Source organism: Vombatus ursinus, unplaced genomic scaffold (genome assembly GCF_900497805.2).
Source record: "Vombatus ursinus unplaced genomic scaffold, bare-nosed wombat genome assembly UNPS02014872.1, whole genome shotgun sequence".
Lineage (NCBI taxonomy): Eukaryota > Metazoa > Chordata > Mammalia > Diprotodontia > Vombatidae > Vombatus > Vombatus ursinus.
This window is the reverse complement of record NW_020954650.1, coordinates 7379453-7523631: the sequence shown is the minus strand read 5'-3', so window position 1 is coordinate 7523631 and position 144179 is coordinate 7379453. Positions and strand designations below refer to the sequence as shown.

The window sequence follows — 144179 nt, the reverse complement described above, 5'->3', positions numbered from 1 at the left end:
CTCAGCCTTAGTTTCTTCATCTGTAAAGTGAGGATGATAATATTTGCTCCACATTGTTGTAGAAAAGCACTTTGAAAACCTTAAGGCACTATATAAGTGCCCACCATGGTTATCATCATCATCATCATCATCATCACCACCACCACATAGATTTCCTAGTGGAAAGGGACAAACCCAAAGAAAAATTCCTGCTTAGGAACAACTCTCCTGACCTTAACACTTACTGTATCTTTGCTTCTCAAACATAGGTTGATGATGAGAGTTGAGATGTGGGATAAGAAGAATATATGTACACATCTGTATACATGCATACATATATACATATGTGTGTACATCTACATGCATGCACAAATATATTATATATAATATATAATTTTATATACATAATTCTGTGTCCTAAACCTATCACCTATTTGTCAGGAAGTGTATAGTGTGTTTCTTCAATTCTTCTTTGAAATCATAGGTAGTCACTGTATTGATCATAGTTCTTACAACTATTAAAGCAATTTGTCTTTATAGTGTTGCTATTATATAAGTTGTTCTCCTGGTTCTATTCATTTAATTTTTCATGCTTATAAAAGTTTTCAAAATTGTTCATTTTTATGATACTAATTGTAAATTATTCTTCTGGTTTTGCTTACTTCACTCTGCTTTAGTTTATAGAAGTCTTTCCATGTCTTTTCAAAATCACCAATTTCCTCATTTCCTATAGTACAATAGTATTTAATTGCATTGACATAGAACAAAAGGACAATGTGAAAATGCAGAGAATCCATCTATCACCTCTTGAAAGAAACCCTCAAATGAAAATTCCCAAGAATGTCATTGCCAAAATTCAGATAAAATGAAAAAGAATTCAATTACCCAGAAAGGAAAAAACTCAAACATCAAGGTACCGACATCAGGATGGCATAAGTTTTTAGCAACTATCACTATGAAGGAGCAAAGAACATGTAATGAGATTTTTAAAAAGACAAAAGATAAAGGTCTACCACCAAGAATATCTTGCTCAGAAAAATGGAGTATAATCTAGAAGGCAAAAAAAAAAGATATTCAATGAAATGAAGGACTTTCAAGTATTCCTGATTGGGGAAAAACAGGCAAATAGACAAACCAGGAGCTGAAAAGGAAATTTGAAATTCAAATACTGGAGTCAAGAGAAAAATAAACAGGTAAACAAATGAACAATCAGAAGGACTTGATAAGTATGAACTGTTTGCATTCTTTGTTAAAAGAGTTCCCTTAGAATAGTGATCTCATAATAGGTCATAGATGTAGGCAATTGAGACAGAAGACCAATGAACAGTTTTGCTATGCTTTGAAGATCCTCCCAGAAAAATTAAAAAAAAAAAGAAAAGGGAGAAGAGAAAAGGATACATTAGGGGAAAATGAAAGGAAAGATGAGGGAATCTGTTTATAAACAAAGTTTGCAAGTAGTACTATATATTCTACTGTTCTCATTGGATTGCTATGAAGAAATAGCTTTGTGTGATTAGCACTATGCCTTGCATATAATAGGCACTTATGCTTGTTGAATTGAATTGAAATTAAAACATTATATAAACATATTATTATTATTATTATTATTATTATTGTTGTTGAAAAATAATTATCATCTTGTTTCCTGGAAAAAGTCACTGTTCTGCTATTCCTATTTTATGCTTAATATTAAGTGACTCTTGCACAGGTAGATAAAACAGCTTTTTTTTTTGAAATTGAATATAAATACTAGGATGCTCACTAAAAAACATCATCAAAACAACTCTATTGGCAGATAGGCTGATGGGTATTATATGTACCTCATCTTGTTTCACATGATTTTGATATCTTCTAGATCTCCATGTCCTGAAAGCTTTTTGTTCTATACAACTCGAAGATCCATAATAAAAAGTTATTTTTATTTTTATGGATCAGTAGCATTTCTGGGTGATTGTGGGCAAAAGCTCAGTCTGTGATAATTGTCTAATTCTGGTATGGTTTATTGGTTGAGATTTCAAGGCTATTTTGAGGTCTGTGTAGCATAGGGATTTGTCATATGTCAGTCCTTGAAACAGTGAGCCTCTGATGTATAATTCCTCTTCCTTGTTTTTGGTGAGGAAGCATTAATCTTTCCAAGGCTATTTTAGTGCAATGGACCCTGTGTTTTGTCAATATTACATGGGTTTTTACTAGGGAAGATACAAATATATTATGGTCCATTTGTCAGTTCTAAAAGTGTACATTGACTGGTAATTTGAATTGTTAATTGCTCTAAACTTGTTCTTCCCATTAGATATTTAGTTGTAGCTGTCTCCTTAATACCTTTATATTTGAAGCACCTTGCTTAGAAAAGATAAAGCCTTTTTATAAATATTGCCTTTGTGCATTGATTCGATATGATCTTGAGAGTCAAGCTTAGAAGTGATTCATTCACCTGATACCTTTAAGAGTAACTGTATTTCTGCTTCTTAAACATAGGATTATAACAAGAGTTTAGTTGGGGTGATAAGAGAAGTATATAAAACAAAGCATTTCTCTCATGTTCAGACCTAGCATCAGGCTTGCATCTGAAATGTGGGATCAGGCTTGCTTATGAAAGGAAGTTAATAAAATGTATTCTAGTAATATTTGGGCCACTGTGAAGTGTTTGAGCCAATAATTATGGATATTTTCTGACCTATTGCCTATCTACTTTTTTAGAGAAGTTGAAATTTCAGTTACCTTTCTAGATGTAACTGTTGTTTCATTCTTTGTGTTAATGGTGCATGAGTTTTTTATTTTTTCTTTGATCTCATGTTCTCTGTTTTATTGTCTGTCTTGGGTACAAACACATGGAAAACAAGAAATGTTCCACGTTCATCATCTCCATCTCCCCTTTTTGGTGTTGTCGTTGTTGCTTCTCAAGCTTCTGTGGTAAGATTTTTGACTTATGGTAAATTACTTTGTCCTTTGAACTGTTTAGCTCCTATCACTTAAAACTTTTGATTTTCAGTTGGCTTATTCCCTTTGCCCTCCCCCTTTGAAGTAGGGCTAGCCCACAATCCTTTGCTGCTCTATTTATTTGACTCTTAGGAACAGTTATACCACACTAAACAGTGTATTAACCTTATTAATCAATCAATACACTGGACAGCACTTCAGGGCTCCTTCGAGGCTTTAGGCCTTCAAAGCTATCACAACAGTGTACACAAGTATTCATATTCATAAGTTTCAATGTACATAAGTATCCCCATTGTGTATTACTCTATCTAAACTTTCCCTGTTTTGTCCTTGCCATCCTCATTCACCCCATCCCCCATATCATTTCACCTTATAAAAAATGAGCTGGACTATGAAGAGGTTATTATTATTATTAAGCTTTTTTCATTATTCCTAAAAAGAAGGCAATTCTTATCAACCCTAAAATCTTTCCTATCAAAGGCCTTGGCTTTCATGTGATACTGACCCTAAAGTCAACATTTGGTAATCTTTTTCATTTTTTTAAACTTTTACTGATTAGTGTCATTATTTTTCTAAAGGTCATACAATTAATTATATTTTTGTTTCTACTAAGACTGAGTCTCCTCTTCATGTGTCCTTGGAGATAAAAGGAAGAGCTGTCTCTCATATCAGGCCTGTCCAAGTTTACTCTTAATTGGATGGGAAAACCAACCTGACAACTGCATTTTTCTGGGAGCTGTATTTTAGGGCTGGCCACATTTTTGGCATACCAAGAAAGGCCTGTACAATATTCAGAAAATCAGGGAACCTGTCCCAAATCCTAGGTAAAGATTCTCTCTAGTTCTACTCCTTTCTGTTTATGACCATTCCCTTCCTAGGATTTCACGGTCTACAAGTCACATAGAAATACTGTATTCCTGCCCCAAACAGAAGCATAGTCACTCTTTGGCCATATAAACAACTAATGTACGTTTTTGATAACCTATTTATCTTTGATACTCCCCCTCAACATCTAAACATTCACAAATTGCTTTAAATTTCCATTTCATTCTTCTTCCTTTGTAATGTCCTTATGCCTCACTGTAAATAGCATCCTTTTTATTACACAGACTTGTTTGTTTGCATGTGGGTAGGAGTTAGTTTCTTGAGTAGGAGTCAGATTTAGGATGCAAATGGGAGATCAAAGACATTTTCTCCCAACTCGTTAAAATTCACATTCTTTTACATCCTATTTTCCAAATTAATTTATATAATGCCTATTATCATTGTAGCTGAACCTTTTTGGACACTCTGTCCATATCTATTATTGTCCCACAGTTTTGATGACAGTTGCACATGCTAGACTAATGGCCAGCCAAAGAAGTTACCTACATGTTCCCTGGAACAAATTGCCAGAGATCTTTTTGTTTCCAGCTCTGAGTCAGGTTTTCTGATGCTTACAAACAAGCTACCATTCTTTTTCTGTCTGGCCATTGGTAGGACGAATTGTGCAGAAAGCTGAGCTGGCAGCCCCTGTTAGCGTTGTACACATAAAGAGGATTTACAGAATGTATTGTACTGGAGTGGTGCTGGTCTGGCTTTATTCAATCCACGTTTTTCACCCATTGATTATTCTTTCAAACCTGCCTCTGCCCCTAGTCTTTCCTCCCTGTTGTCTGTTGTGTGAAATCCAGGGTTCTATGGTAGGCTGCATCTCTCTGTGTCAGTCTGAAGTAAAGGGTGTAATGACAGCTTCAGAAGGAGTGGCAGTACTGAGATTTTTCTGGCAAAGGATTCCGTCTTGCCTGGATTGCAGAGTAGAAGCTGGACTGGTGAGAGCTGCCAAATAGATGGATGGATAGTTAAGAATTTTCCCCTAAGCATATAGAAGAAATGAGCTCAATCTCCTCATATATTTTGCCTCATCTACTTGCTTGATTTGCATTTCTGTTCTGATGGGTGCATGGTTATGGTAATTAAATTGTTTGACTATGTGGGCCTTCCTTTAGCAAAGTTGCAAAATCTAGGCCTCTGACTCTCACTATATATTATTCAAAAAGTTGTGATTATTATCATTAGCATACAATAATGCTAATTATTGGGCCAAGAGAGGGCTGTCTTGGCCCTAAACTCAGGTGTCCACTTGTGAATACAAACTATTAGTTCTGTTCCATGACTGGAAATGGGGCTTTTTCTTTCTCTTCCCTAAAATATACAAAAACATAAAGGTGTGTTTGGTTTAAAAGACTATAAAAGTAAAATTGGAAAAAAAAACTAGTGGAAAGAATACTACATATGAATACTGAGGTCCTGAATTCCAAACCTCAACTCTTATTACCTACTTAACCTTTGGCTTCAATTTCCTGGATCTTTCACAGGACTGCATCTGGAAAGACCTTTCAAGCCATCTAATCCAACTATCTCAATTTACACACATAAGGAAACTAAATCCTAAAGAGTTTTTAAGTGACTTAGTCAAGGTCAATCAACATCACAGGGAGAAGAAAATCCAATTCCTCCTATTCCAGATCCAATGTTTATTCCGTAAGGCCAAGCTGCCAACTTAGCTATAAATTGGGGGAACTAAACTCAATGACCTCTAATATCCTCTACAACTCTAAACCTATTAATTTAATGATCCTGTGAAAGTCCCAACTAGAAAAAATAGATTAAGTGGTAATTATTTAACTCCATAAAATAATTCTTGGCTTAACCAAAAGATTATTTTAGTAGCAATACCCCATCCCTCGCCTTTCAGTGCTTTTTTTTTTTAATACATCATTTACCACCTGCCTTTTGTGCTTCTAGTTACTATTTAGGAAACTTTGTTTTGCTAGGAGTTTACACTTTTGTTAGAGAGACAAGATTTAAATATGAGACAAAGAACAATGTAATGTAGGCCAAAATGCTGAACTTTAGGATACAGACTGGAGGCTGGTTTCAGATTCCGAAGTCCTAAAATGCCAACCTTAGTCCCAGATCCTTGGCCTTGCTTTACTATAGACCCTAGATTTGGAAGACTGAGAAACCCTAGAGAAGAAGGAGCATACATTTCCTAAATCCATAGATTCCATTCTCAAGATAAAAGGATTCCTTGCTTTAAGGTGTTTTCTTTACAAGGGGTCTTGTAAACTTGTAAGAAAGGAGAGAATAATACAGAGAGCTTGGGGTGATATAGGTGTGTGACTGTCTTCTGGAGTAGCTTATTTATCTGAAAAGTAACTGAAACTAGGTAATACTAGATCACATATAGCTTTATAATGGGCTATAAGGTTTACAAAGCATTTTCATTACAACAACTCTGTGAGAAAGGTAGTGCAAATATTTCTATTCCCAGATTACAAAAGAGGATTATAGAATTTAGAGTTAGTAGGGGCTTTAGAAATCATTTAGCCCAGAGGTTACCAATCTTATTTGGCCTACTGCCCCCTTTTAAAAAAAATTACTCAGCATCCCCTGGAAATCTATTTTCTATGTTTTTTTTAAATTAGTATCATTTCAAAAATATATGAAATATATTTTTAAATGACACATCTTAAATTTAATAATTTATTATAAATTTATGGTTTTTTCCTGCATTGAAATTTTGATGATGCAATATTGCATCAAGTAACCACATAGTAACGAGTCCTTACATGCACATATTCCTGCCTATGCATGTTGGACTTCCAGACAACATGCGATACACTCACCTGTCAACACTTGCTTGTTAAGACCTGTTGGTGGACTTGACCACTGATGGGTTATAATTTGCATTTTGTGTGTTTATTTGGAAAATGATGTAATCACTATAGCTTTAACTGTGTTACACAACAGATGAAACACATAAGAATGGTTTTTCAAAATTTTCTTATCTTCTTTCTTTATGCTTCCACTGCCCCCTTATTTTTAGTTTTATTCAATGTCCCCCAATTGTACCCGAGGCTACTATCACTCCCTGGATCATTCCAGTACCTCCCCAGGGGGCAGTTTGGCCCTCTTTGGGAGCCTATGATAGCTCAACCTCCTTATTTTATAGATGAAGAAAAATTGAGATTCAAAAGGGGAAGTGACTCCATCACTTACACTTCCATAGTTCAAAGATCAGAGATTTCCTGAAAACAAAGTAGACTCTACATTTTTATGATTTAGCAGCCCTCTGTGGTTTGAGGGATGGTCATCTAGAGTTACCCTGGCTGAAAATTCCATCTCTGTGCAGCCATAATGATGATGAGGCTCTCCTCATCTAGTTAGACTGGTCCTTTGACCTTAGCCCGATACTTGAAAACCTTTTATGGTCTAGTAGAACCTGCTGGAGCTTGTTTGACAATTGTACCAACTAGAGTTGAGACCCAAGGTCACAGCTAGTAAACTGTAGGGACAGGATTCAAACCCAGGTCTTCTGATTCCAAATTCAATACTCTTCATTAGCACACAAGCCCAGAGAGTTTAAGGGACTTACCTAGTCACACAGTCAGGTGAGCCAAGGAGCAAATTTAGGTCTTCTGACTCTGTCTGAACTTTCCCAATTAAGCCTCCATATATAATATAAAACTAAAAATTCTGTGTATAGGAATGTCCCCCAAAGTCGAAATATAGGGGGTAGGCTTATTTCCTTCGTGATAGGTTTCTGGTACCTAAACTAAAATTTTGCCTCCTTGGATTTTTCTGGTCCTTTTATTCTTGACTAGGATATGATCAACTCCTAAAAGTTAACTTTTAGGGGCTGCCTGGGATGGGGAGAAGAGCCTTTCTCCTCTACTGGAAGTATGAGGGGAGTCCCACATACTCCGTGGACCAAAAGAGAAGGAAGTGGTTAATCCTTATGACACAGCTCCCAATATGAGAGGTGTTTTGTTTTTGTTTTGGGGATAGGGTGGGGTCTTTCACATGGAGAGGAATAAGAACATTCTGGTTGAATATTTCCTTCAGCAAATGTCCGTCTTCCACTGAGCCAAAATCTGGTGCTGCAATGGAATATTTCCTGTTACACTGAAGTAGGGGGTCTTTAAACATCGCACTAATTCAATTTAAGAAAGATCTGGTAAGTTCATACTGTCTGCAAAGCACCTTGGTAGGTCCTGGGAATGCAAAAACAATTTAGTCCCTGACCTCAAGCAGTTTAGGTAGGGCATGCTGGGGACAAAAATTAAAAAAGACATTCATATAAAACACTGTAAGAAAAGTTGAAGAGAGAAGGAAGAAGGGCCAACTTCAAGTAGGAAGTGACTCCTGAGTCAAACCTTGACGGCACATAAGGATTGTGAAAGGCAATGTTGAGGCTGGTGTGAACCTCAGGCATGGGCAGGTCTGAAGAAAGGAAAACATGTTAGAAAGAAGACAACAGGTTGAGTTTGGGGAACAACCAGAGCCTGACTGTCAGAACCTCAAAAGTAATGTTTCCCTTTCTCTACCGCCTTTTTGGGAGAAGGGCAAGATCGTAAGGAGACACAGCTCTTTCCTAAGCATGTGACTAAGTCTTCTGCAAACTCCCTTTCTCACTACTTCCCTGTTGTTTTGACTTGAACAAAGTCCTGTCTCCCTAGGCAGAATGGTCAGGTCTTGTTTCAGCACCAAAAGCTTTGAGATAATATTCTCATATGCCAATCTCTGCTCTGAAGCTCTGATGAAGGGTCACAGAGTGAGCAGGTCCTACGGAGTGTTATACATAGCACAGTAGTAGGTGTTTCAGAGGAGGGCAGGTTTACAAAAGAAAAGAAATGCAATTCCACACAATTTCAACCTAGCAACAAACCTTTAGTAAGTGCCTAATTCATGGGTGTAGGAGTGTTTAGGGAGTACTAGCACCTCTGATGGGAGGGCTGCTGAGCCCTTTTCAGGGCTGCTCATCTACCTTTGGTGTCCATCTGATTCACCCAACTCTCTCTCACCTGTAGCTCCATGAAGCTATGGCATGCACAGCAAACACATTCCAGTAAACTTTCTTAGTAGATGGGCTAAACCAGGCCGATGGTAACCAACGGGCCTCAAACCTGTGGATGAGTTAGGGAGGTGTCTACCCCAAGTATATGAAAACTTTTTTGATGGAATAGTTAGATGAAAAGAATTTGTTCCAATGGCCATGAAAGGAGCTGAAGCAGGTGTTGTGGAGTGATTGATTAGAGCTTGTTTAGATATAAGAATGCCAAGGTCATCCACTGCATCCCGGGCCATACCCAATAACCTTGACTTTTATCTCGACAATGGACTCCAATGGCTATGGAAGAGAGTGAAGCCAACAATTTTGTGCAACTATACCTCACTTAAATCCAACTTATATGCAAATCAAAAGACATCACCTATAGTATTATACCATTTTAACCTACCTCAAAGTCTTGTGATGACAGACAAGTGATGAAACAGTAGGTCTGGATACACACATACGCACATAGGTAGCTCAGGATATAGGGTTGTTTTCTCACTGGACTGAAGCACAATGGGATTTGGCACTAGGTGTCTGAGCAACCTTTTTAAAGGACTGTACCCCTCACTTCTTGGCATGAGAAAGGAGCTAGAAAAAAATGCCTTAAAAATTATCTGCTTCAACCCTGACCTGCTTACCACAGCAGGTGAGAATCTCAATCTACAGTTGAAACAAAAAAAATGTACAAAAACTTTTGAAAAGATGATTCTATTCACCATTGGTATGTGGAATTTACACACTTATGGGCAACATGAAATCCAGCAGACCTGAAAGATGAACAGCTCTTGTTGCAAAAGAACTCAGCAGGTATTATATCCAAATAGCAACTTCATTTATCCCCATCCTTGTTGATAGTTAACAAGACCTGTTGGTGAAACAAGGTTGGCAAATGAAGGTCGGTTTACTGAAGTTGGAGCTGGATACACGTTTTTCTGGAGTGGCCACAATGAAGGGGAGCGCCATGAAATTGGTGTAAATTTTGCAATCAAAACTAATCTAGTCAACAACCTTGTATGCCTACCAAAAGGAGTGAATGACAGGGTCATGACAATGTGATTGCCGCTTGCAGGAAAATGTCATGCCACCATCATCATTGCCTATCCTCCCTCCATGATGAACTCTGATGAAGTCAAAGAAAAATTTATGAAGACCTGGAGACCCTCATCATCAATGTGCCAAAAGAAAACAAGTTTGTAATTCTAAGTGACTTTAATGCCAGAGTAGGCACAGACTGTCAAAGGTGGCAAGGAATCTTTGGGAAGAATGGAGTCAGAAAGAGCAACAGCAACAATCACTACTGAAGACTTGTGTATCTCATGACCTTCTAATCACCAACACTGTCTTCTGTTTACCTATATGCCATAAAACTTCATGGATTCACCCTTGCAGCAAACGTTGGCATTTAGTAGACAATGTCATTCTAAGAAGAAGAGATAGACAGGATGTGAGATTGATGAAGGTGATATATGGTACAGAGTGCTGGACTGATCTGTCCTCTCTAAGCTGAACATCAACATTCAACAAAAGTGGGGGCCCCAAGGAGAGACGATTACCAGAAGATGTAATGTCAACAGATTAGTGCGCTTCTCTGTATGTGAGCAGTTTGTTGCTAACTTGGAGGGAAAGTTGATCCTACACACAATTGGCAACAGTGAAACAGAAAAGGAGTGCGCAGCTTTCAGAGTTTTAGTGTACGGCACCACATTTACTCTTCTGGGCCAGAACACTTGCATACATCAAGATTGGTTTGATGAAAATGATAGGGAAAATCAGAAGCAGCTAAACAAAAAAATGAAATTTCCACAGCATTTACCATCAGGATAGTTTGTCCATCTCTAAGAAGGTAGCATTTAACTCCATCAAAAGTAAAGTGCAGAGAAGCTTAGAGACATGCAAAATTCTTAACTCAGGATAAAAGGCAGATGAAATTTAGTTTTATGCTGATATTAACAACCCAAAGCACTTTTATGATGCCCTGAAGGTTATTTATGGGCCAAAGACCCAAGGGCACATCTCAACTACTCAGCATGATGGGGCCAGATGGATTAGTAATAAGGACATGATCCTGGAGAGATGGGCCAAACACTTCCATAGCATTCTCAACAGATCACTATCAATCAATGCTGAAGTCATTGACTGTTAACTCAAGTTGAAGTCAATCCCTCTCTAGACAAATTTCCAACTGAAGAAGCCGTTTTGAATGCCATCGTGTTCCTCTCCTGTGGCAAAGCACCTGGTGCTGATTCTACTCCAGCTGAGATTTACAAGGTGGGTGTGTGTGTGTGTGTGTGTGTGTGTGTGTGTGTGTGTGTCCATTGCTCATACAAAAGCTGACTGAAATTTTTCAGGTTACATGGCAAATTTCCCCCAGGAGTTCAAGGATACCTTCATTGTCCATCTCTATAAAGGTAAACAAAGTAGATTGTCCTGTGACAACCACAGGTGGGTCTCTCTCTTAGTCAATGCTGGCAAGATTCTTGCCAGCGTCCTCCTTAATAGGCTGATCTTTCTCTTGGAAGATGGTCATCTACCTGAGAGACAGTGTGGCTTCAGAAAGGGATGAGGAAGGGTTATACTGTATTTGCAGCCGAACAATTCCAGAAAAATTCCAGGAGCAGAACAGAGGTCTGGACACAACATTTGTTGATCTAACAAATGCCTTTGATACTCTCAGTCATGACTGCTTGTGGAAGATCATGGCAAAATGTGGTTACCCAGAGAAGTTCATCAGTACTGTATTCCAGTTTCATGATGTTCTTGCATGAGTTCTGGATAATGAATAATACTCTTGTGGCTTCTCAGTCACCAATGGAGTGAAACAGGGCTGTGTGCTTGCCCCCATGCTTTTTAGCAGGATGTTTTCAGCAATGTTGTCAAATGCCTTCAATGAGGACAAAGTCAGTTATGGGATTATTTAACTTCAAAAGGCTACAAGCCAAGACTAAATTGGAGGGAGAATCAGTGTGCAACTTTTTGTTCGAAGATGATTGTGTACTCAATGCAGCCTCTGAAATTGAGATGCAACTGAGTATGGATTGATTCTCTACTGCTTGTGCTAGTTTTGGCCTGACAATTAACACCAAGAAAAGAGAGGTTCTCCACCAGCCAACACTGCATCATCCATACATAGAACCATTGGTTACAGCAAATGGAGAAATTTTGAATGCACCCCCATGATACATATAAAATAACTTTACTTACCTTGGCAGTATATTTTCCAGGAATATACACATAGATGCTGAGTTTGATGTGCATTCCCAGAGCTACCTCAGTGTTTGGGAGGTTCCAAAGGAAAGTGTGGGAAAGATGAGGCCCTAAACTGCCTACCAAACTGAAAGTCTACAGAGCCATTGTGCTGACCTCATTGCTGTTTGCCCGTGAAACCTCGACAATGTACCAGCATCATGCCAGGAAATAAAATCACTTCCATTTGAATTGTTTTAGAAAGATTCTGAAGTTTACCTGGCAAGATAAGGTACTGTATATTGAGGTCCTTTCTCAAGCTGAACTGCCAAGTGTTTAAACTTTACTGTGGAAAGTGCAACTCCAATGGACTGGCCATGTTATTCGCATGTCAAACTTATGTTTGCCTAAAAGACTACTTTATGGAAAACTCACAAAAGGCAAGTGCTTACATGGAGGTCAGAAGAAGTGATACAAGGACACACTCAAGGTCTCTCTGAAGAACTTTGGAATCAATTTTGAGATATGAGAGACACTGGCACAGGACCATCCAGCCTGGCATGCAAAGAAGGCACTGTGTTCTATAAGCAGAACAGAATTGCAGCACCTCAAAAGTAATGTGAGATGCACAAATCTAGAGACATCTCCAGTCTTGTATTGGTCTGATCAGCCACAATTGGAAACTCTGTACCTTGACCCAACATAGTGATGTCATTTTGGTTCTCTTTGAGCATGAAGGACAACAACCAATGATGCAGAGAACTGGGAACTGGCCTTTTGTGAGATCCAAAATCTAGCTAAGACATAGTCTCTGCCCTTAAGGAGTTAGCCCTTGAGTTGGGGGATATGACACAAACAGAGGATCAAAATAATGAAGTGCACTTGTGAGGTACAAACCAAACTGCTATGTGACACAGTCATTGTCCTCCAAGTAACTTGCTGATTTCATTAAAGGGAATAATAGCCACCCCCATGATACACATATAATAACTTCAGAATACTTAAAGTTAACTATCAACAAGTGTCAATTAATATGATGTCTGTTGAGCACATAAATGATGGAGGGAAAGCAGAGGCATTTTGAAGTAGTGACTTAACTATCCAAGGTTGACTCCTCAGGATTCCACATCAATTTCAAATCACAGGTAAAGGCACATTTCTGCAATTTGAATTTCATTAGGTGTCTGTTTATTGTGAAGGCAAATTTATTACCTGATATTTATTGGACATTAAATGACATTATACTTGACTTTAATAGCATAAGTCTCTCAAAACTCCAGAAGAGATCTTAGGCTCTAATCTTCCAGTTGGAAGCAATTGGGCATTTCCTCAGTCAAGCTGCCTCAAGTTGAGACTTGAGACAAGTTGAAAGGGTTCTTTGTCTTGAGGGTGAGTGACTTTAGATAAAAGCAACCCAAGAGATACATATAGTTTCTCTACCCCCTTGCTCCATTGGAACTCTGCCTGATTCACAGCTGTCATGCAATGGGTTAGCCTTTGACTGGAACTTACCTGAAGTCAGTGTTAGCCTTCCTGAGTAGAAAGCAGTCGATGAGATATAATTTAAGAGACACTGAAGGCCAAAAAAATCATCATATTATAGGGGAAAGAGCCAGAAGACCTTGATTTGGATCTTAGCTCTGCTTAGTTATTGAACTTTGGTAAATCACTTCAACTCTTTGACCCACAGTTTCCACATTTGTAAAATGAGGGGGATGGATTAGAAGATTTCTAAGGTATCTTCTAGCTTTAAATCCATGATTCTATCATTCTTTAATCTTCCCCACTGAATCTCATTGTAATGCCTACATTTCTCAATCCTCCAAGTAAAACTTTTGTACCAAAGAATACTGTAAAATGCTCATGTTTTGGTCTAGGTAAGATTGTTTTATTAACACTTAAACTGAATTAGATCAAAAGCCTGAATGTTTATCTAGCAGAAACTTCAAGGAATGGGATACTTGACTGGTAAAATTTGATTCGAGAAAAAAGTATGGGTCTGGAGCATGCCCAATGAGAAAATCCTATGACAATGGTTCTCAAATACTTTCTATTCATTGTACAGTATTCTTTGCCTTGAGGAATCCAGATACACACTTAAGGTGGAAACACTATGGGAAAATTGTGAGACTTGAACATGCAAAGCTTCCCTCTAAAGCTTTTTGTTCTCTTTGCAAATTCATTATCTGACACTGAATTGTTTTAAGGTCATAAATGTAATGGACAAGTTCTATTTGTTTTATGAATACTATACTTGGCCAACTATATACAGCAGTTAAAGCTTGAAACTGGACTAAGACTTTTAGGACACCTCATATTATAATCATCTATACATTTTATTGTATCTGTAATGATATAATATCCCAAACTTTGCTACTCACCTGTCACCCTGGGCCTTTGAGAAGAACCACTCCATTAGGACAATGCAGTGGGAAGTCCTAGGCAGGCAGCTGACAGCTGAGACTTTGCCCACTTGACAGTTTTACTGAAGGCTAACTCTGAAAATGAAGGAGGTGGGAGAAATTGACCCACACATTTCCACTAAGCCAGATTCCACAGAGAGTAAAAGGCTCAAAAGAAGAATTTTTCATCTGATCCTGCCAGTGTGGGCTCTTTTCAAGCACATGTTTTACAGATTCAAAGAATGAACAGATTTATTGACAGGTCAGAAAACACCAAAGAACACATGAAAGCTCCTAGGAAATAACAATATCTACCATTAAGGGATTCCACCAAAAAGACCTTTTTATCTTCCTCATAATTTTCCCTTGGGTAAGGCTCCAGGAGGGGTTCTCCAGTGTTGCTCTTCCAAGTTGGTACTTTGATCCTCCAACTCCACTCAACTCCACAAAATCATTGCCTATCATCCATGTCATCCTGCTCCATTACTATTCCTGCAGCTCACTGCTTCTAACATTCTCCTCAACAATCAAGAAGTTTCCCAAGGAACGTCAGAAGCTACCTAGGCCAACTTACAGCTGAACAAGGATCCTTTCTACAACACACCTACCTAAAAAGTGACTATCTAGCCTTTGAACACCTCCACTGAGGAGGAATCCATTACTTCTTTGGGCAGTCCATTTTGCTTTTACATCGCTCTAATTGTTTCCTCACATTAAGCCAAAACCTGCCTTTATGCAACTTAATTCCTTATTGATGATTCTTATCATAGTACTCCCTTCCATTCCAAGTAGCATTTCATTTTTACTGAAGTCCTCCTCAGCTCCCAGATGGCATTAGTCATTCCTTTTCCCAAGTATACCAGACCAGCTTATGTTATTGTCCTTAAATGTCTTTTATGTTGTTCTTCATCCTTATTCTAAGGCTTGATTAGGAAAAATTTGAAAGTACCATTGAAATGACTTGTTCCTGAGTTGAATTTTTTTTTAGGCACTTTGTAGCATTAAACTTTATTTTGGTCTCCATACACCAAGTTAAGGAACATTAAAAAACTGTTACAACTATATTTAATAACTTACTAAAAGCAGAGGCTTATAGTTGGGTCATTGAGAACTTTTAAGTGAGTTCACTTTCCCAGTAATAGCCAACACACCAATAAAACTGAGACCTAGGAAAAAGTTTAATTTAGAAAGTCCAAGGTCACCCACTGAATCCTGGGCCTTTGCCAATCATCTTGACCTTTGTCTTGCCACTGGACTTTAATGATTCTGGAGGAGAGATTGAGGCTGGCTACTTTGAAATGCTCTGCCCCACCCATTTCCAACTCATGTACAAGTCAAGACTTGACTCTTGTGATGTCATTGGTGTTCTTGTTTTTGTTTTTTGTTTTTTGTTTTGGCTAGGTAATGGGGTTAAGTGACTTGCCCAGGGTCACACAACTTGTAAGTGTTATGTGTCTGAGGCCAAATTTGAACTCAGGTGCTCCCGACTCCAGGGCCGGTGCTCTATCCACTGTGTCATCTAGCTGCCCCATGTCACTGGTCTTCTTCAAGAACAAAGGACCACTACCACCACCACCACCACCAACAATCCCTTTTAAAATTATTATAATAAATGATGAGTAGGATAATTTCAGAAAAACCTGAGATCTGTATCAATTAATCCAGAGTGAAGAGAGCAGAACCAGGAGATCACTTATTACATACAGTAACAATAATATTGCAATAATGATCAACCGTGGAAGACTTAGCTACTCTGATCAATATAGTGCTACAAGACAATTCCAAAGGATTCATGATGAAAAATGTTATCATGTTATCCACCTCTTGAGAAAAAAGTGATGAACTCTAAGTGCAAATTGAAATATATATATATATCTTTATTTTTCTTGCTTTTTTGAAACATGACCAATATAGAAATACATTTTACAACATTTCACATGTATAATTGATGTATTTCTTGTGTTCTCAATGAGTGGGTTAGGGGAAAGAGGAATAGAGTTGGGAACTTAATTTTTTTTAAAAAAAGAATGTTAAAGATAATAATTTTTAAAAAGTATATATCTATAATGAAAACCTAGCATTATATAAAACAAGGCATCTCTAGAAGTTTTCACAACAAATACATAATTAAAACAAGTAATATATATGTATATATATCTATATATAATAGGTTTATTGGTTACACAGATTCACTCAACGTTCTTTGAGAGCAGTTTCTCTACTTTGTTGTAATTTCACCTCACAACCTACCTCAGGCCCAAGAAACTTTTATTTTTCCATCAAGGACAGTCTCCTAGTTGTCTCTTCCAGTCCCCTGATCTGATTCCTGGCTCCAAGTCTGATGGATGGAGATGTTGAATCATTTTCTTGGTGCAAAGCAGCCCTAAAATTTTCAGGACTGAATGTCACTTGCTTCAGAACCACAGAAACTTTCACCTTGACAGTCAATGGTTGTTTCTTGGTCTACCATGGAGCATCAAGCAAACCAGCATCTAGGAAGCCTGTTACTGGTGGCAGGATAAGGAAAAGAAGTTTAAATTGAGTCTGTAGGGAAGGAACAGTTCTTCCTCCCATGCCCCTGCCCAACCCTAGGAGCTCTTGTGGAGGATACTGGAATTTCAACCAAACAAGGACAATGGTGACTATTCTATGAAGAACCTTTAAAAAAAGGGTATAAACATTATATACATTATATAAAAGTAAAGTTTTGATCATACTTCACTCATTCTTATAAGCTAGAATTTACCTAGAATCTCACTGGGAAACATCAACATTTTGCTCTTTGAGGTGATCTCTAAGGTATAAATTTAATTTCACTTCCTAAAAACAACCCAAAGCTCTGAGGCTTCTAGGGTCTCGCAGAATATTTGTTTAATTATTTGCTCTATGAATGGAGCAAAATTTATTTCAAAGCATGTATGAAACAAAGAAGTGCTCATAATCCTAGAGCTCTCTAGCCAAGGTAATAGTGAATAGTCATCATCCTATATTCTGGTGAGTGCTATTCTCTTCCTTCTTTCATTGATGCCTTCCTCCATTCTTCCTTTCCTCTCTTAGAGAATTACCCTATTCCCTACCAAAAAAAAAAAAGAAAGAAAACAAACTCACAATGACCATAGATTAAACCCAGTGCCACATGCACTATAGCCATGTTTCCCATGGTAAAATCTACATACCACATCTCTTCTTTCTTCCTCCTGGGATCATGTGACTCCTGTGAATTCTGGGGCCTTCTGCCATGGCACTGTAACTACACTACTTTCATTCAGCCAGTCTTTTAGCTAAAAGGTCTCTAAACTAACACTCTATCTCCTATGGCTTGTGGTCTTTTGGCCTGGATGACTCTTAAACAAGTGAGTCCAAAGCCAGTTCCATGAAGCAGAATATCTTATCTCTGAAGGGAGGTGCTATTTTCTACTTTCTTCCTCTACCAGCTCTGTCTTGTTGCTCTAGCAACTTCTGGTTGGTGCTTTTCCTGCAATGCTCCTTTAGTACCTAGAATTCTGGGAAACAGAATGTCTCTTTAACCTTCTTCACGATGCATTCTTGGCATATGCTATCATGCACCTCCATCCATCCCCTATTTCTACTCCTTCGCAAAAGGAGATGACTCAGGGAGAGTCAAGGCTACAATCATGTATTGTTGTGCTAAAATTCCTAGGACTTCTCTCAAACATTCTTGCTACACCTATGTCACAGGTTTTTCCTAAGTCTAGATCTGTCTACAAATGAATGTAAACACACAGAACCATTCAGGAAAGAATGCAAATGCTATGGTTAGAAAAAATAACTCCAGAAGATCTTGTGGAGTTTCTCTGGGGACAAAAAATGAGAACAGGGGCATCTAGGTGGAGTAGTGGATAGACTACCAGCCCTAGATTCAGGAGGACCTGAGCTCAAATCCGACCTCAGAAACATAACATTTACTAGCTGTGTGACCCTGGGCAAGTCACTCAGCTCCATTGTTTAGCCAAAAAAAAAATGAGAATAAATGGTCAGTCTTTCTTTTATTTAGTTAGAAGTTATACAGTTTTTAGAATAGCAGTTTGGTTTAATATTCAATCATCTGAAGAGTCTATCCATATAGATATAACACTGTATTCAGTGAGAGAGCCCATAAATAAAACTCTTCAAGTACAAAGTAATTGGGCACAATGCTGATCACTATAGATTGATTCCACCATATACCTGACTACCATTTTTTTCTTTGTAAATTTTATTATTTATTTTAAACTTAAAAACAAAATGAGAAAAGGAGGAAAAAACATTGTGATGTACACAGCAAAACATAAGAGAAGATTCAATATAAAACAATACATTTCCATTTCAAGAAAACTTATATAATAAATACTGCACATTGTCTTCAAAGCTGCCCAACTTTTCTTTGTCTCTTTGTAGGGTTTCTTTTGTTCTCTGCTGTACACTTTTCACTTCATTTTTCTCCTCCCCCACCCCTCCCCATCTCTGCCCTAAAGAAAGCTTAGGGGGCAGCTAGGTAGTGCAATGGATACAGCATCGGCCCTGAAGTCAGGAGGACCTGAGTTCAAATCCAGCCTCAGATCAAACACTTGACACCTACTGGCTGTGTGACCCTGGGCAAGTCACTTAACCCCAATTGCCTAAAAAAATAAAAAAAAGAAAGCTTACAGTTAAGCATGGATACACACACACACACAGATATCTATAAATATATACATATGTACACATATACACTCATGCACATATATGTAAGACTGCACTATGCTTATTTCCACTTGTCATCTGTTTCTCTGAAAGTAGATACCATCTTCCTTCATAAGTCTAAGCCTTCTCACGTTTTTTCTTAATCAACCATATCATCATTTCTTACACCACTGCAATATTCAAACCCAATAACATCCTGAGAGATTGTCCATGAAAATTTTCCCCCAATTTTCTGTGTTCTTTCTATTCTTGGCTGCATAGGTTTCATTAATACAAGAAAATTTTAATTTAAAATAAACAAAATTATCTATTCTATACTTGAACAATGCTCTCACCTTATAATATAGTTTAAAGTCCGATACTACTGAATCTGCTTCATTTACATCTTTTTCCCCTTGGTTTCTTTGAAGTTCCTGACTTTTTGTTCTTCCATACTAACTTTATTATTATTATTTCTAACTCAGTAAGATAATCTTTAGTAATTTAATTGGAATGACATTGAATAAATAGATTAGCTAGGTAAAATTGTCTTTTTTATGATATTGGCTTTACCTGCCCTTGAACAATAAATATTACTTCAATTATTTAGATCTGACTTTATTTGTATAAAAAGTATTTTATGTTTATTTTCATATAGATCTTGTGTCTGTTTTGGCAGGTATACTCTCGAGTATTTTATACTGTCTGGCTATTTCAAAACAATATTAAATAATATTACTGACAGTGTAGTTTCCCTATTTTTCTCTTTTGATTAAATCTATTTTAGCTTTAACTTTGCCTGAGATCATTACTACCCTTGAATTTTTTTACATAATAAATTCTACTCCTGACCTTTATTTTATCTTTGTGTATCTCATTTTTATAGTGTTTCCTGAAAGCAACATACTGTTTAATTCAATTTTTTAATCTGCTATCAATTTCCATTTTGTGAGTAAATTCATCCCATTTTAATTTTTTCCTCCTTCCTTTGCTTCTTCTAATTTTTCCTTGATCTCTCTTACTTCATTTTTAAAGTCCTTTTTAAGTCCCTTGAAGAACCTTTTCATGCTTAGGACCCTTTGATGTTTCTCATTGAAAAAAGAGTGACTTTTTTTTTGCTCCATTATCTTCCTTTGAATATGAACCCAGATCTCCTCTATCCCCACAGTTTGTCCTTTATTTATTCTACTTCTCCCTTTCCATTTCTCCTAGTACATTCCCCTCTCTCTCACTTCTTAATTTTATTTTATTTTTTAGATATTATCCTTTCACATTCAACTAACATCTGTGCCTTCTGTCTCTATCTGCTCCATCTAATTGCCCTAATAATGAGAAACTTCTTAGGACTTACAAGTATCATTTTCCCATGAAAGAATATAAACAGTTTAATCTTATTAAGTCCCTTATGATTTCCCTATCCTGTTTTCCTTTTTATGCTTCTCTTGAGTCTTATATTTAAAAGTCAAATTTTCTATTCAGCTCTGGTCTTTTCATCAAGAATGCTTGAAAGTCCTCTATTTCATTGAATATACATCCCCCCCCCCTTCAAGGATTATACACAGTTTTACTTGGTAGGTGATTCTTGGTTATAATCCTAACTCTTTTGCCCTCCAGAATATCACATTCCAAGCCCTCCCATCTTTTAATATAGAAGCTGCTAAATCTTGTGTTATCTTGACTGTGGCTTCATGATACTTGAATTGTTTCTTTCTGGCCGCTTGCAACATTTTCGCCTTGACCTGGGAGCTCTGGGACTTGGCTATTATATTCCTGGGAGTTTTCATTTTGGGATCTCTGTCAGGAGGTGAGTGGTGGATTTTTTCAGTTTCTATTTTACCCTCTGGTTCTAGAATATCAGGGCAGTTTTCCTTGATAATTTTTGAAAGATGATGTCTAGGTTCCTTTTTTTGATCATGGCTTTCAGGTAGTCCATAATTTTTAAATTCTCTCTCCTGGATCTATTTTCCAGGTCAGTTGTTTCTCCAGCGAGATAGTTTACATTGTCTTTTATTTTTTCATTCTATTGGTTTTATTTTGTTGTTTCGCAATTTCTCATAAAGTCATTGGCTTCCATTTGCTCCATTTTTATTTTTAAGGAACTATTTTCTTCAGTAAACTTCTGGACCTCCTTTTCCATTTGGCCAATTTTGCTTTTTAAGGCATTCTTCTCCTCATTGGCTTTTTGGACCTCTTTTACCATTTGGCCTAGTCTATTTTTTAAGGTGTATTTTCTTCAGTATTTTTTTGTGTCTCCTTTACCCAAGCTGTTGACTAATTTTTCATGATTTTCTTGCATCACTCTCATTTGTCTTCCTGATTTTTCCTCTACCTCTATTACTTGATTTTCAAAATTTTTTGAGCTCTTCCATGGCCTGAGACAAATTCATATTTTTCTTGAAAGTTTTGTATGTTGGAGCTTTGACTTTGTTATCTTCCTCTGAGTGTGTGTATAGATCTTCCTTGTCACCATGGTAACTTTCTTTGGTCAGATTTTTTTTCTGTTGTTTGCTCATTTCCCCAGTCTATTACCTGATTTTTAAGTCTTTGTTAAAGCAGGGCTCATTCCAGGGTGGAGGGCTCAATGTCCCAAGCTTCAGGGGTTTTGTGCAGTTGTTTTCAGAGATACTTCTAGGGACCTGTACGTTTTCAGTTCTTCCAAGGTGGGATGACCTGAGGAGAGGTATTTACTCCTCTCCTGGCCTGTGCTCTGGTCTGTGAGTGACCACAAGCACTCTTTTCTGCCTTGAAACTGTTAGGAGGGTCCCCACTCCACTATGTCCACAAACTCTGGTGTGCTAGTGTTCCTTTTCACCCTGAGACTGCCGCCCAGGACTGTAACTGGATCTGATTATGGGCAAAACATCAGAGTCCTGCCTCAGTGCTAGCAATGAGACTCCTATAATCTTCTTCTGACCAGTTGTTTGACCCCCTTACCATCTGTGGACTGAGACTCCAGAAGCAGTTGCTGCCACTGCTGATTGAGTAACTCCCAAGGCTTGCTTCTGGTTTGCTGGGGCCAAGGCTATGCTGGTGCAGCCTGCACTGGACTGTGTTCCACTCTTACCCATGTGTGACAGACTTTTCCTGCTGACCTTCTAATTTGTCTTTGGCATGTGTGGGCTGAGTGGTCTGGAAACCACCACTCCTGCCACTGATTCAGTTGTCCCAAGGCCTGCTGCAGGTTTGTTGGGGCCCAGCTGGTAAGGGCTTTTTCATCCTTGTACAACAGACCTTTCCCGCCAATCTTCTAAGTCATTGGGGCAAGAAAATTGTTTCACTCCATCTTTTTATGGGTTCTGCCACTCTAGAACTTGTGTAGAGTCATTATTTAAAGGTATTTGAAGAGGTTTGAGGGAGAGCTCAGGCAAGTCCCTGCTTTATTCCACCATCTTGGCTCTGCCTCTGACAGGGATTATTTTTGTTTTTAATTTGTATTCTCAGCACTTAACAGAGTGCCTGGCACATACTAAGTGCTTAAGAAACACTTGTCGATTGATTGTCTGAATTCCACTGCCTGGTCGTCTCTTGCTTCTTTCTCTGGCTCATTGATTGCTTGATTTTATTTCTAGCATGGCATGTATCTTGGTGCAGACTTAGTTACCCAGGACTGACTCTTGGCCTGACAATGACCTCTTTGCTTCTCTGACCTTGACGTTGCTTCCTTCTGTGAAGTCAGAGTAGATAGGACTGCATTTTCTTGCTTCTAAATACTCCAGTTGCATGTTGTTATTTTATGACATCCGCCTTCAAGATTTCCTTTGATGATCCTTCTAACTTCATTCACTACTATAATAATATAGAAGCACATACTCATGCTTTGTACTGGGTCCCACATAAGCTTAGATATGGCCCTGATGAATTTCCACAACTCTCCTACTTTATGCTGTCCCCCTTTTTGGAACATCCTCCTTGTTTCCCTATGATTCAAATGTTATGCTTCCTTCAACATCTGGTTCAGTTCCTCTATTTCTGTGAAGCCTTTCCTGAGCACCCTGTCTCTCAATACAGAAAACGTTGCCTGTAGCATTCATTTACCACTTATTATTTACTGCCCACTACTGTAAATTATCTTACATGCTTGCCTTACTTTTGCAGGTACTTTGTAAGGTAACTGACAACTGTGAGATTAGAAGGACCACAAAATTTGACTTTGCCTAATTTGCAGTTTTATCTTGGAGTCACATTGAATCCTACTATTTTCATATTCTGATGTGTGTTTCCTCAATTTTGTTGTTGAAGGCATCTCAGGTGCTTTTAACCTTGTACCCCATATGTAGTTTCTTATTCATTAAGCAGTCTATTCATGTTCAATAAGCTTTGCAAATTATGGGGTAGGCTTGACTCTTAAAGACTCACTCTAGACTCCAAGCTGATGAAACCACATAAGAATAAACATTAATCATGATTTCCTCTCCAGATTTTATTTATGAAGGGTCATCTGTTGGGCAGGTTACTGGATCTCCCCCAGACTCATTACCCAAGCTTTCTGGCAAGAGACTTGGAATTCAACTAGCATTTATTAAACAACCATTTAACATGATGCTTCAGGAACCGAGGTAAACACTGCAGGTGCAACAGCAAAAACATGAAGTCCCTGCCATTAAGGAGGTTACATTCTGTTGGCCTCTTACCGTAAAAAAAAAAATGGAGCTTAAATATATTTTTACCCAGCACAGCAGAATAAATACATCATTCTAATTATATATTACATATGAATACATTCCATATTATATCAATATATTATATCAATCTATGATATTTAATACATCCTAACATTTTATATAGTATAATATATCTTAACATGTTAAATGTTATCAAGTATATTTAACTTTATTACATATAATATTATATAGTAAATATATTATGATATGCAACATATATAATAACATCAAATATTATTGTATGTAATATTCACCTTTAGTATATATTACATAATATGTTATATAGTTATATAAATACATTAAGATGTATTAAAGATTATAAGTTGGTATATATCAATATAACATAAAATGCATTCATAGATGATATGTTAATTAGATATGTATATTTACAATAATCTATTGTATAATTGCCATACAATAATAAATATATTAAAATATTACATCGTAATTTCCTAAGATGTCTTCTCTTAGGGTATGGTCATTTTTTTGAAATTTTGATATCTTCTCTAATGAAGCTGAAAACACAAATAATATCCTGCCAGCCAATCTACTTTCCAATCAATTTATTTTAAATTTTACTTTTTGACATATATACAGTACTGCTATGAAAAGAAAGAAATTGAACGGAGGTGAAAGAGTCTACCAGTTCTAAAGATTACATGAATTATCCCAACACAGGCTTGGACAAAGAATATCACGTAAAAAGACTATACTTAACTGTGAGAGACTGTCAAGTATTAGGCTAGCTTTTCTGATACATGTTCAGAATGAACTCTGAAGGAGGCGGAAAATAATAGAAGCACTCATTAGTAATTTAGAGCAGATAGTCATCTTGTTTCTATCAAAACGGTATGGCTAGTTGTTCCATGTCTGCCAGACATTTTAAGCTGGAGTTGAATTTAATTAAATAAAATGTTCCTAAATGAGGGAATATAATAGGTTGTATGCATAAATAGGCAATTAAACCAAAAGGAAATACAGTTTAGAATGCATTATGTGAATCTTCAGAAAGTTTTATTAACATTAATTAATTAATTAACATTATTATTTATTATTTGCTTCTTTGTTTTTCTTTTTTAAGGGATATTCAGTACTTAGAATGAGTCTTCAGCAAGGACTGCACAAATATTCTTTTTTTTTTGTAAATAGTACTTTATTTTTTCTCAGCTAAATGTCAAGAAAATTTTTAGCATGCATTTTTACAAGATTTTGAGTTCCAAATTTTTCTCCATCCCTCCCTTCCCTCTCCTCTTCTGAAAATGGTAAGCATTTTGATATAGTTTTTACATGTGCTATCATGTAAAACATATTTCCACATTAGTCACAGTTGTGAGAGAAGAAACAAATCAAAAGAAAAAAAACCACAAGAAAGAACACAGTAAATTGAAAAAAACTATGCTTTGATTTGCATTCAGAGAGCATCAGTTCTTTATCTGGATATGAATAGCATTTTCCTTTATGAGTCCTTTGAATTTGTCTTGGATCATTGTGTTGCTGAGAAGACCTGAGTCATTCATAGTTGATCATCACACAATGTTGCTGATACTGTGTACAATGTTTTCTTGGTTATACTCAATTCACTTTGTATTATTTTGTATGAGTCTTTCCAGGTTTTTCTGAAATATGTTCATCATTTCTTATTACAAAATAGTATTTCATTATATTCCTATACTGTGGCTTGTTCAGCCGTTCTCCAATTGATGTGCATCCCCTCAATTTTCAATATTTTACCACCATGAAAAGGGCTGCTATAAATATTTTTGTACATGTAAGTCCTTTCCCCTTTTTATTATCTCTTTGGGATATAGACCTAGTAGTCGTATTGTTGGATCAAGGGTATGCACAATTTGGTTGCCCTTTGGGCACAGTTCCAAACTGCTCTCCAGAATGGTTGGATCAGTCCACAACTCCACCAATAGTACATCAGTGTCCCAATTTTCCCACATCCTCACCAACATTTGTCATTTTCCTTTGTCATATTAACCAATCTGATAGTTGTGAGATGGTACCTCAGAGTTGTTTTAATTTGCATTTCTTTGATCAAAAGTGATTCAGAGCACTTTTTCATATGCCTATAGATAGCTTTGATTTCTTCATCTGAAAACTGCTTGTCCATATCCTTTGACCATTTATCAATTGGGGAATGGCTTGTATTCTTTTAAATTTGATTCAGTTCTTGATATATTTGAGAAATGAGGCCTTTATCAGAGTCACTTGCTATAAAGATTGTTTCCCAGCTTTCTCCTTACCTTCTAATCTTGGTTGCATTGGTTTTGTTTGTGCAAAAACTTTTTAATATAATCAAAATTATCTATTTTACATTTGGTAATGCTTTCTATCTCTTGTTTGGTGATGAATTCTTCCCCTCCTCATAGATCTGATAGGTAAAGTATTCCCTTCTCTTTTCATTTGCATATGGTCTCACCTTTTATGTCTAAATCATGCACTGATTTTGACTTTATCTTGGTGTATGATGTGAGATGTTGGCCTATAACTAGTTTGTGTCCTATTGTTTTCCAGTTTTCCCAACAATTTTTGTTTAATAGTAAGTTCTTATCTCAAAGAGTTGGGGCCTTTAGGTTTATCAAACACTAGGTTATCTACTCTGCTATCTGCTTCCATTTTATGGGAGAGTTCATTCCATTCATGTTCACAGTTATGATTACTAGCTGTGTATTTTCCTCCATCCTATTCTTCCTCCTCTTTGTTCTCTCTCTCCTTTCACCCTTTCCCTCCTCACCAGTGTTTTGCTTCTGTTTACCACTCCCCTGATCTGCCCTCTCTTTTGTTAGCCTCTCCTCCTTTACTTGAATTTCTCCCTTCCTACTTCCCTGTTGGGTAAGATTGATTTCCATATTCAATTAATTGTGTACTTTATTCCCTCTTTGATCTAATACTGATGAGAGTAAGGTTCAAGCTATGCTCATCGCCCACCCTCCATTTTCTTCTCCAATGCAATTGGTCTTTCACAGTTCTTCATGTGAAATAATTTACTCCATTCTATTCTCCTTTCCTTCTGCACCCATTGTACTCCTCTTTCTCATTCATTAATTTTTTTATGTCATTCCCTCAAATTCATCTTATACCTGTACTCTCTGTCTATGTGTATTCCTTCTAGCTGTACTATTAGTGGTACAATTTTTAAAAATTACAAGTATCCAGTGGGGGGCATGGAGCCAAGATGGCAGAGTAAAAGCAGTGACTTGCTTGAACTTTCCCCCAAACTCCTCCAAATACTGGTAAAAAAATGGCTCTAAACAAATTCTAGAGCAGCAGAACCCACAAAAGGACAGAATGAAACAAATTTCCAGCCCAAGACAACCTGCATGGTTGATTAGAAAGGTTTATCGCACTGGGCTGAGGGTTCAGCGTGGGCCCCACAGACAAAGACCAGGCCCCAGCAAACCTGGAGCAGGCCTCAGTGGACTGAATCATGGGCAGCTGTGGCAGTTTCCAGACTTCTCAACCCACAAACGCCAAAGACCACTTAGAAGGGCAGTAGGAAAGGTCTGTTGGAAGACGATGAGAGAGGAGCTCAGTCTGGCCCCAGTCCTGGTGCAGCCCTGGAGTGGCAGCTGTTTCCAGAGCTCTCAGCCCACAGATGGAGGGGAGATCAAGTGGCTGATCAGAGGGAGATTGCAGGGATGTCTTTGCTGGCACTGAGGCAGGATTCTCTTGCTTTGCCTGTGCTTGGATCTGGGTTGCAGTTCTGGGTGGTGGTCCTAGGGCAAGGAGGAGTGTTGGCATGGTAGAGCTTGTGGTGGTGGTGGAGAGGGAATCCTCCTTACAGTTCCGAGGCAGAAAAGAGTGCTTGGGATCACTCATAGAACAGAGAACAGGCCAAGAAAGGAGTAAACATCTCACCCTTGATCATACCACCGTGGAAGAACTGAAAATTTACAGGTCCCTAGAAGTATCTCTTATAACAGCTGCACAAAACACCTGAAGCTTGGGACAGTACATTCTCCACACTGGAAACAGATCCCTATATTAACAAAGAGTTTTTATTCAAGTAATTGCCTGGGATCTTGAGCAAGCAGTGCAAAAAGAGTCAGACTATATTATCTTTCTTTGGTTAAAAAAAAGAAGATCAAAACATACAGCCAGAATAAGACAACAAAGTCAAAGCTCCTACATCCAAAGCCTCCAAGAAAAGTATAGATTGGTCCCAGGCCATGGAAGAGCTCAAAAAGGATGTTGAGAAACAAGTAAGAGAAGTAGAGGAAAAACTCAGAGTGATGCAAGAAAATCATGAAAAACAAGTCAACAGCTTGCTAAAGGAGACCCAAAAAGATACTGAAGAAAATAACACCTTAAAAAATAGCCTAATCCAAATGGCAAAAGAGGTCCAAAAAGCCAATGAGGAGAAGAATTGGCCAAATGAAAAGGAAGTCCAAAACCTCACTGAAGAAAATAATTCCTTAAAAATTAGAATGGAGCAAATGGAAGCTAATGACTTTATGAGAAACCAAGAAATTGTAAAACAAAACCAGAAGAATGAAAACAATAGAAGACATTATGAAATATCTCATTGGAAAAAACAACTGACCTGGAAAATGGATCTAGGAGAGATAATTTTAAAATTATTGGACTATCTGAAAGCCATGATTAAAAAAAGAGCCTATACATCATCTTTCAAGAAATTATCAAGGAAAACTGCCCTGATATTCTAGAACCAGAGGGTAAAATGGAAATTCAAAGAATCTACTAATCACCTCCCAAAAGAGATCCCAAAAGGAAAACCCTTAGGAATATTATAGCCAAATTCCAGAGTTCATAGGTCAAGGAGAAAATATTGCAAGCAACCAGAAAGAAACAATTCAAATATTGTGGAAACACAATCAGGATAACATGAGATCTGACAGCTTCTACATTAAGCTACTGCAGGGTTTGGAATATGATATTCTGGAGGGCAAAGGAGATAGGATTACAAGCAAGAATCACCTACCCAGTAAAACCGAGTATAATCCTTCAAGGGAAAAAATGAATGTTCAGTGAAATAGAGGACTTTCAAGCATTCTTGATGAAAAGACCAGAACTGAATAGAAAATTTGACTTTCAAATACAAGACTCAAGAGAAGCATGAAGAGGTAAATAGGAAAGAGAAATCATAAGGGACTTATTAAAGTTGAACTGTTTGCATTCCTACATGGAAAGATGATATTTGTAACTCATGAGACCTTTGTCAGTATTAGGGTAGTTGGAGGGAAAAAATATGGATAGATAGATAGATAGATAGATAGAGGGTGCAGGGTGAGTTGAAGATGAAGGGGTGATATCTGGAGAATAAAATTAACAAGTGAGAGAGGATTATACTGGGAGAAGGAGAAAGGGAGAGGTACAATGGGGTAAATTATCTCACATAAAACAGACAAGAGAAAGTCTTTACAGTGGAGGGTAAGTAGAGGAAGGTCAGAGAGAATGAGTGAATCTTATTCTCATTGAATTTGGCTTAAGGAGGGAATAACTTACACACTCAATTGGGTATGGAAATCTATCTTACCCTACAGGAAAATAGTGGGGAAGGGATAAGAGAGGTGGCAGGGATGACAGAAGGGAGGGCAGATTGGGTGAGGGGGTAATCAGAAGCAAACACTTCTGAGGAGGTACAAGGTCAAAAGAGAGAATAGAATGAAAGGGGGTGGGATAGGATGAAGGGAAATACAGTTAGCTTTTCACAACATGACTACTGTTGTACGGATGTGTTTTGCATGACTATGCATGTATAACCTGTATCGAGTTCCTTGCCATCTCAATGAGAGTGGGTGGGGAGGGAGGAAGGGAGAGAATTTGGAACCCAAAGCTTTAAAAACAAAGGTTAAAATTGTTTTTATATGCAACTGAGAAATAAGATATACAGGCAATGAGGTATGGAAATCTATCCTGCCCTACAGGAAAATAAAAGAGGAAGAGGATAAGAGAAGTGGGGGGGAGGATGATAGAAGGGAGGGCAGATTAGGGGAAAGGGTATTCAGAATGCATGCCATCTGGGGGTGGGGGAGGGACAAGATGGGGAGACAACTTAGAACTCAAAATCTTGTAGAAGTGAATGTTGAAAACTAGAAATAAATAAGTATATTAATTTTTAAAAAAAGCATTACAAGTATCGTCTTCCCATAAACAATTTAGCTCTATTGAATCCCTTATATATTCTTTTCCCTTTTTACCTATTTATACTTCTCCTGGATCTCCATATTGGAGGTCAACTCTTTGGTTCAGTTTTGGTCTTCTCCTTATGAAAGCTTGAAATTCTTCTATTTCATTGAATGACTAGTTTCTCCCTTGACGTATTATACTTAATTTTGCTGGGTAAGTGATTCTTGGTTGTAGTCCTAGCTCCTTTGCCTTCTGGAATATCATGTTCCATGACCTCTGATCCTTTGCTGCAGCTGTCAAGTCCCGCATAATCCTAATTATGGCTCCCTGATATTTGAATTGTTTTTTTCAGGTCACTTGTAGTATATTTTCCTTGACCTGATAGTTCTGAAATTTGGTTATAATATTCCTTGGAATTTTTATTTTGAGATCTCTTTCCTGAGGTAATCAGTGTATTCTTTCAATGCCTATTATGCCCTCTGGTTCGAGGACACCAGGGCAGTTTTTCTTGACAATTTCTTGAAATTATCTGTCCAGGTCCTCCTTTTGATCATGGTTTTCAGGTAGTCCAATGATTCTGATATTGTATTTCCTGAATCTATTTTCTAGGCCAGTTGTTTTTCCCATTGAATATTTTACATTTTCTTCCATTTTTTCACTCTTTTGAATTGGTTTAATTGATTCTTGATATCTCTTAGAGTCATTAATTTCCACTTGCCCAATTCTAACTTTTAAGGTGTTGTTTTTCTCAATTAGCTTTTGTGCTTTATTTTTCATTTGGCCAATTGTACCCTTTAAGGAGTTGTTTTCCTCCGTGGATTTCTGTATCTCCTTTTCTATTTGGCCAATTCTACTTTTTAAGTAGTTTTCCAAGCTGTTGACTCTTTTTTTCATAATTCTCTTGCATCCCTTGTATTTCTTTCCCCCATTTTTCTTCTACCTCTCTTATATGATTTTAATCTTCTTTTCGAACTCTTCTATGGGTCTTCCACCTCTTCCTGTTTTTCTTTGGGGTTTTGCCCATAGATGTTTTGACATTGTTGTTTTCTTCTGAGTTTGTGTCTTAGTCTTCCCTGTCATTATAATAACTTTCTATGGTCAGTTTTTTTTTGTTATTTTTTGCTCTTCTTTTTCTTCTTCTCTTTTTCCTTTCTTTTAAATTTGAGCTCTGCAGCCTGGATGGAAGGGACATAGTCTCTGATTTCTTGTGCCAGTGACTGCAGGCCCTGGCTTTTTAGCTGGTGCTGTACTAATGCTGCCCTGAGACCCATGGGAGACTCTCATGTCTGGTGCTGCACTGAGGAGGTTGAGAGGAGGTGTTGCTGAAGACTATAGGGGTCTGGCAGCTTACCTGATGATGAGCTACGGTGGTCTGTTTGCCTTGGTTGTGCTGAAGCATGTGGAGGTCTGGCCACTGGAGGATTCTGTTTATCCAGGGCTATACTGAAGCATGTGGTGGTTCTTACAGCTGGAGTCTGCCACCTCCCCTGGTTATGTTAGGGCTATGTTAACGCGCATGAGGGGTCCTGCTGTTGGTGCTTATCTGCTACATCACGCTGGGTCCAGGATCTCCCATTGGTCTGCTGAGGTGGGGTTGGCTGATGGCCTGTTGGGACACTTCCTTTGCTGAGCTGTGCTCCCCTTTTACCCAAGTAATCTTCCAAGTTCCTTGGACTAAAAGATTGTTTTACCCTGTCTTTTTGCTGGTTTTGCTGTTCCAGGATTTGTTTGGGGGACTATTTCATGGTTGCTTGGAGGTGAATATCGGAGAGTCATAGTGATTCACTGCTTACTCTGCCATCTTGGCTGCTATAAGTTCCCTGCACAAATAAACTTTTTAATTCTTTCATCTCCTTGAGATAGGTATAATATGTTGACCAGGTGGAAGAGTATGATAATAAGTCCAGGGGCAACACTAGACAAAATTATTATAGATTGTATTTGATTTTGTTTGCCTTCATACCTGGCCTTTCTCAGAGCAGTCATATTGTTTCTATTTACTGCAATAGTCTTGGGGCCAATGGGGAATAACTGGGTTTAACTCTAGCCTCTGACATTTGTTGACCACAGGCAAGTTATTTATTTTGAATCTTTGTTTGTAAAATGGGAACAATAATACCTGTAATACTTATCTCACAATCTCAAATAATATATGTATAGAGTACTTTGCAAATTTAAATCACTATGTAAATGTCAGTTATTATTACCCCTCTTTATGTAGCCTCCTTTCTCCATTGGTCCCCAGTATCTTTATACTTCTCACTGATATTTCAAGTTCTTCTCTGAAACTCAGAATGTTGATCTCCTCTCCACTGATAGAGACATTTGTTCTGGGTTTATCTCTTTTTCTCCACAATCGGTTTACATATGTCAGTATCCCATATATTTAGGTCTTTTGAAATTATTGAATCTAATCTGAAGAAAAAATTCTATTCCCATGCCCCAAGAAGTCAAACACAGAGAGAAAAGTTCTGTATTGTAGGAACACTTTTTGGTAATAACAACCTAGAAAAAAGATGGATGCCTATTGATTAGAGAATGGCTGAGCAAAATGTAGTATACAGATATAATGAAATATCAGGTGCCATATGAAAATAGGGACGTAAAAATTTCAGAAAAATAAGGGAAAACTTGTTTTAGTCAATGTAGATCAAAGAAAGCAGAATTAGGAGAACAAAAGGAGTTTAAAACAAAAACATAAATAAAAATAGCATTAAAAGATGAAAGGACTATTAAATGCAATGGCAAAATTTGGCTCTAGATAAGGAAACTCACTTTCCTTTCCCCAAAGGAGAGGTGAATATGTTGTGGATATGGTCTGTGTCATACACCTTTAGGCATGGTCACAGCTCATCTAATTTTGCTTAAATGGTCTTTCTTCCTTATAAGGGAAGTGCTAGGGGTGGAAATATATCTAGAAATTATGGTGGTATTTTTTAAGTACATCAAGGAAGGAGGGGAGAAGAAGAAGAAAGAAAGGAAGGAAAGAAAGGGGGGGGGGAGAGAGAGAGAGAGAGAGAGAGATCACTTCTGTCCAATAATCCAGGAGACAAAATTGGAGGTATGGCTGGGGGTAATTAACATTCCTTGAGAGAAGAGTGTGGGTGAAGAAACAAAAGGTTTGATTGAGTTCTTATCTGAAAGAGTAACAAAGAGTAAACAGAACTCCCTGCAACAGATCAACCCCCCCAAAAGAGCTGACAGAGGTAACCAGGTGATAGGGCTAGTCTGAGGTCTCTGAAATGAATTCCAGGACAACTGATCCAGACCCTGAAGGTAACAGAGTAGGAGAGATAGAGGGGGAGCAGGGTTGGTGTGGGCAGCCAGTTAGGTCAGGAAAATGCTACAGAAGGAGAAACACAAGTCATAGAAGAATGGTAGATTTTCTTATGCAAAATTTCCACCTGAGCCATGCTGTTTTATGCCTGGGGTATATAGACACATCCTTTTTTCCTGTTGTTTCATCAACTGTGTGCTGATAAAATCCATGCTAAAGTGTTAATTGTTATCATTGACTTTATGTATTAACCCCAATGTAGGCATATTTGCAAGAGAAGTAATTCCAGTCTTGACCTGAAAGAATGAATTTCTAGTGGTAGGATTTCAAGCAGCTGAATGTGTTAATTGTTGAAATAAAGACTATAAACTGGCTCTCCATCTCAAATACAGACCATCCAGACCTCTAAGTGTTATTGTAACCTCCGCAATCAGATAAATAAAGAAAACCCAGAGAAGGTCACAAACCCCTGACAGGGAAGGGAGTCACCTCTATGAGTAAGAAAAGCAACAAGGATCCAGAACACTTTTTCCTATCAGCCCAGAGTTTGAATATCAATTAGCTTCCAATTCCTGAAGACTCTTCCCTCTCCTCCCCATCCCCACCACTAGCAGGAATCAGCACTAACCCCCAGATCTAAGCTCCTTGCTCCCTCCCAATGATGATTAGTCCTGCTAGACCTAGATAAGAACCCTTTAAACACTCACCAGACTTAACTGGTTGGAGGAGAGGGTTCCCCATCCCTTCCAGGATTGCCCTATTCCATCAGGCAGCCCGGAACACCTGACCGGTTTCCATAAACTTCTCTGAATTTCCTTCATTTTATGAATATTACCCCTTAATAAAGCTGGCTTATTTTACTGTCTTGGAGCTCCATTTTCATTGTACTGGACTACTGATATTTTGAATCTCCCTGAGCCCGTGTTAAGACAACCAGAAGCATGAACACAAAGCACCACCACTGCTGTCAAGCTTGCAGGATTATGAGTTGGCTGTTTATTACTCAAACCCAAGATGATTGTTTATGCTGACAGATTGTCTGTGACAGATTTAACATATCACTGGAGTGGAAGATAGAAAGAAATCAGGAATTATTAGGTCTAAGAATCTGGGGTATGTGGGGGAGCTACCAACTAGTCCTCTGTATATTTCCCCAACTCTGAATCCATTGGAACCTTTAATTTAGAGGACTTGTAGACTGGGGCTAGAGAACCATTCAAGACTTATTCAAATGAGGATCTCTTTGCCAGGCACATGAAAACTATTGACACTAATTAAAAATATAGGCATATTCTGTTCTAATAAGAAAATCCTATAGACATAAACTCATTTATTAATTTTAAATAACTCAATCCACAGTCAGGAAGTCAAGATATATTTTAAATTAGATAAACAAATGCTACCAAGCTAATTAATGAATTAGAATGTTCATTTCATGGTCTCTTATACAATGCAAAGAGTTCTGGTCTTTGAGTCAGGGGTCCTAGTTTCGAATTCTGGCTCTGCTACTTTCTACTAGTGTGACTTTGGATGTCATTAAGCCTCTTTTGGTTTTGGTTTCCTTATGTGTAATAATGAAGAGGCTAGATCAGGGGTGTGGAATCTGTGGCCTGGAGGCCACATGTGGCCCTTTGGGTCCTCAAGTGTGGTCCTTTGACTGAATCCAAACTTCATAGAACAAATCCTTTTGGGGATTTGTTTGAGGATATGTGGCCTCGAGGCTGCAGGTTCCCCACCTCTAGGTTTAGATCAATGACCAATTCAGGTTGACTTTATTCTTTTTTTAAATTAATTTATTTATTTTTAGTTTTCAACATTCACTTCCATAAGCTTTTGAGTTTTAACTTTTCTCCCCTTCTTTCCCTGCCTCCCTCCCCAAGATGGCGTGAAATCTGATATAGGCTCTACATATACATTCCTATTAAACATATTTTCACATTAGTCATCTTGTAAAGAAGATTTAGAACCAATAGGAGGAACCATAAGAAAGAAGAAGCAAAACAAAACAGAAGGAAAAAAAAGAGCAAATAGTATGTTTTGATCTGCAATCAAACTCCACAGTTATTTCTCTGGCTGTGGAGAGCATTTTCTATCATGAGACTTTTAGAGATGTCTTAGATCCTTGCATTGCTGAGAAGAGCTAAGTCTATCAAAGTTACTCATTGAATAACATGACTATTACTGTGTACAACATTCTCTTGCTTTTGCTCACTTCATTCAGCATCAGTCCATAAAAGTCTTCCCAGGTTTTTTGAAGTTAACCTGTTCATCATTTCTTATAGTACAATAGTATTCCATTACATTCATATAGCACAACTTGTTCAGCCATTCCCCAATTGATGGGCATTCCCTCAATTTCCAATTCTTGGCCACCACAAAAAGTGCTGCTTATAAATATTTTTGTACATGTGGGTCTTTTCCCCATTTTTATGATCTCTTTGGAATACAGCCCTAGAAGTGGTATTATTGAGTCAAAGGGTATGCACAGTTTTGTGGTCCTTTGGGCATAGTTCCAAATTGCTCTGCAAAATGGTTAGGTCAATTCACAACTCCACAGGGTTGACTTTATTTATTCATTTTAGGATTTAAATGTTATTTTTTTTTGTTACTTTGAACTTGACATTTAGAACTTCTTCTAGCTCTAAATGAATGATTCTAGATTGCCCCAAATTGGGTTATATGATTTTTGGCATGAATTACAAGTTCTGACTCTCAATGCTATCTACATTAATTGAGCAAATACCAAATGTCCATTCCATTTTATGCTGTGAAAACAGTCTACAAGAAAAAAAAAAGAATGACATCATTGTTGAATTTACCAACAAATAAATAGCAGGCATGCTTTTGAGTAACAGAGCCAGATGGAGGAGAGGAGAAGAGAGGAGAGGACAGGAGAGGACAGGAAAGGACAGGAGAGGAGAGGACGAGCTGAGTTGCCCAACTGGAACTGGCCAGCTGGGTCCTCATTCAGGCCACTGGTACTACTAATAGTTTCCTCTCCTCTCGTCTTTTCTTACATGAGGGTGTTCTGCCCAAAGGAAGGTAAATTTTGATGACTGAAAGCTACCAAGTTAACTTGGGGTTTGCTTGTTAGATTTCGTTCTCAAAGACCAAGCCTTAAACCCAATTCTGGATCTCATGAATTGGACCACAATAGATCCCTGCCCAAGCACTACTTAATGGTTATTTTTCAGGCCCTCTTGGCTCAGAAGGAATGTAAATAATAACTATTTCTCTTTTGGCCAGCAACTCTGAGGGTCTTCCCCTTCCAGTTTGATTTTTTTTTTTAATTAAAGGGGCTTGACTCACTTTTCAAAGAGGCCTATTCACTGAATGGGCATTGCCTCACTCAAAATGAGAACCTGAAAAGACCTTCACTTAAAAGGGCCAGAGTCTCTCACAGCATCCTGGGCCATCTCAGTCATCCTGATCAATATCTGGCCACTGGACCCAGATGGCTGTGGAGGAGAAAGTGAGGCTGGTGACTTTGCACAGCCCTCCCTCACTCAAATCAAAGTCAATTAAAGTCATGTCATCATCTCCCTGATGTCATGGTCCTCTTTGACAACAAAGGACAAAACTATAAGCCAGATGGATCAAAACACAGATTAAAAACTGTTCAAAGAAAGACTCCAAAAATTTCAGCTTTCTTTCACAGAGCAATTTAAAAGATAAATATTTCAGGAAGGGGAGGACGGCTCTTTTATTTAATGCTATACATCTGTTAAGTTAAAGAATAAGCAAGGAAGAAATTGAGTCAGATAAAGTCAATACCTGGGATGGAATTTTACAATTGTTCTAATTTTAATTGAGGAACAACAGTGAATATAGAGCAGAGCTTGGAGTCAGGAAAAGTTGAGTTCAAGTCGCATATCCCACATGTACTGCTTAAGTGACTTTCAACAAGTCACTTAACTTCGCAGTGTTCTAGGTAACTCTCTAAGAACACAAGTTACAGAGAGCATTCAACCTGCAATGATAGGAAAAGTTTCTCATATAGGAGTTCTCTATGCCAATGAAATCATAGGTCCAGTTCCAATCTCCGGGCCTAGTTTTAATTAATTCACTCTTATGTATCGGATCAAGTAACATATCTAAAAAGATAAAGAAGAGAGTGTGTGTCCCTTTAAGAATGGGAGTCAGCCCAGGACACTCCTGCCTCTTCTGTATAAGGGGAGGGGGAGATGGGAGAAGTTGCTGAGGAAGAGCAATTTAAAAAGGGATATGAAGGGGAAAAAAAAAACCTTACTGGGTTTGTAGCTCAGGATTGGATTTTTAAATTTTTTTTGGATTAAATGTTAATTTTTGACTACTCTGAACTTGACAAGCATCAACACGGACAATTCTATATAGAAAAGAACATTATATATAAAACTGCTAATCTCTATTCCATAAAGTTCATTTTTTTTAAAAGTAGAGAAAAAATCCAACAATTTAGTTCCAAAGTTGCCCTGCTTTTCTCTAACTCCCTCTGAGTTTCCTTTCATTCTCTTCTGTCCATTATAAAAGCATTTCATTGATGCATTTTTCTTTGGTCTGTTTTCTTTTTTCCTTTGGCACCACTGTCACTAACCTTCCTCTTTCCCTCAATACTGCCCCCATCCCCAACCAACTTCCCTGGGTAGGTCGTTTTGTTTTTAAGGTTGGTTGAGTCTGTTTCAGCATTTGGTTTGTTTCAACTTCTTATCTGGACTTGTGATGCAGGGTAAGGCAACACCTCTGTGCTAATGTTGGGTTCAAACCAACAAAAGAGACCCATCAGGTTTTGTTGTTGGCAGACATGCATAATCTAGGAAGGAACGTAGACCAAGGGGGTGTAGGAGATGGCCTTTCCTTTTTTGCCTAAATTTTGTCCTTGCTCTCAATTCATTTTCACATCAAAGAAGATGGTGGGAGTAGAGTTTGCCCTGGCTCTCCTGACTTTACACTGGTCTCAATGTTCCAATAGTGTGTGTGTGTGTGTGTGTGTGTGTGTGTGTGTGTGTGTGCAGAGTCACTGAAATAGATTTTGGGTACACAGACTAAGAGCAATTGGGGGTTTAGTTGGAATTAGAAGGAATTTTTTTTTTTTTTTTGGTAAGGCATTTGGGGTTAAGTGACTTGCCCAGAGTCACAAACTTAGTGAGTATCATGTGTCTGAGGTCGGATTTGAACTCAGGTTCTCTTGACTCCAGGGGCAGTGCTCTATTCACTGCACCACCTAGCTGCCCCAGAGGGAATTTTCTAATAATAAATCAGATAGTTGTTGGATATTAAGGATCTTCATCAGCCCTGGACAAAATAAAAAATCAGAATAATAGACTTAATCTGAACTTAGCACTAGGACATTTTGGTCCCTTTGGTTTGCTGTTTGGTTGCCTATTGAGGTCAGTAGTAATCAATCAATCAGTCAATACACATTTATTAACTGCCTACTATGTACCAGGCACCATGCTGATCGCTGGGGATATGAAAAGAGGCATAAGGGGCAGCTAGGTGGTGCAGTGGATAGAGTACAGGCTCTGGAGCCAGGAGGACCTGGGTTCAAATCCAGTCTCAGACCACACACTTGACACTTACTAGCTGAGTGACCCTGGGCAAGTCAATTAACCCCAACTGCCTTGCCAAGAAAAAAAAAGAGGCAAAAGACAGTTCCTGTCCTCAAAGAACTTACAATCTAATGGGGGAGACAACATGCAAGGAAATATATATATATATATATGTTTAATACACACTAGATACTAGCTAAATAGGAGATAATTAAAAGAGGGAAAGCACTGGAATTAAGAGGTTGTAGGGTAAGATTTCCTATAGAAGGTCAGATTTTAATTGGGACTTAAAGGAAGCCAGCGAGGTGAGTAGTCAGAGAAGAGGGTGGAGAGCATTCCAGGCATGGGGGGCAGGCAGAGAGAATGCCCAGAGCTGAGCCACACATTTAAAAAGCTGTAGGGCAACTAGGTGGCAAAGTGGATGGAGCATTAGGCTTAGAGTCAAGAAGACTCATCTTCCTGAGTTCAAATCTGGCCTCATACACTTACTAGCTATGTCACCCTGGGAAAGTCACTTAACCTTGTTTACATCAGCTCCTCATCTGTAAAATGAGCTGGAGAAAGAAATGGCAAACCACTTCAGTATCTTTACCAAGAAAACCCCAAATGGAGTCACAAAGAGTTGGACACAACTGAAAACACGTGAACAACAAAAGTTCTCTATCAGGTAGAAAATTTCTAGCCACTGCAGCAACTGAAGAAGCCAAATGTAGCTTCCCCAAGTCATCTGATGGATTACAAAAGCTAGCAAAACTTTCCCTGATGGGGAGAGATGCAATTCTTTTAATTCTGCTTGCTTTTAGTCATAGGACAGCACCATCTTACAATGGCCTAGTACATACTTTAAATGACTAATAGGGTATGCTATCTGACTCTATCCATCACAGCTATTTCAGGACACCACCCCTTTTCAGGCCTCACTTTTCTCCCTCCCCAATCTTGATCCTATAGTTAGCCAGAAGCTTGTCCTAACTCTCAGATCTCTTGTTTCCTTATCCTATCACTGCTCACAACTTGCCAAGCTCCAACCCTGTGTTTCTTTCTGTCTTATCTGTCTTCTCTGTTCCTGCTCACTTATTGTTAGAAGAAGCTACAGAACTAGGACTGGGATCACACCCCATTACAAATCTGATCTTGAACCCTCACTAAAGCAATCCTTTTGTTCTTCCTTGATTATCAAATACCCCACAATAATTCTCTCCTCAAGATACACTCCATTTCTCCTCTGCCTCGATAAAGGACTTTGCCTCATACTTTGTTGAAAAAATAAAGACCATCAATTATGAGCCTTTTCTACTTCCTTAACCTATGCTTCAAAGATCATGAAGACCATTCCTTAATCTCTCATTTGGCCCATTCTCTCTAGAAAAAGAATTGGTTGCTCTTCATTCCAAGTTCATCCCTTCTACTTGTGCTCTTCCTCCTACTCCTTTCCATTACTTCTAGCAACTTACACCATCAATCAGACCCTGTCTTTCTCCATCTAATATTTAATTTTTCTTTTTTTTTCTTTCTTTCTTTTTTTTTTTTGGTAAGACAGTTGGGGTTAAATGACTTGCCCAAGGTCACACAGCTAGTACGTGTCAAGTGTTTGGTCTGAGGCCGGATTTGAACTCAGGTCCTCCTGACTTCAGGGCTGGTGCTCTATCCACTGCGCCACCTAGCTGCCCCTAATATCCAATTTTTCAACAATCTCCTGGCTCCTTCCCTGCTGCTTATCAACATGCTCAAGTCTTCCTCATACTTAACAAAAAAAAATAACTTTTATTTGACTCTGACATCCCCTCGAGCTATCATCACGTTTTGCCTCCCTTTCACAGCAAATCTCTCAGAAAAAGTCATCTACATTCATTGCCTCTACTTTGTTTTCTTCCTCTCATTTTTCAGTGTGTTTGAATCAGGTTTCCAACCTTCCAAGTCAAGTGAAATGTCTTTATAAGGTTATTGATGCTCTCTCTGTTTCTTTCTTCCTTTCTGTCTGTCTTAAAAATTATTTTTATTGATACCTTTAACAATCTTTGTGATAAATAAATATAATTTAGCACACACATTAAAGTTAGTGACTGTGATAAAAGTAATAATCCTAACTCTCTGCCTTATGAGGCCCAGGTTAGTTTTTCCTTGAAATATATTGAAATAGTCTTTGGACCTTAATTGACCAAGGGAGAAAAAAAGCTCCAAGCATTGACTTAAGTATAAAACCAGTACAAAATGAGTCATGAGCTCTTCCTTCAAGTTTCTGACTGGAAGACTAATATGGCTAATAAAGAGACCAAGAATAACTAAGTGTTCTTTCTGGATATATTTTCCATGTTATTGCTAAGTAAACTTATTTCCCCCTCTCCCTTTGTGAACTGTCAAATGTTCTGTTTTTCATTTATTCCCCGTGATGAACCTGAACCATCAGTATGCCCTGAGCTAGGTCTGACCTGGTTCAGATCGGATTGCAATGATTTTGTTTAAGTAGAGAAAGAGTGAAGCAGAGGAAGGTAAACCCAGAAAGATCTACTGTACTTCTTTGATTCAAGCAGTGGTGTTTCTGGCTATGGCAGCATAATTTGAGAAGGCCCCTAAAGAGATTAGAAAGTAAACTATTAAAAAAAAAAGTAAACTATTTATAGGCATGCAGCTACTAATACAGGTGTGAATATGCTCTATATCTTAAAAAAAATTCCCTAAAGACGCTAAATGTAAGCAATTTGTTAAATGCTGTAAATTGTTCTTTGCTGAATTTCTATAACTTTTGTATTTAAGGGTGATATTGGCCTGGACCCTCCCTAGAGACTATAATTTAGGGATTGTTTAAGAACTCTGGTGAATGAACTAGTGGTATTTGGGAGAACATTGATAATTGTACCACATGGCCTTTGTTAGGAATTTTTCTCAAATGGTACTAAGGGAAGCACTTGAAAGGACAATATTTTCTCCTTCCTGGGACTATAGATACATTTTTGAATTGGAGACAATGGACAAATGAACCAAATATCCCCAATTCTCTGTAGTCTGGCTTCTGACCTCATCATTCAACTGAAATTGCTGTATTTGGAGTTACCAATAATCTCTTAATTGCCAAATTTAGGGGCCTTTTCTCAGTCCTCCTTTTGGACCTCTCTGAAGCCTTTGATCCTGGTGATCATCCCCTTCTCCTGGGCACTCTCTTCTATCCAGGTTTTTGTGACACCTCTCTCTCCTGGTTCTCCTCCTATCTGTCTTGTCAGTACTTCTCAGTTTCCTTTTCTGAATAATCATCCAGGTCACACCTACTAACCATGGTATTTCCCAAAACTCTGTCCTAGGCCCTCTTCCCTTCTCATCTTTACTATTTTGCTTGGTAATCTTGTCAGCTTTCACACATTCAGTTCTTATCTCCATGACTCCTAAATCTACTTATCCAGCCCTAACCTCTATCCTGATCTAGAGTTTCATTATCTCCAACTGCCTATTAGACATCCCTAACTAAATTTGGGCTTGCCTCTTTTGTTCATTTGCAAATAGTAATCATTCATTAAACAAACACCAATATAATAGTAGTTTGGGCATGTGTAGAGTACCTGGGGACACCTTTGGAGAGACTGTACCAGACCCCTATTTCAGAAGCATTTATTGAGTTTTTATTATGTATAAGTCACTGTGCTGGGCACTGGGGAATATGGATGGTTTCCTTCTACTTTGTCTGGAGCAATTTAGCAATTTGCATATAGGCTTGCTTCTTCTTCAATTAATTTTGATTTTTATTCCAAACTTGAACAGCAAATAGAATGAACATTTGCATAGAATGAGCACATATATAGTAGAATAGAAAAATAACATTGCCTATGAAACTGTAAGTCTCCACAAACTACAGCAAGCATTTATTAAGCATCTTCTGTGTGCCAGGCATTGTGCTAAATGCTGGGAATACAAAAAAAGGCAAAAACCAACTAAATAAACACAGGCCCTGCTCTCAAGGACCTCACAGTCAAATAAAAGAAATAACATGGACACACCTATTACGTATGGCTTGTATTTCTTTTTAAATAAATATAAGATCAACATAATTTTCAAGGCTGTCCTGTTTGTCCAGTCCTTCCCTCTGTCTGGTCTTCCTTCTCTTCTTTTCTTTCCACTTTTAAAGAAAAGATTCCTCAAAGACCCTTTTTTCCTTTCTTTTTCTTTTGCTTTCTTATTCCTACTCTTTTCCTTACACCTCCATCAAAAACAAAAGAAAGAAAGAAAGAAAGAAAAAGACAAAGAAAGAAGGAAAGTAGGAAAGGAAGGGAAAAAGAGAAAGAAAAGAAGGAAAGAAGAAAAAAGGAAGGAATTAAGAAAGGAAGAAAAGAAGGAAAAAAGGAAGAAAGAAAATGTAGTCCTGGTAACAAACATCATGATCAAGCCAAAAAAATTCCCATATTGGTTGTTCCCAAAAAATGTATGTTTTATTCTGTACTATGAGTTTATCACCTCTATATCAAGAAGTAGATAGCACGATCATCATCTGACCTCTGGAATCCTGACTGGTTATTGCAATGATTAGCATTCTTAAGTATTTTGAAGCTGTTTTTCTTTATAATGTTGTTGTTATAGTAAATTTTTCACTTTTCTAGAAGCAACTGGATTATAACATGCAGACTGTTAATGTTCTCCTATGATTTAATCTTTTTCATTTTGGATTTGGAATCAGACAAACTGAATTTGAATCCTTGTTATTCTACTCCCTTACCTTTGTGAACTTGGCAAAGAACTTCATCTCTTTGGGCCCCAATTTCTTCATTGATAAAATAAGGGGATTAAACTAATTATCTCTAAGGTTCCATTTAGTTCTCAAGTCCTAAGAATCCAATGTTTGTGTCTCCTCTCTGGTAACTCTTCTTTTACTTCTTTCCTTTTCCAAATCATTTGAGGCCTCCGTAAATATGAATGAATGGATGGATTCTGGCTAAATAACTAGGAGTGTCTAAAGTCAGCTTCTGTTTGTATAACACACCCTTTGATTGTATGGCATACTTTTATACAGTTTTGAAATCTATGAAGGCCTATCTATAATCTTGGGCATATGTGGGTTTCCCAACACTAATCTGCTTAGCTGTCCAGTTGTTTTTTTTTTTTTGCCTTTATTCCACCAAACAGACAAAATGAAGTCTGTTGCTTCATCATCTAGCTAGTATTTAGGTGAAAATGTACTTTAAGTTTTAGTGAGTTGCTCTCACATCAGATCCCATTATTTTTAAGAGATTATATAGGACTGTTTTGAATTCTAAAACTGTACACAATTGAGGGCAATTAAAAAAACATTTGGAAAGAAATTTTCAGTTGAGTTGATGAAAGTAAATTAGAGAGCTGAATTAACATAAAAGTCACTGCAGAAAAGGTTGACTATAAGATATGCAGTAGAAAGAGTAAACACAATGAAAGGTGATGCTGCAGCTGTGAGTCCTACAGATTTCAGGAAAAGGGAATATATTGTAGCTGCATCCTTGGGCTAAATTGTCATCTCCAATCTCATTTTGTATGTATATTCCTTGTAGTCAATACGATTCTCCCCCTAGAAATAGAGAAATACATGTTTTAACTAATAGAAAAGCCCAGGCACTAATTTTGTTTCATGCTTACTTCTTTTTTTGTCAAACACCAAAAATGATTTCCCCGAGTGGTACAGAGACTTTCTTTGTTTTTGCACAGCTATATTTGTAGGGGCACTAGCTGTAGGTAAGAATTACCACCTCTCTAAAATTGTCAAATATGTCCCAGTTTGGTTGAGAAATAAAGCACAGTGAATGTTGACTTTCTCCATACAATTATATTGTGTAGTAATGGTAACTGGCAGCAGAGGTGATTGTTCAAACATTTCCCGGCATTCCTTTCCCTTGCCCCTAAGCAGTTAGTAAAGGTTAGATATTTTTTTAAAGGAGGTTTGTTTATTAAAGTGATAAGAGAGGAGGCCCCATGTGTAGAGAGGAGTTGTCATGTGGATCCAAAGGAGGCAAAATAGACTATTTGTATATATGTGTCAGGCTAAACCCTAAATCCATCATCTCTGTCAGGAGGAGGCTAATATGTTTGATTCCTGTCCCTCTGGAATAATGGATGGTCATTGCATTACTGATAGGTTTGTCTTTACAGTTTTATTGCATACTTGTTATACAGAATTATAAGGAAAATCTTGCTTTTCCCTTCTTCCCCCCTCCTTCCCAACAAGGTAAAGGTTGGGAAGGAGGGAAAATAGATTTCTATTAGTTAAATTCTTTTTTTAAATAGAGAGGTTGGGGGTGGTGCTACAAATGTGGAATTTTGCTTCGGGTGGAGAACCTGTCTTGTCACGTTTGATTTTTTTCCTTTGTTGCAAGAGAATTTTCATGCAATGGGGTTAATCTGGAAATATTTGGTATGTAAAACAAATACATCAATAAAACTTTAAAATAAAATGAGACATAAAATAAATAGGTCAGGCATGGTCTAGCTGGAACATCCTACTTTGCCACATAACAGCAGGTGAAGGCCCCAGTGGCATCATGGGAAGAGTACAAAACTAGGGGTCAGAGGACATACATTCTAGGCTTAGTTCTGCCATTTGCTAGCTGTCATCATGGACAAATCACTTAACTTTTCCTCATTTGTAAAATTGGGGGAGGGGATAGACTTAATAATGTTTAAGATCCCTTCCAGTTCTAGATACTGAAAAGCTTTGAAAATTACAAAGAGTGTCACAAATTAAAGATTTTATTTCATACATTATAATATAGTTTGGTAAAAATTTTTAAAGAGGGTTGATAATCTTAATATTAATACTTGTAGATACTGTATGTCTACAGAATGAGAACCATTCAATTCAATTAAGCATTTATTAAGCACCTACTATGCTCAAAGCATTATTATAGGTAATAGGGATATAAAGGCAAACACAAAACTGTCTCTGTTTTTGAGGAGTTTAATATTCCACTGGTGGTAGTTGGAAGAGCACTGAGATATAAACTAAGTAATAGAAAATAATTTTCAGGTTGAGAGAACACTAAAAACTGGGGGATAGAGTGGGATGGGAGATCAAGAAAGGTATTGTATGGGAGGCAGCCCAAAAGCTACACTTAGAAAGAAGTTGGAGATTCTATGAGTCAAAAGTGAGGTGGGAGTATCCTCCCATTCAGACTGGGGGAACCATCTGCACAAAGCCATGGAAATGGGAGATGGATTATCATGTATAGGAGTTAGCTAGTAGACTAGGATGACTTCAATGGAAAATACCTGAAAGTTAGTAAGTAATATTGACTGAAAAAGGGATCATGGAGGGCTTTAAATGTCAACCTGACAATTGTGTTTTTTATCCTAGGAGGAATGCCAGAGCCATTGAAGATTCTGAGTAGGGCAATGACAAGGTCAGATTTTTGTTTAGGGATATTGATTTGTACTGTGGAGAGTAAATTGGAAAGGAAACAAGCTAGATACATTTCAGGGAAGGAATAAACTGCTGCAGTTATGTGAATGATAATTTTTAGATCCTCTAGAGCTATTTTGCACACCCCCAAAATGACATCCTTACATTTATTTTAAATTACCATATTTTGCCAAATGAGGGGAGGTCTTAAATAAAGCTATCAAAAATGTATGCTTCCATTTTAAGGAAATAGGACATAAACTCTGCTTCCCTCAAAGAATAATTTGACGCTGTCACAATCGTGCACCTGATTTAAATGTTAGCTGAACAAAGAACTGGATGAAATTGAACATCCACCATATCCTACCCAATTCTGCATGTCACATTTTAAAGAAGGCATTGACAATTCAATTCAGTTCAACAGCCATTTATTAATCATCTATTATATACCTGACACTGTCCTAGTACTGGTTGATACATCTCTCTGTCCCTTCCTCATCTTCCTGCCTTCTGAGTTCATCCTCCCTTTAAACCCTTACAGTATTACATATATAAGCAGGAATATCTGCAGTATCACTAAGAGATAGTTGCCCAATCTGTGCTAAAATACTTCTAGTGATTGGGAGCTTATTCCCACAAGGCAACTTAATTTATTTTTGGATAACTGCAGTTCTTACGTAGGGAGGCAATGAGGGTTTGCATTGGTCAGAATCTTATTGACTGTAAGGGCAAGAATGTAGGCTAAGGAGATAGACACTAAAAATCTTACCTTATTCAGTTAACTTTTTCCTTCTATACTTTATTTCCATGTCAATCAAAGAGATTGTAGGAATAAGATCAACTTCATTTTTCCTATCAAGTTGAGAACTTGGGAACATAGGATTCCATTAAGTGATAGAAGTTAAAGGAAATACTGTAACCCTAAGGCAGATTAGACAGTCTTAACTTACAAATAGATTGATGGCAATTTGTTAGGGGGCATATCTCCTAGGCTAGGAGTGGTGGCTTTTGTAGTCACAACTATGAAAGAGCTTCACCCTACTTTTGTCAGAGAAAGACTTTCTAGCCATCACTCCTTAATAGACAGAAGCAGGGAGCCCAGCAGATAGTTCTGAAGCCCCAATGTATGGAAATACAGAGCAGCTCAGCAACCATAAAACCAACTGGGACACTCAACAGAGACAACACAGTTCCCAGATGAGAGTGGTGGTGTGATGCCCGGTGGAGATAACATAATGCCCAGAGAAGAACAGAAACATTCAACTCAGCATGTGCAATGACATCAAGAGAAAACTTTGGCAGCTATTCAGTATCAGAGGAATGATTTGCATCAGCTACATATGTCTTCTGAATGTATTACCATCAAATCAGCACATTAACCACACGAGTTCCTGTCTAATTCCCTGGCTATCTGTGTTCCCTCCATGTGTTCCCTGGTTACAAGTCAATCAATCAATAATCATTTATTGCCAGGTGTCAAAACCTATGCTAAGTGCCCAGTATACAAAGCAAGGCAAACGCAGTTTTTGCTCCAAGGAGCTCACATTTTATTGTAAGAGACAACATGCCATATACATATATATGTATACACACTTATACATATAAAATACCTAAGTAATTGGAAGGTAATCTCAGAGGGAAAATATTGGCCATGTTCACTCTGTGTGACTTTCCCTAAGGTGGTACTACAACTGATATGAGAATACACACCATTTGTTCATGGGAAATTTTTTTCTTGTCACTTAAATTGATATTCTGTCTGGCTGAATGTCTAATGTGATTTTTTTGGAGGTACTGATGAAGTGCCCCATGTGCTATATCTAGAATGTTCTTCATTATGATGAGTCTAAATCAGCCTCCCCATAACTTGTATCCATTAGTTTCATTTCTGCCTTCTGGAGCTACATATAAAACAAGTCAATTCCTCTTTCACATGACAACCTTTTAAATAGTCAAAGGCATATATCATGATCTCCCTTAGGTCCTCTTTCCTAGGCTATATTTCACTAGTTCTTTCAATACTTCCTCTTTGGCAGTTTTTAGACTTTTAATGATCTTAACCACTGTCTTCCAGAAGGTAATATCCCTCTCAAAACGTAGCATTAAGAACTGGACCTTTAGATTTGTCAATGAAGAGCAGAGTGGGACTCTGACTGATCTTGATCCAGATACTTTCCTTCTAATGATTCCTGAGCAAGATGGTATTAGCCTTTGGGGCACCTATGTCACAATACTGGGTGATGCTTATGTAAAGTACTTGGCAACCCTTAAAGTGCTATATAAATGCCAGCTGTCATTGTAGCAACAATCCATTCTCCATCTTGGACATGGTAGGGAGTGAAGATGATGATGATGATGATGATGATGATGATGATGATAAGTGGGATGATATTAGTATTTTCAATTACGAGGAAAATATTGGTCCCCTTAAAAACACAGATCACTTTGCCAATTTGCAGGCATAATATGAAAGAGTAATAAAATAACAGAGACTGAAAGAACATCAGAGATTGTCTAACACAAATCTTTTATTTTGATAGATGAGGACACTAAGGTCGAACAAGATAAAATAACTTGACTAAGTCATATGACTATTTAACAACAGAGTTGGAATTGGAACATAGTTCTTCTTGACTTTTCTTCAGGACTTGATACTGTTGACCCCACCTCTCCCTTGGATAGGCTCTGATTCCCAGGTTTTACTAATATAAAGGATGTTTTGAAAAGTTCCTCAATTGGCTTGATGGAATTACAGGCCAGTTTGTTTTTGCCTGATGGAAGAACCATTTATCCTCCCGGTGGCCTAAAGGACAGAAGCAAATTCACTAGGGGATTCATCCCTGTCAGTGAAGAGAATCAGTCTTGGAAGTCATGAAGGGATCTGCAAAAAATGAGCAAGCCCAGTGATACTTCCTGAGTGACCTATCCAGCCTCTACACTTGGTAGGGGGAGGACCATGAGGATTTATCAGAAGAGAAAGACTATCAGTATGCATTCCATATGTGTGTATGTGTTCATCTTTTCTAATATAAGCTATATGTATGTCCAGAATGCATACTGATACATTACTAAAACCTAGAATATATATTTTATATATACTATATATTGCATATATGCACACACATATAATTTTACAGCACAGTAATATTCCATTACATTCATGCACCACAATTTGTTTAGCCATTGATGGGTATCTACTTTGTTTCTGGGGTGTAGGGTGTTTTCAGGTAAGACTAGTACCTCTGATGTGATGGCTGCTGAGCCCTTTTCAGTGCTGCTTTCCACTTTTGGTGTCTACCTGTTACACCTAACTCTCACCTACGGCTCCAAGAAGATGTAGCATGTGCAATGGCCACATCCTGGTTAGCCACTTTGGCAGATGAGCTAAACCAGGTTGAGGATAACTGAGGGGGCTCAAACCTAATGGTGAGTTAGAAGGGTGTCTACTCCAAGAATGTGAAAATTTCTCCCAGTGGAATGAACAGATGAAAAAAAATTTGTTCCAAAGGCCACGAAGGCAGCTGAAGCAGGCATTATGGAGCCCTTAGAGCTTGGTTAGACATCGAAGATGCCAAGGTCATCCACTGCATCTTGAGCCATCACAGGTCATCTTGACTCCATCCTGCCACTGGACTGTGATAACTGGAGGAGAGAGTGAGGCCAATGACTTCATGCAACTCTGGCTCACTTAAATCCAATTTACACACAAATCAAAAGATATCACCTGTACCATTTTACCATTTTACCTATCTCAAAGTACTGTGGTGACAGGCAAGTGACCAAGCAGCGGGTGTGGATACACTGGGAGCTATAGTCACAATCCTGCACATAGGCAGCCCAGACCATAGGGTCCTATTCTCACTTGAAACAGTAGTGGGATTCGGCAGCCCCCTGGATGTCTGAGCAGCCTTTTAAGGATTGTACTGCTCACCTCCCAGTGTGAGGGAGGGGCTAGAAAAGGTGCCCTAAAAATTGTCTCTTTAGGCAACAGTGGCCTGATTACTGTGGCAGGTGGGGAATCACACTCTGTGGTTGAAACACAAAAAAAATGTACAAAAACATCTGCAAAGATGATTCCACTCACCATTGGCACATGGAATGTGTGTGCACTTATAGTCAATACAAAATCCTGTAGACTTGAGAGATGGACAGCTCTTGTAAGAGAACTCAGCAGGTATAGCATCCAAATAGCAGCCTTGAGTGTAACAAGGTTGGCAAATGAAGGCCAGCTTACTGAAGTTAGAGCGGGACACACACTGCTTCTGGAATGGCCGTAGTGAAGGGGAGGTCCTTGAAGCTGTCATAGGTTTTGTAATCAAAACTATCCTAGTCAACAAGCTTGTATGCCTAACAAAATGAGTGAAGCACAGGCTCATGACAATGTAATCACCACTTTCAGGAAACTCCATGCCACCATCATCAGTGCCTACGCTCCCACCATGACAAACTCTGATGAGGTCAAAGAAAAATTTTGTGAAGCCCTGGAGGCCCTTATCATCAATGTGCTAAAAGAGGACAAGCTTATAATTCTGGATGACTTTAATGCTAGAGTAGGATCAGACTACCACACTTGGCAGGGAATTCTAGGGAGGAATGGAGTTGGAAACAGCAACAGCAATAGTCACTTACTACTGAAGACTTGTGCATCTCATGACCTTCCCATTACTAACACTATCTTCTGTCTACCTAAACACAATAAAACTTAATAGATGCACCCTCACAGCAAACATTGGCATTTAATAGACTAAGTGATAGTACGGAGATGAGACAGACAGGATGTGAGAATGACAAAGGCAATATGTGGTGCAGAGTGCTAGACTGATAATATACTTATCCTCTCCAAGCTAAATATTTACATTCAACAAAAGTGGTGTACCCAAGGCAAAATGACTACCAGAAGAATTAATGTCAACAGATTAGACCACTTCTCTGTATGTGAACAGTTTGTTGTTAACTTGGAGGGAAAATTGAACCAACACACAGTTGGCAACAGTGGAGCAGAAAAGGAGCGGGCAGTTTTCAGAGATTTGGTGTATAGCACTGCATTTGCTCCTCTGGGTCAGAACACTCACAAGCACCAAGACTGGTTTGATGAAAACAATGGGGATATTCAGAAGCTGCTAAATGAGAAATGAGAACTCTGCAGGGTTTACCAACAGTATAGTTCATCCATTTCTAAGAAGGCAGCATTTAATTCCATCAAATTTAAAGTACAAATAAAGCTTAGAGAAATGCAAGATTCTTGGCTCAGTAAGAAGGCAGATGAAATTAAGTTTTATGCTGATAGGAACAATCTAAAGCACTTTTATGATTCCCTGAAGGCTATGGTCCAAAGTCCTATGCTGCATCTCAACTACTCAGTGTTGATGGTGCCACATTGATTAGTGATGAGGAAATGATTCTGGAGAGATGGGCTGAACACTTCCAAAGTGTTCTCAACAGACCATCATCAATCAATGTTGAAGCCATTGGGTTGAATTCAATCCTCCCTAGCTGAAGTTCCAATGGAAGAAGAGGTTTTTAATGCCATTAGGCTCATTTCATGTGGCAAAACACCTGGTGCTGATTCTATTCCAGCTGAGGCTTACAAAGTGGGGGGTCCACTGCTCATACAAAAGCTGACTGAATTTTCCAGGTTATATGCCAAGAGGAGGTTATCCCTCAGGAGTTCAAGGATGCCTTCGTTGTCCATCTCTATAAAGGTAAAGGAGATATATTGTCCTGTGACAATCACAGGGGATTCTCTGTCTCTTAGTCATTGCTGGCAAGATTCTTGCCAAAGTCCTCCCTAATAGACTGATCTTTCACCTGAAAGATGGTCATGTACCTGAGATCCAGTGTGGCTTCAGAAAGGGCCAAGGAATGGTTGATATATGTTTGCAGCCTGACAACTCCAGGAAAAATGCCAGGAGCAGAACAGAGGTCTGTACACAATGTTTGCAGATCTGGCCAATGCCTTTGATACTGTCAGTTATGAGGGAAAATTATGTTAAAATTTGGTTGCATGGAGAAGTTCATCAGCATTTGTACGTCAATTTGATGACAACATGCTTGCCCGGGTTCTGGATAATGGGCAATGCTCTTATGCTTTCCCAGTCACCAATGGAGTGAAGCAAGGCTGTGTGCTCACTCCCATGCTTTTTAGCACAATGTTTTCAGCCATGCTTTCGAGGAGGAAAAACATGGCATCAAGGTCAGCTATTGCTGACTACTGTGAATTCTTCAACTTGAAAAGTTCACTTACTGTTGTTCTCTTGGGGTAGGGGACACTTTATAATTTCAGAGCATAAAGCACTTTCAGCACTGAGCCAGCACATGTGATTCTCCAGAAAGGGCCAAAACAAATAGAGATGGTAGCCCAGAGGAGGTACAATGATCACATAGCTCTCTCTTGGTTCTCCTCCTGTCAGGCCACTCCTCAATTCCCTTTGCTTGATCGTTATTCATGTTCTGCCCCCATGGAACTGTGGTTGGACTCCAAAGCTCTATCTTGGATCTTCATCTCTTCTCCCTTTACATTTTCTCGCAGTGATTTCATCAATTCCTTGAAGTTCAATTACCTTCCAGATCTCAATATCTAGTACTAGATCATTACCTGAGCTCTGTCTCCACACCATCAATTGCTAATTGGTTCTTTCCAACTAGACATCCCCTAAGTATATCAAAACAAATATGGTCAAAAGTCAGAATTCATTATTGTTGCCTCAAATCCATGTTTCTCCTGACTTTCTTATTTCTTGCTGTGCAGTAATAGTTATATTCACTTTGTGAACCTCAAAGTGCTATAGAAATGTCAGCTATGGTTATCCTGAACTCTTCACTCACCCCACATACCCAATCAGTGCTTGGTCTTATTGATTACATCTCCATAACATTTCTTCATCACCTCTCACTTGGATTATTACAATGAGCATCCTAATTACAATGAGGCCTTCCTGCCTCAAGTCTCTCCCCTTTCCCAGTTATCCTCCAGATAACTGCCAATGTGATATTTCAAAGGGACAGATCTAAACATATTCCCCTTGCTCAGTAAACTTCAGTGACTCTCTCCAGGGGCAGATTGGTGGCACAGTGGATAGAGCACTGGCCCTGGAGTCAGGAGGACCTGAGTTCAAATCCAGCCTCACACACTTGACACTTACTAGCTGTGTGACCCTGGGCAAGTCATTTAACCCTATTGCCTAGCAAAAAACAAAAACAAAGAAAAACAAAACTTCAGTGACTCTCTATTTCCTCTAGGATCAAATACACGTTTCTCTGACATTTAAAGATCATCACAAGCTGACTCCAACCTACTTTTCCAGATATTATACATCACTCTTCTTTATTCTATACTCCCACAAAATTGGTCTTGCTGTTCCTTTTGAGTGATACTCACACATCTCTGTGCCTTTATTCAGGTCACCCAACCCCTGTGCCTAGAATTCTGTCCCTTCTTACCTCTTAAAATCTCTAGCTTCCTTTAAAGCCCAGCTCAGAAGCTACCATCTGCATGAAACTTTGCCTGATCGCTCCCTGTACTAATGTGTCCCCTGAAATTACATTGTATTTGATTTGGATAATTTTACATACATTTTTCCGTGTAGATAGTTTCCCTCAATGGAATTTTGTTGGAAGGGACTTTTTCATCTTTTGTCTTAGCATCCCTAGAACTTAGCATCACTTAGGCATCTACACTGCCTAGAATATAGTAGGTCCTATCCATGCTTGTAGATTGATTCTCCTCCTCCCATGTATAGATCAAAACTAAAAGACTGTGATTAGTTACACAAGAAAAGTTATCAGTAATGTCTTTGTGATATAACATCTTTTACATTAATATCTCTTAGGGCGGAAATCTTTTAGCCATAAAATGTGTTCCTCATTTTTCATTAAGAAAGACTTATTTATCAGTCTTATGATATATATTGAAGGGACATATTTTGTGACATAGGGTGTCAGGGAGAAAAAATGATAAAAAGATTGGAATTGCATAAGACATGTTCTTGAAATAAGAAATTCTATTTTGCTTACTTCCTATTCTTTTTACCTCATAGTAAGAAAGTTTCAGAAGGTATGAGAATGTTTATATGCTGCCCTGTATGGCACCTTGTCATTTCATAAAATGGCTCTGGCTGGAGGGGAGGGAAGAAAGGAGGTGATGCCAGATACCAATAGAGAGACCACCCTGTGCTGAACTCTGATTTCATTGATTTCACATCAGACAATAACAATCCTCAGAAGAGAAATGCTGACCTGGAACTCATTGCAGTAAATCAGAGCAATTTTTGCTCATTCTTGTGGTCTGATACAATTCCCTCCTTAAAGTCATGGCAAAAAGTTGTAGGTTCCCTGCAGCTGCATTCAGATAATCAAAGTGAAGCCAAAATGATATTTTTGTTATTCTTTGTTTCACAGTAACAGCATCAAACAATTTGTACTGGAAAAAAATTTCCTTTATTTCATAATAGTTTCTTAGTCATCTTTTCCATTCAATGACTATATAACAGGAAATATGGTTTTTTTCTCAGTCGTATAGCTAGTCTTCTAGTTAAGCAGCTCACTAAAGCAATTTTTCTTCCTAGGGTTTTGTGATTTGATTTTGAGAATATTTTTAAACATATCAAATTGGATCACTGCTTTGTCAGAAAAAAATTTATTTTTTTTAACAATTCCTGTATTTCAGAATATGCCCCTCCCTATCTGTTATCTATTAAATGATATAAAATATAGAGGGGAAAAGTATTTCATCAAAAAAACAGCCACCACATCAACTGAGTCTGTAAAATATGCAATAGGGCACACCCATAGTCCCTGACCTTTGGGGAAAAAAAGGAAAGATGCCATTTAATTGTTTTTTAATTATTCAGAAAGCAATGGCACTAAATCCTTATATTTTAAAAGAGGAAATAAGTTTGTTGCACCCTCTTTTATCCATGATCAAGATTTTATTGTATTAATTTGGATTCACTTGACTTCTAGTGTTATTTTCATTTATGCTAGTCATAGTTATTATGGATATGATAACAGCTAACATTCGTACATCACTATGTGCCGGTCACTTTGCTAAATAGTTTAAAAATATTGTCTCATTTGATTTCACAAAAGCTTTGACAAGTACGTGCTATTATTATCCCCATTTTACAGATGAATAAAATGAGGCAAGCAGAGGTTAAGTGATGTGCCCAGTCATGTAGATAGTAAGTGTCTGAGGCTGGATTTGAACTCAGGTCTTTCTGACTCCAGGCCCAGAGCTTTAATCCACTGAATCACCTAACTGACTTTGTTTTCTTTCCTTTGTATCACTTCTTACAAGTCTTTCTTTGTTTTAAATTCTTCATATTCACCATTCTTGTGGCCCCAAAACATTCCATTACATTAATAAACCACAGTTTTTTCAACTCTTCCCCATGGATAGGCATGTCATTTTGTTTCCAGTTTTGTTTTTGTTTTCGTTTTCGTTTTTGCTACCACAAAGAGTGGTATTACGAATATTTTGATATATATATTTGTGGTGGCTAGGATTACTCACAACCCTCAACTCACAGGATAGGACTCTCAGAGAAGACTACCCCACGTTCAAGGTACTCTGTGAGTCTGTGCCACTAAACACCACAGATGGGGCCAGGGCACACATTTGGAAAAGCAACTCCTGCTTCCAAAGGTTTAGGATCATAGATGTCTTCTAATGAAGGCATTGAATTTTTTCCACTGGATTTTTACTTCATAGTTCTCTACATACACTTAGACAACAGCCCTAGTAGATACTGTTTCATTGGACATTATTTCACTGGACATGTAGTTTCCATTGGAGATGACTTCATGGGATGCTGCTCAGAGATGTACCACTCTTCTGGATGCTGCCCCACTGGACACAAACAGAGTCTTCTCTGAATGAGGCTTGACTGAATACTGCTTAGTTGGCCTTTTATTGACTAGATGATGTTTAGTGGGCCCCTTATTGGCTGGATGCTGCTTAGTTGGCTTTTTATTGGCTGGATGTTGCTTAACTGGATCCTTCTCTAATGCACCAGAAGTCTCCTCCAAACACTGTCAGGCAAAACCCTGCCTTATCACAGTATTAGGAAGCATCTTTCTGCTTTGAGATTCTGGCATCAGTTGAAATCCTTGATTAAAATGCTATTTCTTCCTTATGAGAAAAGTAGGTTCTGCTTTGCTCTTTTGGTTAAAAAGAGACTTTTTTTCAGTTCTATTAGAGAAGAAGTCATCTTCGCTTCAATTTATAGGATAATAAAAGCCCTGGGAGGAAAATATATATGTATGTATACATGTATATATACATATATGCCTATGCATACAGTGGTGTGCTGGTAAATTCTTAACAACTGGCTCTGAAAAACTGTGCCCATGACACATTTTTAAGCTACATTATTAATCTGCAATATTCACATTTTCTCCATCACTTTCTTAAGTCTTAACAATCAACAAAACAATTAATTAAGCTTTGCTATGCAGTACTTACCAATTTCTCAGGTGTAAATATTCACATTGAAGATTTAACAACTGGCTCTCTCAAGACACTATATATATACATATAAAAATACATATATGTTAGCTCTAGCAAACCCCAGGTACTAATTGTGTATATATTTTTACTACTATTTATCTCTGATTCGTCAGAATTTCTTTACAGTGTCTGAAGTATAAAGTCCAAACTCCTTGGCCAATGTGAAGGCCTCTACCATCTAGCTTCACCTGCAGTCTGACATTATCTCACATTACTTCCCAAATATACCCTTTTTTTTCAGTCAGATACATTTCTTCATGTGTCATGAACATAATAATTTCTACTTTCATTTAATCAACTCACTCCAGTTCAATTCAGGTAACATTTATTATGTCCCTATTATACAGGGCATTGGCCTTGATATGATACATATTCCACCATACAAGGGGCTTACTATTTGTAGGATGAAAAGACATGCATGTAACAAGCTATGATATAAGGGAGAGTATGGTCAATGTAAATGATAGATTCAGGCAAAGTGATATAAGAAGTTTGAGGAGGGACAGATCACATTCTCCTGGGGTTGGGGATGGTTTTCAAGGACAACTTAATGGAGTGGGTACCATATGATTTAAAGCTTGAGGGAAAGGAGAGATACTGATAGAAACTGCTGGAGCTATGAATTGGTTTGGTCATTCTAAAAAGCAATTGAAATTATGCCTCCAGTTACCAAACTATATATATAAACCCCTTGACAAACATAATTATAAGCAGTTTTTTTTTGGTAGTAACAAAGAATTAGAAACTAAGGAGGTCTTCATTGATTGGGAACTGACTGAACAATATATGGTTAGTAATGGAATATTATTGTGTTGTAAGAAGTGAAGAGAAATGGTTTCAGAGAAATCAGGGAGGACTTGTGTTAATTGATGCAGAGTAAAGAAGGAGAACCAGAAGAACAATTTGTATATCAAGATTGTAAAAGTGAAAGATCAGAGCTCTGATGATTGATCAGTATAATGATCAATCATGATTCTAGAGGGCCAATAATGAAGAATGCTGTTCACCTCACAATAGAGAGTTAGATGGTAGACTAAGGGAAGGAAAAGGGATTAATAATTTAAGTATCTACTATGTGCTAAGCACTTTACAAATATTATCACGTTCAATCCTTACAACAACCCTATGAGGTAGGTGCTATTATCATCCCTGTTTTACAGTTGAGAAAACTGAGGCACACAGAGGTTAAATGACTTGTTCAGGGACACACAGCTCAGTAAATATTTGAGTCCAGGTTTAACATCCTGACTATAAGCTCAACACCCTATCCCTTGGGTCATGTAACTACCTCTGACTAATATGCAGAATGAGAAACACTTTTTGCCATGACCAATGGAAAAATTTGTTTTTATCAACTCTGCTCATATTAACCAAGGATTTTGTATTTCTTTGATTTTTTCTCCAGTTGGTAGAGGCGGGTGGTAGTGGTAAGGAGAAGAAAAATGCTTGATAAATATTACAATAGTCTAGACAAGAAGAGACAAAGACCTGAACTAGGGTGGCTTTTGCAGAGGTAGAAAGGAGGGAATGATGTCCAAAGGAATTACAGAAGTGATGATGAAGTGAGATGAAATGGCTTACATAAGAAACTTAAAAGGTTTGGAATGCTTCCTTTTAGGTATAGGAAGGGAGTTGCTCCTCAGTAGCCATGTGGTGACTGCATAGCTAGTCCCTGGCTTGAACTTTACAAATTCTGGGGCAAACTATAGGCCCTACTTATATCAAATGTTCATGGCCACAGACCCAACTCCACCCTAAAGTTAAACTTATTCAAAGAAAGGAGGTTTTTGTACCCCCAACTAAGGGATGAGTGGAAGAACACTAACAGTGCCCTCATGATATATCTGGGGATGGTCTTGCAGAAGTCACCTCAAAGGGTGTCAAGAAGCCTCTGGCATGAGGGCACTTGTTTTATTTTAGATGCAGTTAGGTGGCACAGTGAATAGGGTCCTGGGCCTGAAGGCACAAAGACCTGAGTTTAAATCTTCACCTCAAATATTAGCTGTGTAATCCTGGGCAAGTCACTTCATCAATGTTTGCCTCAGTTTATTCAACTATCAAATAAGGGTAATACCATCACCTACAATACTTACTAAACATTGTTGTGAGGATCACAAATGTTTATTCCTTGGCCCCCCTCCTTTTTGGGGAGGAGACATGATGAGCTAATGATAAACAATACCAGCTTGCCACATTAGGGAGTTAGTACAGTTAGGACTTAGTCCTTCTGAGTCAGTGCTTGGGCTATTATTTGTCAATAGTGATCTTCAAACATTTTTGATCTTGCACCTTTAAGCATGTAACATTTTAGAGCATACCTCCCTCCATGTCCATGTTTATTTATAGGTGAATAATATAAAAATACCAGGGGATCAGAACTGGACTTGTGATTTTACTGGTTTAGGTTAACACTGAGATTAGGAAACTCCTCTCCAATGCAGGCCAGCACTTTCTCCAAAACTTAGTCAGACAATTGTCCAGAGCACCAAGAGGGAATCATGTAGTATCATGTAACAAGTAGACCAGAGGCAAGATTTGAACTCATGTCTCTCTGGTTCCAAGGGCAACCTTCTCTCCATTAAATCACACACTCTATTTAGATATAAACCACTGTACTAATAACTACATACATTATAAAACGCACAAAAATAAATATTTTTTTAAGAATGCAATAATAACATTTGATTCCACAGTAGTAAGGAGCCACTGTAATTTAAATGAATAGTATGTCCAGACCTGTGCTTTGGGAAAATCCCTTTAGTGTCTGTGGGGAGGATGGATTGGAGTGAGAAGAGATTTGAGGTAGGAGATAGGGAAATTGTGAGAACTGACCTATTGCTAGGCCATAGCTGCAGAAGTGATTCCATTTTTGACCATTAAATGATCTTCTTATATTCTGGGAAATCCCTATGTACCCAACAACTGGCTTGTTCAACTACATTTAGGGTTAGGAATAAAAGATTAGCAAACTATCACTTTAGCAAACTCCATCTAATCCAGGTGTGTAAAATTAGCAAACTTTACTAATCCTATTGTCCTTGTGGTTGGTAATTGTGAAAGGGGTTTCAGTGCAGATCCTCCCTCCCCCCTTGACTAACCCTAAGGTCCACTTCTCACTCAGTTCCTGTGAATCTGCTCAACAATGACAATCAGACACAAGAGCAGAGACCAAGGCTAGGCTCTGGATTGGGGTACACTGCTTACTGTCTGTCTGAACTTCTGTCATTATTGTGTATCTTTGAGACTATGGGGCAAGGGTAGCAACGTGTTTACATGTCAGGGAGTAACAAACTGTGTAACTCATAATCATTCCTTTTCAACACCTTTCCACCCATAATCTCTTCACAGAGATCAATTAGGAGGATATTGTAATGAGCCAGGTGAAAGGTAGTGAGGGCCTGAGCTAGGGGGTGGTAGTGTAGAGAAGGGGATAGATTTGAGGCATGTTATGGACATAGGATAAGATTTGGAAACTGACTGGATATGTGCGTTGAAGGAGAATAAGGAATACATGACACTGAAGTTGTGAACCTGAGTAAGTATAAGGACAGTGGTATTCTCAACCAGATAAAGGGAAGTAAAGGAGAGAGATGGGTTTGATGGGGGAAATAATACAATAAAAGAAAGGTAAAACACATTAATACAATGTAATTTGAGGGAGGAGAGAGTACTTATACTTGGAAAAAAGGGAAATCTTCACAGAAGCCTGAATTTAGTAATTCCAGAGAGAAAATGGGACTGGAGACATAAATATTTCAAATCATCTGCATAAAGATGATTATTAAACCTGCAGAAAAGGATATGATTACTAAGAAAGTAGAATGAGACACAGATAGGAGGAAAACCCAGAAAGGAAAGAGGAGAAAACATCTGGGTAATGGGAGGGGTGGATAGTGTCAAAAGAGAATGAGAGGTCAAACAGGGTGAAGACTGGGAAAAGGCCACATGATTCATCAGTTGACAGACTTTCAGAAAGCTGTCCCAGTGGAGTGATGTGATTGAGAGCCAGGTTGAAAGGGTTTGATGCAATGAGAGGTGAAGAAAAGGAGACCTTTAATACAGATGAATCTTTCTAGGAGTTTGAATGTAAAAGAGAGAACCACAGGACTAGAACTGGAGGGCATAGCAGGGTCAAGTGAAGTTGTTTTTAAGATGAGGAAGAGCTGAGAACATTTATAACAGGAAAGGACAGAATAGGTAGAAAATATTGAAGATGAAAGAGAGAAGGAATGATTCATTGGATAAGCTCCTGGTAGAGACAGGAAGGGATAGGATGAAAAGTACAAGTCCCTTACACCTGCAGATCTGTGTTCCTATGATACTTTGATGTGGAGAAAGAATTGACAAAACTTATACAGATTTTTAAAAGAAGAAAAATACAAAAAAAAATCACAGTTTTTGTTTTAATGATAAATTCTCATATTTCAAATAGGTTGGATATTGATGAGTATAATTAGTGAAGTTCTTAAGAATGCATCCAGAGCTTAATAGATACTTTGAAATGTAACTAGTTTAGCAAATGTAAATGCAGTGACTTAGAGGGGCAAAGGGATTAGAGCACCGGCCCTGTACTCAAGAGGATCTGAGTCCTCAGACACATAACACTCACTAGCTGTGTGAGTCTGGGCAAGTCACTTAACCCCAATTACCTCACCAAAAAAAAAAAGTAACTTAGAAAGGTAAACACATTTGAGATAGTGGAGAGTATGAAAGATGGTATATGTTATGATAGGAGGAAAAGAGACAAATGTTCCTTAAGAATCCCACAGAATTCAAGAATCACCAGGGGAGTTAAGTTACATACAGATTGTCTAGGTATGGCTTTATTCCATTTTCTTGGTTTTAAGAGAGGAAGGAAAAGGAGTGGACATAGGAATATACAAAGCAAGAAAGGAGGAAGAAATGGAATAAATTACTCTTTTATATCTTTGGGATATATGAAGAATATCCAAACACGGAAGAAGAGATTGGAATAAAGGGCATTTCATGAACCTCGTTCATATCTGAACTGAACAAAGGAAGGACAAACACACACCACACACATACAGAATTTCATGTTGAAATTCATAAACTCAAGGAGGAAATGGGTGGAGAAAGAGAGGAGGAAAAGAAATGTTTAAGAGGAAGGGTAAACTTAGGAAAGGAATAGTCACAGGTAAAAAAAAAAAGCTCAACTTTGGAAAGTAGGTTTTAAAAGTGAGACTAAAAAACTAAAAAAAAAAAAAAATCTGAGAACCAGAATCAGGGTTTGGTGAAGGGTAGAAGGGCAGAGGAGGAGGAATAGACCACTTCCATTCTATATTAATAGTGCAGTTCTGATTCCTTCTCCTTAATTACTTCTTCTTTTTTTTTTTTTTTTGTAGAAGGAGGGGTGGAGGGACAAAGTAGAAGAGGATATGATTGTGGTTAAAACATAGGTAATAAATAAAACAATGAACATGAATGAGAGCTCACCTATAAAATAGGAAAGTATCAGAGAATAGACCCAATATCAGAATCCAGAAATATATTATTTAAATGAAACACACCTGAAACCCCCACTCAAAAAAAAAGAGATTCACACAGTTAAAATTAGGGGCTAGAAAATGTATTATGCTTTAGATGAATTCAAAAAAGCAGAGGTAATCGTAATCTAAGGCAAGGCAACAGTAAAAAGAGATAAGGTTAAAAGGGATAAGGGAATTATGTTATGCTTAAAAGCACCACAGAAAATAAAATGAAACATTACATTCACTCACATACACATGCATACAATGGCAAGACATTTAAAAACTTCAAGGAAAAGCTGATCAAATTACAGCAAGAAATGGACAACAAAACTATAATATTTGAAGACTGTAACGTATCTCTTTAATAAGTTGAAAAATCTAATTATAAACAAGAAGGAAGTAAAAAACTTGAATAGAGTTTTATGTATATGTATCTATATACATATACATACACACATATAGTTATTTGTTTCCATTCAGTAATTACCAGATTTTCTTTATGTATTTTTGTGACAATCTGCCTGTTACTTAACTCCGTCAGTGACCCTCGAATTCTGTGGGATTCTTAAGGAACACATACATCCCTTTTCCTCCTATCAGAATGTAATCATTTCATCATCTTTCAGACTCTTCAATAGCTCAAATGTATTTACCTTTCTAAGTTACATATATATTTATGCAAACACACACATATATACACACATATATATGTGTGTATAATCTCATCTATACATGGCACCTTTACAAAAATTAACAATGAAATAACGCAAAAAACTAAATAAACAAATGTAGAAAGTCTGAAATATTAAATACATCCTTTATTGACCAGAGCATTATAAAATTATAATAAAGGGCATTTAAGAAAGGGATTCAAATAGAGATTAAATAATTTAATCCCAAGAAAATTGGTAGCTCAAAGAATAAGTCATAGAAACAATAAATAAAATTATTAAAGAAAATTAGCTTTCAGATAACGTACTAAAACTTTTGGGATTTAGTGAAATTAGTTCACAGAGGAAAATGTATATCTCCAACCACTTTCATTAACAAAAAAAGAAAAAAAAATTGATCAATGAATTGGGCATGCAACTAAGAAAACAAATAAACCTAGAAAATCAGCATATGAAACTATTTCTAAATACAAAAATTAAAACTCTGAAAATCAAAGAAAAGATAAACAAAATTGAAAAAAATTTAAACTGAACTGATAAAACCATGAGCCACTTTTTTGGAAAACAAAAAAAAACCCAACAACTAATAAAGTAGATCATTAGCTAATCTGATAAAAAGAAGAAAAAGCAATTGCCAATATTAAAAAATCACAGCAAATGAAGAGGAAGGGGACTATTATAAACTATTTAAACTAATTATTTATAAATAAAACTGTACACTTAAAGGAAATGTATAAATATTTTCAAAATATAAAATATCAAAATTAATAGACCATAAAATAGATAATGCAAATATCTCCATTTCAGAAAAAAAACAAAATACTATAAATGAACTCCCAAAGGAAAAAATTTCCAATACCAGGTAGACTTACAAGTGAATTCTATCAAACATTCAAAAATTAATTTCAATATTACATAACTTTACTGCCAATATCAGAAATGATTCTACTAAAATCCTAGCATAATGCAAATATGATCTTGATATCTAACCCATGGAGAGGCGAAATAGAGCAAGAAAACAATAGCCAAATGTCTCTTAAGAACATCTATACAAAATATCAAATAAAATATTACCAAAGAGGCTATAGCAACATATTTCACATATTACACACAACATTGGAATTATATCATGAAAGAGGGTTGGTTTAATAATAGGAAAATTATAAATGTAACAGGTAATATCTTATACTTTTTTGATATTAATAGCAAAAACAAAATCATGAAAAAATACATGCACCCATTTAAATGAAAATGTTTAAACAGAAGAATAAATGGACCTTTCTTTAACATGGTAAAGAGTATCTTTCTAAAACCAAGAGCTAGCATTGTCTGCAATGCAGTGCGACAGGTGAAAGATGAAATGACTGAGAAAACAATTACCACAGTAGAAACACTAGAAGCCTTTCCAGGAAGATCAGGGGTAAAAGTAAGATATCTATTATCAGTATTATTATATTATATAGTTATAGAAATGCTAACTATATTGGTAAGATAAGAAAGTGGCAGGGAGAATAAACATAAATAAAAAGGAAACAAAATTATCATCTTTTGCAAGAAAAAGCAATAGTGTGATGGTCTACTGAGAGAACCCCAGAGAGTCAATTAAACATAGTAATTGAAACAATACCTTTCACAAAGCAAAAAATATAAAATAACCCTACATAAATCACTAACCTTTCTGTACTTTACCAACAAAACCCATGAGAAAGAAATAGAAAGAGAAATTTAATCCAAAACAATTATAAAATCTATGAAATACTTTTATATCTATTTACCACAACACATAGGAATTATATTAATACAATTACAAAACACTCTGCATAATAATAGAATTAAATTATTAGAATTATTATTTACTGATGGTTAGTCCATGCCAATGTAATAAAAATTACAGTCCTACCTAATTTACTTATTTAGTGCCAAAGAATTAGAATTATTTGACTGCTTTATAAAATTAGGAAAAATAATAAACTTTATTTGGGAGAAGAAAAAGTCCAGACTCTCTGGAAAATAATGATAAAAACAGTAAGGAAGAAGGCCTACTGGTACCAGATCTGGAAATATACTATGAGCAGTAATTATAAAAATTATTTGTAATGGATAAAATATAGAAAAGTTGATCAACAAAACAGATTAGGTACACAAGACCCTTGAGCAAATGGACATAATAGCATGGTTTTCAATCAACATAAAGATTACAATAGGTAGAATAAGAACTGAAGTTCACTAAAATCTTCTGGGAAAACTGGAAAGGTATCTGGCCCAAATTAGATTTAGACTAAAATCTCACACAGGACACCATAAGCTCTAGTAGATAAAGGAGCTACATATAAAAGGTTAAATAAGCAAATTAAAGGAATGGGGAGGAAGATGATTTTTATAACTATGGATAAGAAAAAAGCTTTTGATCAGACAAGTGAAGGAGATCACAGAAAATAAAAAGAAAATTTGGGTTCCATAAAAACTCAGCACTTTTTGTTTTGGCAAAGGAATAGGAAACTCGGGAGAAGTCTATCATTTGTGGAATGGCTGAGTAAACTATAGTATATGAATGTTATAAACTATTATTTTGTCCTAAGAAATGATGAAAATGGATTCTGAAAAATCTGATAAAACTCAAAAGAACTGATGCACAATGAAGTGAGCAGAAGCAGGAGAAAAACATAGAATAATGACAATAACATAATAAAGGAATACAACTTTGAAAGACTTAAGAACTCTTCTCAATTTAATGAACTATTAAGATTCTGGAAAAGCAATTATGATTAATGCTCCATCCCTCCTGGCAAAGAGGTAATGGACTGAAGGTGTAGAATGAGACATGTTTTTCGATATAACCAAAGTGTGTGTAATGAAAGCCTGGCCAAGAGCCCAGCCATTATGAGTAAATATCAGTATACTTGACAAATACAGTTCCCCATATAGAAAAAGTTGGAAAGTCTATTTCTGAGAGAGTTATGAAAATATGTAGTGGAAGTGCCTTAGAAAGATTTGGAGCAGGAATAGACATTCTGTAACTGGTTCGGGTCTGCCAACCACATAGTAAAGAGCAATCACTTTGATCGACTGTGGAGCCAGAACTAGGGGTTCATTCAAAAGAAATTAGGAGGTATGTAGCATATTTCATCATTAGTTATCTAGAAACTTGATTAATCATTATGAGAATCAGAATTCCTAAGTCTTTCAAAGTTATTTTTCTTTACATTATTTTGTCCTTGTATCACTTGGTTTCTTAGTTCTGTTTATTTCATTCTGCATCAGTTCAAACATATCTTCTCAGGTTTCTCTGAAAACATCTTCATCATTTCTTACAGCACAATAGTATGCTATCACATTCATAACTTGTTCAGTTATTCCCTAATTGATGGACACCCCCTTAGATTCCAATTCTTCAGCACCTCAAGAAGAGCTATTAATATTTTTGCACATCCTTAGTTATATTTGGTTTTGTTAGGACTAATCCCTCTCAATACACTACTTCTAATCGTCCTTTCTCCCTTCTCTTTGCTTCTTATTTCCTTATGTGAAATGTATTTCTGAACCCAACTCTGCGTTTGTCTATGTGTAATCTATCCTCCTTTGATCAGTTTAGATGAGAGTGAGGGTTGAGTCAATTGTTCCCTCACTCCTCTTTCTTTTTTTATAGACATTTTTGCCACCCTATTATGTCAGATAACTTTTCTTAACCTTTTTCGTTTCCCACCCCTCTAGTGTATTCATCTGCCATCTCCCTGTATTCTTCTTTTAAGACTGTTAAACCATAACAGAACCATTTCCAGGACATCTCTCTAATTAGACTCCCTTTGTGATCTTTGATGATGGTAAGGGTCATAGAGGACGCATGTACCATTTTCCCACATTTGGATTTAAACAATTTTCCTTTTTATCATTGTTCATAGATATTTATGATAGTATACTCACTGTTGCTGGATGAGTTGTTCAGGGTTATAAACCTATATCCTTTGCCTTCTCGAATGTTATATTCCAAGTTCTCCACTCTTGTAGCGGTGGCTGCCAAAACATGTGATTCTGACTGAGGGCCCTACGTACTTGAATTCTTTCTTTTTGGCTGCTTGTAATATTTTTTTTTCTTTGATGTAGAATGTCTGGATTTTTGTTATAACATTCCTGAGAATTTTCATTTTAAGGTTTCTTTCAGAAGTGATAAATGAATTCTTTCTATTCCTAATTTATCCTCTGGTTCTAGGAGATCTGTTCATTTTCTTTTATGATTTCTTGAAATATGATGTCTAGGTTCTTTTTGTCTTTCAGGAATTCTAATAATTCTTAATTTTTTGCTCTTTCATTTGTTTTCCAGGCCAGTTGCTTTTGCTATATGATACCTTACATTATTTTTCAATTTTTCAGTTTTTTTTAAACTTTGCCTTTAATATTAGGAAACCTATAAATCAAATAGAGCACATTAATAACCACAAGTTATTGTTTTATGGAATTATTAGTTTCTATTTGGTCCCTTCCAATATTCAAGTATGTTGTTTTTGTATTTCTTGTGTCAAGCTGACATTACCTTTCCAATTCCTTCTTCCATGCTTCTCATTTCTTATCCATTTTTTTCCTCCAGCTCTCTCATTTCATTTACATATATATTATATATATATACATATATATATATATGTATATATATATATATGAACTTTGAAAAAACCTCTTAGGTGAATTTGTGCCAAAGTTATGTTTTTCTTTAAGGTTTTGCTTGAAGATGATTTGGAGTCACACTTTTCTTCTGGATTTTGGTCACAAGTGTCCCTATCACCACAATAGCTTTTTATGGTGGAATTTTGGGGCATTTTGCTCTTTCTTCCAGACTACTTTCTGACATGGACTTCATGGTAGAACCAAGAAGGCTCAGTTACACTTTTGGAGAGAAGGTCTGGGCTGGTCCTGCTTGGGATATTAAATTGAGGTATTATTGGGATAGGGAAGCTAGGTGGCACAGTGGATAGAATGTCGAGCCTGGAGTTCAGTGAGACTTATTTTCCTAAGCTCAAATCTAGCCTCAAGACACTTACTAGCTGTGTGACCCTGGGAAAGTCACTTCACCTTGTTTGCCTCAGTTCTTCAACTGTAAAATAAACTGGAAAAGGAAATGGCAAACCACTCCAGTATCTTTTCCAAGAAAACCCCAAATGGGTTCACAAAGAGTTGGACACAACTGAAACACTGAACAACAAAATTTATTTGGGAATTGAGTATTGTTTTATTCCAGCATCTCAGGGATAGGTCAGGCTAGAGACCTTCAAGCTTTCAGTGCTCCCAAAGTGTTCTAATCCAGGACAAAGGCTGATTGCTGCCTTCCTGGTCTAAGCTCAGCAAATCCCTATCTTGGGTTTGGGTCAGAGAAACAGCAGACTGCTGTTGGATTCAACTACTATCGATCACCTGGAAAGCTCAAATGATTCCAAGAAACAGAATTGTAAGTTTTCCTTTGGTTTGGGATTGCTGCCCTGGTTATTCCTCTACATACCTCATTTAGTCTGGGCTAGAAGCTAGAACTGAGGTTGCTCAGCAAATTGGATTGGCATATGGCTATTCTTTGCTTTTGAACTTTCTTCTCTGAGTCGAGGGCCTGCAGTCACGCTCAATCCTACCCCAAATCTCTGCCATGTCTGGGCACAGTGTTATTCTGCAAGCTACTCTACGCCTCTCATCTGGACCTGGATTTTGGGCAACAAAGCTATTTTTGGCACCCATTTCCAAATGGAGTCCTGTTGTGGGTCTGGAAGTACCCCACTATGGGTTTTGCCTTGTGTATAGCCTCTCCCTAAGGTGCTGAAGTAGTCTATGCATGGTGTGCTTTGGGCCAGACCTGTTTCTCAGTGTCTGACTACTTCCTTGACTATCTTTCTATGCAGATTAGGGCTGGAATAATGACTCACTGTGACTTTTTCTGGGACTTTTCCCATCAGGTTCTGGTCTGGTGTTTTCTAGATCTCTTTGGAGGAGGCTTTTTTTTTTTTTTTTAGGTGGGAGGGAGGGGAGCTCAGCTGTGCTGCTTCCTTCTACTCCATCTGGGCTTTACCTGTGCTTTTAGTTTTAAGTGGATAGTATTTACCATATTAAGGAAAGATCAGTTTTTCTTTTCACCTTTTAATACTTTTTTTATCTGAAATAGGTGTTATATGTCAGAAGCATTTTCTGTGTATATTGATGTAACCATGTGTTTTTGATTGTTGTGGTTATTAATGTGCTCTATTTGATTTATAGGTTTCCTAATATTGAACCCAACCTTTCATTCCTTATATCGGTCTTATCTGATATTGATATTATCTGATATTGTATAATCTTTTTGATGTGTTTCTATAACCTTTCCCATGATATTTTATTCAAATAGTTTGCGTTGATATTTATTAGGGATACTAAAGTTTTCTTTCTCTCTTTTATCTTTCCCTAGTTTAGTTGTTAATATTTATATCATAGAAGAAATTTGATGCAATTATTTCTTTTTCTATTTTTTTGCAAATAGTTTATGTAATATTGGATTGTTTTTTTTTTAAAGTTTTTAATGTTTAAAAGAATACACTTATAAATCTATGGTATTTTTCCCTCTTTGGGATTTATATCTTGCTCAACTTCCTCCCTGATATCAGGAGATTTAAATTCTCTGTATTTTATTCTGTCAATCTGGATATTTTATATTTTTGTAGATATTCATCCATTTCATTTAAATTATAAAATTTGTTGGCATATAATGAGTCAAAGTTATTTCTTGAAATTTTCATGGTTATTGCTGTTAATCATGTATTTCCGTCAATCACATCCTTTTTTATACTTTATCTTCATTCACTCTCTTTACAAAGAAGTAGATGGCAAAAAAGAAGAAATATGAACAATCAATCAACAACCTACTTACGTGCCAGGCTCTATGTTAGGTATTAGGAATACAAGTCCAAAGATTGAAACAATCCCTACTCACAAGAAAACTACATTTAATGAAGATGTCAAGTCCATATAACACATAAATATAAATTAAACACAAACACAATTATGCAAAATAATTAAATACAAAGTAATTTGAGAAGGAGGGCAATAGCAGACGGGGAGGATCACTAAAAGCTTCAGGCAGACAAAGCCTGAGCTGGAAGGAAAAGGGGGATTCTATGAGGTAAAGAGGTAGTACATTCCAGACTTGGGAGGTATCTCATAAAAAGTTATGTAGAAAGGACATATAATGTCCTGTGTAAGGAGCATAGAGAGGCTAATTTGGGTGATCTGGAGAGGATTAGAGGGGGAATGAATTTTCAGTGAAGCTGGAAAGATTAGTCAGGACCGACACTAGTTACCTATCATTGAAACTAACTGGTCTCTGCTAACTCTCCTCTTCACTTCCCTTAATCAGCAAATTATTTCTTAACTCCTCCCTCTTAACAATATACTCTTTGAAGTTGAAGCTTGTTTTCCTTGTGAGCATTTCTTCCCTAACCCTACCTTGCCTCATAAGCTCATCTCTTTCCTCTCTCTGTTCCCAGCTATCATCTCCCAGTTGATTTTAATAAACTTCTACTGTGTGAGTGCATGTATATGTGTAGGCACAATCCGCTTTTTTCTGGATCAGATATAAGTAAGGTTTAGGGGATATGTGCTTTCCCCCCCTTTTCTCTTATATTTGTATACCCTTTTTACATTCTGCAGTTTTGAAAAGTAGTGAATTTACCTCTTTCTTCCTCACTTCTTCCCTAGTCTATTCCTTCCTCCCACTATTTTCTTTCCTCTTTTGAAACCATCAGACCAGGACAAACCCACCCCTAGTTCCCTGGTTCATCTCATTTAACTCTCTCTGTTAACTTAGAAGTCTTTAGGACACATATCTCTTTATCAGACTGTAAAAAGAATGTCATTAGCATTTAGCCTCCTATAATTGCTCAAATGCTTTTACTTTTCTAGCTCTTTGTTGATTCCTGTGTTTATCTTTCAGTTTTCTCCCAGCTCTTTTTTTTTTTTTAATTAGTAATACTTGAAAGTCCTTTACTCCATTAAAGATCCATCTCCCCTCTTCAGGTTTACACTTGATTTTGCAGAATTAATTATTCTTGGTTGTAAGCATATATCTTTTTATATATTATTGCCTATTATTTTCTCTGCTTTATAGTTGCTGCTAGTTCTTTGGTGATCCAGAATATGTAACCTTGGTACTTGATCTCTTTCTTTGTGACTATTTGCAGTATTTTTTCTTTGAACTTAAAGTGATAGATTTTGACTGTGACATTCCTGGGATTTTATAGTTTCTTTCAAGACGTGGCCAGGAGATTCTTTATGTTTTCATGTTGCCCTTTGATTCTAATAAATCTGGACAGTTTTTATTAAGATTTCTTAAAATATGACATTCAGCTGTGCATACTTCTCACAAAGTCTTTTTTTCTTTCCCAAATGAGGGTAGATAGGCAGAAGAAAAAATAAATGCTTGTTAATTTTTTTTTAAATCAATTAAAAGAAAAGATATATAGTGTTTAGATTTTTTAAATTGGTCCTGAATCTCAAGGAGTCTGATGACTCTTAAATGATCATTGCTTGACCTGATTTCCAGGTCAATGTTTTGGTAGTAGGCAGCTTACATTTTTGTCTAACTTTTCAATCTTTTGATTTTGTTCTAATATTTCTTTTTCTTAAAGAATCATTGCATTTTGTTTTCATTTCCTTATTTGTATGTATGTAGGTCTTAAATATGTTTTGGTAGTGCAATCTTGATACTGCATGATTTTATGGTTATCTTCTTTTAATTTTTTTATTTTTCTAAGTTTGACAAATGACAACAAACATGTACACTTCCATATACAAAGAACATAAAAAGAGTGGTATGTATGAAACCAGAAACTCCATCATAAACAGCTTTTTCTTTTAAAGTACATACTCAATTCATCATGTTAGTTCCAAGGTTATCTCATTTGTGCTGCTTCCTGCCCTCTGAACCTTCTTTCTCTGATCTCCTTGTATTTTCTTCAAATATGTCATTGATGTTCTTCTCTTCCTATCTGTTTTCCCCATCACAATTACCAATCTCTCTTTATCTCCCCTTAAATGCTTCACTTCTAACAAGTGAATAAAGAAGGAGCTGTCTTCCCATCTCCCCTCTCCTGCTCCAACCTCACCTACTGCCCATGGTAGATGCTTAGAATTGGCCTTCCTGGTTCAGGTGAACCATGCAGAACCTTTTAGTGTTTGCTTCATGCCATGTGTGACTCATCTGTGAGGGGCTAGTCCTGTCAGATGACAAAGTACTCCCAAGACAAAAGAACTGATGACTCAATGGATGAGCCAAAGAGAGTAGCCATTACCTCTTTTTTGGCTGTGATTAATCCATGTGGCCAATAGTGCTTTGTGACTCTGGATTCCGATGAAATCTTGGGGGAATGGGTGGCACTTTGTTACTACTCCACTGTTGCCTCATATGGAGGGTAGACAAGGTGAGCTTATGCCCCTGCCATCTTTCTCTGCTTTATTTTTTCTTTCTTGAGTATGTGAGAGATACTTAAAACATCACTAATGTGAAAATATGTTTAATAGGAATGTATATGTATAGCCTATAACAAACTGCATGCCGGTTTTTGGAAGTGATTGAGTATGAGAGCAAGCACAACTCTCAAGGTGATTATGTCCAAAGTTAGAGCCAACCTTGAGAGTTTAAAAAGTCCTAGTTTTCATTTTTTAGTTTTTTATTTATTTTTTTGGCTGGGCAATGGGGTTAATTGACTTGCCCAGGTCACACAGCTAGTAAGTGTTATGTGTCTGAGGCCGGATTTGAACTCAGGTCCTCCTGACTCCAGGGCCAGTGTGCTATTCACTGTGCCACTAAAAAGTCCTAGTTTTAATGAGAGAGACATTTGATTATAATAGATTCCAGATCAGTTAACTATAGAAATAACCAAGTGGAAAGTTCAGAGGTCAGAGTTTAGAGCAGAGTGATAATGCAGAACTCCAAGGCAAAATGTAAACTATCTGATCAGAAATAACACAAACTACTTTATGTTCTGATGAAGTTTAAATATCATCCTCCTAATAGATTGTAACAGAAATTATAAATCGTTCATAAATTCTGTTCTACTTATATGTGCTTACAGTGCCCTTACAGTGTTTAGAACTCCTTTTATGTGTAGGAATAAATTACCTGTCCCATATTATACACTGAGTACTTTTAACATTCCCCCTCACATTTTGGAGAGGGCCTTGGTTAACTCATCCATAAATAAAACTGTCCATAAGAGTGTTGTGGGGAAAGAAAGGACTTAAATGAGTCAAACAGTGAAACAAGGGACCCTGACCTCATTCATCGGAGGTAGGATCCCTGGGACTGAACCGGGTCCATTCACATGCCTGGGTATAGGCATGAAGAACAGAACAGAGAGTGAAAGCAGAACTCATTATTCCATTTCTCTGACACTCCTCCCCTGCCATTTATTCTGTCTATTAAGGGTAAATTAGACAATAGACAAAACAAACACACAATGGCCACGTCCAAACAATTTATTTACTGCAGATTCTTTTAATTAATTTTATTGTGCATTCTGAAATCAGGCCTCTTGAAGTCAGTTTGAACTGTGTGCAAAGTGTTATGCAAATTAATTTTCTGAGCCAAAAATCCTACTAAGATCCAACAGTTTTGATACAGAGGTCTTCAGAATGTTTTCTCTAAGAAGAAAGATTCAATACATGTCAAATCCATTTAAAGGAATAGATAATAAACATCATTGGTTAAATATCTCTGCTTCTGAAAAGCACAAGTCCAAATATGGAATTTATAATTTTAGCAAAAGGGGAAAGGAATAGGAAGTTTCTGGCACTTAAATCATTTCAATTTTCAGAGTTCTAAGAGAAATATTTAAATGTAATGGAGTTCTTTGAAAGAATTAAACTGAAGTTTTAGTCAGTTAGGGATAGGGATTAAATTCCTGATCTCATTGACTGAGGAAATTCCCGAAGGAGACAAATACTTCTCCCAATGCTAGTTGGCATCTTCTCTGCAGTTTGTAATCTTAGAAAGTTGCCAGAGGCATCGAGAGTTTACGTGACCTGCCCAGGCACACACTGTGTCATACACGGTGTGTATGTATCAAAGACAGTGCCTGAAACCAGGTCTTTCTAACTCCCAAGGTCAGCTCCTTTCTCCCCTGTCATATTTCCTCTTTCTCACATAAGGATATTTTTCATATTTAAAACCACAACTCATCTCAATGTTATTAAATATTTGTTGAACACCATGTACTTAGTGCTGAAAAAAAGTTATTTTTCAGAATACTATTTTTTTAAAAAGTTACTTTTTGGTAGTTAATGTTTAATCTAGGATTAGGACATAAGGAGGTGTATTATACCTTGCAATTCTGTTTCTAAAGATACTCTTTCTAAAGAAAATGCAATGAGTGTGTGTGTGTGTGTGTTTTAATAAAAGAAACTTTAGTTTACCTTTGGCCTTGAGGCCACATGTAGCCTTCTAAGTCCTTGGGTTCAGCCTTTGACTGAGTCCAAGTTTTACAGAACTAATCCTTTTTAAGGGGATTTGTTCTGTGAAGTTTGGATTAGGTCAAAGGGCCACACTTGAGGACCTAGAGGGCCAAATGTGGCCTTGAGGCTGAAAGTTCCCCACTCCTGGTCTAGGAGTTGGGGGAGGTGATAGGATTTGTATTCATTCTGTTATCAATGATTTCAACAAATTATGAATTTTTCTAGTTTAAGAGCTGGACATACCAAAAGAAATTGTGTAATCCTAGTTTGCCAATTACCCCAACCCCAGCTTTGGGGGCAAGTCACTCAATTTCTCTAGAAATTCAGTTTCCTCATTTGTAAAATGAGGGAGTTGGACTAGATTGGCACTAGAGTCCCTTCGAACTCTCTCAATCTATTATTCTATGCTTGTTTAATGGAACTGAGTTAGAAAAATAAACTCACTTTACCTGTAGGTGATACAAGTATCTTATCTGGAAAAACTACTAGGCCTTAATAAGAGAACTGTAAGAAGAAAAGGGACAACAACAATTCTGACTTGGATGACGATGAAACAATTTAGCACTGGAGGACAAAAGAGTAAAAATTCTGCTTCTATAGGAAAGGAAGAGGCTAGCTAGTCAATCAGCTTGGTAAGGAACATCAGTCTCGGCTTTTTCTAGAGAATGGGAGGGGGAAGTGGGTAAAGACCAAAATAAACAAAATCTCATTCACATTTCACAGCCAGTGCCATTCCGGAGAGGAGGCCAGTGACTCAGGGCTCTGTTAGGAACACCATGTTTCTTGTTTTAGTGAGAGAAAGTTAGGCTCCGGGCCATTTCCAGAGTCCATCCGAGCTCATCCTTCCAAGCAGGAGTTTTATGTGTATCTGGGCATACAATAGAGTTTCTAATGAATTAAATATCTGTCCAAACCAACCAAGCTCCGAACAGTCATTTACATTTTTGAGACACCCCCTCTTTGCCGGCTTGCCTTCCCCTCTTCCCCAGTCTCTTTAAAGATACTTCAGGCCGTAATCCTCAAAGCAGCAGCTGGTCGGATTCTTCTGGACTTGCGTCTCTCCCAGGACTGAGGCTCGGAGGGAAGGAAGCGGAGAGAAAGAAGGCTGCGGCTCTTTTACTGTGATTCGGGTTTACCCGCTGCTGCTGCTGCAGAGGCGGCCCCTTCTAGGGCGCGGCTCGGGGCTCGGGGCCAGATGCTTATCCTGGCCACTCCTCTTCTGCGCCCCTCACAGGGCCCCGATTGGCTGGTGGAGCGGACTGGGTCCTCTCCCCTCCAGGGCGGGATCCTCACAAATACCAGGCGGAGTGCCGCACCCATTGGCTGGCAGTCTGGAAACTTAACTAACCTATTGCTGTCATCTTTTGCACCCGGTGCCCCTCCCTATTCCACTCTTGTCCCCTTGCTCTCTCGAGAAGAAAGAACACCCCTCTCTCCCCCTCCTCTCGGGCAGATCCCCTGATCCCAGGGCAGACTAAAGGAACCTGTGAACCCACAGACAGCTCTGCCAAACTTCTGAGGACTTGAGTCAACTTTCAGGGGCAGGATGATCGTGGGGCGCTGGCCAGGGATATCCCTTCTACTCGTTCTTCTCGTCTGCTCTCTGGCTCCAGCTCGAGGTGAGAGGCCATGCTCGCCCCAGCTTTTGCCGGAGTTGGGGTGTGTGGGAGTCATAGAGTGGCCCTTTCGGATGGGGGAGGGAAGGATTCAAAGACGGGGAGGGTGGGCAGTCCTCAAATCAGCCCTCCTGGGAGGGGGTTCTTGGGCAGACCCGGGAAGGCCTGTCCAGGCATTCGGGGATCCCTCTAGCGGGCCCCTGGGGGCCCGAAGAAGTGGGAGCAGAGCCTCTGCTCCCATTTGGGAGAGGGTGGTCTTGGTATCAGTGAAGTTCTACTTTAAGTTTTGGGAGCAGTCTTCAGAAAGAGGAGACCAGAAACTGGGCTTGTTTTTCTTCCGTTATTAAACAGAGTAGGAAACGTCAGCATTGGGGGAGGGAGGAGGAATTTTTGGAAAACTTGTTTGCCTTGCGTGGTTCTTATGCCTCTTGCAAGTATTCTGTACGCACTGCAGTTAGTTTTGCCATTTCCCAGAGAGTAAGTTGCAACTTACTTCCAAGTGAAAATACCTGGGCAGCAAGTTTAACGGGAGAATAATTAGCAAAGAACTGGTTAGGTTTTTATTGATTGCCTATGAAGTTATTAAAAGAACTAGCAGACCACTGGATTGAAGCCTGGTCATTGGTCAGAGCTGGTTACTTTTTTTTCACCATCAAAAAAGTTTGATACTCTAAAAAGGAGAATGGGCATCTTTAGTAAAGAAGATCAATAATATTTTCAATAGGAGAACTATATTTTTCTCTCAGGATGCAGTAGAGAAAGATTAAACAGATGTTTGCATCAAGAGGATTCATTACGGAATAGCTTCATAGTGATATTAATGATTCAACTTTTGCTTACCGCAGATGTCCTTTAATTATGTGGATGAGGCAGGTAGAATTGGTGGCTATTTTTTGAGAAGTAGAAATAACAAAAGTATATTAATAAAAAAAGGGAAGGTAGCATATGTATTTATGCAATATATGTGAATATATGGACATATTTAGTGTACATTCACATATCCATTTATATGTGTATGTGCATGTATATATACATACATACCTATATATATATACATATTATATATACATATAAAGAGATATATGTGTAGTAAGTAATGGTTTCACAACTCTTCCTTTGTCTCTCTGGAAGTAGTACTATACTTCCAAGTAGTGTTTTTAAAATCCAGATAGCTTATAAGCTTAATTTAAGTATGTGCCTGCCTGCTGCATAAAGGTAAAGATTGGAGAAGACCCAGAGAAGTTTTCAGTTTCTTGTTGGAATGCCAGCAATGTGGCATTTAAGCATTGGGGGGGGGGGGTCCCTGCTTGGAACCATGTTCTTAGTAAGTATTTTAAAAACAATTCACAGAATATGAGGTACTCATTTTTTTGTGCTTTTTATTTCTAGTAGAAATTTTAAGTTGAAGGTTGGGTGTTTATAAAATTTATGGAGATTGGGGGAAAAAGGAAAGAAGACCACACTAGATGCACAAGAGTTTTAGAATGTTTTTCATATCTTCCTGCCCCACCTTTTGTTTGAGTGTCCTTCCTAGTCAGGTTTGGGTCCTAAAATGAAGTTGATTATTGCAGCAAAGGAAAATCAGTGTGGTAGCCACCATTCTCTCTTTTTATGTTTCATATATCTGGCGGTATATGTTACTGTTGAATTGCTGAATGTTTTCCTTAGGCCCAAGAAAAAAAAATCACATCAGGACATAGATATTTAAGGAAGTAATATTTCTGCACTTTCACTTGTCTTCAGTAATGGTTGGACATTTTAGATGGAAACATTTATGTAAAGAAAGAAGTGAGGTGTAAAACATTTGATCTCTTGGAGCCTTATCCCTCCTAAAATATAGGGATGGACTGAGGTTCAGGGAACTCCAAAATTACAATGAGTATTGTGCCCCAAAATATTTTCTAAATTTTTTTAAAATAAGAAATATCACTTCCCATAACACTTGTAATGGTGAATACGGTCTCACAGTATCTTATACAAGTCTATGTAGCTACTAGTTCAATTAGATTTTGGTATCAATAGTGAGTTCTGGATTCTGGAAATGTGGAAGTGAATGGTCCAGAATAAAAATAAGGAGTAGAGTATCACAGATTTTCGTGGATTCTGTTTTTTAAAAAAAAAAAAAGATTTCCAAGTTTTGCTACAATAGATCTCATGACTACAACAGTGAAAGGTTTTTATTCTTGTTTTGCTTTTTGTAGGGGATAGTGGGGGGCAGTAGACTTTGTAAGTATAGGTCTTTTTAAGTGTGGGTTGAGTGGTGGTTGCTGCTAGACAGTGGTGTGCTGGAGTCTGCTCAAACTAGTATTCAGAAATCAGCAAATCTACAAATTGGTACTTGATTTATTGCTATCTTTATTTATTATTGTTAGTTTTATTTATTGTTGTCTAGACCTAAGATTGTAAAAATAATAATGCAGATTAAACTCAAAAGCATGTGGTGTCCTCTGTACAGAGAGCCAGTTAAACATTTACCAGCACACTACTGGTTGCAAAATCAGAAAAACTTCTGCAAATTGGAATTCTAAGTGGTCAATCCAGGGTCTATCATTGATTCACTGGTAAAGATGTGACCCAATTTCTATGCTGTGTCATTTGGACTAGATCGGACTGCCTACACAATTTAAGAACATCTGTTAACTAAGTAAAAACTAATTAAATAATGTGAGGCCCCTCTTGTGAGCTTTCCTTGCTTTAATCAAGTCTGGTCATGTTTTTAATATCTTCTTCCAACAGTGTCTGTCTTGTGTCAGGCAAAGCTGGAGAAATACTAAGAAGTAATCACCATGTCATTTTTGAAAAGGAAGAAGATATTTTTAAATATTATGCTCACCAGAAAATTTGCTCTAAACTATTAACATACTTGAATGGCTGTGGTAAAAATTCATGTTTTAACTGACTTGATGCATTTCCTTCTGATGCATCTCCCTTCTGAGTTTAATTTTTTTTAATAAGTTCCCCTTTATCATGGAAATGTATTTTAGTATTTGTTTTCTCCTTGGGAAGAGTGCTTTTTCTTTCATGTAAAGATCAAAATTTGTAGCTGAGGGCTGTCTTTTAGATGAATTAAATATGAATTAAATTAAATGTGACCAATGAGTGTTTTCTGCAGTGCAGATTTTATATAAACTCTGACAGGATTTTATCAGTGATACAGAATGAATACACCTTAAAAATAAATTCTTTCTTATAAAATTATTTTTCCACATTATACATTTTTCAAAATGATATCCCACGAACTTTTGGAAAAGTGATCCTTTTTGTTACAGAAATTTTCCATTATTAACAACTTTAAATTTCCTTATAAGTTGTAGACAGAGTAAGAACTAACAAAGTAGTGTGGTAGAAAGGGTACCCAGCCTTTTTTATGAGACCTGAGTTCAAATCCCTGTTCCGACATTTATTCCTACTCTCTAGGCCTCAGTTTCTTCATTTATGAAATGAGGAGATTGGGCAGGATGGTCTCCCTCCAAGTTCCCTTCCAGCCCTTTGTCTATGATCCTAATAATTTTGTAGACTCTGACTAAATCCTTTTAGGATAGGAAATCTTATGCTTTTGGTCCCACTTCTCAGTGAGTGAGTGCGGGAAGTTACTGGAGACCAGCTGCCAGATTATTTTATTAGACATTATTCATATACAAGATAAATGTTCTCCAATTTTCTTGATTAAATATAGGGATTATTATATACTTAAGGGGATTGCAGAAGTTTTTTTGGATAAAACATTAAAGCTTGAGGGAGCCTTTAAAGGGAATAAGGATGATTCAAATGTGTATGTGTGTGTGTATCACCTATTAGAAGGGAATGTTTTAAGATTCCAATACCTTCAGATAAAACACTGCAATATTATTTGTAGAAAACAATTTCACAGGGGCAGCTAGGTGGCACAGTAGATAGAGCACTAGGCTTGGAGTCAGGAGGACTTGAGATCAAAACCAGCCTCAGAACATATAGGCAGACATTTACTACCTGTGTGACCCTAAACAAGTCACTTAACCCCAATTGCCTCACCAAAAAAAAAAAAAAAGAAAACAATTTTACTAACTTTGTAATAGTAAAGTAGTATCCAGGTTTAAGTTGGAGATGACTTGTCAGTCTTTGGGTATGCTTTAGAAATACTCAGTGTCACTCATGTAGCAATCCTTGTGGTTGCACAAATCATATAAGAATATAGATGTTCAGGAAATACAACTTCCTTTTTCCTCTCTCAGTTAGATGAAGATTTCTGCTACCTCAGCTCCTATCAATCACAGAATCTCAAAAGAAATGGCCTTTCAACATAGCTTTTAATAGAACTATGTCTCATCTCTTTGAAGTGCAAAGCACATACAATTTTAGGGATGCTTACTAAAAACAGGTAATAGACTCTTTAGATTGGAGAATAAGTCACTAAAGTTGAGATGGAACCTTGTCATGGATGGGAAAAATTCTCCTTAACCAATATAACCCAAACGATTCTTGTATCATAGTAATGTCAATTTTTATTACTGCAGTTTGAGCAGTCATTTATCTAATTATGGTGTTGTTAGCCAAAATATGTAAACAAAGAGTGTATCAATTGCAATAGATTATATTATAATAAAATTATCAAAATGTGTATTGTAATGAATAGAATGCTGGACTGGGAATTAGGAAGACCCGTATTCTAATCCTGTTTCTGACACTGTGAGCAAGTATCTTAACCTTTGAGTTTGTTTCCTCATTTTTAAAACGGAAATAATGATGTTTACAGTATTTATCTCCAAGGTTATTGTGAAGTCCAAATAAGATAAGGAATGCAAAGCATTTTGCAAATTTTAAAGTGATATATAAATGAATTTAAAATGACAATGATATTATTATTACTTGTAAAGAGCAAATTTATCAACACTATCTTTTAAGGTAAAGGATATTAAGTAGTATAGTCTTTTGATTATGTCAATAACTAAATATTTACCAGTCAAAATATTTTTGTTCAATCAACGACAAAACATTTATTAAGCACCTGCTGTGGCATTTTGCTAGAGAATGGAGATACAAAGATAAACAGGGAACAGTCCTTTCCCTCAGGAAACTTAAATTCTAAGGAGAATTTGTATTTGTATGCATATATAACTTGTGTGTATATATATATATATATATAATACACATACACATATACAAACATAGAAAACATACATGTGTATATGTATATAGAAAATAAATACAAAATAATAGGGAAACTAGCTGCTAGGATGATAAAGGAAGGACTTGTGTAGTAAATGTGGCTTAAACAGAGTTTTGGAGAAAGCTAGAGATTTTGAGAGGGTGTGTATGTCAGACGTGGCAGACAGCCTATATAAAAGAAACAGAGACGTGAGTGTCAAATGTAAAGAACGGCAAAAAGTCAAAGTTGACTGAATAATTAAGATGTGAAAAGGAGTAACATGTAGGCAGGAGCCGGATTGTGAAGAATTTTAAATGTCACAAAGTAGTTCCATTTTGTCCTAGAGGTAATAGAGAGCCACTAGAATTTCTTGAATAGGAGAGACACATGCTTAAACCTGTGCTTTAGGACTATCACTGGCAATTACGTGGAAGCCATGTTGGAGAGGGAGGGAGACTTAAGCTTGGGAGACCAGTTAGGAAGCTATTGCAATGTTTCAGGCAAAAAATAAAGAAGGGTTGCCTTAGGGTGATGGCCCAGTGATTAGAGAAAAATGACATCTGAACTAGGATGGTGGTTGTGTGTAGAGAAGGGGACTGATGCTAGAGATACTGTGTCTGTAAGAAGAGATTCCTTCTTTTGAGAGTCAGCTACATAATGGAAAAAGTGTTAGACACGAAAACAGGAAATCTAGGTTTGAGTCCTTATTCTGACAGTTACAATCTATGTGGTTCACTTAACCTTTCAGCCTCAGTTTTTTCTCTGTAAAATGGGAATAATATGGCATCATTATCAGATAAGTACATGTGAAGGACAGTATAAATATCTCCTTTGTTTCTTGATTAAGATGAAGAATACAGAGAAACATGAGAAGACATATTAATTAATGCAAAGTGAGAGAAGAAATATAAAAAAACTAACATACACAGTGACTACAACACTGGAAATAAATGCAAAGAACAGGAACAAAATAATCAAATGTGAAGGATTATATAGTTCTAATGATTGAAATTTGACCCCAAAGAAGAGAAGAAAAGACACAAATTCTTGTAACAAAGATGCATAGTCAAGCAAAACAAATTCTCGCAGTTTTCATGTAAAAAAATGTATATCTGGTTCTACATTTGAATCCATCGTCTCTCTTACAAGAGTTGCATAGGCTAGATCTTCATCAGTCCTCTGAAACTGTGATTGGTCATTGAATTGATCAGAGATCTTACGTTTTTTAAAGTTGTTGTCTTTATAGTGCTAATATAAAATTGTTCTGGTTCTGCTCACTTCACTGTATCGCTTCATATATATCTTTCTAGGTTTCTATGAACCCATTCTTTTCTCATGGCACAATAGTATTCCATTACAGACATTTAGTTTATTCAGCCTTTCGGTTGAAATAAAAATGTATTGTTTGTGTGGGGTCTTCAAGTGTGTGTTGAATGCCTACTTGAAATAGGCACTCAGGAAACAACTACAAAACGGTTAAGTGCTAAATTCTGTGGTACTGACCATAATTACAAGGGGCAAATCAGCGCAGTTCTGCATAACTGGGAAAAGCTTCTTGGAATCAATAAGACTTGGGCTGCATCTTGAAGGACAGGAAGTTTTAAGATTACACAGAGGAAGGATGGCAAGCATTCTATAGCCTAAGTAAACACTGTGGAGTATATTGGTTAATCATGACAAATAAAAGGAAACATTTCTATTGAGGTTAGTTAGAGAACTTAATATAAGTAAAAGTCACATAGGAACAAATAGAATATATGTTTTTCTGAAAATGTACAAATCTAGGTTTGATGTAATATAGCTAACCATACTTGGTGCAGGAGACAGTGTATCAAAGCTTGTTGAGGATCAGAATTCCAAAGGAATGTCTGTTGTTCATCATTTAAGGATTGATCTTAAGTCAGGGTGAGACAGCTGAATCATCTGTCCCCGTGATGTTGGATTTCATTTCTTACTTACTAACATTTCTCTCTGGGCTCTCTTTCAGGAGTGTATTATTGTGATTACTGCTGTTAAAAAGATAGTGGTACTCAGAATATGCCATATATAGCTTTATGAAGTTCAGGGGCCTTGAGTTTAATTATTACAGAACAATTTTTGGAATTATGTTTTCTCTGTATTTCTTGAAAAAGCAATGTACCAAAATACTCCTTTCTCAAATTGAGTGATTATGGGCCACACTTGAACCAGGGCTTTGCTTCAGGCTGGAAAATTTAAAGGGTCACTTCTGACACATCCCCTGGTTTGTGGCATCATGCCCAGCTATGGGGATAAGGGAGCAATAAAATAATAAGAGTTAGTTACCTTTTGTGAGGAAAACCCTGGCTGTCTGGACATCATATTTATCCCCTATCAGATGGAGAGGAAGGCTGGACCTTCCTCTTTTTCCCCTCTGTGAACCTCTCAGGACTGCTGTTTTGTGGAGAAGATATGGGTAGCTGCTAGGCTGCCCAGAAACTGGCCATTGTTCATGGGAGGGCAGTGCTTCCTTCAAGTGCAGCAAGACTAAGAGCCTGAGTAAGGGAACCAGGGCCATAGCCCCTGCTGTGGATTCCCAGGTGGCTAGCTGCTTTTGTATTCTCATATCCTAGGGATCTTTGATTTCCTTGAAATTTTGCTTTCCCTAGGAATCTCCAACTGTCCTTCAGCTATATGGTGGCCCAAGGTAGGAGAGAACCTTTGAGAAGCAGGGGTGGACTGTCCTGTGTATAAGGAAATGTGACCTCAGGGTCTGGGAATTCTCAGCAGGGGAATTCTCAGTCCAGGTGATAAGAGCAGGGACTTCACTTGGATAAGGTGAGGCTAGGAGCTGGAGGGCCATGCTGTCTCAAGAATGTCTCTCTCTCCCTTGTCATTGACACCTTTTATTTTCTGCCCCTTTAAGCTTTACACTCCTGGCTTCAAAACCTTTCCTACCAGTGGTGGGAGTAAGATTGGGAATGGATGAATGACTGTGTGGTCAAGAGATAGCTGACATTTCTGTTCTGATAACTAATTCAGGGCTTCTGTCCCCTCTCCCCCTATATAATATTATGGGTTTGGGAAAGATGGTCTATGAGTTCCCTTAAAGCTCAAGCAATTCAAGTTTGAGATTTGGACTCTATTTGATAAGGAGCATCCCTCTGTGACCTTGGGCAAGTCAGCTCCCATCTTTGCAGCATCAATTTCCTCCTCTGTAAAAATTAGTAGGCTCAATTAAACAAACCCTAAAGTCTTCTCCAGCTAGAATATGATACTCCCCCTCTTTAACATTCATTTTAGAAATTTGAGTTCAAAATTCTCTCCCTCCCTACAGCCCCTCCCCCACCCACTAAGAAGGCAAATAATATGATATCCATTATACATATGAAGTAATGAAAAAAAAATTCCTTATTAGATGTGTTGCAAAAAAAGAGGCAAGAATAAAGAAAGTGAAAAAAATCTGCTTCAGTTTTCACTGAGTTCATTGGATCACTCTCTGGAGGTAGATAGCGTTTTCCATACTAAGTCTTTTAGAATTGTCTTGGATCATTGCATTGATCAGAATAATTAAGTCTTTCACAGTTGATCGTCATTACAATATTGCTGTTACTGTGTATAATGTTCTTCTGGTTCTGCTCACTTCGCTTTGCATCAGGTCATATGCAAGTTATTCTGAAACTATCCCTTTCACCATATCTTTTTTAACATTCTTTCTTTCTTTTTTTTTTTTGGTAGGCATTTGGGGTTAAGTGACTTGTCCAGGGTTACACAGCTAGTAAGCGTCAAGTGTCCGAGGCAAGATTTGAACTCAGGTCCTCCTGACTCCAGGGCTGGTGCTTTATTCACTGTACCACCTAGCTGTCCCCTTTTCACCATATCTTATAGCACAATAGTATTTCATTACAATCACATACCACAGCTTGTTCAGTCATTCCCTACTTGATGGACATCCCTTTAATTTCCAATTTTTTTGCCACCACAGAAAAATAGCTTCTATAAATATTTTTTGTATAAATGGGTCAGTTTCTTTTTCCTTTGATCTCTTTGGGATACACACCTAGTAGCTGGGTCAAAAGGCAAAACTGTACGTTTTATAGCCTTTAGGGCATAGTTCCAAACAATTCTCCAGAATGGGTGGACGAGTTCACAGCTGTACCAATAGTACATTAGTATACCTATGTTCCCACATTCTTTCCAGTATTTGTCATTTTCCTTTTCTGTCATGTTAGCTAATCTGATAGGTGTGAGGTGGTACCTCAGAGTTGTTTTAATTTGCATTTCTCTAATTATTAGAGATTTTTAGTAATTCTGAACATTTTTAATATGGTGTGATAGCTCTGATTTCTTCTTCTGAAACTACCTTTCACCATTATCAACTAGAGAATAACTCTTATTTTTATAAAATTTGCTCAGTTCCCTATATATTTGAGAAATGAGACCTTTATCAGAGAAATTTCCTATAAAATTTCCCTGTTTCCCTGCTTTCCTTCTAATTTTGTCTGCATTAGTTTTATTTGTGCAACAATCTTCTAATTTCATGTAGTCAGAATTATCCATTTTACCTCTTGTTATCCTCTCTTGTTTTGTCATAAATTCCTCCCTTATCCATAAATCTGACAGATAGTTTCTTCCCTGCTCCCCTAATTGAAAATGATACTTTGAAAGTTTGGGGTGGGTGTTGCCTCCAACTCTTTTTTCAGTCCATATCCCTCCAACTCTCCCCCCCCAAACAGAAAGGATTTCAGCTTTTTGTATGTATTATCACCACTCTTCCCCTCCTTCCAGGGACCTGGATCCTTAGATGTCAAGTGTGAAGGAATAACTGGTCTTAGCACCTAATTATTTAGAATAATTTTTTTAATAGGAAGATACCTACTAGTTTTTCTTCTGGTGTGTGAGTGGCCAGGAAGTAAGGGAACCTTCCCAGCAGTAGGCCCTATTTTCTGCTCATTAGATCTGGTAGTTGGTGTCCCATATCTGACTCTTTTTCTGTTCCTCATGGGGCAGTTTCTGTTATTCCCTCTTCTTATCTAAGGATGCCTTTTTGTTCCACTTGTCCAAAAGGTCATTTGTAGTACTTCCTCCAGATTAAAAAAAAATTATTTGTGGCTCTGGTTTTGTGACTACCCTAGAAAGAAGTACTTGAGATTTCTATGTTAAATTGCAAACACAGAAATTTTGTATTTGAGAGATTATTTTGGAAATTAGTGGGGATTCCTCAGGGTTATGTCACCCTTAATGATTAATTAAATTTTATAATATAATTGTTATGGAATTAGAGCTGGAAAGGATCTTTGGGGTCATCTAGCAAAACCCATTCATTTTGCAGATGAGCAAACTGTTACCCAATGAGGTTGCATGATTTGCCCAGGGTCAAGAAGGTAGAAGTGGCCAGAATTTGAATGAACCTAGGGCTTCAGACCCCAAATTCTTTTTGATACCATTAATAACCCTCAAATACCTATCACTTTCTGTCACTCAGTTTATTTATCAATAAAATGAGAGAATTAGCCATTGTTACCAAGATTCCCTTCCAAGTCTAAATCTGTTGAACCATGACATCACCAGGCCAGGGTACTTTAATGTTCCTGGTCCGACTTTGTCAGGACCACAGGCAGTATTCAGATCATGTGTCTTTAAGCCAGCTAGGATCTTGTTGGCTTCAGTTATAGTTCCAGGTTCAATTAATCCCTTATATCCTGACACTGAAGCTTGACTTTGATGTGACATATAATAATAGTAATAACAATAGCGACGACAACAAATAACTATGAGGCACCATCATCTGGTAGATGAGAAGTTGGCCTCATATTCAGAAAGACCTGGGTTCAAGTCACACCTCTGATATATCAGGGCTACAGTAAACTGTCTAAGACCCTTGATAACTTGCAGAACAGATCTGAATGGGTAGAGGAATTTTCCTTACTGGGATTTCACTATAGCAATAAAATCTAAAGTCTGGTCTTTGAAAAAGAAAAAAAAGCAAAGCCAACCCCTGACTGTTTAGATGATGCTCTGAGATGTTCAAAGCACTTTATGTATGTTGGAAAGATCACTGAATTTTGATTCGAATGAAGCATCTCAACTGTCTGGGTATTAGAATTCTCTTCTGATGAGCCATTGGATTTTTATTGCTCTAGTGAAATCCTGGTGAGGAAATCTCTCTGCCAATGCAGACTGACATCTGTTCTGCTAGTTATTGAGAGTTGCCTGAAGACTGGAGATGTCAAAAGACTGAACCCAGGTTTACCTGAATTGGAGGCCAGCTCTCCATCCACTAAGTCATAATGCTTCTTGGTAATAATAGTAATTAATAACAATAGTTGTTTTGTTGTTACTATTACTGGGTAATAATGATAATAGCTAGCATTTATATAACACTTTAAGGTTTGTGATGTACTTTACAAATATCATTTTATTCTTACAACCATGGAGGGAGATAAGTGCTATTGTTATTCCCATTTTACAGATGAGGAAATTGAGGCAGACAAGGTCATACAATGTCTGAGGCTGGGTTTTAATTCTGGTTTTCCTAACTCCAGGCCCAGCCCTCCAACCACTGTGGCATCTCACTGCCTCTGGCTAGGTTAGAAATCTCTTAAGAATTAATCTGACATTGTTTTTAAATTAATTTTTAATAATAAATTTAATGAATGCCAAAAATAAACCATTCTTATGTATAAAGTAGAAGAGAAAAAGAGGACTATATGAAACTATAATCTTTCATCGATAGTTTGCTTTTAAAATGTGTACATATGTGTATATATAATTTATACACACATGCACGTGCATATACATACATATACAGTATGTATAATTCCTATATCATATACAATTTAAAATGTGTATTATATATATTATATTAAACATGTTATTTTTAAAGCTATTCTGCTTGCCTGTCTTCCTTCTTTTTTTTTCCTACGCATTTGCCATTACTTTAACAAAAAAAGGATAAATGAAAAATTGTAGGGTAGGTAAAGGACTTAAACAACAACAACAAAAAAAAAAACAACAACAACCCAATGATCCACAGGGGGAACATTCAGCTTGATTTGGTTAGTTTCTTTTTTAAGTGAAAAAAAATATACTGCTCTAAAACATTTCATTTGTTTACTTTTTAAATCCAAAACTTAGAGAATATCAGAGTAGAGACTGAAGTCATTAGAAATCATCTAATATAACCTTTTGTGTGTCATGGACCATTTGATTAAACCTATGGACCTCTCTCAGAATAATGTTCTTAAATATTTGAGGAAATGCTAAATTTCAATTAGAGGGTGATAAGGGCAATATCTTAACCCATCCCCTCAAATAAGTTAGGGTAATGTTTTTTAAAGGTAATGGAAATATTTCTTACGACTTAGTCTTGACTCAAGGGATGAAAGATTCAGACTGTTGATGTCACTTCCTCTTCACTTGAACAGAGAGCAGCCATGAGGAGCTCAGATTCTTGGCTAGTAGATCCTGCTGAGAACCTCGCTCAGCTGAATCAAGTCTAAGGACTTTCAATACCTATTCTTGTTGAATATTCCTTCTCCTGATGTGGCTAAGCAAATGTCCGTTAGTTAATTGTCGAAAGACCTATGAGTATCTCGTTTTGTTCCAATACCAAATCTGTACTACCAGAAGAACAGCCTGAGGCAAGCCCAGCCCTGGACATAGAAATTAGTGAAAATAAAAATGACTTTTTTTTCTCCCATTAAAGTTCACTGACCCACTGAAATCAGGGTTCTTATAGACAGATCTAGATTGAAAGCTGTAGGTTATTCTTCTATTTCCTAACTCACCTGATAGGGAGCATAAACCCTATTAAAAGAGATACTTAGAAGTATATTTTGATTTTGTGATATAATTATGATATTGAGATGCAGCATCACATAGTAAATTGAATAATGGACTGCTCGAAAGATCTGAATTTAACTCCTGATTCTTCTCTTACAAGCAGGTGGTTTTAGCAAGTTACTTATATCTTCCTGTCTTTGTTTATTCATGTTTAAAATGGGGATAATAATATTTGCATTACTGGCCTCATAGCCTTGTTGCTTCGCAGGCTTTGTAAGCTTCAGCAAATTTCTTAAAGTTAAATTGTTGTTTGCTGTTACTATTATCTGTAAAATGGGGATCGTGATATCAGTATCACCTACCTTACAGGCCCTCTGGGAGAGAGAAGTCTGGTAACTACAAAACATTGTACACACGCATCTTTGTGTGTATACACACAAAGACACAAAAGGCAACACAATGTCATGGAATAACATCCACACATTGTGGCTTTTTTGGATGTGACTGTAGACTTAGTGCTATGTTGTGTTTTTTGTAACTGTTGGTATACGTGGAAACATTTCTTCCTAATATTTTTCCCCTGGGCTGCTAAAAATTAATTGAGATCTGGAGCTCCAGGACCAGAGTTTTTCTGTTCTCATTTCCAGGAATGTCACTATACCTCCTTTTGCCTTTCTTTTCAAATCATAATCTTGCTTTCAGAATACAAGCATCACCCAGTACCAGCTTCTTTTCTCCCAGGTTCAATACACAATTTCTCCTTTTCAACAGAGAGCCCCCTTTTAACCATTCAGTAATTTTCACCCATTTAATTATAATAAACTGATGAGTAAATGAGGTTTTATTAAATGTATAATCAGGTTGTTTAAAACATTTTTAAAAAGTAAGAAAATATAGTTCTTAGAAATTTCAGGGCAATTTTAATCTGTTGGGGCACATAAGGATGGTTCAGTTAACAGAGAGTATTAGCAAAACTATACAATATAAAGTATGTATAAATATAAATGGCACATTTAAATTATATGAGTTTGGAGTAGCACTCTAGGAAGCTTTTCTTCATGTTGAAGAAATTCCACAATGGAATCTTCAGAACCCTTCCACCACCACCACCACCACCACTATCGCTACTACATCCCTCCCACAAAAGAAAAAAAAATCTTTCTAGTTTTGATTTTTAACATGGCTGTAGGATTTTAATATATGCAATTACTGAGTGTTGGCTTTCTTTTCTGGGTAGTGAACATCCTATTTAAATTTGTAGTAATTGGGGTGGGAGAAGGAAGAAAAGAGTATTTTAAAATCTATACTGGCAAGAAGTCTTTTTTAATTTATCTTCATATATGAGAAGTTAAATATAAATGTTTCAAATCCACATTATGTTTCACACCGTATTGCTCGCTGAACTTCTTAAAATGGCTGAGTGGTAGTTATCGGATCCTCTGAAACTGCTGCAGAGAATGTTTTGTCAGGGATGAGTCATAGTAGGTAGTTCAAGGCTGCTCCACCCTTTGTGAGTCATTGTCATTGTCTTACAATACACACACGTGTGCGCACGCACACACCCTTGAAGTTTGGGCAGAAAGCCTCAGAAGCCCCATGCACTTGATGTATTGCATTTCAATGTTTTAACACTTTATAGGCTCTCAGAATACCAGAACTCACTGCAACAATTACAAAATAGATACTTAAGCTCTTCTTTGAGGAAATGTGCAGTAGAAAGAATTTTGGTTGTAAGAGTTGGAGGACCTGTGTTCTAATTCAACTCTGCTATTGGCTGGCTTTCTGACCTTGGGCAAGACATTTAACCTCTCTGATTCTCAGTTTCCTCATCTGTAAAACGAAAGGAGTTGGACTACATGACCTTTAAGACACGTTCTGACTCTAATCTTCATATATATTTCAAGAAATATACCTCTTTTAGCTCCCTGCCCTCCCCCCATTATTTTTTAATGACTCTTTTTGTCTATTTCCCCAGTCAAACTGAGGTGTCCTAAGAGCAGCAGGATGGATAGAATGATGGCTCCGGTTCAATATTTAGGTGACTCTGGGGAAGGTGTAGCATAAGCAGGGAGGTATGGGAAAGGTGGCTGAGAGACTAGAAGGATGATGTATTTGGCTGTGACTTAGCCTCCTACTGCTGGCAATTGCTGTTGAATTATAATTATTATATTTGGTTATTTATGAGGTGTTAGAGAAGAAGCATGGCACAGTGGAGAGAGAACTGGTATTGAGACAGGAAATGGTGCCTTGTTTGAGGAACTGCAAGCAGAGCAGAATGTAGGCTTCATGGAGGGATGTGAAACGTACAAAACTGGAAATGTAGAAAGGGGCCAGGTAATATAGCACTCTCATATTCAATAGATATCTATTAGACCTCATTGATCAGGGTTGGGTGACCTAGTCAGATAATGCGCTTTAGAAAAAATCATGTTGGCAACTGAATGGAGAACGGATTTGAGTGGGGAGAGATGAGGCAGGGAGACTGATTAGAAGGCTGTTGCAATCATCCAGGTGAAAGGTAATGAAAGCCTGAACCAGGAGTTTGGCTGTATGAGTGGAAAGAAGAGGAGATATGTGTGTATACACACACACACACACACACACACACATACACACACACATACATATATATGTATATATATAGAGAGAGACACATACACACACATATAATATATGCATATATGTGCATATGTGTGTATGTATATGTGTGTGTATATATATATATACATATGAGATATTTTGATGGTAGATATGACAACATTTGGCAATTTATTGGATATGTGGAGTGAATGAGAGTGAGGAATCAAGGATAACATCAAAGCTGCAAGCCTGGGTGATTTGAAGGATGTTGTTCCCCCAATCAGTAATAGGGAAGTTCAGAAGTAGGGGGAGGGTAGAGAAAGTTAATGAGTTCCGTTTTAGACATGCTGAGTCTGAGATGCCTACCAATGCCAAGGAACTCAGAGGTCCAGCTCCTACTTCTATCTTATGAAGGATTAGAATACTTTAGAGGAAATATTTCTTTGTTTTTTAAATCTGTTATAATGCATGTTTCACTATAATATTTTAGTTTTGAGATTGATTTTCTAATAGCTGGAACTATTTAGTTTACTGAGGGAAGATTGATCAATCATTTGAGTGCCTACAACATACAAATGTGGAGGATATATTAAAAAAGACATAATTCATGTGATCAACGAAATTATAACCAAAAGGAGAGAAAAAGGAGTAAACCAGCAAAAATATGTAGATAAAATTATTATGAAAATACTTTGAAGGGAAAGGGCAGGTAAGGAATTAACACTTCCCAACTCTGGGAGAAAGGCAGAAGTAAGGTGATGAATCTCAAAGACATATGACTCTCTCTTTTCTAGTCAGTTCAGGATTAGCTACACTAGAAGTTTAAGAAATAACATAGGATTGATTGGTATTTGGCTTTAGGATTTGATTTTTTTTTACCTCTAGAATATTTATTTCACTAATCATTTTAGATTAATTCTGAAATAGTTTTGCACTCTTAACACATGAACTGACAGCAGCCCGAAATGGTCCAGCAATACATTAGCTAGTAAGAGGAAGATAGGCTAAGACTGGGGTGAGAACCTTCGACCTTGAGACCACACGTAGCCCTGTAGGTCCTCAAATGCTGCCATAATAAGTCAAAGGCTCTACTTGAGGACCGAGAGCTCCCCAACCCTGAATTAAGATGCTTCTTCTTCTTCTTCAAAAAAAAAAAGCAATTGTGGACCAAAGGGTACCCAAAGGGACCAAAGATATATGTAGTAAATGTAAATATGATTATTAATTATTTTGAATTATAAATTACTTATGATTATTATTCTAAAAATTCTAAGGGAGTCTCTATTTTGAATGAACTCTATATATAGTCTTTCCCCCAGTTTGCAGTAATGGGTTGAACACTGGAATTGGAATCAGATTACCTGGTTTTGAGTGCCATCTCTAGCATTTACTAGCCAATAAAGGCTTTAGACAGATCATTTAGTTTCTCTGAGCCTTAGTTTTTTCCCATCTAAAAAATGAGGAAATTATTATAACACTTGCATTATTCACATTGTTACTTTGGGGGGGGATGGGAAAGCTTTGAAAATTGTAAAGGTCTTTATAAATGAGATACTCCATTTTCAAAAGATTCTTGGTCAAGATAAGCACAGCAAGATCACAGTCTCTTTAAACCTTAGTGGATGGTGCTTCATAAGTTGCTGTGGCCAACCTTTCTATGATCTTATCCAAATTTGGAAAGACCTACATTCCTATATGATAGACAAATAGTCCCTGTACTTGAAGACTTTTCCACTTGGTAGACTGCTGTGCTGGAACAACCTTTTGGAGTCCCACTGTCTTACCTACACTATAATAAAGCATTGGAGTAGGATTGTAGGGTAGCTAAGTGGTACAGTGGATAGAGTGCATGGCCTGGAGCTGGGAAAGCCTGAATTTAAACCTGGCCTCAGACACTTACTAACTGTGTAACCCTGAGTGAATCACTTAACCCTGTTTGCTTCAGTTTCCTCATCCTTCTTCTAGAAGGAAATGGGAAATCACTCCAGCATATTTGGTAAGAAAACCCCAAATGGGGTCATAAAGAGTTGGGCAGGACTGAACAAAAATAAAAATTATGGTCTCAAGCCTTCCTAGTCTTATCCCAAATACAATCTTAAAACAGGCAGTTGTCTTGCAAATCAGCTGATGGATCACAATGCCCTGAATTATTATTACCTCAATCCCTGCCCTCAAACAGGTCCCTTCAGTACGTTTATTTGAGGGATAATTCTCTCAAGTTCTCAATACAGTGTCTTTGCTCAGCCTTTTACATGAGATACTGTTTCTTCATAAGTTATCTGTTTTCCACATACAGATTTATTCTGCCCTTTTCAGCAAACAAACACTTCACCTAAGAAAGGGACTATATTTTAAATACACAATAATTCAACCTCATAAATAGAAAGAATGACTATGGGGGGGCGGGGAAGAACTGTAGACTATAATGACAACCACAACTGGCCCAGGAGAAGATTTCAGGAAATGTACTTCTCTCCCTTCTTTATAGAGGTGGGACCTACAGGTGTGGAATGCATATGCTGCAAACATGGTTGCTATATTACTTGGTTTTAATGAACTGCTTTTTACCTCGTTTTTATTCTTTGTTATTTAGGGTGGCTTGCTTGGTAGGGGAGGGGACGACATATCTTTGTAAATAAAGGTCTTGCAAAAACAAAAGATTTCAAATATAAAATGTAAATATCTAAGGTAAAACAGAAAGGAACATTTTTCTAACACATCTATCACACTGATTCTTAAAGTGGAAAATTGACTATATCTGGATTATGTTGGGGCAAGCAAAATTAAGAGATAAATAGATAGATAAAACAGATAAGTAAATAAGTACATGCATAAACACATACACTTAACATTTGAAAGCTCTTCAGATCTCAGTTCAAATCTTGGCTCTGCAAACCACCCATTTACCTTTTCTGGGTTACTGTACCCTCATCTATAAAGTAAGGAAGTTAAACCACATGAACTCTGAGGTGCCTGCCAGTTCTAGCCCTAACTCTGTGATCTCATTTGAGTCCCTTTTTCAGTCCCTCTCTCACACTGCAAATCCCTGAGTGCAGAGATTGTTGTTTTTCATCATTGTATCTCCCAGAGTTATCAATGTACCTTATAAAGAGCTACTGCTGTTCAATCTTTTCAGACTCTGTGACCCTATTTGGGGTTTTCTTGGCAAAGATACTGGAGTGATTTGCCATTTCCTTCTCCAGCTCATTTTACAGATGAGGAAACTGAAGCAAACAGGGTCAAGTGACTTGTCCAGGGTCACATAGCTAATACGTCTGAGGCCAGAGTTGAACTCATGAAGATGAGCTTTCCTGATTCTTAGCCCAGTGCTCTATCCATTGTGCCACCTAGTTGCCCTTTTTAAATAGCTGGTGCTTAATAAACATAGTGACTTTCCCCTCCTTGGACCTCATGCAACACTGATTCATGTCTTTCTAATACCCTTCTGTATATCCTTTGTGTATCAAGGTTATGTGTGTATATATCTTATTCAAACAAGATTGTAGGTCCATGAGGTCAGATATTATATTATGTTTTTCTTTTTTAAACCTTTTACCTTGCCCATTGTTAGTATACCATTCAATGTAGAGTAGGCACTAAATAAATATTTGTTGAGTTGAACCATTATACTAATGTTGGTTTATTAATAACAACACTGCTTACTCCCAATTAATTTGTTTACAATCATCTCTGTGACAGAGATAGCTTGGTAAAGTGGGTAAATGGAGTCTGGAGAGATTTAGATTCAAATCATAGGTGGAGCAAATGGCAAGTCATTTAAATACACTGAGCCTCAGTTTCCTCATCTGTAAAATGGTGATTGTCATGGAAGTAGTACCCTTATCCACAAAATCACACTCACTGGTGCACTAAACTAATTGTTTTTAGTTATATCTTGTGCCAAATAGTGGGCAGCTTAAGTAGTGGAAAGAATGATAACCTGGGTATCAGTGAGGTTACAGTCTTAGATCTGCTATGTTACTTTGTGTCCTTAGGCAAATAACTTAACTTCTCTGATCCTTCATTTCTTCACTTATAAAAATGAGGATTGATTGTAGCTCTAGTTGATTTATATTAGCTATGTCTTTCTTTGGAAAAAAATGATGGTTTTTACTGTTATATTACATTTATTTAAAAAATGTATCTCCTTCTCTCTGTCCAGTGAACCATTCATATAATAAAAAAAAAATTTCAAAAAAGAAAAGAGGGGGAAAAAAGTATTTAAGTAAAAACAACCAACAAATCAATTGTGTCTGACACTATATGCAATGTTCTACACCCATTATACAAACTACAAAGAAAAGAGGGTTATGTAGTTTCTCAATCCTTTCTCAGAGACAAACGCATATTGGTCACTAATTTGTAATTAGAGTAGCTTGCTCTTTAAATTTGTCATTAGAGCTGCTTGGGACCTTGAAGAGCATGTTCACTCATCTTCAAAGTCACGAATGAATATAGTAAATGATAGTCATTTTGCATTTCTAATAGGGCCTTCTTGTGTTCAGAACACGTGTCCAAAGAACACCTCTGGAATGTTGTTTTCCTTTATGGATGCATCCTCAAATTGCCTTGACTCTGCTGATAGCTACTTTTGAAATTCTGCCTTGTAGATAGTTTTTCATCCATAGGATTTCTTGGATTGGGATTTGGAAGCTGTGATATAACTGCAGGAGAGTTGAGAGGGTTGTATGGAGGCTGGAGCTTCAAACTTGAAAACAGATGTCAGTTTAATGGTAGTTTATGTCAAGCTATAGACTGTATGAATAGGATGAACTGGCTTTTCCCTGCCACCATCATTTCACTTCTTCCAAGATCTTGAGATCCATCCACTGTACTGAGAATGAGAATGAGGAGAGCTGCATAAATGGGAACACCCATCTGCATATACAGTTATCCCTTCTACATCATGACTTTCCCCATCGTGGTTTCAATATATCTCGGGTTGGCATAAGAAACTAAACGGGAATTTTTGGGAGTTTTGTGGAAGCTACAAATGACATGCAAAGGCCAGCAGATGACACAGAGCCTATGACCAAATACTTAACCCAAATTTTACAATAAGGGACTCTAAACACCCCATAAAGAAAAAGAAAAAATTCAGAGTTCTCAGGTATGAAGAGAGGGCCAAAAACTTTTATGCAGATTTTCCAGATCATGGGGGGCAGGGCACATGTGCCTCCTAACCCCTGCAATGTGGAAGGGATAACTGTAGTAGGTTTTTTATTGTTCTTTGTTGAGGTCAGGAAAGTGTCTTGAGTAACGGTCAAACAAATTTAATTTTTGTGACTTGTTTGTGGGGAACTTATTATGCAAATACACCAAGGGTATTGTTGTAAATGCTAAATAATTTTTAATTCTCATCACCATTGGTCTTATTAAGCAATTTTAAATCACTTCAGAAATTTAAAAAAATCCATTTTTAATTGCTAACTGACCGCCATGCTTAGAATACACTCTTCTCCTTTGGTCTTGGAATCCTTGTTGTTGTTCAGTTATTTTAGTTGTGTCTGACTCTTTGTGGAGTTTTCTTGGCAAAGATACTGGAGTGGTTTGCCATTTCCTTCTCCAGCTCATTTTGCAAATGAGGAAACTGAGGCAAATAGGGTTAACTGACTTGCTCAGGGTCACACAGCTAGTAAGTATCTGAGATTGGATTTGAACTCAGGTATTTCTGACTCCAGGCCTGGAGCTCTATCCACTGTGCCACCTAGTTACCCCCTTAGAATTCTTGGTTTCCTCTTAAACTTTTCTCTAGTACTACTTAGAGCTTTACCTTCACCCCATAACCTTCACCTTCTTCTATCTTATCTATCTGTATATTACAGGTCATGTAGTCCACTCAAGGAGAGGCAGTGTTTCATTCATTATATCTATATCATCAGCACCTAGCACGGTGCCTGGTACATGCTTGGTGAATGTTTGTAAACTGATTTACAATTCTCATCCTAATTCATACGTCTAACATGAATACGTTTTTTCCCCCGTAGGAGATTTTGACTTGTCTGATGCCCTTCCTGATGGTGAGTAACAGATATCCTCAGCATTCGTAGATGTTTACCCTGTCAAATACAAGCCAAGTTTCTTTTTTATTGAAAAATAAACCTGATTTCATGAAATATGTCATGCTCCTTTATAGTTCTGAATGACATTAAAATAAATTGCTGGGCACTTAATAATCTGCCATAGTGTTACTTCACCAGTGTATATACACAGGATCCATGTGGAGTTATTAGCCTCAAGTACTATTTAAGGTACAGGGAAATAATAGGAAGCGATGTTCCAAGTTCTGTATTTGATAGCTCTTTTTTCCTTACTGTACTTATAGTTATAAAAAATGATTTTAATGTCTCATTTCCTCTACATCTCTCAACCTTTCTTTTGCCTCTTTTCTCTTTACCCAAAGTCTGAGATGACTGTGGTGTTGTATCTATGTGGTGACGGTGCAGGTTTAGGATTGGGAGAGGAAGATAAAAAATGATGTACTTAGGGTGGATGAGGTAGAATACTCTAGTTCTTTTAGATCTTAAAGCTCAGACCTTGGTTTCAGACCACTTTGATTTTATTTCTTTGTCCACGTGAGCTAGAAAAAATGGGCTTAAGCAAAAGACCTTTTGCTTAGGCTTAGTAGGTATCACATCATACAGGAGTGAAGTGTGTTTCCAAATGCCCAGGAAAGCTCAGCTTATCCTTATTTTCTATTCTAAAAGAGCAGATAGGCCAGTGCACAATCTCCTCTAATTTGTTACCAAAAACCCTGTCTTGATTTTCGTGTCCTATTGGAAGGTGTTTTAAAGAGTAACGGGAAGCTGGGAGTTGGTATAACCTCAAGTACCACTCCCCATCCATGTACCTTCTTCTCCTGACCTTTCTCTTAGGGGTTGGCAGTGATTAAAGAGTGATCCAGTAACCAATCTCTGGGAATAATTTTAGAGCTTTAAGGACATAGTTTCTAAGGTCAATGGGTAGAAGTTGCAAAGAAGGAAATTTAGGCTCAACTAAAAAAAAAAATTCCTTAAGAATTATGAAAAAAGCAAAAACCTTCCGTACAATGAGCCAGAAAAGAAAGAGGGGAAAAAAGGACAATCTGGTCAAGTTGGTAATGTTTTCTCAGAACACTCCCCCTCTTTCCCTATTCTCTCTGCCTGCTTTGCTCTTATTTTCTTCAAGCTCACCCTTAATGTATAACTTTCTATCCCCTTGCTCAATCTCATTTCTTTTGTCTTAAACTCCTATGGGTCATTGAAATTAATGGGGCATGCTCAGAACCCAGTCAAATTGTGATTATATTAAAATTTCAATCTGCAAACAACAGATTTGACAGTGTATTCAGGAGCAACTGAACAGACTTGCTTCAATAGCACATTTTGCCAAAATCGATGTTTCCTGGTAATAGTGTTTCACACCTGATTTTTGATTGGTGTTCATTTATTTTTATAATATTTTTATTGATTTCTATTTATTTGTCCTAAAGAGAAACCTACAAAGAAACCAATTCCAGCTACCAAAAAGCCACAACCTGGTAAGTAATAATGTTAACTTTATTAATTATACAGCAGAATGTCATTAAAGCATACAGTGGATTGTACCTATTTTCTTGAGACCAAGTGCATTGACAAAGTTGGGATAAAATTTGTCAACAATAGAGTGCTCATTCTGCACATTAGTGATTCATATTTGAAATGTCATAGGAAATTGACACTCTTAGTTAATGAGTTTTAAGAGAGTTGTAGAGAATTTTTCTATTAGATATTATTTGACCTTTATTGAGCCTACTAGAAGAAAGATACTTTTGGAGAGGCATTTTCAACTGTTATTGAGGATGCTCTACCCTCAATCTGTTGGGGAATAGGCTTCTGGGGATCTTTTAGGAACTTGTCATCAGAGAACCTAGAACAGGGGTGGGGAAAAATTTGGATTCAGTCAAAAGGCCACAATTAAGGATCTAGAAGGCCACATGTGGCCTCAAAGTCACAGATTCCCCACGCCTGACCTAGAAGATGATATTCAAAAAATAAAGTCATAATTTTGCTGGAGACAGAGAGTGGTATTAATTAAGAATGATAAGGCCCACAGACTGTAGGGGAAGTGCTTTCCTCAATAATGAGTTATAAACCCAGTATAAATGGAAACCTATCAATCACAGTGACTGTAAGGGGAAATTCCTCAGTCACTACAAACACACAAGTCTATAAGAACATTAGTACTATCTAATTAAAATAGAATAATTAACAACAATTCTTAAAATATAAGGCACATAATCATTTTTTTCACATTGGAAATTTGTACAAAAGTTTTTAATAAATTACACATGCACTAAATGAAACTCAAATTTCCATTTCAACTCAATTCAACAAATATTTGTTGATTATATAATATGTAAGCAAATTCTTCTTGTAAATAAATGCTTGAGTTATATATATATAATGTATATGTATGTATGTATGTATATGTATGTGTATATATATGGTACTGTGCTGAAGCCTGAGTAGAGTAAGAAGATAAGGAATGCTCTCTGCCCGCAAGAAGTTTTCAGTCTTCTAGAGGTGATCACAAGCATATAAATGACTATAATACTAGGTAGAACATGTTAAATGCTATAAGATGAGGTCAGAGGATGAGGTTTATTGAAGAACTCAGAAAATGAGATTCATTCTGAGGAGAAATTGTCAGGAAAAGCAAAGTTTGGGGGGGGGAGTGGTTAAGGCATTCCAGGTGGGAGGAGAAGTAAAGCAAAGGCCTATAAGAAAAAAGGAAAAAGGTATGTTCTAAGATCAACAAGTAGAATATTTTGCTTGGAATGTAGGGTGTATATATTCTCTCATCTTTGGGACTCCATACTTGAGCTGGGGCTGAGTTATCCTGATTAGTGTGTACATGAATGAAAACTGACGCAGCACACTATATTTAGCCAGCTCCAGACCACATTTCACATGTAACCCAGTCCACCAGGAGACCAGGATCTACCCAGCATTGACATCTTGCAATATGTCCTAGTGCCATACACATCCTTTCCCCACTTCTCTTTTTCCACCTCTGATTCTTAACACACAAATCATTTCTGAAAGGAGCATGGCTGTGGTTTTCCTTTCAAGGACTCCCAAGTGGGCTTCCTAATTCCTAGCAGAGAGAGATGAAAAGAGAGAAGGAAAAAGGATTTAAAAAAAAGACCTCCAATCACTCCTGCCCACCAGAATAGTAGCTTTATATCCACCTCTTCCTCCAAAAGAGAAAATGAGACAATCCACTAAAATCCTTACTGTTCCTACTGGGAGGGGGGCTGGGGGAGAGAGAGAGAGAGAGAGAGAGAGAGAGAGATTAGTTATCTTCTCCTCTCTTGGTAGATTCAGGCCTGTAAACTATGCCAACTATAAAGTTTGATGGAGTTGGTTCTACTTTTTAAAGAAAGGAGTCAGTTTTGAATTAGCTGGAATGGAATAAAGGGAGAGAAATCCTCATTAACAAATGAATAGAAAGCTGCTTTCTTAATTAATTCCGCATGACTACTTGGGAACCACTATTTTGTGTCAAGGGAGTCTTACACTTTCTATAATAATGCTATGTTTTCAATCTGTGACCCATCATATGTTACTCTTTCCTGAAACCCATTCTCTTAGTTAAAGGGTGAGAAATCTAAAAGAAATTTAGTGTCAGTTATCAGTTATACTGTTGGCAAGAGTGATTGAACAGGAAGCCTCATAATGATCCTACCATTAGTGGATTCCCTTCATCATGACTAAGTAGAGACATTCCTAACATATAGACTAGTAGTAAAGTTGTTGTCCAAATTTTGCTTCTGAAAAATACACTTCTGTGTATGTATATCTTCTGGTTGTGACTACTCAGTATTTTGAGACTGAATCTGAGTAAGTGTGTCTGACTTAGAAAATTAATTCCATAAATTAATAAAATGTGTGATGGTCAGAGTATAGTTACCATGTTAGATTCTAAAGTTCACCTCAGTTTGGGATCATATATTTCCTTGATAATGTTATTTATATAACTACTTATACAAGTCATTAAACAGAATATTCTCTCCTTTGGCTTTTTGGTCACTTGCCATTTTGATTCCCAATCACAGTTTTCTATGATTTGTAGTCACACAGTATAATCAAGAGAATAATAGTGTTTTAAAAACATGAGCTTTTGTGTCATGGGGCAGCTTGGGATCACTGAAATAATTTACCTAGATGTAATCAAGCCCTCTTTCCTTCTCTTACTCAGTTTCGAACCTAGCTCAAAGTTGATGAAAAATTTTTGACCAAGATATACTTACTGATGGACTCCTATTGTCTTTCTTGCTGATTGATCGTTAGTGGACTGTTAAGCAGAGTTATCTTTGGGGTGTATCAATAAGAAATCTTCTGAGATTTTAAAACATTCATGAGTGATATGTTGCTTGAAGTTGATACATTAACCATATTCTTTGAATATCCTTGGAGTTGTTTAAAAAGCTATTAATCCACCTAACTGTAGTATCACTAACTCACTCATTCATTCATTCAATAAGCAATTATTAAGCATTTATTACTCATAAAAATTTCTTCAAGGCTTATTTGAAATTTCCGTAGTCTAACAAAACCACAATTAAATAAGTATCTGTTAAACTCTTACATCAAATACAAACTGAAAACCCAATAGGCATATTTTATATAATTTTAAAACAAGATTTTAAAGTTGAAATATCAAATCCACACAGTGTTGACTACCCTGACTGTGACCCTCCAGCCCACATTTTTTTCATCTTTTTGACTAATACAGAACTATGTTTAACATGATTGCACACGTATAACCTATATCAGATTGCCATCTTGGAGTGGGGTGGGGTAGAGAGGAAGGGAGGAAAAAAAAATTGGAGCTCAAAATCTTATAAAAATTGAAAGCTGAAAACTATCTTTACATGGAATTAGAAAAAATAAAATTCTATTGATAGATAGATAGATACATAATGAAATAATTTGTCTTGTACTACTCTTGACTGGGCCTGACTCAGGCCTTCATAGTTTGTGTTAATACTGGAATGAAATGAAACATTCTTGGGTCATAGACAAATTAGCATAGAGAGATTGACAGTCACAGGAGAAAGATAGCAACATGGATTTCCCTGGTTTCTTAATTGTCGATCATGGTTCATCTTCCCGGCAACATATGGAGCGCCTCATGGCTATTTTGTGCTCATGTGATGAGCAATTGATTTCAGCAGCCTGAGTCACTAGTTCCCTAATGATTTTAAACCTTCTAAGAAACAACTCACCTAATTTGCATAGGGAGAACATTTAGGATATTGTTCTCACTGTAGATGACTTGCCAAAATCCAGACATACTTTGTCTGTGGCCTTCCCTTGAATTCTTGTAACGCCAAAATAAATCATCAAAAATATTTGGCGGGAACAACCCTTGTTTGGATATTAACATATTCTAGTGTGTTCTAATAACATAATTGGCTAATTAATTTTTATCTCTTTCTAGTGTCTCTTTAAAAAAATCTTCATGTTTCTATCTTACTTTACAGCCTAATTTGGATAGTGCAGTAATGGTGTGCTATTTGAATGATATTAGTAAACTGGTACCTTATTCTTGGTCTCAGCCAATCTGTCCTGCTTTACTCAGCAGTTTGTCCTAGTTAGTGATTATCACACATTTTATCCGTAACACCAGTTATCACCAGGGAACATGATGATGATGATAAAAGTAGTAATAATGATAATAATAATGATAATGAGATATAATGCTTTAAGGTTTGAAAATAACTTTACATACATGGTTTTATTTGATCCTCATAACAAATTTGTTAGGGAGGACCTACAAATATTATCCCTCTTTTACAAATGAAGAGCCTGAGACTTAGAGAGGTTAAATCACTTGCTCTAGTTAAAGCTAGAAAATGTGCAGTGGAACCTATATTTACTGATGTCAAACTCTTTCCATGATGTCATATTGCCTCTAAAGCACCTTCCTCTTGTATGAAACCTGTTCATCATAATGCTAGGAGTTAAAATATATAAATAAGTTATAGTGTATTTATTGGAAATTTGAAGGGACACAGACTGAGAAGGCTAATTCTGAAAAGGCTAATGCCAAAAAATTGTAAATGTCGGAATTTGAATAAAGACATAATATGTGAAATGTGAAATGTGAAATGTGAATCACATTTTAGGACAAACAATGCAAACTGTTTAATCATGTCATCAGATCATATATCCACAGCTTTGCCTCAGTATTTAGCAAATGAATTGCAAACTATTCCTTCATTTTCTTCTAATGCATATAGTGTTACTAGAAGCAAGGTCAGCAATTCTATTTCAAATTTCCAAGACAGATGTTGTTTAATAGAAATTTTCAACAAAATATTATAAAATGAGTGATTTTCATGTCCACTTACCATGTAGATTTTGTCATTTATTTCTTTATATTGATAGTATTCTCTATATTAACTATTCTTTAATTTCTTTGCAGACAGTGGCTTGTCTTTAGAAGATGCTCTTTTAAATGGAGGAGATGGTAAGAAGCATTTCTGTTAGCAGATAAGATGAGATAATGTTTCTATAGGTGGGGAGGTTGTCTCTGTGGTAATTAATGATACTATTTAGAAAGAAATCTTTCTTTTCTTTTTTTTCTTTTAAATCTTTTTCTCACTTAATAGTATTTTATTTTTATAATTATATGTGAAGATAGTTTTCAACATTCACTTTTATAAGGTTTTGAGTTCCAATTTTTTTCTCCCTCCCTCCCCTCACCCTTCCCCAAGACCGCAAGCAGTCTGATATAGGCTATACGTGTACAATCATATTAGACATATTTCCACATCAGTCACGTTGTGAAAGAAGAATCAGAACAAAAGAGAAAAACCACTAGAAAGAAAAAAAGAGAAAATAGTCTGCTTTGATCTGCATTCAGATTCTCTGGATGTGGATAGCATTTTTCATCATGAGTCTTTTGGAATTGTCTAAAATTGTATTGCTGAGAAGAGCTAAGTTTATCAAAGTTGGTCATCTCACAATGTTGATATTACTGTGTACAGTCTCCTGGTTCTTCTCACTTCACTCAGTATCAGTTCATGTAGGTTTTTCTGAAATCTACCTGCTCATCATTTCTTACAGCACGATAGCATTCCATTTCATTCATATACCACAACTTGTTCAGTCATTCTTCAATTGATGCGCATAGAAATCTACTATTTTAAGTTGATGCACATAAAAAGAACTTCAAAAAGTATAAAATTATCAAAATTTTAGATATTTGATTACTTTTTCTTCATACCACACAAGCCCAACTCACATGCCTTCTCATTTAGGTTTAGGTCCATACTTACATAGAGGCAAAAAAAAATGTTTACACACTTATGCACAAACAATACATTATCTGGACATGGTACCCTTTAAAGGGGTTGTTAATATGATTTTGATAGAAGAGAGTGATTTGCAGCTTTGCTGTTTTGTATGATGAACTATGGTTTTTCTCAGCTTTTTTGAAATGGCTTTTGCAAACCTCACGTTCCATAATATAAGATCATGGCAGAATTTATATTCCTAGGATGAAATTCTTATAGTTAGTGATATATCACTGATAGTTTATTTTTATTCAGAACATTTGAGCCAGTAAATTTGTAGTAAGAGTGCTGACTATTGATAGATTGATACTAGTATGATCATTCTTGTTTCTGATTCCAGTATGTGGCTTGGGATAAAACACTATCTCATTTCCACCAGGTGGCATCAATTGACAAAAACATTGTTTTTTTTTCCCTTTTATTGTTTTATTACATTAATTTATATTTATGTAATAACACAAGAATTTCCATAATATAGTATAATAAAAAAAGATGATTGCACATGAAACTGCAAATCTACTATGAACAACTTAGTATTCCTTTCAAATATACAAAAAAATTATTCTGTAAATTTCTTTTTTTCTCATTTTTTCCTACCCTTCCCCTAGCCTGCCCTAGAGATGACTAACATTAGACACAAATATGTATATATATGTATATAATATGTAAAATTATTCTATGCATACTACTATTTAACATTGATTTTTTTAAAAAATTCCTTTTTTGTACTGTGAACTTAACAATCAACAGACCTTGACATATTGAACACAGAATATGAGATAACCTCTGTTAGGTACAGTTTAATAATTATATATATATACACACACATATATTTATATACTCATGCATACAATATAGACGCACACATATACATCCATATATACATACATACACACATATATACATATATATGTTGTTGTTACAATTGTATCCAACTCTTTATCACTCAATCTGGGATTTTCTTGGCAAAGATACTAGAGTGGTTTGCAGTTTTCTTCTCCAGCTCATTTACAGATGAGAAAACAGGCAAACAGGATTAAATGATTTGCTCAGGGTCACACAGCTAGAGAGTTTCTGAGTCCATATTTGAATTCAGAAGGATGAGTCTTCCTAACTTCAGGACCCTATTCCCTGTGTCACCTAGCTCCCTTTTCTCATATGCATGTTGTTTTTCTAAACAACCTTCTGCATTAACTACAGAGGTAAAAAAAGGAACACGTGCTTGCTGAACATGATTCCTGCTAAAAAATACTGAGTTTGGGGAATTCAAACATAGGTGGGAAAATAGAAACATTTAGTGGATACCTAGTAACAATAGAAACTTTTAACAATTAAAGCAAAGGTCATGAATGTGTTAATTGTTCATTTTTAATTTTGCTTTGGCTGGAATTTGGTGTGGGGCTATAAGATAATTTTCAAATATTATTTTTTAAAAAATTATACAAAGCAACTACCTTAATCATTTTAGGTCTTTTATCAAGTTTAAATGTGTTGTGTTACTGTTTTAATATTTTTCTACAATGTCACATCCATCCAAGCATCATTATAATGTATGTCCTACTTACCATTGAAATATGTTTTTTCTCTTTAAGAAAAAATTAAAATTTTTAAAAGAAAATGCATATTCATGACATATAAGTAAGAGTTTTATATAATATTGCAAAGGATTATAGAAGGGACCTCAGAGGTCATCTAATTTGATACTCTGACTTTATTGATGAGGAAGCAAAAGTCCAGTATTTTTCCTCCCTGGCTGTAATTAACTCTTGTTAATTACAATTTTTTTCATATTGAAGTGAGAAAGAGGATCCTTTTAGACTGTACTTACAATCAATTCATCGCCATGAAAATTTTATTGTCCCAAAGTCTGGGGAATAGGCAGCCTACAAGCATTTAAAATGTATAACTTATTAAGTTCTTGGTAAATTGAGGTAAGGTCAATTATAGAGAATATTTTGAAGTGCTATAACTGGCACTTTTTTTTTTGAGTGAGATGGCAGGGGATGTAGATAAAGGGAGGTACGTGGTCTATTTAGTAAGTGAATAAAGTTATGCCCTCACATCGATTCAAACAATCTGTTAGCATTTATGTCAATTAAAGAATAAACAGTTAATTAGCATGAATTATTCCCTCTCTGCCACTACAGTTTGAAAAGTTAGATCCTCACCTTTTTTTTCTACAGATGACTCTGTGAAGCCTAATCCACCAAAACCCAAACCAGGCCAACATGGTGATACAGGTAAGATAATTTATTCCTCTTTCATATCCTTGGTACTTTTTTTTTTTAAAGGCAATTGGGGTTAAGTGACTTGCCCAAGGTCACACAGCTAGTAAGTGTAGTGTTGTCTGAGGCCAGATTTGAACTCAGGTCCTCTTGACTTCAGGGTCGGTGCTCTATCCACTGTGCCACCTAACTGTCCCCTAAGTACTTTTCAATGTTTGGTCTTTATATCTGGAGTTAAAACCGACTAACTTCTGATTAGTATTGGAAATATCGCTCTCTAATATCTTGCCATGAAATGCAGGTGTCCCTGAACTCCCTGAAGCTCTTACAGGTTTTACTAAGAAAAGTTTTGAGTACAGTTCCCATAACAGACCATTTGCTATGTGAGGACGAGTTTGGTTAAGTACTGAGAAGCTCATCACCACTTGATTGGCCATTAGGTGATATTCTTTGGCCATAAAATCCACAATGACCTTTAGGATTATGTGACCTCCTGCTTCTACTATCCCATAATCACAGAAGGTCTCAGAGGGTATGAGAATTAGAGTTTTGACATAGTCTGTAATCATAATTGTTGATATTCTAAGTCTTGGTCCAATGACTGCTAAGTTGATTTGTTCCTGCAGGAGCTGGACCACATCCATGTTGATTTCCTTACAGTCAGAGCAGTAGAGGTGAAGAAGTGGTAGCTAGATAGAAGAATGACTTATAGGCTATCCTTTGAGATTCAAGTAAAAATATTGTCAGAGTTGGTTTCATTATGCCTCCAAAGTAAAATAGAAACAACATTTCAGAGGACATTTGATCATTTTGCCTGGTGTGCTGGCAAGGGATTTATGGTCTAGGTAGTTACAAAAATGGTTAGTGGCACAATAGGATGATAAATTGATTTGGCCTTTTCAGGGGCAACTGTAGTATTGGTTTGATTATCATTTCAGAGTAAGAAATAGAGAGGAGAAGGGGGAACAAAGATAATGTAGAGGAATGTCAGCTATGAAGATATACAGCAGGGATGTTGTGGGTCCTGATACTCTCATAGTAGCTATGAAGGACTTTCAGAAACTCTGAAACATAAGCAAATTGGGCTTTTATGGTACCATTTACTGTTAGCATCCTGGTCAGTGTGATGTAAGTGTCTAAGAGTCAAAAAAAAAGATAGGGTAGATGTGACCAAACATTTTATTTTCACTGATCTTTACAACCTCTCAGAACTCTCCAAAATAGGAATTATTTGCAAAAAGAAAAGTTATTGCAGCTGTCTCCATAGGCTGAAACACCAAGTCCCTTAAATTGTCAGCATCCTGATGAATTAACAGCAAAGAAAGTGAATCTCTTATTCCTAAAATGGTCACTCAGCACCCCCTAAACTCTGGTGTGACTGTATAATGAGACTCATGGGCTTATGCTCTGGAAACCATCCAACAACTCCCCTTTTGCTGCTACAGTCTGTCAACATATCCTCAATAACTCTGCCCTCATTCCACCATTCTATGGTAATAAGTAACAGAATTCAACTCTGCCACCCCCTGCCACAGCCCCATCTCTCCCCCCACAGAGCAGGTGGTGGTATGGAAAAGAGGAAGCTTGCTCTGTCTATCCTGTAGCAATGCTTAGCCAGAAAACTAAAGGATAAAAACAATTGAGTTAGGCTACCAGCATGTGTCTGGGACTCCATTGGACCTGAATGAAAGGAGACTGTCATCCAACAAAGGGCAGTTCTGTCCCTCCAGAAGTTACTCAGAACAAGGACTGAAGCTGGTGAAAAGTGAATCCCCCAATGTGGGAGGAGTCTGAATCAACTTAGTGCAGCCTTCAGGTATCTGCCATAAAATACAAAGGAGTCAGAAACTTAATAGGAGGAGAACATAAGGGGGAGAAATATTGAAATGACCAAAGGTCACAGGAGGAAGAAAACTCAATTGAAAACTTGGATCATAAACAGATAAATCAACAGAAGGAAAGATGTCCTTCAGCACATATAAATGAGTCCAAATATCTGAATAAATATTGCAAGGCAAAGGGAAATAAATCACTATTTGATGATCCAGAAGACTCTATTGGTTCTCAAGAAAGTAATGGTTCAAGAGACACTTAGAATTCTGAAAGCAGAATGTATGACCCAAACCACAGAAATAATTGGTAAAATAGAAAAAGTTGAACCCATGGAGGTGATTCTCTCCAAAGGAACAAGAGAGAAAAAATGATTGGGAATGCCAACATACAGAAGAGAAGGACAATCTGGAAGAAGAAAAACAAAGAGCAATAACATTATAACAAACACACACATAGTAAAACAGTAATCTTAGAGACAGGATGTGTAGATACAACTTAAGGCTCATAGTTCTAGAAGGACATGACAACATAATGCAAGAAAAGTGCTCAGAACACAAAAAAACAAAATACCAACCAAGTGAATGCACAGATCACCTCAGGGTGGTGGTGGGAGACAGAAGGAGAAGAAGAACACTATGCTGATTACTTCAAGATGCATAGTGGTTAAATTTAACATTTCCAATGTCAAAAAAAAATTCTACAAACAAAAAGAAGGAATTAATATAAAGAAAAGAACATTTGAATAACTCAAGATTATTCTTAAACCCACCAGACCATAGAAGAGAATGAAATATTTTCCAAAGAACAAATGCACCAAGGATACAATTCTAAGTCTAATCACCAATGAAAAATGAAAAAGGCATTTGTAGCATTCCTACAAAATATACACATGAGCAGATTATTTTCCTTGCAAATACCCCAACAACAGAAATACAGGAAAGTTAAGAAAGGCACTCATTAAAATAAACAAACAAAAACGAATTACCCCAGAAAAAAAGAAAAACTAGAAAGAGAATGACTTTTATGGGGTTTAAATAACAGCAGAGGAATAATTAAGAGATTTCTTTCTAAAAGTACACATAGAGACAAGAGTAGAAAGTAAAATTTAAATAGATGTGTTCATGGAGGAACAATTGCCAAAACATTATGAACTAAACCTCAGAACACCATGCCTACCAATTAATCAGTGTTAGTGGCTGTTTATTTTTTTAATTTTTTAGTGTGGAACTAAATTGCAAGATGCAAGGGTATATAAAAGAGAGAGGAGAGGAAAATGATAAAGGGAAATATGCATACTCTAAGCAATTCAATGGTATATAATGAAAACAAAATAAATCTCATGGTCTCTCAGGAAGAAGAGGGGATATGAGCGAATGGCAAAGGTGACAAAAGGAAGGACTGAAATCTTAATCATTGAAACAGAATATGTAGCAGCCAATGCTGTGGTGAGAACCATTGGAGGAAAGTTCGTGTTATCAGGGAATGCCCCAACAGAAGCATTAAACATCATGATGACAGAATTGTCATAATTGTAAGAGCTGTCAGATAAGTAAAGAAAGGCATTGAAAGATTATATCAACGTCTAGCTAAATAAGCACAGTAGAAAATCTGAACACATTGCTCAATTAAAGGAAATCAAAAATAAACAGGAGGAAAGAAATCCAGAAAAAGACATAAATCCTAGATTCCTTTAATCATGAATCAAAGTAAAACGTCAAAGGGTCAAGATGACACAAGGAGTCAAAATAATATGAAGAACAAAATAAACAATTCGACATCAATCAAAACCTTTATTTGGAGGGTCTTGTAAAGTGAAGTCAAGAGGCAAGAACTCCAGAAGGAAGACCATGTGGAATAATCTTTGGTTATCTCTATGGTACTGTAACTCTGAGGTAGGGTGACTGACTCCATCCCTCTAGCTTAGGTTTATGGGGTTTCTTGAGTGTCTCTTAATATGGACCCTAATAATAAATCACAGTATCACCCCTCACCCAAGATAAGTGGAGATCTCTTTACAATCTGGACTGGCTTGCTTACTCCAGGCTACTCTAACACTGGCACATCTATGTTACCAAAGAAAGTTATAGCAGTTAGTGGTAAGATGATAGCAAACCTATGATTTAGAACTGGAAGTCTCCTAGCCTAAACCTCATTTTTCATATGAGAGAACTGAGACCAAGAAGGGTTACATTATGCCAATCAACCTTCTGTGTCCCTGATTGTGACATGAGGTTTCTGTTTCCCGTTTTAGGAGGGAAGGGAGAGATAGCTAAATGCAAGGGCTGTGCCCAATCTCACCCTAGACGTTTTATGCTTGCTGCCTTCTTTATTCTTAATCCTATGTCTGTCTTCTAAGTTCTTTTTTTTGTGCTTGATTCCTTCATACTCTGTTTTCTTGACTTCACTTACTCATCTAGGCTCTAACTCGTGACCTATCCTGACTTTGCTACTAAAATGTCATTATTTTGAAATTGATTCCACTAGTACTAACTTTGATTCTTCCCCCCCCCCACCCCAGACCTAACTATAGCTTGCTTGGGCCTAGCTACCTGTCTATCATTCACAGTGGGCTGCTAGTCTATCCCTTGGCATGACACTCCGCCTTTATTAGGTGAGCTTCTTTTAAGTTGATCTTGACTTTTGTACTGATATATCTCTCTGAGGGTCATGAAGAATTAAAATGTGGGTTACTGCAGACTTACTTTTCTTTTATGGCCATATGAATTATAGGACATAGAATAATGCACAGATGCACAAAATATCTAATTTTGCAATTCTAATTTTCTCCCCTGTATAGGTGGCATTACAGATGATGATCTCAAAGGGCATACTCACTCAGGAGGTATCATGAATATTATTTATTCCAATGTTTCCTTGCTACTTTTAAAATTTTTATCAGTAAACATTTATTAAGCACTTTTTTTGCAAAGCATTGTGAAAAACTACAAATAAAGGAGAAAATTGTTCTTGACCTTTAGTAGGGTTATATAGTCTAATATTTTGAGGGAAACATGCTAATTCATAGTCTGTTTTTCATCTGGAGCACAGACATTTGCTAACAAACAGATTTGAGAATGAAAGGCTAATCCTATAGATGCTTCCTCTTTACCATCCACACCTGTAATTCTCACTGGTAGTTAGTGACTATTAACAGGGTGCAAGCCCCACGAATAAGATTGTACTTTTAAAATGAATGGGTTCTTCTGAGGAACAAATGATAGGAAGAAAGAAAAAGAAGTAGAAGGAATAAGAATAGGCAATGAGCAAACAAAATTTTGTCTTCTTTTGAAGATGATATGGTGGCATATTTAGAGAACCCTGGAGAATCAACTAAAAACCTAGTCAATACAATTGACAAATTTAGCATTTGCAGAATATAAAATAAACCCACATAAATCATCAACGTTTCTATATATTACCAACAAAACTCAATAGGAAAAGATAGAAAGTAAAATCCCATTTAAAATAACTTCAGACAGTATAAAATAGTTAGGAGTCTACCAAGACACACACAGAGAAATAATACAAATGCAATTGTAATATACTTTTCATACAAATAAAGTCAGATCTAAATAATTGGAGAAATATTAATTATTTGTGGATAGGCTGAACCACTTTAATAAAAATGATAATAGTGCCAACAGTGCCAAACTAAGCAAACTACAGAGAGCTGTTTTATAGAATATAAAAAATAATAAAATTTATCTGAAAGAATAAAAGGTCAAGAATATTAAAAGAATTTTTTTTTAAAGATGAAGGAAGGTGGCCTAACAGTAACAGATCTCAAACTATACTGCAAAGCAATAAAAAACAATCTGGCACTGAATATGAAATAAAGTGGTTTATCAATAGATTAGAATAGATCAATAGCTTAGATAAACAATATACAGAGGTAAATAACCACAGAAACCAACTTTTGGGTTTGATAAACCCAAAGATCCCAGCTATTGGTGCAAGAATTCATTATTCAACAAAAACTGCTGGGAAAACCAGAGAACCGTCTGGTAGAAACTAGACAGAAACTAACATCTTACACAGTATACCAAGATAAGCTCAAAAAGTGTGCATAATGTAGACATATAAGTGATATTTTGAGCAAATTTGGGGAGCACAGAAAAAAAAACTGCCTGTTAGACCTCAGGAAAAGGGAAGAGTTTATGACCAAATAAAAGATAGAGAAGCTCATAAGAGGTAAAATAGATTATTTTAATTACATTAAATTTAAATTTTTTTGCACAAATAAAATCAATTCAGTTAAAATTAGAAGAAAAAAGGAAACTGGGAAAACATTTTTATAGAAATTTTCTTTTATAAAGGTTTATTTCTTAAAAATATGTGTAAACTAAACAAAAGTTTAAAAAAAATAAGAGCCTTTCCCCTATTGATAAATGGATATGAGCTGTTTTCAGAAAAAGAAATCAAAGCTATTAATAGTCATGAAAAAAATGCTCTAAGTCACAAATAATTAGAGATATGCAAATCACAACAACTCTGATGTACACCTTAGACCCATAAAAGAGATAACCATCAATTGGAAAATGACTGAACAAATTGTGGTATATGATTGTGACGGAGTATTGTTGTGTTGTAAGAAATGGTGAAAGGGATGGTTTCAGAAAAAAAAAACACCTGAGAAGACTTACAAACTAATGCAAAATTAAGTGAACATAACTAGAACATTGTACATAGAAACATACTGTAATAATAATCAACTATGAAAGATTTAGCTACTCTAATATAATGACAATTAATTAATTCATGACAATTCTGAAGGACTCATGATAAAAAATGAAGTCCATATCCACAGAGAGAACTGATAATCTTGAGTGCAGATTGAAACATATTTTTTTCTGCTTTCTTTCTTCTTTCTTTCTTTGTTCTACAACATGGCTAAGGTGGAGATGTTTTACATGACTTCATATGTATAATGAGTATCATATTTCTTGCTTTCTCAATGGGTGGAGGAAAGGCTGGAAGAAGGGAGAAAATTTGGAACACATACATATACACATATACATACACATATACATATACATATACATATATATATACATATACACACACACATAACAAATCCAGTTACGGCATAGCTTTTTGAAAATTGTTGAGCAGCAGAAATGGAGGTGATAAACAATTTCACATTAGTTTATCCTTAGAGGAAAATAGTATAGAAATTTATTAGATAAGTTGCTTTAGTAATACTCAAAAGATAAGAAATGGAAATTCATAAATTAGAGTGACTAAATATGTTAAAGATTTTATTATAAGCTCTCATTTTGTACAAGTAATTTTACAAAGTTATATTACAGATAACTAGCTATGTGATTGTATTTAAGTCACTTAAACTCTGAGCCTACTTTTTTTCATTGGTAAAATGAGTATAATATTTGTACCACCTATTTCAGGGCTATTTTAAGGAAAGTGCTTTGTAAAAGACTGGTAAATGTAAGTTATTATTCTATTCATCTTTTGGATATATAGTTCCATTCACTTATTCATCTTGAGGAGAAGATATGCTATAAGTATATGCTAATTTTTAATTTTCTAGTAGGTAATGAACATTTTGCAGAAGTCTTTGCTTATCAATTTTTTTTGCTAGAAGTATATATAATATGCATATATTAACATACATTTTAATGTTTCATAGGTTCAGATGATAGAAGTAATGACGAGAATGCACCTGGTACGTATGCATAATTTCAAGTATCTTTGGCTTCTTATCCTCTTGTGCTGTGACAAAGCAGGCAAAATGATACAAACTTTATAGGCTCACTGATAATATTTGTTACTTTCTCTGTTCCATAAAACAATTCATTACATTGTGATGTGTCTTGAAGTATTCAACCAGCCTTTGACTTAAGACCTCCAACAAGGGGAGACCTAACATCTCTCAAGGCATCCTGCTACACATTTGGATAGCTTGAATTTTTAATAAGTAGTCCAAATGTGCCTCTTTGGGTTCTAAATTTAATTTATAAAACTTGTATAGCTTATTTAGACAAGTGTAAAATCTTAGGAATTCCATGTAAAAATGAAACTTTATTTTAAAAACTTTGAAATTGTGAAATAAAAATGGATAAGCTTTTAATGTAGAAAAGGCTATTTAAAATGCCTGGAAAACTAATTAAGATGTCACAGGAAAGAAAAACTCAACATGTGTGCTACTTTGATGAATAGAATGGTTTGACAAAAATAGTATAATTTTACTAATGCTTTCTATTACCTCTGTGCCTGCTTTTTTTTCATTTTCTCACTATTTTCTTTTGTCTCTGTCTTTTCTCCTGTCTGCTTCCTTCTGTCTTTTTCTTTTTCTTTCTATTTTTCTCTCCTTTTATTGTTTCTCTCTTTCTCTTTCTGCCCTTTCTGTTGGTTCTATTTTTCCTTGACTTCTCTCTGTTATTTTCTTTGTTATTTTTGTCTTTTTTTTTCTTTAGCTCCTTAACTATCCATGATTTGGACTGGAATGTTTTTTTAAAGTTTAATTTATTGCATAAAATTTAATGACTTCAATTAAAACAAAATAGAAAGCGGTTTTTTAATTGTCTCTAAAACAATGACTTTTCTTTGTACGTGTCTCTTGACAAATTTTCTCCTGTTGAGTCAGAGATCCTCAATGCAAAATGAGTCCCAATACTTAAATAAAACTAGGCAATATAGACCTTCCCATTGTTGGTACAAATCACAATCTGTATATGCCTCTTTATCCTAAGTAGTTTAGTATTTTTTCCATAGACGTTTTATAGAGAATCTAACATGCTGGAGGCCTTCCTCTAGGTCTTTTTACATTTCATGGGTAGCAGGACTGCACTTGAGCTGTTTGCTATCCCATGACTGATTTTTCTCCTTTTCTCATCATATATTTCCTTGATGGCATCCTTTGGGGCATTTCTTGCACATAAGTCATCATTGGAAATATGTAACAGCCTATTTGAGGTCATCATGCTTTTCTCCATAGCCTCTTTGGTTAACCTTGAACTCATAATAAAATTCCATAAGTTGATTTTTTTCCCCTTTCTTTTTGTAGCTGATTCCCCTGGAGTAATATCTGGAATTGTAAGTGCTGCAGTTGTGGCGCTGGTAGGAGCTGTATCCAGTTTTATTGCTTACCAGAAAAAGAAACTCTGCTTTAAAGGAAATGGTAAGGTTTACCATTAGATATTCCTGTTTTCATTGCAAGTAAGAAATTTGTCCTTGGCTGTTTTTCCTCCTATAAAAATGTCAACCAATGGCAGCTAGGTGGCATAGTACATAGAATATTGGACTTGGAGTCAGGATCCAGAGTTTGAATTTTACTTCAGCTCTCATTAGCTCTGTTGACCTGTGGGCAAGTCACTAAACCCACTGAACCTCTTTCAGCCTCAGTTTCTTAATCTTCATCCCCATAAAATGGAGATAATAATAGTATCTACCTCATGGGGTTACTGTGAGGTTTGAACAAGATAACATGTAAAAATGCTCTGGAAACCTTAAAATGCTATATAAAATCACCTATTTTTAATATCAATTAACATTTATTAAGTACCTACTATATGCTAGGCACTATGGAGAAACTGTAAAAATTCAGTTGAAATCAGTTTGCTAAATAGCACTGTGCCTCCCCAATATCTTTTCTAGAATGTCTGTATTGTTTTCCCAAAGGCAATCAAAGAACACTTGTTTTAGGTAATCTCCTGGAGTACTCATTTTTGGTTCATAAACAATACCCACCACTCATCTAAGGTATTTGTGTTCAAATGAAGGTACTGACTGACAAATTCAGGAAATGACTCTATTCCTTTAGTGGTGGATTCCCTTTCCCTTGACCTACTCTGTGGTCATGTGTTCTTCCCTCTTTCAGAAAAGAGATGAAATTAGTTTCTGTCCTTCAACAGACTCATTTAAAACATTTTTTTTCGATCAGAATATCTTTTTATTTCTGTAAAGCCAATTAATGTATGACTTATCTAAAGTGTTTTTCAAGGCCAGACATTCTGACCAGAGTTTTTTTTCTTTAGCTCCAAATTCAAGTGTCCTTTAGATGACAATCTTAATCTTCCTTGGGAGAAGTAACAAACACTTTGCCTAACAGTGGACACAGCATCATGTTAGCATTGGGAGATCATCTCAGTCCCCACGTTTTACAAATGAACAAATCAAACCCCAGTGGTCAAGTGACTTGCTCAGAGTTGCAAAGATCATTTATTAGCGATTGAGTTTAGACTAAAACTAGTCTTGGGTATTTTCCACTGCAAACAGGCTGCCTGTCACGGTAAGAGCTGATAGTTTGAGTTCATTAAGAATTCAATTGAAGTAAATGTATCTACTTTCTAGAAATCATTTTTCCTCCTTTGGTGAATTGTGTCACTGAGCAGACTCTGCTAATATAAGAAAATTTGATAGCTCATTATAGAAAAAGCATGAAGTTTTATTGATAACTCAGAAACTCTTAAAGTAGCTCTCCCCCCTTCACAGAACACAGACACCACACACACACACACCCCCCTATTTTTTAAGACTTCCAGACAACGCTAAAGGATATACAGTACTACATAAAGATATCTTTCTACCTTTAGTTTAGAAAAATTTATAGAGAAGCTAAAATTTGTTTCTGAAAAAGGAAAAAAAATCTTTCATATGCAATGTATTAACCTCTGAAAGGCTGTAGGGATATTTCATGAAATTCTCTAAAACAATGAAATTTGTGAAAGTATCTAAGATTCTGCACGGTTTATGCTTAATTAGAAATATGATATGATTGTTTGGAATTGAAGTAAAGTTTTTGATCTTTTCCCCAGCCTTTGGAAAAAACAGTTTCTTGGGGGGGTAGTAGATTGAAAGAAACAAAGCTATTACTCATGCAGCATCTGTACTGGGGCAGGAAGAAGGTGAATAAAGAGGAAATTTTGATGGAGATCCACTTGTTTGACTAGAAACAGAAAAAGAAATGCGATACTTTTAGCTGTATTAATAAAGCCTCAAAAAGAAACTACCAATGAGTTATCTTTTCTAAAGAAGGATGGCCCATCTAGTAAGTGTAGTGGATAGAACACAAGGACTTGCAGTCCGGAAGACCTGAATTCAAATTCTGCCTCAGATCCTTAATCAACTGTGTGAATCTGGGCAAGTCAGGCTCTCAACTTCAATTTCCTCAAATGTAAAATCAAGATAATAATATCTTGAAACTTCTAGGATTTTTGTGAAGATCAAATGAAAACATACATATATATATATACACATACATACATACATATATACGCACATACACACATACATACATATATACATATGTATATACACACATATGCATATATACACATATGTACATGTATACACATACATATATGTGTTTTACAAACCATAAAATGCAATATAAATGCTAGCTGTTATGATAATGTTAGAAATTACTCTTTTTAAGTGAAAATTAAAAGAATTTAATTGAAAGTATTATCTGGATTGTCCTCAGGAAATCTAGCTCGGTTTTAATACCTGTAATACAAAATATATTTATTATTCATCTTACCTTAGGAACCTAATTTTATCTTAAACATAAAGGAAAAATAACTGGTAATAACAATAGCAATAGCTAATATTCACATAGTGCTTTAAAGTTGCAAAGCCCTTTGCATGTACTTGGTGTCTCATTTGTATTAGAATTTATCAGTATTAGTCTTTTTCCTGTCCCTGATAATGAGAGCTGTTAATTTTAAGATGCCTAGAACTGGTAGCTAATTGAATATTTGGGTTTTTGTTTTATAATGGAGGAAAAGAGATTTGTGTATAGTTTGTGGAGATAGAATGGTTACACTTACTATCTGCGTGGCCTTTGGTAAGTATCATAACTTCATTGTGCCTCAGTTTCTTCATCTGAAAAATGAAGGCATTTGGATTACATGGGCTCTGTGGTGCCATCCACCTCTGCATCTACAATCCTACAGTTTCAAAAGAATTGTTCTATATAGCCTACCTTAATCTCTCCCACCAGTGTGGTCACATAAATCGAGGAAGTGAATTATTAAGGTTTAAATTAAGATAACTCACAGAATATGTAACTGTTTTAATTTATTAAATTTGTAATAAAGAAGTATAGCTCAGAAAAAGTCCAAATGGGAGGTAGTGTAATTTCTAACACAAGATGAAAATTTGCACATATAAAAGTGCAAAACTTTCCTCTGATTGTTTTTAAAAATTATTCTTTATGCTAATGTCTTAAAATGAATTTGGAACATCAGTGACTTGTGCATTTTAATAGGGTTAGAGAATATATGTTTTGAATGTTTTAGCTATTGACATTTTTTATACTGCCTTTTTGGTCTTTATTTGTTGTCTCTGTAATGATATCTGTGTAGCTGAAATCATCAATGTTTGCTTTTAGTAACTGATTGAGATTTCTCCTTTACTTTGTGGCTGATTTTATACTGACAAGTCTTGACCTTTGCAAAGTGTTCTGGTTATTGTCACTTGTTGCTTTCCCACTGTCTGGAATGACTTACTTTTGCTATTCACTGGTGGCCTTACCGTCATCCATTTGGTTTTCATAGAAGGTTCCTCACTCTAATTTCAGAGGTCTATTGCTAGCTGTAAAGCTGCTGGCGTTTTTTTTTTTTTTTTTTTTTGCTGTGGCATGTGTATGTTGGTTTTTACTAAAAAGTTTCTGATTCTTGCTATATATTTTCTAGCTATCTTTATGCCATCTAGGCTATAATCTGTATATACATACATTTTTCTCCTTTTTTTAAACCCCCAAATTATAACTTTTTATGCTAGGGGCTCTATTTCTGTTGAATTGTGAAAAAGTGAACATCTTAGCAACCATATCAGAAGTTTTGAATTTTTTTTCTTTTTTTAACCTTCCCTTTCAGATGAGCTGAAGATCTAGGAATGAGGAAAGAACATCTGTCAAGTTATGGCTACAAGATCAACCAGAAATAATTATTTTTCCAATAAAACTCAGAGGCCTCTTCCTTCTCCCTTATTTAGCCATGAAAATAAAGCCTCTTATCCTACAAAACCAGAATAAGCATTGAAAGGACATTGCCTTCATCCCCTAGTAGATTTCTTACATAATAATGAAGAAAGTCAGAATTCTCCTAAGAAATCTATATATTTTTTCTTCTGTCCAACTGATAGGTTATGGCAAGTCCAAAAGATCAAGAAGAACCTGAGAGATTGGTCTTACCTCTGACTTTTGTGAAGTGAGGAAAAAAGTCTACTTTTCATTATCTTTTAGTGATTATTTTTTTTAAGCCAGTATACTCTGTACTTTTATGGGGCCAAGAGCCTGACTCCTAGAAAACATGGTGAAGTCGTCTTCATCTCCACCAAACCCACTACTGCCAATAAATTTGGCTACAGCACTAGGAGACTGAGCTATTCCCTCCTTCTAGTGTCAGACATTTAAAAAAATGATCCAAACGATTGAACCTTTCATCCAGTTGTGAAGGATTTCCTTCTCAGTTCTTTCTACTTCAGTTGTTCTCACTGTGATTTTTAAAATGTTTTCTTGGAAATGGCTTGTTCTTCTTGAAGTGAATTGTATAAGTCTGTGAACTTAGCAGTTCTTTGAAGGTTTGATTGTTTAGTAACAAATTTCTTGACATATAATGAAGATGTTTTACAAAGGGTTTAATTCTTATTATACTTGATATCTTAGACCTTTCTTTCCAGATCTTCACTTGATGTCTTTATTTAGTGACATCTGAGTACATTCTCTTAGCAGCTTTCTTGAATGATCACTGTTCTTGGTTTTTTCCTCCATTCCTTAAATTCTTCCAAATTAGCAAACACAATGATACAGTAGAATGAATTACTTTTCCAAGAATCATGAAGGTCATCTGTCTTATTTTTATACTCTTCAAAGTCAAGTGTAATTATCTTTCCTGGTGAGATGAAGGTGCCCTTGAAATTGAACACTATTTGATAGTGATGTAGACTGAGATATATCTCGTTATGATGAAGGCTGAGGTAAAATAGGGAGGGTGTTCTTTTTATGCAGATTTTAACCCTTTGGCAGTATTAGTTTCTGAGCAACAATTACCTGAGTAGAGTTCTGCTTAGCCTTTTTCATTTTTGCACTATAGAAACATTTTAGTTATATGCCTGGTAGACTTCTCATTTCTAATAAAATCAAATCATTAGCAGGAGTTTGAATTTCTTTCTGAATATCCTAAGTTAGTGATTCTCAAAATGTGATGTGCTGGTCAACATTTATCCTTACTGGGTAAATCAAAGGCAAGTCCAAAATACAAGCTATGCAAAAAAAATTCAACTGATTATTATACTTCATATTCAATCCCATGTTTTAAAAAAGCTCAAAAAATCAGCACTTAGATTGTGACTTACAGTATTTTTATTGTTTGGTTATTGCAGTGGAAAGCTAGAGCAAGTAGGGATGGATGGTGCCTCAGATCATTTGTTGTGCCAGCACAGGTCATGAATCAGATAGTATAGTGTGATTACATCACATATTAGTTTTGTTGGCCATTTTTGAGCTTTATACGGTTCTTAGCAGCTTAGAATTATGTCTGATAACAGATCAAAAGGAATTGTTATGTAAAATGCTTTGTAAACTTTAAGGCACTATGTAAATGTTAAGTGCTAATTTTAAAAATTCTCCTATAGTTGAAGAATTAGTCCTCAATCTTTTCTAACATATTCTCTAATTTCAAACCTCTTCTAGTAACGTTATTCTCTCTGTGCCTTGTTTACTTCAAAATTAGCAGTATTAAAATACTACATGATCTCATTTTTCCTAAAGTTATAATTCATGAATGTTAATGTTTTTAACTAAATTCTGTTGGATATATATATATATATATATATAATATGTATACATATATATTTGCTAAGGATAGATAATAGAAATCACAAGTGTACAATTTCTGTTCACCTGATGATTTGTTGATGAAAATCGAGATTAATAACTTTCCCTTAAATATGAATGGATTCTCTATTATGTAGCTTTGTAATAAGTCAGTCCTGGGTGCAAGCCACATGATTATGTTTGAATAAAGGTTCATTTTTTCACATATAAGCTATGTTGCCAACATTTGCACAGGTTTAGAAATCAACTTCCTGTTTATATATGCCCTGTAGTTTTATGCCTTTTAAAAAACTGCTAACCACCATGGCCAACAAAAGAAATGACTTCCTGCACTTTGTTTTTGCAAATCTATTTAAGCTGTGCATCTTTGAATGTAATTTTTCTATTGGAACTTTGTAACAGCTTTGAAATCATTCAGTGTCTGTGAGCACATAGAATTGAACTTTATGGTTCACCCCTTTGAACCTTAGTTTGGCCCTCTTTAAAATGAAGGGGTTGGATTAGATGACCCCTAAAATCTGTCTTCCAGCTCTAATCCATGATCCTATGAATTATCTTTGTATTTTAGTTAAGAAGTGCATTGATGCTCCATGAATGTTTAATCTTGTGAGAGGGTTTACTAAGGTATTTTAACCACTAAATGTTTAATTATACTAGCTTATAATCAATTGAAATTTTCTTTTAAATAATGTTGTTACTGCCTGGGGGAATTTGATAAACTTTTTTCATATATAGCTAGTAAAAAGTTTGACTTGTATTTTCATTTAACAAATTAGCAATGAAATAAAGATTTTACGTTGTCTTCCATATTTTGAGTACTGTTGAACTGTACTATAAATTGGATATTAGGTTATTCTGGATACATGTAGTTTAGGGCTTTCCAATGTGTATTTTTCCACAAACCACTTTCATCCTTCCCCTCCCCAACAAAAATGTGTTGTGAAACCCTAGGGTAACTTAAATTACTATTCATAATATTCTTTATAATGTGCTGCTTAAGGCTCCACTAAAGAATCTTTCACATGAACTCCTTGGACCACTGGCAAATTCCCAACTAGTTCCTAATTACTAAGTGGAAACCAAAAAATAGTGTATACCTTTTGATGCCATCACCCTAATTTTTGATACACACACACACACACACACACACACACGTATTTCAACACATTCACACTGTCTCATCTTGTGTCATGTTTGTACATTTCTTTTCTCTGTAAAACATATGCCCATGAGTCTGGACATCTCTCTCTAGGTTTTTGGGTACCACTGACACTCAACATGTAATCCTCATGAGTTTCCCTAGGAATTTCAGAGGTGTGTGTGTGTGTGTGTGTGTGTGTGTGTGTGTACAGACACACAAACACAGACACACATATAATTTGTATCACTTTGGACCTTAGTTTAGCCCTTTGTGAAATGAAGGGGTTGGATTACATGACCCCTAAAGTCTGTCTTCCAGCTCTAAGTCTGCGATCTTCCATGAATTATCTCTGTAATTTGGTTGACTTGCGTTAATGCACTGTGAATGTTTAATCTTGTGACAGAGGGATTACTAAGTTTTTTATTTTAACCATTAAATGTTTAGTTCTACTGGCTTATAGTCAATTGGAAGTTTTCTGTGAAAGAATGTTATTCACTTAATATATGTATGTATGTGTGTATATGTACTTATCTACATATATATTTCCCCATGGTTTCAAACTTTTTGAAAATTGTACATTTAACTGTAAAACAAGTAGGTTTGGGGACCTTTTCTCTATGCATCTTAACTATCTCATGATTCTTATTTAACAAAACTCATGGGTAGAAGGGATATATCCCTCTGTTTTCCCAACATAGCGGGTCTTTTTGAAGGCAGGAATGGGTTTGAATAGTAAGGAAAGGAAAATGAGAACTAATTTCCTAGGCCCTATTCTCATAGATACCAGGAATGTTACCTCCTGAATTTTCACCCAATTGTCATCTGGTAAAGCCTGGAATATAGGTGGTGAACACAACCTGGATATGTGATTGGGTAGATATTTTTGGTACATAGGTGAATAAAAATACATCAAGAGAGGTTCATTTATGCAAATAATAGAAGCTTTTTGAAAAAAAAAAAGGAATTCTATACATGTAAAGTACTGTAAGTACAGGGACCTGGACTAGTCCTGTGATTTCATGGATATAAAGAACTCCCAAGTGAGAACACTGTCTCCACAAATGCAGGTTGGTACTTTATCTGAAATTGTGGTCTTAAAAAGCAGCCTGGGGATTTTGAGAGGGTAAGTGACCTGTCCAGGGTCACACAACCAGTACATATCTTCTTCCTAGTGTCAAATTCTGGTCTGACCAGCAGTTTCTAACTGCCCCCCAAGAAAACCAACACATAGTCAAGCAGTTTCCCACCACCCCTGTTCTGGGAATACCTGGCAAAGCTAACCCCAGGACATTTCTGCAACCTTCTTTCTGTAGCTCTCCCCTCCTGCAGCTCAACTGTTCTGTGTATACAGACTATATGCCCTCCTGCTTTTTCCCAGAACTCTGCCTTATAAGAACTCCCTTCCTCCCCTTCCTCCCAGGGCATCCTTATCTGAATAAGGCATTGTGTTTTCCCCAAATTTCAATTCCTCAACCCTGATTAAATGCTAAACTTTATTTATTGATTACCTAGTTGGTCTGAGTTTTTCTAGGTTGAAATTAGCTCCAAAGCCCAACTCTATCCACTATGTCATGCTGCCATGAAAATGTATCTTCATTAATTCGGATAACTGCTTAAGAATTTGCTGTAATTCAATCAGGGACTAGACTGAAGTTTTTATTTGAACCATTAAAAAAATCTGTAGGTCAAATTACAGGCGTATAACTGGTTTAACTTACAGAGAATACTGTATTTTGTGTATAGAAGATGCTTATTTTCTGTGTATTTCACATTATTCCTATTTAAAAGTGTGAGTCCAGAAACTTTCAAATGCCAAATAGTCTTGCTTCTCTTATTAGTCTCCCTTATGTATACTTGGAAACAATGACTGCATTTATATACATATATGTATTTATATATATATAAATTTAATCTCTTTATTAATCAAACTTGTTCTCCCTGCCAAGGAGTTTCAATTGTTGAAATGCATTCACAGCAGTTTTATCTGTGGGAAAGGAAATTAAGCTTCATTTAATCAAAAATGACTTTTAAAATAAATTCACCGATAACAAAAACAAACCTTTCTATTAGCACTAAAACAGATTATTCAGGTTGAGAAATATAGTTTTGAGACCAGTTTGATTGACTGCCTCATGCGTTCGTTCTTTCAGAAGATCCAGAGAATGTTAATATGGAGAGTCATCATGGAGCCAACACAGAGCCACCTGGTAAGAGAAAAGACAAATTTGGAGAATTTGTTGAGTATTCTATAACGTTTTATTTTTTTTAAAGCTAACCATATGGAACATTATCTATATTTTGAGTCTCCTGATAAGAAAACAGTTTCTTTGCATATCTTTCTACTCTCTCTTTCTCTCTCTCTCTGTTTCTCTCTCTCTCTATGTTTCTCTCTCTCTCTCTTTTACCATTCGTATGCTTTTGTGTTATTTAAAGTAATCCTAATATATCTCATGCCATTACTAGATTGTAAACTCCTTGAAGTTAGGGGCTATCATTTTTCATCTTTGACCTTTGAAACTAGCGCATTACTTTGAGGGGAAGAATCATGGGATTTTAGAGAAGTAAAGGAATCTTAGAAGCCTTATAGTACCATCATTTCTTTTTACAGATGAGAAACATAAGGCTGAGCAAAGTAATTCACTCAAGGTCACACAAGTGGCAACAGAACTGAGATTTGAAGCAGTTCCTTTGATGCCCAAGTGATTGCTTTTTCTTGAAACTGCCAGTTCATGTCAATGACATTTATTCAATTCAGGTCCTATGTGTAATTTAATTAAAAAATAATCCTGGAAAAGATTATTTACCAAATGGACTGCTCCTCTAAATGAATCCTATTTGCCATTTTCTTATGAAGATTATCCATTAATCAAACAATAAACAATTGATAATCATTACTAAGTGCCTCCTGTATGACGGGCTAGGTGTTGGGGATACAAGTGCAAAGAATGAAACAATCTCTGATTGAAAGGAGTTGATATTTTTTAATTTAATTTAATTTAATTTTTAATTTATGAAATAAAATGAGTATTTCCATAACATAGTAGAATAAAAAAAGATGATTGCACATGAAACTGCAAATCTATAATGTACAACTTGCTATTCCTTTTAAATATGTAATAATGTTATCATGTAAATTTCTTTCTTTCCTTTTTCCCTCCTACTCTAGAGATGGCTACAATTAGACACAAATATGTGTGTGTGTGTGTATAAAATCATTCTTTGTATACTTCTATTTATCAGTTCTTTCTCTAGATGCTGATAATGTCTTCCTTTCCTAGGTCCTTTGTTGTTAATTTGGGTATTTAAAATAGTTAAAATGACTTAGTCACTCAAAGTTGTTCTTAAAACAACGTTGTTGTTATAGTATATAGTTTTCTTGGTTCTACTCATCTCTTTCTTTATTTTTTCATGCAAGTCTTTTTCCATGTTTTTCTGAGATCATCGAGCTCATCATTTCTTATAACACAGTAGTATTCCATTACAATTGTAGACCACAACTTGTTCAGCCATTCTCCAAATGGTGGGCATCCCCACAGTTTCCAACTCTTTGCCACCACAAAGAGAGCTGCAATAAATATTTCAGAACATATAGGTTCTATTCTTTTTTCCCTAATCATCTTGGAAATAGACCTACTAGTGGTATTGCTGGGTCAACAGGTATAGGCATTTTAATAACTCTTTGGGTGTAATTCCAGATTTCTCTTCAAAATAGTTAGATCAGCTCACAGATCCACCAACAGTGAATTAAAGTCCCAATTTTTCCACATCCCCTCCAACATTTGTTGCTTTCCCCTTCAAACATTTTAACCAATGATAGCTGTGAAATAGTATTTCAATGTTGTTTTAATTTTCATTTCTCTAATCAATAATGACCAATTCTTTCAAAGAGACTTCTTAGCACCTACGTAAGGTTCTGGGATGAGTGAAGTACAGGAGCCCCTGAGACATAAGTTGATTCAGATAGAAGGATTGATCACTTGGGCATTGGATGACTTAGATTTTTTGTAACATTTAGTGCAGAGCTCTAAATATGCTGATAATATATACTAGTTGCCATAGTAATAGTAGTAGCTATAGTAGCAGTTGTAGTAGACATAGAAGGAGGAGGAGTAGAAGCAGGAGTTGTAGTAGTAATAATGATTTAGCATTTATATAGCACCTACTATGTGCCAGGTATTATGCTAATTACCTTACACATCTCATTTCATTTGATCCTCACCACAATCCTGAAAAGTCGGTGCTATTATTAACTCCATTTTACAGTTAAGGAGACTGGAGAAAACAGAGGTTAAATGACTTGTCCAAGGTCACACAGCTAGTAAGTGTCTCTGGCAGGACTTGAACTTAGATGCTCCTGATTCCAGGCCCAAGGCTCTATCTACTTCTCTACTTAGCTACCATTTGATTTCATGTTTAAGTAAGAGACAAATGTAGATTACTTTAGAAGAATGCTGTAGTTTCAGTGGATTTTTGACAAAATGAAACACTAAGCTGTCACCATCTACCTTAAACTTCTTAGTATAATTGTGCATGAAAATTTATTTTCATGTTTAATTTTTTTCTTTCGTTAAAAATATGGAGAGACCACTTAAGTATTCATGCTACTTTTCTCTGACAAAAGCATTCTATAATAAAAAAAATAACTGTGCCCTTAGCATATATATTTTCAAGCTTAAATACTGAATTGACCCACTTGAAAAAAAATAGGTTTAATACACAAAGTTTTAAGCAAATGTCATCAAAATGTGTTCTTCCCTCAAGACTCAGCTCAAATTATACAAGATGTCTTTCCTGGACTTCCCCAGTATGAGTGCCTTCCCTTTGAGATCACCTCTAATTTACCCAGTATACTGCCTTATGAGTCACTTTTTGATTTTACTTCTGCTACTTTTTATAACAATATTTTATGATTTTTAAAGTTCTGAATATTTTTCTCCTCAAGTAGGTCTTGTTATGTATTTTGTTGATAATCTGCAGTAGAGTGCCAGGCCTGGAACCAGAAGACTCATCCTTCTGACTTCAAGTTCCATCTCAGACACTTCCTAGTTGTATGACCTTGGGCAAGTCACTGAACCCTGTTTGCCTCAGTTTCCTTATCTGTAAAATGAGCTGGAGAAGGAAATGGCAAACCACTCCAATATCTTTGCCAAGAAAACTACAAATGGGATCACAAAGAGTTGGACACAACTGAAAAATGACTAAGCAACAAAAGAGTTCCTATATATGGTTTTTGGTGCATAGAGAGTTTTCTTGTCCACATGTTTTCATTTTTACTTTGAGCTGTAGGGAAATAATAGTATACCTTAGCTCCTTTGTCAGGTACTCATTTGTGGCAACATGGTATAAAAGAATGGATTCAGGACTGGACTAGGAGTAAAAATACCTAGGTTCAAATCCTAACTCTTTAACCTTGGACATGTTACTTAGAATCCCCAAGTTCCATCTATATATTTTTTTAAAATAGTGGGATGTAGAGACCAGACTCAATGATTTCCAAAGTGCTGACCAGCTGTAATATTCTATTCTATTGTAAGGGTAATTTACAGTATTATTTTAATTTTTATTTGCAACCTTGATTTAGAATGAATATAGTATAATAGCAATAGCTCAAGTTAAGATGTAATTCAATTACATGTCTAAAAATCAAGCTTTTAAGAACTGAAAAAAATACATAACTAAGCAAATTTTTTTCAAGAAAAATGACACAAAATTAGAGACTATTCAATTTTTTACTTTTATCTCCAGTGCCTAAGATTCATGCTTCTTGATTGGTTCACCACTCTCCTGTTCCATTCTTCACTAAATCTGTGACTTCATCTTGTATTGACATTAACCAAATGTCTTTTTGATCTGTTGATTTTCACTTTCTATTTTTGCCTATTTAGCTCACCTATCAAAGCTTTTTATTTTTTTTAGAAAAACATTTTAAAATGAATATAGTGAAGATGTTGTGTGTATTGTGTTTTGGGAGACATCAATAAAAATATTTGTCTTTTCTTTTTTCTAGTGCAACGAACGCTTCTACAGAAATAGTATTATGAGTGAGGAAATAAAGATGAACAGGACTGGATTAGACTGCTTGCCTGCCTGAAACAACACATCTTAGAAGGCAGGGGTTACAAAACTGCATGAAAATTAATTCCACTGCATTGTTTGTGAATTTAAAAACATTGAAAAACACATTTTGAAAGGTGATTTGTCCTGTACAACATGTGATTAATTAGTTATCATTTAAAATGTCTCCATTTTAAGAGTAAGGAAAAATTCATCAAGGTGAAATTGAATCCTTTATCCAATATGGTGGTCTTTATTATATGTAAATATATTAGGTTTTTAATGGTTCTCACCTCTCTATAAAGAAATAAGGAAATCAGAAAATGGTTGTCTTCTATTCATTACCATACATTCATGACTGTTTTTAAATTATATAGAAATTCAACATCAGTAAATAAGGAACTCAGTGATCAATTTGAGAGATACATCTCCAAGACACTCAGAATTAATTTTCTGAAATCTTTTGTTATCAGAGTAATACCTAAATAGGAAAACATGCCATTTTTAAATTACCTATAGTTTCATAACTTTGAAGATGGATTTAGAACAGTTACAGAAGTTACTATGCTGAATTTCACCTTTTTGAGGCTTTCAGAGAAATAAGAAACTTAGTGAGCTCATCACCTCCTGTGAATTCAATTATCTGTGTGTTGATGATTTTCAGATGTATAAATCCAGTCCTAGTCCACAATCCCACATCACCAATTACCTTTTGGACATCTTGAACTGAATGTCCTACAAACATTTCAAACTAAATATGTCCAAAACAGAACTCATTATCTTTCCTTTCCAAATCTACCCTTTCCAAATTTCTCTTATTGCTGTTGAGTGTACTAACATCCTCCCAGTCACCCAGGCTTACAGTTTCTCTGCCATTCTATATTTCTTTCTCTCATTTTTCACATATAACCAAACCACTGCCATTTTTCCCCATTTCCCATTTGTATTCTCCTAACTCTCATAGCCACCATTCTAATTCAGGCTTTCATCATCTCTCACCCAGACTATTGGAATAGCCTTCTAACTGCTCTCTCTATCTTATGTCTCTCTGTTTTAATCCATGGTCTGCTCAGCTGCCAGTGATTTTCTTAACAAGCAGGTCTGAACATGTCACACCCACTCCACCACCGCCCCCCACCTGGCACACACACCCTCAATAAAACCTAGTGGCTCCCTATTACCTTAAGGATCAAATATAAAATCTTGTCTTGCATTTAAATCTCTTGATAAACTTCCTTCCTGTCTTTCTGGTATTTATACTTTACTCCCCTCCAGTCATTCTCTGATCTACCTATGTTGTACAACATTATTGTTTCTTACACAACACTCCATCTCCAATGTCTTTGCCTTTGAACTGTCTGCCCCCTCTTCCCATGCCTGGAATAGCCACCTTCTTCAACTTTAGGGTTTTTTTTTTTTTTTTGGCTTCCTTCAGGACTAAACTCAAATACCACCCTCTGCAGGAAGGCTTTCCTGGTTCTCTTCCCCACCCTCCCTCCTTCCTCCCACATATCTTCTACATACCAAGATATTTAGATCTTGTCTCCTCTGTTAAAATATCCTCCTTGAATGTAGATACTATTTTTTACCTTTCTTTGTATTATTAGTGTTCAAGGTTATTTCCCTCCTTCTCTCTCTTCCTTTCATCTCCCTTTCTTTTCCTTTATTCCCTAAATGTAATTGGGCCAGATCATAAGAACACAATGATACCTAGGTGTATAATTCTTGTAAAGTGTGTCCTAGATACAACTGTTAAAAAGTTTGATAATTCATGCAGTTTTACAAAATGAGTCAATCATTCAATGTGAACGTTGGGTATTGGATGAAGTTGTTTATGTATATGCTTTATGTCATACAGTAACCCCATTTAAAACTTTCTAACAGTATGGGACAAATAGAACTTTTTAGTTTTTACCCCCCTTGCTAAGCATAAATCCGTGAACATTAAAATGCAATAATGTAGAATTTTTCATTCAGAACAAAGCTTTAAATGTATTTTTAGGATGTTTGAAAAGTTTCAGAGGATTTTAATGGTCTATTTTTTTTAATTGCCAAGGTCAATAAACTTTTCTACATTTGGAAAAAAAATTAGGATTTTTCAGTGTATTATTGCTATTCTTCACTGTATTCCTGGTAGGGTCCACATAATGGGAAGCTCTTACAATGCCATTCAGATGAAGTATGATCCCAGTGTGGGTTACACTTAATGTAACCACTGGTGGTTAATGTTATTTATGCTCTCTCGTGTCAGATATCACCAATAAAATTCACACTTCTCCTCCTTATGTGAATATAAGTATATTACAACCAGACCGATAGGTAATAATATTGTTGTTTGTTGTTCTGTCATGTCGGTCATATTTGACTCTTCATGACTCCATTTGGGGTTTTCTTGGCAAAGATACTGGAGCGGTTTGCCATTTCCTTCTCCAGTTCATCTTACAGATAAGGAAACTGAGGCAAACAGGGTTCAATGACTTGCCCAGGGTCACACAGCTAGTCAGTATCTGAGATGGAATTTGAAGTCAGGAGGGTGAGTCTTCCTGATTCCAACCCCAGTGTTCTATCTACTGTACCACCTAGAAGCCAGTTTAGTAAAAAGAGCATTGGATGTAGCGTCAGAAGGCCTAAGTGTGTTTCTTGGCTTTCCTCCTTACTAGTTACATAATGTTGGAAAAATCAGTCAAGCTTTCTATTATGAGAGGATGTTGAGATAGATGATGGATGAATTTGCTTTTGGTTTTAAATCTTAGGAATTATTTTCATTTAAAATCATCTCTTGTTAGGATGAGGTCAGTGTATAAGTATATATTGATCCTGGTTCTACAGCCCTCCCATTCCTTATTCCAGCTAAATTCATACACTTTTGCTATTACTAGGTCACCTGCTGTATCTGGCTTTTTTACAAGGATGCTCACATCCAGGTGCTTGTCAATGACCAAGACCTGACTAGTATCATCCACACACTTCCACTAGGCCTGGTTTTGGGTAATTGCTACTGAATGGGTAGGTGAAAGAAGTTCATTTCCAAGGTATTCATGATGAAAATTATTCTAGGGTGTGTTTTTTGCATTTGAATTATCCCTTCCACATTCTATACAACTTCATAATTTTGAATGTGGGAAATAGGGAAAATAAATGAGACCATTTATTATTTAGTTACTTGTTTACTATTTACTATTCAGGTACTTGTTGCCATCAACCTCATTGAAATTCAGTTTCCTAACATTAAGTAACATCCTCTGCATCAGTTTTCCTTAGCTTTTAGCTAATGAAAATGTTACCTATCTATGGATGAGTGATATCAAACAAACCAAATTTCTGCAAGGCTTTGACTTACATTGTATCTTTTCTCAGTTGTGAATCTGTCATATTTCTGACCAGATCATATGCATTGTCTTGTTTTGTAATAAAAATATTCATAAAATCCTATTTGGTGAATTTGTGGGTGTCATTGGTTTGTTTCATAATAATTACACAGCATTTGTATGATACTTATAAATATCCTTTTCATTTAAGCAAAAGTAGAGAGAACTGACTCATAGAATCACTGCTAACAAATTAGAGCTTTGGGAATGAGTAAATGTCTCAAGTTATGGAACTTATACAAACATCAATAGTCTGCATTTACCTTTGGAAAATACTTCACATTAAATTGTTCTTTTGACAGAAGCCCCTAGAGAAAACTGCACAGTTCATTTCATAAGGTTATTGTCTTTTTCAGAATTAAGTTTTTGAAGTGCCAATATAGTGATTGGTAGAGTTATTAATTTATTTCAATAGTTATAAAAATATTTCCTATTTTACTTTGAAAGTTCTGTGTACATAAATTGATTTGTAAACCTGTTTTTTAATGCTGCAGCATTTGTTAAGCTTTTAACTAAAAACATGTAGGTAACTTTCACAATTTAGAATAAATAAAATAAATATAATAAAGAATATAAGAATAAAATAAAATATAAAAAAATAAATAAATAAAATAAAACTAGAATAGTTTTATACCAGTATGCAAATTAACAGGGACAAAGTAAAATAAATTTGCTGACTGATAAACCTAAAAATGTTTTACATTAAAAAAAAATCTTCCAATATGTAATATGTATTCCCTTTTCTGCAATCATTTGCCTCACATGATTTAACACTGAGTTCATGAGATTTTGACACATTCTTTATCATGAAAGGCAGTATAGTAAAAAGTTTCTTTTTTATTTTTAGGAAATTGGGGTTAAGTGACTTGCCCAGGGTCACACAGCTAGTAAGTGTCAAGTGTTTGGTCTGAGGCTGGATTTGAACTCAGGTCCTCCTGACTTCAGGGCTGGTGTTCTATCCGCTGTGCCACCTAGCTGCCCCTAAAAAGTTTCTTAAACTGTGGGTCGTGACCCCATATGGCGTCACTTAACTGAATATGGGTTATGATAAATTTGGCAACAGAAAAAGGTTTCTGAATATGCAACAACCAAAAATTAATTCAAAATCAAACACGTAATGAATCCGAGGTGTTTCTGGCAACACTTGCCCATGTTGCACCGCACAACTTCACTGCAGCCTTGATTATGAACATATAACATTCACACTTGGCACTGCACATGATGTCACGCCACGCAACACCGACACTGCCAGAAACACCTTGGCTCACATTGGAGACTGTTGTATGTTATGAATTTCAGTGTTTTTACTGTACACACAACGTTTTCTGCTCTTACAGAAACATAATAGTTCAATTACAGAAAATAAAAACAATATTTTCCTACCATCATTCCTCACTGTGTAAGTGTCAAATTAGTACATCTTTGGAGTGTATTATGTTAGAATGTTTGATTCTTAAAATTGCTGTCATCTCCTTCTTTACAGAAACATAAGTGTTTAATTGCAGCAAGTAAAGACAAAAACTCTTTATAATATTTCTCCACCATCACCACTATATGTGTATGTAAGTGGGAACATCAATTTTTAAAATTAAGCACAAATATATTTTCATAAACTAAAGTTAGTATTTATTTAAGAAACTATTAGCAATATTTACTTATACTTTAGGACAAAAACATTTTTTGGTCATGAATAAGTGGCTAAATTTAAACAGAAGAGGTAAAAATACTGATGACTCTGCGGCAGAGTCTTTACTACCAGGTTGTAGTACACTAAATTGACAAGAAAAAGAAAATATGTTCAAATTGCTCTCCATAATGGTTGGATCATTTCACAACTCCACCAACAATGCATTCATGTTCCAATTTTACCACATCTTCTCCAACATTTATCATTTTCCTGTTTTGTCATGTTGGCCAATCTGATAGGTGTGATGTTACCACATCACACATGTCATTTTGATTTGCATTTCTCTAATCAATAGTGATTTAGAGCATTTTTCATATGACTCTAGATGGCTTTAATTTCTTCATCTGAGAACTACCTGTTCATGTCCTTTGACCACTTATCAATTGAGGAATGATTTGTATTCTTATAAATTGACTTAATTATATATTAGAAATGAGGCCCTTATCAGAGGCACTGATTATAGAAATTCTTTCCCAGTTTTTTACTTCCCTCCTAATCTTGGTTGCATTGGCTTCGTTTGTGCAAAAACTTTTCAATTTAATGTAATCAAAATTATTAATTTTGCATTTCATAATGTTCTTTATTTCCTGTTTGGTCATGAATTCTTTTATGCCCAAAGGACTATAAAAATGTGCATACCCTTTGACACAGCAATAGCATTTCTAGGACTGTATCCCAAAGAGATCATAAAAATGGGGAAAGGACCCACATGTACAAAAATATTAATAGCAGCTCTTTTTGTGGTGTCCAAGAATTGGAAATTGAGGGGATGCCCATCAATTGGGGAACGGCTGAACAAGTTATGGTATATGAATGCAATGGAATACTATTGTGCTATAAGAAATGATGAACAGGCTGACTTCAGAAAAACATGGAAAGACTTGTGTGGATGGATGCTGAGTGAAATAAGCAGAACCAGGAGAACATTGCACACAGTAACAGCCACATTGTGCGATGACTAACTTTGATAGACTTAGCCCTTCTCAGTAATGCAAGGATCTAAGACATCTCCAAAAGTCTCATAATGGAAAATGCTATCCACATCCAGAGAAAGAACTACGGAGTTTGAATGCAGATCGAAGCATACTATTTGCTATTTTTTTCTTCTGTTTTGTTTTGTTTCCTCTTTCTTGTGGTTCCTCCTATTGGTTCTAAGTCTTCCTTACAACATCATTAATGTGAAAATATGTTTAATAGGAATGTATATATATAGCCTATATCAGATTGTGCACCGTCTTGGGGAAAAATATCAGTCAATTCTGAAAAACATTGAAAATGCTCTGCATCCTGCAGTATCAAATATTCCACCAAGATTTAATTCCTTATGTAAAAAACAAACAAGCACATTCATCTCATTAGTATGTAAATTTGCTTTCATCTTTAATAAATGGTAAAATTATATGTATACCAAAGAATAGTTTTAAAATAAGTTTTGTTATGATTTATTATCAGTAAATGTTTGATTTTATATACCTATATACCCAGGATTGCATAAAAATTTCTTGGGCAGAAAGGGGTTGCTAATGAAAAAATTTTAAGAAGCCCACACTGAGCCAGGAGTTAGGAAGACTTGAATTCAAATTCTTCTTTAGATGCTGGGTGACCCTAAGCAAATCACTTCACCTTTATCTGACTTAGTTTCCTCAACGGTAAAATGGGGTTAAAAAAACCTACCTCACAGGATTATTTTGAAGATCAAGTGAGTTAGTGTATATAAAGCACTTAACTCAGTGCTAGGCATGTAGTAAATGCTTTATAAATGCTTATTCCCTCCTTTCCATATCACATTGGAGATTAACCATACTTTTGAAGAACAGTCCATTTTTTTTTCCAATTTTGATCTTGATTATAGTACATAAGTTTTCAGTGGATTAAACTGGACAAGTTCCAAGATGATGCATATATTTATATCTCCATCTCTTGGATAAAATCCTTAACTTTGCTTGACTTGTGGCATAGTATATAGTCATGCTACAGTATTCCACCTCAATTTGGTGCTTTCTATCATTCTGGAACAATTTTGTCTCTCAGTATACTAATATATTTACCAGAATTTAGTATTCCCTCCTTGGAAATAAGTACTCTTGGCTCATTGGATTGAACAAATCTATAGATTTTTTGGGGGGGAGGGGTAGATGTGTTACATTCTGATGAAGGCATCCACATCTTTCATTCTTGCCTGACTTTCTTCTACCAGAGGTTTCGAAATAGCTGTGGATTCAAAATAAGCAGCCATTTTACTTCTTTCTCTATTTTTAATTGGTCTTCTTGCCTCCCTTTCAAGAAGCCTAAACTTCACTACCGATGTATTAGTAAAATCCTCTCCAGTTGTCGAGTCTTTCTTAAGCTTGTTTTCTAAGGATTAATTAGGTTATTTTGCCACAATACTTTCAGTTCTTGGTGTTTTTAATTTTTGACTGTACTTCCCTCGGCACCTCAGGGTGACTGATTCCTTTATTTTGTGGCAGCATTGGTTGCGTGGATGCTGCTACTGATAGCAGGCTGACTCAGAAACCTTTCACCAACTAAACCTAATTGAATTGGCTTCTCCACCTTTTGTTATTTTTGTCATTTGAGTCCTGGATTTGCTCACTTGTGCTCTCTTGGTTGCTCTCATGTTGCATTAAGAATGGGTATAAAATTGTATCATCTGCAAAGAGGATCAATGTGCTCTCTAGGTCTTCACCCAAGTTGTTCATAAGAATATTGAATATTAAAAGAGCAAAAAAAATCAATGATTTTTTAAAATATGCAGAAAAGAGAAGGTAGGTCAGAAAGAGCCAGACAAGCTGGACAGTTTTCAGTTTAATGCAATATGTTTACTTTTAAAACAAAGTAAATAAAACTTTAGTTTCATATATAATTTCTTTTTCTCTTTGCTATGTATTGATGTGAAGTTCACAATAAAAAAATTAAAGAAACGTTGAATATTGCAGAACCATATTCTGAAACTGTCAGTAAGAAAGACGTTCCATGAATAACTTTTCTGCCTCATCATTTCAGGAATGGCTAAACAAATTGTGGTATTTGAAAGTAATTAGTGCTTCATAAGAAATGGTGATTTTGATGAATTTAGAGAAACCTGGGAAGACATATAAAATGACCTAGAGTGCAGTAAGCAGAATCAGGAGAACAATTTACATGATAAGCTCAATTCTGTAAAGGAAAATAGCTTTGAAAGACCACAGAATTCAGTCAATACAGTGACCAATTCATGACTTCAGAAGACATGATGAAACACACTTCTCAATTCTTGGCAGAAAGGTGAGAGACTAGAGAGGCAAGGTGGTATGAGGAGCACAACAGATGGGTACCTGGAAAGCATGCAAATCAAATTTTTGCAAATTCAAAAAGTTTTCAGGCCCTATTATGGGGATCAATCTCAGGCCAGGTGGTATAGTAGAAAGATTATTGGCTTTGGAGTAAGAAAGACCAGAGTTCAAATTTCACATCCTATATTTACTAGCTGTGTGATTGAGGGCAAATCACTTAACCTCTGTCTGCCTCAATTTCCTTACTATAAAATGTGGATAATAATCACACTTACCTTCCAGTGTTGTTATGAGGATAAAATGAGATAATATCTAAAGCACTTTGCAAATCCTAAAGCACTATATCAATGTTAGTTAACATAATTAAAGGGAACCTGTTGTGAATCTTTTGACAAGCAAAGAATCTGCCTTTTTTTATAATATGAACAATCTTATCTAGTTTGAACACTTTTCAAAGCTGGATTAGTAGTGTTTTTGATTTCCTTAAAGCAAGTAGTTCACAGATCCAGAAAATTTGGGGGTGAAAGGGAAAAACTTATAAGTACCCTAGTTTTATTAAAAAAAAAGATTTCAAGGAAGGAAAATGGAACAGATACCAGGGAAGATTCTTAAACAATAAAACTATTGACAAAAAGCAGGTATAAAAACTGGGCCGACAGTCAGGTAATCAAGCACCAAGATGTTGGCAAAGAACCATTTTTTCCTAATAAACTCATTTGGCACAAAGCCACCTATACTGAGTCTTTAATGAACTACTATCATTACTTGGATTTATTTTCTTTTCATATATTCATTAACCCTATAATTTGAGGAGTTCAAAGCCTTTTGCAGGTAGTAACTTTTGCTTCCTTATGCCTTTGAGGTTAGTAGCTTTAAATGTTACCGTGATCATTTTAGAAATGGAAAAATTAAGAGTTGTAATTTTAAAAACAACATGCCTAATGGAATTAGTAATGGAGCCTATAAAGGCTGGTGTCCCATTTAGATCATGATTGCCCTCCAGAGAAACTTTAAAAGGAAAGAGATGGGAAATTTGTGTAGGATTGAAGTTCTTCACAGTTTAAAAAAATAATTTCTCCTCAAGGGATCCACATTCTTTTCATGATGGATTCTCTGAGATAATTTCTCGTCTAGAGATGCCAGAATGAAACAAAAGACAGAGGTTTTTACAGGTGTCAAGTTTGAAACTAATTTCTGCCAACTTCTGTCTTGCTTTACAAAATAAGGCCATCAGGGTGGCAAGGTAGTTAATTATTTTAAATTACATATCAGACACTTTTATAGAGAGTTCAGTGATTTACTCTTGGTAATGAAGTGCCATAATTACAAGATTCATCTCTTAGGATATCCTACCATTTTTCTTCAGTTCCTCATTTTTGTCAATTTTTTTTAGAAAGCAGCAGATTGCATTAAATGAAACCACATTTAATAACATTTCTTTAATCCTTTATGTGGAACAGCATGTCAAGAAGAAATGGTCTTACCTTTTGAAGTGAATGTTACTTGGCTCCTTCTTAGTTCAAACAATGCAATATAGACTACATTCTGGCAGAATAGAAGAATGGGAACCTATCCCTGTGTTATTCTTGGCATTACTGAGTTTATTACCAAAAATATATGTTTAACCCTTACCCTCAGAAAAGCCACATTTTAAAATGTTGCAGTGATGACTGTCTAATTCCGTGGTCCATATCAGATGCTTTTCCCAATCTCTATCCACTTATGGATGAAATAATCTCAATTTCCAGATTTCATTTTCTTCAATTCTGTTAAAGGGAGATCCTCCCTGACACAAGTTCCTCTTTAAAAGATAAATGCATGATCCCTTACATTTAGAGGAGAGCCATGGGACTTTGAAAATCTTAAAAGTGCTTCATAATAACAATAGCTAATATTTATGTAATACTTTGCATATATTTTATCATTTTATCCTCACAACAACACAGGCCTGTAGGTGCTATTATTATCCTCATTTTACTGATGAGGACCGGCAGAGGTTAAGTGATTTCCATGAATTTCATGGTTAGTAAGTAGAGGGGATCAGATTTAATTCAGGCCTTTCTGATTCTAGGCCCATCATGTTATCCACTTTTTTTTCTTTTGGTTGGGCAATGGGGTTAAGTGACTTGCCCAGGGTCACACAGCTAAGAAGTGTTATGTGTCTGAGGCTGGATTTGAACTCAGGTCCTCCTGAATCCAGGGCCAGTGGTGCTCCATCCACTGTGCCATCTAGCTGCCCCATGCTATCCACTTTTATCTAATTGCTCATTATCATCATCATTATCAAAAAGATATATTCTTCTTAATAGACTGAAATATTTGTGGAACATTATGTTCTTCCCTATAGATGTCAATGTACATGATCTCAGCAGGGTTTTCCTGAAGTGATTCAAATGAGATAGCTCCTGTTTTCCCTCTATCCATTGCTTATCTCTCTCTCATCTCCAACAACTCATACAATATGAAGGCAAGAAGAACAGAATGGAAATATGACCCCAAATGCTTCTACCTAATTTGTCTCCACAACATTTCAGAAAGAGAATTTTGTCAAATTCATTTTATAGGTGAGGAAGAATTCAGTAGGATGTTCCTTGAAAACAGACTCTGGTTTTTGTTTTGTTTTGTTTTTCATTTTTGGTCTTTATATTCTCAGCACACAGTATGGTGTCTTACAAATAGCAGACACAAAATGGTTGTTTATTGAATCAAATAGAAAGAACTGAATTAAGGACAAACTTGAGAGATTAAGAGGGGACACCTGGTGCTAACTTATGTGAAGTGTCAAGGTGAATTTATTTTTCAAGTATTGGTCAACTAGAAAACTGGCTAATAAAGTCAGCATTTAAACAGTGTTTAAGGTTTGCAAAGCCCTTTGCATGTATTATTTCATTCGATCCTTGCAGAAACTTTGTGGAGTAAATGTTAGTATTATTCTTCCCAACATTTCTCCATTTCACAGAGGGGGAAATTGAGGTTTAGAGTGGTTAAGTGATTTGACTAGGATCAACATAATTAGTAAGTGTCTGAAGTAATATTTTTTTCCTTAGTCGAATCTTTTCATTTTATTTTTTCTATATTATACATACTTAAAACTTTTTTTTCTTTTTCTAAAAATACATTTATTATTTATTCAATATTTTGGAAGTAAAAAAATCAAACTGTATTTATTTTTTAATCAAACCACTAGAAATATATGAAATAGACTTGGAACACTAAACCAGGAAGCTGTTAATTGCATTCACTAAGAAGCTGGTACAAAAAGAACAAGCTCTTTTTCAAAACAATGCCTGGTACTAACATGTTGTTCAAAGTTTTAGCCAACACTGATAACTGGGTAATTGGTGCCAGCTACTTCCTGTACCCTGGGGAAGCAAAAGTTCTCCCATGCAACCTGCTTACGCCCCAGAAGTTGAAGTTGTCTTCCTATCCTTTCCTATTCTCAGAAGGTCCTGTCAACAAGCTGTTTCTGTTGAAGAGGGCAAATCGGAAGGGCCAGGGTCAGGTTTCACATCTTTTTCTGCTTTGGAAAAACTAATTTTCCACAAAACCAAACGTCTATCATTTTCTTAAGCCAGAGGCTTAAGATTGTTCTGCAAGCAAAAGAGGTTTTTGGCCTTTAACTTAAAACGATTTCATGTTAGTCTCAAAAACAAAAACAAAAACAAACAAAACAAAAATTTTAACTCAAGTGTTGCCCATCAGTTCCAAAGGCAAGAAAAGGTAACGTGCCTAGGGACGTCAATGTGAAGAGGTCACATCTTCTCATGCTTGGGAGATTTCCCTTTTATGCTCTTGCTTGGCGCGCCAGCTGAAAGCCGCTGGGAGCACTGTCCTTTTCAAAGGAAATATCACCAGGGAGCGGCTCAGTGCTCCAATCCTTCCCAGATTTCCCTCTGAATGCCAGGTTCTTGTACTGGTGAGAAAAGCAAAACTATATTTTCTTTTTCAGTCAGTAGTGAACTTACAGCTGCTGCTTTGTGGTCTATGAGAAATGGTTCAATCAGGTGGACATGAAGTTGGCACCAAACAAGAGTGGGTGGCTAACTCAGGGGCTCACACCAGACAGGAAATAGGTCGTTGCCAACAACCACTAATACCCCTAAACCTACGGGGCTATTACAGCTTCCAGGAATGGAATACTTCTCAACCAGCTAAAAGCCATTAAGGATTTCAACAGGTAAAATAAGGGTCAACTTCACTGATGGGATGGGTCTAGGTATTATTAGCCCTCCATGCTACCAACCTCAATTTCTTTATTCTTAAATTTTCACTGAATGGTAAAACTTTCCATACATTTTTACAAGTAGACCCATTCTCCCACTCTAGATCACTACTGACAATGACTTTATTTCACAATAGATGCCAGGGAATCCTTCATCTTCTTGGTCATAGTGTGGATGATGCATATGTAGTCATGAACACATTTGGTCACACAGGACTCTAGCTGCCTCTTCACCTGTTGCACCTTGCTCCTGGCATCCATCATGACTTTGGCTTTGTCATTACAGTGCATAGTACATCGAGCCTGATGGTCTAGGAAATTCTCCAGTTCACTGTGCTTAACCAGTAAGAAATTTTTAGCGTGCACCCCATATATATATATATATATATGTGTGTATATATATATACACACACACACATATACATATATACATACATATATACATATATATGTAATTTATAAATTATAAACATGCATGTCTGTATATATATGTGTATATATGTATATTTGTATATATGCACACATAGACATATACACTTACAAGATAAAAATGGAAGGTAGGGTAGAGCTCTCATTTGCCTGGAGTGCAAGAGCCTATCTTCCAAGGGTCATCTACTGTAGTCACTAAGTACCCTGAGGACAAGGCAAGAGACTATGTGTGGAGGAATTTTCCCAATGGCACCTACATAGCTATTGTTATGGGTGCTCAGGTATCAGTTGGATTATAACTGTCCTTAGTGGTCAAAATCCATTTCTGAAGTGGAGAAGACAGGAGCTTACAAAATAGGTGGACATATAAAGGAAGATGCTATCTGCATCCAGAGAAAGAACGAATAAACAGAAGTATGTATAGAATGATTTTACATACACACCCATATACACACACATTTGTGTCTAATGGTAGTCATCTCTAGGGTGGGGGGCAGGGAAGAAAAAAGGGAAAAAAAGAAATTAACATGATAACTTTATTCTATATTTAAAAGGAATAGCAAGTTGTACATAATAGATTTGCAGTTTCATGTGCAATCATTTTTAAAATTATACTACATTGTGAAAATGCTTGTTTTACTCTGTAAATTAAAAAAATAAAGCAAGTTGAGATCATGGAGTGAAGATGCATTAGAGAACAAAGGCTAGGTGTGGTTGTGATGGAGACTAGCCCCATTATTATTGCAAGGAAGGTGTAGGATTCAACTGGATCATATCCCTTAAAATTATACTGCAAATTCCCTTGGGGGTCCTCTGGAGCTACAACCCCTTGGAAACCACTGGTGTATTCAAGGTCCTTAATCTGGAATTGACATAGTGAATAGGATGGTGGTCTTGGAGTCGAAAGACCTGAACCAGAATCCTGCTTCAGACCCTTACTAGCATGTTTGACTCTGGGCAAGTCACTTAAGCTCTGTCAGGCTCAGTTTTCTTGTGTGTAAAATGGGGGAAATAATAGCACCTACCTCACTTATTATTGTGAGGATCAAATTAGAAAATATACTTAAAGCACCTAACAAACACTACAGGGCTGCCTCGGTGTGTTTGTAAATGTTTAATAGTCTGTTCTTCAGGGAAAAAAAAGTACACATGCTACACTTTTAAGTTTAATCTGCATTTTTAACTTTTTCTCCATTACTTTTTTTTTACACTGAAACTGCAGATCTATTATGTACAACTTGCTATTCCTTTTAAATATATAATAATGTAAATTTCTTTTTTTCTTTTTTCCTCCCCTGCCCTAGAGATGGCTACCATTAGAGTTATATGTATATATACATATATATGTATATATACACACAAACATATGTATGCATGTATAGACAAATACGTAAAATCATCCTATACATACTTCTATTTATCAGTTATTTCTCTGGATGCAGATAGCATCTTCCTTCATGTGTCCTTAGTAGCTAATTTGGGTATTTATAATAGCCAAAATCACTTAATCACTCAAGGTTGTTATATTGTTGTTACTGTGTCCAACATTCTCTTGGTTTTGCTCGTTTCACTCTGCATTATTTCATGTAAGTCCTTCCATGTTTTTTCTAAGACCATTGAGCTCATCATTTCTTATAGCATAGTAGTATTCCACCAAAATCATATACTACCACCATATCTTAATTGATGGGCATCCCTGTAATTTCCAGTTCTCTGCCACCACATTACTTTCTTAAGTCTAGATATTCAATAGAACAATAAATCAAGTCCAGATTTGTAATGTTTGTCTCTAACATTTACACTGAATGCTTACACTAAAAATTTAACAATCCAAATTGAGTAAACCAGTTCCAGATGGTTCTAGAACACCCCTGGATGCCAGTCAGTCAGTCAGTCAATAAACATCTATTAAGTGCCTACTGTGTGGCAGGCAATTTGTTAGGTAGGTGTGTTAGCTATCATTGTTGTCATCCTTATTCAAATCTCTGAATGGTCTAGCTCCAACCTACCTTCCTAGCACTGTATCCCAGTGGTCTTTTCTTTGTCTCCCTAACATACTCTTGTATGTATTCCTTATCTCTCCTGTTTCCAAGTCTATGCTTATGACATCGCACACTCCTAAAATGTCCTTCTTTCGTTAGGGACCTTGGTGACTTGGTGGGTAGAACACTTGCTGGGTCTGGAGTTAGGAAGACCTGATATCAATGACCTCAGACACTTACTAGCTATATGACCCTGGGCAAGTCACTTGACTTCTGTGTGTCTCAGTTTCCTCATTTGTAAAATGGGGTTAATAATAGTATCTTTTCCCCAGGGTTATGGTGAACATCAAATAAAAGTTATAAATCACTTAGCACAGTGGCTGGCACACAGTAAGTGTTATGCAAATGTTAGTTATTATTAATTATTATTGTTATTAATAGTTGTATGACACTAGGCAAGTCACTTAACCTCTGCCTGTCTCAGTTTCCTCATCTGTGAAATGGGAATAATTATAGCATCTACCTCCCAGGATTATTGTGAGGACAAAATGTCAAAATATTTGTAAAGCACTTTCAAATGTAAAAGTATTATGTAAATGTTAACTATCATTAATAGTTAAAATTATCATCCATGTGTATGGTCCTAATTAGATGATAATCTCCTTTAAAGTAGAATCCAATTTATTTAAAGTGGTTTTTTTTGG

At 36.4% G+C, this 144179-nt stretch overlaps 1 protein-coding gene across 2 annotated transcripts; it reads left to right on the top strand.

The window, feature by feature from the left end:
* The first annotated feature begins 75378 nt into the window (after positions 1 to 75378).
* Positions 75379 to 130919, top strand: CD99 (CD99 molecule (Xg blood group)). Of its 2 annotated transcripts, XM_027842411.1 has the most exons (10): positions 75379 to 75691; positions 97124 to 97156; positions 98608 to 98655; positions 103590 to 103634; positions 106647 to 106703; positions 111319 to 111363; positions 114169 to 114204; positions 115546 to 115659; positions 124612 to 124668; positions 128469 to 130919. In XM_027842411.1, exons 1-10 carry the CDS (start codon positions 75619 to 75621, stop codon positions 128492 to 128494), a joined length of 534 nt encoding a protein of 177 aa, XP_027698212.1. In that variant the 5' UTR covers positions 75379 to 75618; the 3' UTR covers positions 128495 to 130919. The 2 variants fall into 2 exon arrangements, with proteins under 2 accessions (XP_027698212.1, XP_027698213.1); XM_027842412.1 differs by lacking the exons at positions 124612 to 124668; positions 128469 to 130919 and adding an exon at positions 119360 to 122127 and having other exon boundaries at positions 75380 to 75691.
* Positions 130920 to 144179: the final 13260 nt, after the last annotated feature.

What these genes read in the sequence shown, in the direction of transcription:
- CD99 (XM_027842411.1), top strand. Translation starts at nt 75,619, where the DNA reads ATGATCGTGGGGCGCTGGCCAGGGATATCCCTTCTACTCGTTCTTCTC. An exon ending in GTCTGATGCCCTTCCTGATG is followed by an intron (nt 97,157 to 98,607) that starts GTGAGTAACAGA and finishes TTTGTCCTAAAG; the next exon opens with AGAAACCTACAAAGAAACCA. An exon ending in AGGCCAACATGGTGATACAG is followed by an intron (nt 106,704 to 111,318) that starts GTAAGATAATTT and finishes TCCCCTGTATAG; the next exon opens with GTGGCATTACAGATGATGAT.